General features: G+C 43.2%; 1 protein-coding gene across 14 annotated transcripts; it reads right to left on the reverse strand.

Annotated features, from left to right (window-relative positions):
• Nucleotides 1–15608: 15608 nt before the first annotated feature.
• On the reverse strand, nucleotides 15609–91965 carry LOC109910297 (protein phosphatase 1 regulatory subunit 12A-like). Of its 14 annotated transcripts, none has more exons than XM_031798346.1 (28): nucleotides 91635–91965; nucleotides 65884–66014; nucleotides 56039–56157; nucleotides 50319–50478; nucleotides 49490–49634; nucleotides 49278–49352; nucleotides 48955–49046; nucleotides 48185–48345; nucleotides 47461–47597; nucleotides 45811–45918; nucleotides 44698–44961; nucleotides 41998–42089; nucleotides 41441–41560; nucleotides 40730–40882; nucleotides 40207–40374; nucleotides 39823–39981; nucleotides 38901–38991; nucleotides 38092–38274; nucleotides 37703–37898; nucleotides 30574–30704; nucleotides 30232–30297; nucleotides 25711–25727; nucleotides 25321–25441; nucleotides 25089–25193; nucleotides 24916–24963; nucleotides 21701–21751; nucleotides 20498–20709; nucleotides 15609–17307 (listed from the first exon to the last, which is right to left on the reverse strand). In XM_031798346.1, the coding sequence occupies exons 1-27, from the start codon at nucleotides 91869–91871 to the stop codon at nucleotides 20569–20571; spliced, it is 3471 nt and encodes a 1156-aa protein (XP_031654206.1). In that variant the 5' UTR covers nucleotides 91872–91965; the 3' UTR covers nucleotides 15609–17307; nucleotides 20498–20568. The 14 variants fall into 14 exon arrangements, with proteins under 14 accessions (XP_031654206.1, XP_031654207.1, XP_031654210.1 ...); XM_031798347.1 differs by having other exon boundaries at nucleotides 39838–39981; nucleotides 91635–91964; XM_031798350.1 differs by lacking the exon at nucleotides 20498–20709 and adding an exon at nucleotides 24716–24746 and having other exon boundaries at nucleotides 91635–91964.
• Nucleotides 91966–129424: the final 37459 nt, after the last annotated feature.

The raw sequence follows: 129424 nt of genomic DNA on the forward strand, positions 1-129424 counted from the left end.
AGATCATTTTGAGGATCTGAGGACCCATTCCAAATATTTTCAATCTTCTGAGGGGAAATAGGTTTTGTCGTTCCCTCTTCACGACTGTCTTGGTGTGCTTGGATCATGTTAGTTTGTTGGTGATGTGGACACCAAGGAACTTGAAGCTCTCAACCTGCTCCACTACAGCATTGTTGATGAGAATTGGGGTGTGCTCGGTCCTCCTTTTCCTGTAGTCCACAATCATCTCATTTGTCTTGGTCACGTTGAGGGAGAGGTTGGTGTCCTGGCACCACATGGCCAGGTCTCTGACCTCCTCCCTATAGGCTGTCTCGTCATCGTCATTGAAGCTCTCAACCTGCTCCACTACAGCACTGTTGATGAGAATTGGGGTGTGCTCGGTCCTCCTTTTCCTGTAGTCTACAATCATCTCATTTGTCTTGGTCACGTTGAGGGAGAGGCTGTTGTCTTGGCACCACACAGCCAGGTCTCTGACCTCCTCCCTATAGGCTGTCTCGTCATTGTCGGTGATCAGGCCTACCACTGTTGTGTCATCTGCAAACTTAATGATGGTGTTGGAGTTCCTGGCCATGCAGTCATGAGTGAACAGGGAGTACAGGAGGGGTGTGACGACCCTCCCACTCTGTCTGCCGTATTCTCTCTTTGTTCTTGTTTCCTTATTAGGATACCGGTGGGCGGAGTTAGAAGGGTCGTCAGCTACATGGGAAACACCTGGGCCCGGGTGTGTCCCAGGATGAATAGACCTCTTCCAGATTCATTGGGGAGAATCTCTCCATGCAGGCACCTTCATAGATTTTGTTGTGGTATTTTTGTGGCCTTTTGGTTGTTTGCTTTGGCACCTTTCAACACCCCGCATTATCACATTTATGCATGTAAAACACTCACTTGCACTACTGATTACACACACCATTGTTAATTGCATTTAGGTTACCTTAAGGAATAACAAAATATATTTATTAACTATCTCCACGTTGTCTCCCTTTTGTTACGGGCTTCGAGCCGGTTCGTGACAGGGGACTGAGCATGCACCCCTGAGGGGCCCCTGTGTTGAGGATCAGCGTGTGTGTTGTTACCTATCCTTACCGCCTGGGGGCTGCCCGTCAGGAAGTCCAGGATCCAGTTGCAGAGGGAGGTGTTTAGTCCCAGGGTCCCTTAGCTTATTGATGAGCATTGAGGACACTATGGTGTTGAACGCTGAGCAGTAGTCAATGAATAGGTGTTCCTTTTATCCAGGTGGGAAAGGGCAATGTGGAGTGCAATAGAGATTGCATCATCTGTGGATCTGTTAGGGCGATATGCAAATTGAAGTGGGTCTAGGGTTTCTGGGATAGTTGTTGATGTGAGCCATGACCAGCCTTTCAAAGCACTTCATGGCTACAGACGTGAGTGCTATGGGTTGGTAGTCACTTAGGCAGGTTACCTTAGTGTTATTGGGCACAGGGACTATGGTGGTCTGCTTAAAACATGTTGGTATTACAGACTCAGATAGGGAGAGGTTGAAAATGTCAGTGAAGACACTTGCAAGTTGGTCATGCTTGCAGTACACGTCCTAGTAATCCGTCTGGCCCTGCGGCCTTGTGAGCGTTGACCTGTGTAAAGATCTTATTCACATCGGCTGCGGAGAGCGTGATCACACAGTCGTCCGGAACAGCTGGTGCTCTCATGCATGTTTCAGTGTTATTTGCCTTGAAGCGAGAATATAAGTAGTTTAGCTCATCTGGTAGGCTCGCTTCACTGGGTAGCTCTCGGCTGTGCTTCCCTTTGTAGTCTGTAATGGTTTGCAACATTCCATTTTTAAGAATTGTGATTCCCGTGCATTCACTGTAACTGAGTGGCAATGGGAGTGACTTTTAGCATGAGCTGAAAACTTATCAATAGCCTTCTTCCAATTTCTAAAGCCTGTGCTGAGAAATGTGGGGTCTGATGTTGTGACAAATGATGACCTCTGATTCAGAAGAAATAATACTTTATAGAGACACTGTAATGCAGCCTGGGGAATACTGGACAGTATATTTGTTTGAAAGACTCACTGTCACGTTCTGACCTTAGTTCTTTTATTATGTCTTTGTTTTAGTATGGTCAGGGCATGAGTTGGGTGGGTTGTCTATGTTAGTTTTTCTATGATTTGCTATTTCTGTGTTTGGCCTGGTATGGTTCTCAATCAGAGGCAGCTGTCAATCGTTGTCCCTGATTGAGAACCATATTTAGGTAGCCTGTTTTCTATTGTGTTTCGTGGGTGATTGTTTTCTGTTGTGTGTCTGCACCAGCCAGAACTGTTTTTGGGCGTTTCTCTGTTATTTCCGTGTTCATTTAATAAATATGGACACATACCACGCTGCACCTTGGTGCTCACCTTCTTCCACTGACGACGGCCATTACACTCACATAATGGTCAGCAAAAATACATTAGTAACCTTAGTACAGGGTTAGGGTTAGCCAGAGACAGACCTGTCTTACAGTAGCAGGGCTATTAATGACAGAAATGTGTGATAACCTTTTCTTCACCCACATTGATAGTGTTCGGGTTATCCAGAGTACTGACTTTCCTTTACAACACTAATGACGTAGCTATGTAAGCCTTATCAGAGCCAGAGTGACCCATCGGGTAGGGGTCCTATCTTCCTGTTTCTTTAGCATGAGGCAGTTTGATGTAGAATTAATTCCCTTGGACAGGACACTAGGACTTTAGCTACAAAGCTAATGAGGCAGTAAAAAAGGAACAGTGGTTACCACCACAATGGTGATAGCAAAGTTAGGCCTTAGCTGCTAGTCACACCAGGAATGGGCGGCCCCATGTCTGTCCTTGTAGATGCCTCTCTTGTGCACCAGGTCTGGATGTTTCTCATTGGGGTCCTGAAGGTTGTGAGACACATCGCACCGGGCAACAGACGTTGATTCATCTCAAAGTTCTGCTGGATCCTCCTGTTCCACCCTTCATAGGCCAAAGAGGTATTACGACCTAGAACAAAACAGATATGTCTAACTTATCGATCGGAAAACATACACACCATTTTTATTTTTACAATTCCAGTGCGGTACTGTATCATGTTTAAATAGACAATTCAACCTCTGACATTTCTGCGAAGTAGTATACCAATTGCCATAACTCATCAACATTTTTTAGAGTTAGTGAAAGTGGGTCACTAGTAAGAAAAGCACCACTGGTATAAAAAAGCGAGATCATTTTTCATTCCGCCGTATTAACACGGAAACATCGTAAATTGTGTTTTTATGTCTGTAACTATTTGCTTGACAATGTCCCAACATTTCATAAGGATAACATTTTTTGATATTTTAGACCCCTGTTAGTGCAATTAGGGTTAATGGACAGTAAAGTACATCCTATTTTATCATATCTTGTCTTGTCTTGAGCAAAGGGCAAAGCAACTGTACCTGGGTGTAGCTGGGATTCCTTTGTTATGAGCTGTGTCACTCTCTCCCGTCTTGTCCATCCACGCCCCACAGCTAAAACAATTTCCTCAATAGACAAACCCAGAGTCATCATTCGACTTGGCCTCAAAATTAAACCCTGGAGGGGAAAGACAACCAAGCCAAGAGAAGGAAAAAAATAGCTGATCAAACCTGATTCTGTAAATTAAACATACTCTTAATTAAGTTAATAAAAAATACTTTGGAAACTATTCAGACCCCTTGACTTTTTCCACATTTTGTTACATTACAGCCTTAATCTAAAATTGATAAGTGTTTTTCTCTCTCAACAATCTACACACATTAACCCATAATAACAAAGCAACAACATGTTCTTAGACATTTCTGCTCATTCATTAAAAAAAAAAATATAGAAATATCATATTTACATAAGTATTCAGACCCTTTACTCAGTACTTTGTTGAAGCACCTTCAACAGCGATTACAGCCTCAAGTCTTCTTGTTTATGACGCTATAAGCATGGCACACCTTTATTTGGGGACTTTCTCCCATTCTTCTCTGCTGATCCTCTTAAGCTCTGTCAGGTTGGATGGGGAGCGTTGCTACACAGCTATTTTCAGGTCTCTACAGAGATGTTCAATTGGGTTCAAGTCCGGGCTCTGGCTAGGTCACTCAAGGATATTCAGAGACTTGTTCCGAAGCCACTCCTGTGTTGTCTTGGCTGAGAGGGTCGTTGTCCTGTTGGAATGTGAACCTCCTGAGCGCTCTGGAGCAGGATTTCATCAAGGATCTCTCTGTACTTTGCTCTGTTCATCTTTCCCTGCCACTGAAAAACATCCCCACAGCATGATGCTGCCGCAACCATGCCTCACCGTAGGGATGGAGCCAGGTTCTCTCTGGAAGTGACTCTTGGCATTCAGGCCAAAGAGTTCAATCTTGGTTTCATCAGACCAGGGAATCTTGTTTCTCATGGTCTTAGAGTCTTTTTACTGAGGAGTGGCTTCCGTCTGGCCACTCTACTATAAAGGCCTGATTGGTGGAGTGTTGCAGAGATGGTTATCCTTCTGGAAGGTTCTCCCATCACCACAGAGGAACTCTAGAGCTCTGTCAGAGTGACTATCGAGTTCTTGGTCACCTCCCTGACCAAGGCCCTTCTCCCCCGATTGCTCAGTTTGGCCGAGCGGCCAGCTCTAGGAAAAGTCTTGGTGGTTCCAAACTTCTTCCATTTAAGAATGATGGAGGTTATTGTGTTCTTGCGGACCTTCAATGCTGCAGACATTATATAGACAGGTGTGTGCCTTTCCAAGTCAGGTACAATCAAGTGAATGTACCACAGGCGGACTCCAATCAAGTTGTAGAAACATCTCAAAGATGATCAATGGAAACAGTAAGCACCTGAGCTCAATTTCAACTCTCATAGCAAAGGGTGTAAATAAGGTACCAAAAGTTGAAAAAACTGTTTTTACTTTGTCATTATGGGGTATTGTGTGTAGATTACTGAGGATTATTATGTTTTAATCCACTTTAGAATAAGGCTGTAAAGTAACAAAATGTGGGGGGAAAAAATCAAAGGGTCTAAATACTTCTTCGTTCTTCTATCCTTGTGGGGACCTAAAATCCCACAAAGTCCCCACAAGGATAGTAAAACAAGGAAAATCCTTTCCTACGTCCCCATGAGGACAAAGGCTATTCTGAGTTTAAGAGTTAGGGTTAGGATTAGGGTTATAACTATGGAATTAGAGTTAGGGTAATCGGTTAGTTGTTAGGTTTAGGAGTTAGGGTTAGGATTAGGGTTATAAATATGGAATTAGAGTTAGGGTAATCGGTTAGTTGTTAGGGTTATAACTATGGAATTGGAGTCGGGGTAATCGGTTAGTTGTTAGGTTTAGGAGTTAGGGTTTGGTCTAGGGTTATAACTATGGAATTAGAGTTAGGGTAATCTGTTATTTGTTAGGTTTAGGAGTTAGGGTTAGGATTATAACTATGGAATTAGAGTTAGGGTAATCTGTTAGTTGTTAGGTTTAGGAGTTAGGGTTAGGATTAGGGTTATAACTATGGAATTAGAGTTAGGGTAATCTGTTAGTTGTTAGGTTTAGGAGTTAGGGTTATAACTATGGAATTAGAGTTAGGGTAATCGGTTAGTTGTTAGGTTTAGGAGTTAGGGTTTGGTCTAGGGTTATAACTATGGAATTAGAGTTAGGGTAATTGGTTAGTTGTTAGGTTTAGGAGTTAGGGTTTGGTCTAGGGTTATAACTATGGAATTAGAGTTAGGGTAATTGGTTAGTTGTTAGGTTTAGGAGTTAGGGTTTGGTCTAGGGTTAAGGGTTAAAGGAAAATAGGATTTTGAATGGAAATACATTTTAGGTCCTCACGAGGATAGAAGAACAAAAAGTGTTTGTGTTTAAGAATTTTAAGAAAGTTAAAGCTCATTTACAGCAAATCTAGACTATTGAAAACTCTAAAATGCTATTTGGAGAACAGAAAAAAACAAGCAGAAATTAAAACATGGCAACCGGTTAATAACGTTTTTTTTTAATGTTCCAAGCATTTCTTTCCTAGTCCCACAAAAAAAAGTGCCTCTGTCACCAAATGTATTCCGGTATCTGCCTGCAAGCTGAAAATCTTTGCCAGTGTGTGCGTGTTTAGGCTACCTGCCCCTCCCCCCTCCGATGCATAGGCCAATGTACTGACGTTACCATAGGCTACTACTGACGTTACAAGTTTGGTTCAGAAGATAGGAGAGAGATTTTATTTGGCGAGAGAAGAATGGATTCACTTTTTTCAATGCTAGTTAAGGATACTATAGGCCTAGTTATCACCTTTCACGTTGGATTTATTAACTACAAAATTGTAAGATGTGTTTTTAAATTCTGGTGCCGCTCTTTACACACAAGCTTTTTAGCTAGCTAGCTCAAAGGACATTCAAAGTTCCTCCATAAAAGCCGCTCCTCCTAGTTATAATACTGTAGACATAATTCAGATAATGCATGTCATAACAAGATGCCCAGCGCTTCAAGCCTCCTCCTCAACCCTCTCTCTCCGCCTGTAAAATGGTTGTGGCTTGCTTCATAGGCTACACTTGCTTGTCCATCACGTATGTAAATAACTAGCATGCCTGCTCTATTGGCACTGATTGGTGAAGTAATTTAATGAGCTAAATGTTAATATGATATCTGAATGAGAGTGACTAAGAAAATCAACGGGTGCCCCCGAGAGGTCAGGGATCCGGGCACGTGCCCAGTGTTCCCAGTCGGTAATTCAGCCATGATTACTTCAAATTTAGATAGCTGGCGAGACTATTTGACCAAAACTGTTAACTGACATGGGCTAATTGAGTTACTGTCAGTGAGTCACATATAACAAGAGGGAAACCACTGATGCACAACCAAGGATCAAAACTGCACCTTGTGTATTCTACCATTCTAACTCTCAGCAGTAGGTTGAGTCCAAAATATATATGATTTAAATTCAATTTTTAGTCCAGACCTCGGTGTCCGCATATGTAGCTACTGCACTGTGTGCCTTCATCTGTCATGTTGCGGTCTGTCTGTGGTCCAGCGTTCCTCTCCCTGAACTCCAGCCCCTGCATGTGATACGTCATCGCTTCATGGATGACATCATACAGGGGCTGGATCTGCAGTGGTGACATTGCAAATCCACTTTGATATGTACAGTCAATAAAGACAAGTCAAATTGAATAATAAAACATTTCCAAATGTCCTGTCTAAAAATGTGTGTGTGTGTGTGTACCCAGGCACCGGCAGGCTGTGGCTCGGACATGTTTGTGGGCTACATCCTGAACACAGGGAACATGAGAAGGTTGACACTGTCAGGCACCATGTTGCAGTAGGATTGGATGCACTGCAGCCACCACCACACTATCTCACAGCAGTTTTAACGAGTGTCAAGTCCCCCGACACTGCAGGTTGGGGTTCAGGCCACATCTCAGGCCAGGATGAAGTTCATGTGGAAATAAGCTATTAGATCAATTCAAGCAATCATCTGTGTAACCCTGACAGTCTATTGACAAACATTTATGTGAGATCCATTCAATTGTTTAGCAGCATCCAAAATCATAAGTGCACTGGAGTTTCTTACTTTATATGAATAGTTTTATTCTCCATGCACATGGAAACTTTATATGAATAGTTTTATTCTCCATGCACATGGAAACTTTATATGAATAGTTTTATTCTCCATGCACATGGAAACTTTATATGAATAGTTTTATTCTCCATGCACATGGAAACTTTATATGAATAGTTTTATTCTCCATGCACATGGAAACTTTATATGAATAGTTTTATTCTCCATGCACATGGAAACTTTATATGAATAGTTTTATTCTCCATGCACATGGAAACTTTATATGAATAGTTTTATTCTCCATGCACATGGAAACTTTATATGAATAGTTTTATTCTCCATGCACATGGAAACTTTATATGTGAGAGCTGAGTGTGTGAGACATAACTGATCTTCAGTCATCAGAAACAGACCTCCCGGCCCCAGCAATGGAAGATCCCGGCTGCAAAATGAGGGAAACCTCATCAGCCAACTAGTAACTGAAAGAGAAAGAAAGGGAGCAACATTATGTGGATGTATCTGTATCTCTGTAACAGTACAGAGAGGGGGATTTTCCATACCCAGAAGGGCAAAAATAAAGTTGTAATGAATTGGATTTAAATTGAACTGGATTGAATGGAAAGCCTTACCTGAAGCCAGTGAAACACATCACTGCTCTTTCTCATTGGTGATATTTGAATTTTACCTTTATTTAACTAGGCAAGTCAGTTAAGAACAAATTCTTATTTTCAATGACGGCCTAGGAAAAGTGGGTTAACTGCCTGTTCAGGGGCAGAACGACAGACTTGTACCTTGTCAGCTCGGGGGTTTGAACTTGCTTCCACCGCTCTAACCACTAGGCTACCCTGCCGCCCCAAATCATTGAGACGGTAGGGCACGTCGTGCAGCATGGGTGCGAGGGGGGGCAGGGCCAGGTGCAGGCCAACAAAAAACATCTGTACTGAGCCCAGAGCTAACTGCTTCACCAGAGTGGAACTAGTCTGGATAAACCTTAACACACAAATATTACAAACTGAAGGACTGCCCATTAGTTTAGAACAGCAGTATTTTTGTACTCTGGTCACGACTTGTCTCTGACAAATTCAGATTTTTCTATTTTATTTTTGAATAGAAATAGCAAGTTGTTATTAAACCCAGTTTTACATTTGATTGAACACAATATCCAAGGTGGTGGTATAGGCCCCAACAATGATGGAGCCAAAGTAGCACCAGTAGCACCTGGCACCAGGTAACGAGTGATGTACAAGGGATATGTGAACATAGCCTGGAACCACTTACCCACATGGAGGGACAACACGAGACATATAATTTAACTGAAGAACAGTATTTGTTTATAGTCACTTACCTCCAGTCTAAATACAGTGTACAAAACATTAGGAACACCTTCCTAATATTGAGTTGCACCCTTTTGCCCTCAGAACAGTCTCAAATCATCAGGACATGGACTCAACAAGGTGTCAAAAGCATTCCACAGGGATGATGGCCCTTTTTGACTCCAATTGCGTCCAGTTGGCTGGGATGTCCTTTGGGTGGTGGACCATTCTCGATACACAGGAAACTGTTGAGCGTGAAAAACCCAACAGCGCTGCAGTTCTTGACACACTCACTCAAACCAGTGTGCCTGACACCAAGGGCACTTCAATCTTTTGTCCTGCCCATTCACCCTCTGAATGGTTCACACTGTACACAATCCATGTTTAAATTGTCTCAAGGATTAAAAATATATATTTTTAACCTATCCCCTCCCCTTGATCTACACTGACTAAAGTGGATTTAACAACTGACATCAATAAAGGATCATAGGCTAACCTGGTGAAAGCTATGTCATGGAGAGAGCAGGTGTTAATGTTTTATACACTCAGTGTATACAGTACATAATCAATACAACACAGATGCAGAGATTGTGTGTGATGAGGTGGTTCGTTTTGTTAGGTTTGTAAAAGTCTACTGCTTGGTGAGGTAGATGACCATTTACCAGTAGAAGACAACCAAGTCTTATGGTAGTTACTTATGTGAATGAATAGGCCCTATGTCTGCAATGCATAGGTCAGATATTGTATGGGCTGAGATTCATCACAAAAACAACCATCAACCAAGTAAAAAAAACAATGTTAACTAAGTGCACTGCACAGGGAGTAGTGAGTATGGCTGGTGAGTTGGTGTCAGGCACACAACCTGTCTTGTAGTGATTACAGAAGTGAATGAGATGTCTCCTCAGAACCCCCACCAGCTCCTGGAACTTGGGGTCCAGGACAACATGGGTTACAGACTATGGCCATCAGTACATCTGTAAACTACAGTTTGTAAATTTTATTTAGTTTGTAAATGCCGCCCTATATACTAGGCTACCCTGCCGCCCTGTATACAGGACCTGTCAAAAGTTTGGACACAGTGACGTGAAGACATCAAATCTATGAAATAACATATATGGAATCATGTAGTAATCAAAAGTGTAAAATGAAATATATTTTCGATTTTATATTCTTCAAAGTAGCCACCCTTTGCCTTGATGACAGCTTTGCACAATCTTGACATTCTCTCAACCAGCTTCACCTGGAATGCTTTTCCAACAGTCTTGGAGTTCCCACATGCTTAGCACTTGTTGGCTGCTTTTTCTTCACTCTGCGGTCCAACTCATCCCAAACCATCTCAACTGGGTTGAGGTCGGGTGATTGCAGAGGCCAAGACATTTGATGCAGCCCTCCATCACTCTCCTTCTTGGTCAAATAGCCCTTACACAGCTTGGAGGTGTGTTTGGTCATTGTCTTGTTGAAAAACAAATGATAGGCCTGGTTTGCACTTAGTTGAACTATCACTCAGAATTCTGTGGCCATGCTGGTTAAGTGTGCCTTGAACTCCAAATAAATCACTGACAGTGTCACCAGCAAAGCACCCCAACACCATCACACCTCTTCTTCCATGCTTCACAGTGGGAACTACACATGTGAGATCATCCATTCACCTACTCCCCACCCGACTAATGTCAATTGCTCGTATTTCTAGGCTTCTTACTGGTGTCCTTTAGTTGTTTCTTTGCAGCAATTCAACCATGAAGGCCTGATTCACACAGTGTCCTCTGAACAGTTGATGTTGAGATGTATTTGGGCTGCAATTTCTGAGGCTGGTAACTCAAATGAACTTATCTTCTGCAGCAGAGGTAACTCTGGGTCTTCCTTTCCTGTGGCGGTCCTCACGAGAGCCAGTTTCATCATAGCGCTTCATGGTTTTTGAAGAAACTTTCAAAGTTATTGAAATTTTCCGTATTGAATGACATTCATGTCTTAAAGTAATGGACTGTCGTTTCTCTTTGCTTATTTGAGCTGATCTTGCCATAATAAGGACTTGGTATTTTACCAAATAGGGCTATATTTTGTTTATCACCCCTACCTTGTCGTCACAACACAACTGATTGGCTCAAACGGAAAGAAATTCCACAAATGCATTCCAGGTGACTACCTCATGAAGCTGGTTGAGAGAATGCAGTATGTGCAAAGCTGTCAAGGCAAAGGGCAGCTACTTTGAAGAATCTCAAATATAAAATATACTTTAACTTGCTTAACACTTTTTTTGTTACTACATGATTGAATGCTATTTAGTAGTTTTGATGTCTTCACTATTATTCTACAATGTAGTAGGTGTCCAAACTTTTGACTGGTACTGTATATACAGTGCCTTGCGAAAGTATTCGGCCCCCTTGAACTTTGCGACCTTTTGCCACATTTCAGGCTTCAAACATAAAGATATAAAACTATTTTTTTGTGAAGAATCAACAACAAGTGGGACACAATCATGAAGTGGAACGACATTTATTGGATATTTCAAACTTTTTTAACAAATCAAAAACGGAAAATTGGGCGTGCAAAATTATTCAGCCCCCTTAAGTTAATACTTTGTAGCGACACCTTTTGTTGCGATTACAGCTGTAAGTCGCTTGGGGTATGTCTCTATCAGTTTTGCACATCGAGAGACTGAATGTTTTTATATCTTTATGTTTGAAGCCTGAAATGTGTGAAAAGGTCGCAAAGTTCAAGGGGGCCGAATACTTTCGCAAGGCACTGTACATATGTTTGGTATACTCAGTGTATGTATGGTGTGTAATGTGTATAGACAGTAAATTAATAGAAAATGAGTGTACAGCAATAGTTATATAGGATGAGCCATGACTTGTAACCTACAGGCCATGTGTATCATTTGTAGATGAACAGAACAGAAGTGCCGATTTAGGACCCGTTTAGATCATATTATATGAACACAGGGGACACTCCTACTCTGAGACATTTGATACATAGGACACCTGGGACAATAAATAGGACATTGTATTCTTACTTACCTGAACAATAGTCACACTACCAGAGTGAGCTGTTCAAATGTAATATGCTTACAATTCACTGCGGCCCTTACCAGTGACATCAGCCTGCTTCACAATCCTGCTGTCATGTTGCTGGACAGTTCCAGTAGGGGGGGGGGGGGGGGGGGGAATGGTACTAGCCGCTCCTTACAGAAGGAATATAACTCATGTACATGTGTTTAGACTGAAGTGACCCAAGCACAAACCTCAGGTCTAAGAACAGCCCTGAGTTATCACACAGTAATCCCAGTGTTCTCATGCCTTTAATTAAATTACCCATTGTGTACAAGCCCATTGTATACAATCACATGCCAGGCATATACAGAGACACACCTGTAACCATAGCTGGGATGTAAAGTTGTAATTCTATGGTGCTGTTCTCATGTGACCTGGATGTGTTCTCTGATCTCTGTGTGCTCAGGCAGACTGTTGATGCAGTTCCTGTCTTTCTGGTTTGACCCAGAGATCTGATCCACTCCACAGTCCTAGCCTCCAGAACCACCACCTCTTTTTGAATGATTAAAAAAAATGTACTTAAGTAGTGGTGGAAAAAAATACAAAAATTGCTATACTTGAGTAAAAATGAAAGCTATAGATCAAAATCCACACATTAAGCAAACCAGATACCATTTTTCTTCAAAGCTTTTTAAATTTACGGACAGACAGGGGCAGACTCCAACATTCACAAATACAGTATGTGTTTAGTGATTCCACCAGATCAGAGGCAGTAGGGGTTACAAGGCGTTAAATTAATAGGTTTGTGAATTGGATCATATCGTTGTCATGGGTAACATCCAGGAACATGGCGTGAGCGATAGAGGGCACTAGACGTCTGAGGCTGAACGAACGAGCCCACAGGCTCTCCACCAAATGTGTAGACCAGCCTGCCCTCCACGTGACAGTCCCCGAGGAGCAGAGAGAGGGTGAGTGCGAGAGAGAGCGAGGATATTATTATTGTAGCAACTAGAGAAAATAGGCAAATGGTTGTAGCCAATGTGCTCATTGCAGTCTTTAATAAGAAAACTCAACCTGAATGAATCTGTCAATTTATTCATAGTTCACCGTTCATATTAACACCAAGGTAATTTTAGCCAAGAGACGATCAATTGCAGATTCATTTAATTTCCTGTGTAATTTCATACCATTAACTAAGGCAACACCCACCTTCACAAACGCATATCCATGTCACATGTTGAAGCAAAACAGAAAGTGAACATTTCTTTTTCCCCATTTCTAACAGATTATGGAGTCTGGTCCCAGATCTGTCCAGCTCCTTGCTGCCTGTGAACAGCTCAGCCACCATATACAGGTCCAACTTCAGCTAGCGAGTTCTGTCCAGCATGTACTACATACAGCCACACACCACACACACAGGCCAGGGACAACAATGCAACATGGGCAATGTTGGGGAATGGAGGAAGAGTGAGATTGGAGAGAGATGAAAAGAAGAGGAAGTGAGGAGAGAAGAGGATATAGATATGAGACGAGAGAGGAGGCGAGGGAGAGAGAAGGGGTACAGGCTGGACAAGAGAGAGAGTAAATAGGAAAACGACAGAGCGGAGGGGGACGTGTCAATTACCAGGCAACAAACAGGTTAATGGTGGGAATTGGCCCGATAAAAGGGGTGTTGGGAAATGTAGTAACAAAATCAATTTATTTTTAAGTGAATGTGCAAAGGTAGTCTGGTGATAATATACACTTAATATACAAAACATTAAGAACACCTGCTTTAAGTGCCTTTGAACGAGGTATGATAGTAAGTGCCAGGTACATGTCAAGAACTGCAACACTGCTAGGTTTTTAACCCTCAACTGTTTCCCGTGTGTATAAAGAAAGGTTCACCACCCAAAGGACATCCAGCCAACTTGACAACTGTGGGAAGCATCAGATTCAACATGGGCCAATATCCCTGTGGAGCACTTTTGACAACTTGCAGGCTGTCATCTTGGCAAAAAGGAGGGGGGAGCGGGGGAGTTCCCCGTACAGTCCTACACCACGATAGGGAAGTGGCATCGCCTCTGACCAGACTATCACATACAGGTTAGGTCTGACCGCCTTGGCTGCTGCCAGCATCGCCTACAGAGAACATCACAGTAAAGCCTTCCTGGGGCTACAATTTGTTCTTAAATACTGTGCTGTGATACAGTGCTGTGGAAGGCAAATACTTTATGTACTTACATTTATTTGACAGCATTTGTAATTGTTCATAATGCTCTAATCTAGATGTTCCATAGTACATTCACACAAGACCGCAGGAAGACTAAGGGCCCCCTTTTCTAGAAAGACTTGTTTCTAGAAAAGGTTTGTTTTTCCCCTCCAGCAATAACAAGAGGACCAAGCTGGCCTAGTAACACCTGTAATACTCAGTACATTCAATTTAAGAGTATCATGGAAAATATTCACCAGGATATGCAGAAGTGTCCGTCTGGCTCATCAGTTGCATTTCCTGGTCAAATACAGAGTTTTCCTCAGGTGAAATATCTGCACACCACTGGATGTTTCCCGGTGATAGGTCCCAATTTAGGGTGGTGGTCCGCAAGGTGTTTATGAACTACATTTTCCACGATGCAGTTAAACTCCTCCATCCAGGTTCCTCAACCAGTTACAACACTCCAGGATGGATCAGGGCCCATTACTGTAGCACAAGTACAGGAGTGACAAACATTTGTAGCTCCAACACTAGCGACAAGGCAACAACCAGCTCAAGATTACTGGGATCCTTTTCTTCAAGGTATTCCCGCTCCTCTAAAACGGGTCTAAAGCACCCTTATCGGACATAAAGATCGTAATTGTCTTATAGAAGGTAACATACAATATCAGAAAAGGTGATTCGACATAGTTAGCAATCACTGTATGAGCGGATCTATTGCAATAACGGAGTATCCAAAAGCAGACATGATTTGTGGCCACAGATAGTTTGTTTACATTTCTACTGTTGAGGCTAGAGGGAGTTGACGTAGGCTTACATCTCCATCTAGCGGTCGCGTCGGGGACAATAGTTAACTGTAGCATTAGCTTAACCCTAACCCTTTTCCTAACCTGAACCTAATTTTCCAAAACTGCTGCTTTAATATCCTAATCAGCTGTGGCGACAAAAATCACACCCCTAACCCTCCCCGACCCTCTCAATCGTGTGATTCGCAAACATTCCATGAAATATTTCACTCAGTGTAAAATCACTCCCACTTTGAATCGTTGCTATGCCACGATTATTTGCGCAACAGCCCCGTGGACGAGGTTAGATGGTTCCCCCCTCTAAAAGTAATCTATGGGCCAGGAGAAATTAAGCCATGGTTGACATGGGTCTAAATCACATCATTATTATTGCAGGTGAAACAAACTGACCTGAGGTGGTGGATAGAGGAGCCTAGAGGAGTTTGGTTGTTGGGCTCTCCCCAGCTGAGCTGGGTGTTTTCATTCTATGTGGGTTAAAATAAACTTGAACATTATTGGGAAACATGAATAGGAATGAGTAGACCTCATTCAGTAGATCATTTCTAAAAACACGTACACTCGTTTGTCCTAAATAAAATACAGGTAGTTGAGACATCAACATGGACATCTTTCACAGCTTTAGCCAGTTGTTGAGAGTTGGGGACGTCCATAACACAGCTGAGATAACCCAAGAAACCTCTCGTAGCATGATTCTGCTGCGCTATGGAGGTATCGCTGCAGAAAGAAGTCAAGACAAACAGACCAGTGACTGGTTAGCATCCCTGAAGGGCTATAAAGTCACCTTCAAGTGCACAATGTAATGAATGACAATAAAATAAGCAACAAGAGCTTCACAATGTACAAGTTTATTTTTAATGAACTCTTCAGTGGTTGGTAGTCACAGCACAGCTCGCATGTATGAAGCCACGCCTATTTTACAAGATGGGACATTTAAAAAGGAAAAACAGCAATGTAAACCAAAAGAGGAGATGGCCAACAGTCCAACTACAGCAACCTTTTCTTTACTACAGTATCCTTAAAAAGGCCACTGAAATGCATCAAATGTGTTTGATGTAGGGACTTTGATGGTGGCTGACATGAAATACTCCTCACATGGCATTGACAGTGCATGTAGACATTGTAAAAAAGACTGGGTTAGCAATACCTAAGATCTTTTAGTGACAACACCTTGGCTAATACTACGGCTTAAACTGAAATAAAAAATGAACAGCACTCGTCCAAAGATACTGAATACAATGTGTGAAATGTAGTGAAGCAATTATATTATTCGTATCTCAATTACCGTGAACACTTAAAACTGGAAAGAAAAAGCACTGAACACTGCCAGCCATTCCCTTTAAGAGAGAGAGGCCCTATTGTAATCCAATGTCTTTAGACTATAAATGAAGAAAATAGTTAAAAACACACTTTTTTTGTCCTCTGGAGTTTGTATATTTTTAATAGTAACAGACGGGAATCATAAATGCATGCCATGTGCTGGTCTCAAACGATACATACAGGTATATACAGCATCACTCAGTACCTGCTAAAACGAAGTGAGAAATACAGAGTATAAACCAACGACTACACTACAACCTTAAAGAAAAGAGGGGGGGGGGGGGTCGGTGAAAGGGGTGAGCGATGGAAAGATGGAGGAGTGAAAATCCTACTAGTGATGGACTCATCATTAAAGCATTTTTATTAGAAATAAATGCATATTGCACATACAGTGAAAGCTTAAATTCCACCAAGTCCACCTGTTCTGTAAAGCGATAATTCCATTTACCTCTGAGGGAGACACACAAAGGTACAGAAATGGAAAGGGGGTGAGTGGCATGGATAGAGGTGTGTGCACGTGTGCTTGTGTGGTGTGTGTCGGGGGGAGGGGTTGCATGCACTAAGACAGGGGGTACCACTGGGAAGTCTTCTGCTGTGAGACAGAGCCTCCAAAAACAGGGGGAGGACTTCTGGGGGTCAGAAAGAACAGGACAACTACACATCGCACAACCTTTGTATGTAGGTCGAGAAACAAACAGGAAATGGAAACAAAAAGATCAAATAAGAGTTTGTGGCACAAATAAAATCAGGTGTGAAATAACTGTCCTTCTGTGACAGCCGAGAGATCGATACAAGTGTTTTATGTACAACTAAGGCTTATTGGTTAAATAGTTGAGGATCCCCGCCCGCAAACGCTTTTACATGCCGTTCACAACCCTATCCTCTGCTAATGTAAACTCAGTGGTTCTATCTGGAGAGCAGCCACAGGTTGAAGTGGAGAATAACCTAATGGAGAGAGGGAGGACATGGAGGATGTGGTGGTAGAGGAGAGAGGGATAGGAGGGCTGAGGGGAGAAGGAGGAGTCTTGATGCTGATGTCTCTTGCAATTAATACCTAAAAGTTGCAAGTCCATTAGTCACTGCCATGGAGGAGAGGGCGGGCTGCCGGGGGGGGGTTGTATGTTCTACTTGGAAAGCTTGCTAATGACTCGAATAAGAGCTCCGTTCTCGTCCTTTAGTCTCTGGTTGTCTGCTTTCAAGTCTGGTAGCGTCTGGAAGAGAACAAAAGAGAGAGGGAAACGGGCTTAGAGACACGTTGAGGTTTACCAGTCAGCCAGCCCAGTTCTAGAAACTGTTCATTGCAGAGTGTGTCATCAGCATCTTTGACTTGCCACAGTCAACCATTTTTTTCCCCCTTTGTCATTTATTTTCTTAGCTGAGAATGGAGCAAGCACACTCCGGTCAAAAGTCTCTGCTAAATAGCCATGCAGAACAGGAGAGGCGGCTCCACTGGCACCCAGGAAAACATACTCTTCAAATAACCTGCACAAATCCTGGCAGCACTAACAGTGCTCTTTTATTTGAAGCATACAGGGGCAAAAAATGCATGAGCAACAAACTGCTGCAGTATCAAACAATGCCTTTGCAATCGGTTGTTCGTTTCCTGTGTCTTCGTGAGGTAGACTTACCACGTGTAAAGCTAACACCATCTCACAGTCAATACCCACCCAATACCCATTTCTGCCCTGAACCAAATTTCCAAACTGGTATTAGAAAATAATTGCATTACTACATCTGCCTTAATACAATGAGAGTAGTTCCGTTATTCACTAACATAACTACACCACTGCCTGTCATCTCGGTCACGGCTTGTGAGTTTAGTCTGAAAGTGAAACAATAAAATGACTTAATAACATCCCTATGCCACTCATTATTAGCTATCTGAATAAGGGATATCCTACTGCTTTAACTATGTTCATCAGTGTGATGCCCAAATGTTGTGGATTAAGAAATCACAATCACAAGATTACCAATCACAATCAGTCACAAGATTATCCCTTACAGGTATAATTCCCTCAATATCAATTAAAACCATACTGGGCTAAGCAGATTCCTGAAGCCATGCAGTACAGCATTGCCTGGGGCAGAACAACCATGGCAGATTGCCCAGTCACTCTTGGAACAACTGAACATCCAGGGAGATCAAGAGCAAAACGTAACTGTCCACCGCAAAACTATAAGGCATTTTATTACAGATGACAATCAACCAACCTGAGCTTCTTATGGCATGTAATGGAAATTGAAATCATGAGCAAGAGCCAAATTAATATGTCTAGGTCACTGGGAAATTAAATAAGACCAAGTGTAAACCTGCAGTATTGGGGTGACCCGGTCTCAAAGCTGAGTTGATGTCATCTGTAAGAGTCAACTGAAATGGGGGTAGGACTGGAGAGAGACACTGAGGGGAAAGGAAATGTGTTCGTCCTCCATAAAAAAAATGTCCGCCATTTGACGCAAAAAGAAAGCCACGTCATGCAAAGCCAGAAACAAGCGGAACGACGGCACTCCTTGATAAGACTTCAAGACTGCACACTGGGGGGAAAATAACTAAATGGGGCACTCTCCTTTACAGTACATCAAATTATATAGTAAAATCAACTGCATGACGATCTAATCATGTAGTCCAATATTTAAACTTCAGGTGCTGCACTAACAAAGTACACTGCTCAAAAAAATAAAGGGAACACTTAAACAACAATGTAACTCCAAGTCAATCACACTTCTGTGAAATCAAACTGTCCACTTAGGAAGCAACACTGATTGACAATAAATGTCACATGCTGTTGTGCAAATAGAATAGACAACAGGTGGAAATTATAGGCAATTAGCAAGACACCCCCAATAAAGGAGTGGTTCTGCAGGTGGTGACCACAGACCACCTCAGTTCCTATGCTTCCTGGCTTCCTGGCTGAGGTTTTGGTCACTTTTGAATGCTGGCGGTGCTTTCACTCTAGTGGTAGCATGAGATGGAGTCTACAACCCACACAAGTGGCTCAGGTAGTGCAGCTCAACCAGGATGGCACATCAATGCGAGCTGTGGCAAGAAGGTTTGCCAGGTCTGTCAGCGTAGTGTCCAGAGCATGGAGGTGCTACCAGGAGACAGGCCAGTACATCAGGAGACGTGGAGGCCGTAGGAGGGCAACAACCCAGCAGCAGGACCGCTACCTCCGCCTTTGTGCAAGGAGGAGCACTGCCAGAGCCCTGCAAAATGACCTCCAGCAGGCCACAAATGTGCATGTGTCTGCTCAAATGGTCAGAAACAGACTCCATGAGGGTGGTATGAGGGCCCGACGTCCACAGGTGGGGGTTGTGCTTACAGCCCAACACCGTGCAGGACGTTTGGCATTGTCAAATTCGCCACTGGCGCCCTGTGCTCTTCACAGATGAAAGCAGGTTCACACTGAGCACATGTGACAGACGTGACAGAGTCTGGAGACGCCGTGGAGAACGTTCTGCTGCCTGCAATATCCTCCAGCATGACCGGTTTGGCGGTGGGTCAGTCATGGTGTGGGGTGACATTTCTTTGGGGGGGCCGCACAGCCCTCCATGTGCTCGCCAGAGGTAGCCTGACTGCCATTAGGTACCGAGATGAGATCCTCAGACCCCTTGTGAGACCATATGCTGGTGCGGTTGGCCCTGGGTTCCTCCTAATGCAAGACAATGCTAGACCTCATTTGGCTGGAGTGAGCAGCAGTTCCTGCAAGAGGAAGGCATTGATGCTATGGACTGGCCCGCCCGTTCCCCAGACCTGAATCCAATTGAGCACATCTGGGACATCATGTCTCGCTCCTGTCCAGGAGTTGGCGGATGCTTTAGTCCAGGTCTGGGAGGAGATCCATCAGGAGACCATCCGCCACCTCATCAGGAGCATGCCCAGGCATTGTAGGGAGGTCATACAGGCACGTGGAGGCCACACACACACTACTGAGCCTCATTTTGACTTGTTTTAAGGACATTACATCAAAGTTGGATCCGCCTGTAGTGTGGTTTTCCACTTTAATTTTGAGTGAGACTCCAAATCCAGAACTCCATGGGTTGATAAATGTGATTTCCATTGATCATTTGTGTGATTTTGTTGTCAGCACATTCAACTATGTAAAGAAAAAAGTATTTAATAAGAATATTTCATTCATTCAGATCTAGGATGTGTTATTTTAGTGTTCCCTTTATTTCTTTGAGCAGTGTATATGCTTATATGAAAATTACCACCTGAATTGATACTTACCTGACTGAAAATAACATTTAACTTTACTGTGAACTATAATAGGTAGTGTAAATGAAAGTGCCCAAACAAAACACACTCCCCAATATGAAAACCAGAGAGGTCTGGGGAGGTAGGGGGAGTCAGTCTCAGGGGGGGGAGATAACCTTGTAGTTGGGCGGGGGGGGTGGACGACCTGCCTGTCTATGGGTGAGGTCGGAGCACAAATGGAGCATGAGAAGGGAGGGTGAGGGGGAGCGGTTGGGCAGGGCTACAGGTCCACGGAGGGGGGCAGCTGGCTGCAGGCTGACTGGGAGAGCTTGACCACCACGCGGGCCAGGGCCCTGTTCTCTGCCTGCAGCCGCTCCTTGACCTGACGCAGGGCCTGAACCTGCTTTACCTCTGGGAGGTTCTGCAGGAAAACCACAACACAGAGAGAGGGGGAGAGAGAGCGAGAGAAAGAGAGCAAGAGAAAGGGTCAAACCAGCAGAGGGCAGAGAAAAAAGGGGGAGATGGGAGAGTACCAGAAGGGAGAGAAATAATGGAAGACAAGGGGGGGGGGGGGCAATACAAATTATAGAGAGGATAAGAAGAGGGGCAAAGAGAAGACAAAACAGAAAAAGGAGATTAGGAAAAATGGGACAGAGTTTGGAACTGGAGGAATGACAAGTGCTTTCCAGGCAGGCTGGCATGTAGGAGAGATTGCAATCAACAGTAGCAGAGTAGACTAGAGAGAGGAAGACAGATATGGTCGCTGGGCTGCCTATGACCTAGAAATGATCACTTCATTATGGCAGTGCTGGGAAGAAGGAAGAAAACTTGCTGACTCTGGCATAATGGATTTTGTTGCCCCGTTTCTGAAAACATCCAATCTCACATCTACTTAGTTAGAAGGGCATATGAGTTACGTCACCATAGATTATATAGAGCATCCCAGAATGTGACAAATACTGCACACACACATTCAGAATACACACAGGATATACTGGGGGCTCAAATCAAACACCGACAACAGCACTATGCTGACTGTCGGTTAGGATTGTTAGGTTATATAACTACTGTGCTATAATTCACAGCAACAGAGTTTATCAAAACGGGACATTGAATAGCCTCCAGCCCTCCTCACATTGGGCCTGTGGCAGAGAGAAAAATAGCAGTCTTTGCAAAAACGCAAACCTGTATAGTAACTGTTCAACAATACATTTCAGCAGGGCATACTAATCTAGTACAGTAGTGGTCCAGCTAAAGTATACAGTGTGTTTAACAGAATATTGACTGCTGTTCCTGATCTTAAAGGGGCAATATGTAATTATGTCACTCACAACCTTCTGGTGCCCTACACACAAATAGGGCCATACAGCTAACTACATACATCCAGAGGGCCCAGTCACATGAGACAGTACCTTAAGTTCCTCCTCCATATCAGAGATCTTCCTTTCTAGAGCTCTTCTTTCCTGCAGGGAGGGGGACAAACAGATGTTAACCCCGGGTTTAAAGAAGAGGGAGACGAGCATAGAGAGAAAAAAAAAAAAACTCAAGACAACCACCGCATACAGGCTCCCACAAACTGCTTCAGTTATGTTACCTCACACCTCAGCTCCACAGCTCGGTTGTTACACCCTATTTTTCCTGACTAAAACGAGACGAGATTCCCTGGGGGGGGGGGGCGATAACTATTACAATTTCCTTGTCATTTTAGTCAACAAAAATGTGACGAGACGTCTGTGACTCAAATGTACATTTCATTTGACATGGCATGCGGACCACTGCACAAATGTCGCAACATTCGTGTCACCTGGCTTCGCATCAATTCAAAAGGTCAACGAGTGACTGAAGTGACCACCTGGAGCTGTGTGGGAGAGCTGGACAGATCAGCTTAATCAGCTGCAGACCGCGGAACATGAAAGATGTGAATTCTGCCAAAGAGAGGACTGCATTAAATATTCTGCATGCATACATGCTGAGGATTGGACTTGTTTGTTTGTAGAATTGACATCTTTCAGTTGCACAGTCTGATTGAGCTGATCTACCCAGCTCTCCTCCCACTCAGCTACCCAGCTCACTTCAATCACTCGTCAATATTTTGAACTGATGTGAAGCCAAGTGCCAGAACACTTGACTTTTAACTAAACTCAACTAGAAACAGTAATGTTTACTCAATTTCATGTTGGCTATTTTTGCTTTGATCACATCAGAACCTCTATTTCCCCCCTTTTCCCTATTATTCATGTGTGTTGCTGCTGACGAGTCACGGTGCTCAAACACAAGTGGTTGCTTTTTTCCTGTGGGAGAGACGAATGCTATTTGTTGAATATTAGGAGTACGGTAAAACTGACATTTCAGGAAAGCTCAAATTCGCCCCTTTTCAAGAAACCACTTATGATGGAGAGAAAATCAGTTGTAAATGGTTTAACCGGTAGCCAAGGCTTAATAGCCTATGGTTAATTATGGCTGGCATTAGTTACAATCTGCCACAATAATCAATGTTAGAGGTAGCCTACATATTATTTCATTTTAAAAAATGCACCATGTGGCTAAAATGTGACTAAACCTAAAAAAGGTATTTTAAGACTAAAACAAAGAGTAAATCTAAATTGACACGGTCTGATAGTAAAACCTAGCTACAGTTATATCCAGTGACGGTGGAGAGGAGGTGTGAACGTCAGATAACAGATGCAGGTTGAGGAGTAACATGAAGAGAGGCGAGAGGAGAGTGGGTGAGGTACACACGCATGACTGTGAAGCATGTCAAAGCCAGAACCATGGAGACTAATCTAAAAGATCTAACATGTTTCGTGCTGCATGTCCCATCTCCTCCTGATGTGGTTATCTAAACATGACAAGTTAATGAAATGACACATGGGTAATGGTCAGCTATAATGGCAGGCACAATACAAAGGCAGACCCAAGCTGTGAAGGTCTGGAGGTATGCTGACTAAGGAATGCCAGGGGAAGGCCATCTAAAATCCGGTGACAACATGGACTTTAAGCAGACTAAAGCAATAGAATAGGGTATGAGTAAATCACTCATGCAATATGTTGGGAGTTCAGGATAAAGTTTTTTTCTTGGCCACCATGCGAACTGTATGTGCCCGTTGTCGTTAAGGAGATGTTTGGGTCAGTCGTTAAGGTGCTGTTTCTATGGGGTCAATTTCACACCATGTGTGTAAAATATAATCAATCGTGAACTTAAAATAAAGTTGAGAATGTAAAACATACTTGAGGACGGTTGAAATAATGGCTGTTGAAATCAAAAACCCAACAAGACCTCAAAAGAAAAACATGTAAGCAAATCATTTTAAAGCGAGCAAACCATCTACCTACCGTCTTACTACTTAGATAAACATATGAATTACCTGTCGCACAACGTTCGGTGCTTGGCGAACTAGTTACCAAAACATGCACCGAACGTTGGGCGACAGGTAATTCATATGTTTATCTAAGTAGTAAGACGGTTTGTCATTAAATGTATTAGACAGACATGAGTCTAATATCCGTACATTATTGACCCGTGACTGACAGTTTGAAGTAAGTTACCTAAAACGAGATGACGTCAGACTGTCTGCTTAAGGAGGCAATAGAAAAAAAGCCTGTATCATGTTCATTGATTGGGACGAACCGTCACTCCAAAACTAGCGGACCAATACGCCTCCCTCTAAACCCCGCCCTTCACGGAAAAATAATGCCAAAACTCTCAATCGAAAAGACTGGCAGTGAAAGCAAAGATACGAGTAGCGTAACAAAAAAGGTAGTACATGCAGGCAAGAGCGTAGGCAAAACCTATTTCAATAGGAATGGTTGCTGGGAAAGCTTCACAGAAAAAATATTTTTTGCATTCGTTTTCAAATCTTTTTTTTAATCATTTGTCAGTTTTGATCCAGCTTTAAAATGATTTGCTTACAAGTTTTGGGGTTTTGCTTTTGATGTATAGAATTGTATACAAAAATAAGACATTTTGCTTTCAATTGATTGGTTTTTGATTTCAACATCTATTATTTCACCTGTCCTTGAAAATACAACGTTTACAATTCAACTGTATTTTTCATGTTCACAAAGTATTTTATTTTGAAATCAATAGATATGGCGTGAAGTTCACCCCATATGTTTGTGTCAGTCGTTAAGGTGATGTGAGTGAACACTTGCCAAGAAAATGGCAAAAAGCACATGCAGAAGATAACATTTCCATTGAAACAATCCATCATGTATACTCGCCATCACACACTATGCAAAAAGAACAACCCTGGAGAAGTGACCACACACACACACTGGCTAAAAATGTTCAAAAACACGTGAGAGAAGGTAGGTAGCTCGTGCTTGGGTAGGGTGGCACGCCCCCCAGCCAACTATATGGGCATGGTGAGCCAGTCAGCAGGAGAGGCAGTAGACTGGAGAAAGTAGTCATGTTTATAAGACCATACCACCCAGCTGAAATTGGGGCCTGCTTGTAACCTTCAGACATAAACCAGTTGGCATTGATTACCACGCTGTTAACCACTACCATTACCAATAATTGTATTTATAAGTGCCTTTCATACATACAACTCATTTTTGTGAGTTCATTCATTTGTTGAGCAAAATTATTCATTAAGTTAAAAACATAACACTTAATAATCATTACCCTTTTCTCCATCTCAAGCTGCGACCGGTCAGCAAAGCGCTCCTGCCTCTGTAACACAAGCAACGTCGATAACCCACAATTAGCGAGGAAGTCCTATTTATTCACAATGAGTGATCCTAATGCTACATGCTAATTTCCCAACTGTACAGTGCAGCCTGGCCACAGTGCCTCACCTGTGTGGCCTTCTCCAGCTGTAACTTCAAGTCATTCAGCTGCAGGTCTGTGTCACGTAACTGGGACTTCAGCTTCTCATTCTCAGCTAGGATCTGCTCATAAAGCTGAGAGGAAAAACAGTCAGAAAAAAGTCTAACTTCACAGGGAAGTATTAATATTTCTATGGTGGTGTTATTGAGTCTGGTGTGATTTTAACTAAGGTAGAAGGTGAATGTCTGGGAGCTCCAGTACCTTCTTGTAGTCAGTGCTATCGTCTCGGTCCAGCCTGCTTGAGAATGACCTGCGACCCTCGCCGTAGCCACGGCTACCCAAGTGGTCGTAGCGGTCGGAAGAGGAAGTGCTGCTCTCATTCCTGAAGAGAATAAAAGCATTGATACTTAGCTCTACAGTTACAGTATCTTATCGACCATGTCTAATATTTACACTGCCATACACCAGGTTGTCAACAGTTTATTTGGTCCAAAGTGGCACAAGTCCCGCAAGTGAAGGTTAAGTAGTAGCCCAGAAGGATGCATTCCCAAATGGCACTCTATTCTCCACATTGGTCAAAGGTAGTGCACTATATAGGGAATAGGGTGCCATTTGGAAAGATCTGAAGAATAAACTGAATTTGGCACATACCTGGACAGTCGGTCACTCTGAAAAGAAAAACAGAAGTGATTTAATGTCTTTACCCGATGTTACATCAAGCAAATCCACATAACAGATTCAGAGCAGTGCAGTTTTCCTGTTGTCTAGACAAGTGCAGTGCCTGGAATGTAGATGATCAATTAGAGTGCATTTGAGGGTTTTGGTTATTCTGCTGGGGAATGTTTGCCGCATCACACTGAAAACAGGATGTTTAAGGTGGCATTCTATTCTCCTAGCACATTCTTTTGTCCATTATTTTTGTAAATACTAAATTAAATGTACTGATAGGTTAGTCATTTCCTTGGCTTCACAAAGGTCTGCCTCCTTGACTTGCAAAGAGTTGACAAGGCTAGATGTTGGACCAATCAGTGTCTGCCCCCTCAGTGCCGAGCCCCTTTCTCATAGCACCTGACCACTCTGCACTGCAACAGCCCCCCCCCCCCGACATTCCTGAGTAGCTGCCAAGCCTGCCAGTGCCTTAAGGGGCTGCCCCTGAACCCCAGCCTCTCCTAGCTCCTGCGGCTCTAGCAGAGTGCCTCAGAGCAGGCGGGATGGGGGTCAGAGGGCCAAGCCAACAGCAAGCCAAATTGCTGTTGGCTTCCTGAAGCTGAAGGAGCCCGAATGCCAGGAAAAGCACTTGTGTCTGCACATCTTTAAGACCTTAGCTACAGAGATTAAAATGGTGAAGGGGAAGAAAACTGACATGTACAACTGGTTGAATTCCAGAAAAGAAAAATACACTGCTTAACAAAAACACCAAATTATGTTTTAACCTACTTCTCTCAGGTTGTGATATATTTTGCAGATCTTAACAAATTCAAATCTACATCATTTATTTTTTAAATGCTTCACTTCACACTGCAATTTAATTTACATCTCCATCTGGCTTTCAGGGGGCACCTTATTATTTCAATTGTAAAGATTTTATTTTTTATTGCAGCGTTTTAAAAGTCCTATATCGTTTGTTGCTTTTCATCAATGCACGAGCGGGCGCTCTCACTCTCCAATTCTATTCAAATTGCATCCAAGATAGATTGATGAGATATATATATATATAAAGATTTAGATATATATATCTATACAATACTTATTTTCCACCATAATTTGCAAATAAATTCATAAAAAATCCTACAATGTGATTTTCGGGATTTTTTTCTCCAAATTTTGTCTGTCACAGTTGAAGTGTACCTATGATGAAAATTACAGGCCTCATCTTTTTAAGTGGGAGAACTTGCACAATTGGTGGCTGACTAAATACTTTTTTGCCCCACTATATCTCTATCTCTATATCTCTATATATCTATATCTATATCTATATCTATATCTATATATATATCCTAGCCTAGTCTCAGGTAATAAATTCAATGCAGCATTAGCCTTATATTTTGGTAATGAATGATGGGTTATGCATAGTAAGCATAGACTGTCTCTTGCGCAATACGCAAACCTGTGCTCCACTTGCTGGACATTTTTTGTTGTTGTTGCATTTCTTATAACAATAGACTACTCGAAGAGGGACACAAGACTCTTGCTCGCTGAATGTTAAATGCAGCAGCCAGTAGAACTCGTGGGTAGTTTGAAAGAGCGAATGTGCTAGACTATATAAGTAATTTATTCAGACCCATAAACCATTCAAACCTCATGGAGAAGTGAACACCTTCTGCATCTAAATTCTAGTCCCATATTACTCAAGCATGTCATTAGAATTATGACAACGTATTTCATTTAACTGTTGAAAGCGAAGAAGCAATGAAGCAACACTAGAGAAATATGTAGGCTAATAACAGAGGAATTAATACAAAAAAAGGTCAAATTCGCTAGCCTATAGTTGTAACTTTGTAGGCCACAACGTGCTGCACCAGAATCGCATGTTCTGTCCCTGCTTTATCATGGTTTGAACAAGGTGCGTAATGCCAGTCCATACAATAATACAGTTAACACTGAAAAGATAAGTGCCATTTATTTACCCATAGCATAGCTACATCTGCATGCTTTTATGCGTTCCTGTCGTGCGTAATGTGCACGTATTGGATAACGTCCCAATCATTTTGGCCTGTCTTTAATGTAGGGCTCATAATATGCATTTAAATCAGGCTCAGGTTGCATCAGGCTTGAATGTTCAAATCAAAGCTCTAATCATAACCAGACATAGGCCTATTTATATGCTTTGAATGACACTTCCGCTTTTGACAGGGAAATACCAGGTTACACGGGAGAAAAGCCATTTATTCTCAGGATGGAGCATTTGTAAAATACCAGGAAAATATTCAACCCTGATTGCTAGGTGACGTTAGTTGACTGTACCTGAACCAAAACTCTTGTATTGTTCATCCTATAGCTTGTTCTCCATCTTCTTAAATGGTGAGCCAAAATGTTAGGCCCTTTTATTTCCAATGACTGATCAAAAGTTATTTTCTCATGCGCTCTCATCTCTCTGTACCAGACATATAGTGAACAAAATAGTTTGAAACATCAAATCGCAATACACATAGAATCGGGTAGAGTCGCTATACATATCGTATCGGCCCCCAAGTATCGTGACATCGTATCGTGAGGTCCCTGGCAATTCCAAGCCCAGGGAGAAACCCAAATCAACTCTGCCAGGAGGGAGCAGCTCTTCCTGAATGCTTTCCTATTTGGTGTTCTGTTCAGGCCACGCCCCAATGTGCAGCCTTCAACAGAGATATGCTGGCTTTCTGGCTGGTTGCTCCATCCAGCTGCCCTCCTCCTCCCACTGTGCGTCATCTGCAGCAAAGCGCCTGGCCACATCACTGTCTGCTACGCAGTACTGCACAGGACACACCCTTTCCAAAACAGGAAGACTTAGCCAGGTAGAATCCATATTATTGAACCTTTATTTTGACAAGTCATAACGAGACTAAGGTCTCTTACAGATGAACTCTGCATAAATACATCAGATAAAATATACAAAATGACAAAAAGTATTCAAACAGATCTATTAGAGGTCACATATCATTACTCTAAACTGACCAAGGAGGATGAGAATATCTCATTTCAGAGAGCTCTGTAAGTTGGTTTTTATTGTGACTTTTATGTGGAACAAAGCAGCTTTACCCAACTCTGGAGCCCGAAAGGGCCTCCAGTAGCATCCAAGCCTGAGACTGGGTTTGGTGATTTTCAAGTATAAATTGAATCAATGATACAGTAGACATAGGAAGTTTCTGCATGAGTTCTTTGTAGATAAAATGCTGCTCTCCTTACATACAAAGAGGCCCAACCCACACACCAACCTTCCCCTCTCGCAAAGCTACAAAGGAACTCTATGGGGGTTCTTTATCTATTATTACAGGGAGATGTCATGTCCGCTAAAAATAAGTCCTGGCTGATGGCAGAATGTCTGATTTTTCACTGCATGTGAAAAAAAAAACTTTAAATAAATACATTTGCCATTACTGCCCCAAAAATTAACTAGTGCAGAATATTTTCTCCTCCATTCACAGAATAGTTTTCCTAATAGTGAAAACTGTCTGTACGTTCAACCTTTGACATAAACAAGACACATTTCCTTTGCGTTTGAGAACACCTTAGCGACAGGACAATCACAGGAAAGGAGGAACCATTAAACCCAAAGTCATCAGAAAGAGGGAGTCATAACAGTACCAAAGCTGGCCAAAATAGGCCAAATCAAGGAAAGTCAGAGGCACTTGCTTGGCCGTGACTATAGACAAAAGAGAGCAAAAAAAGTTGATTGGGGTGGGAGAAAAAAAAACTGGCCAATCACTAAAGAGCAAGTGTTTAATTAAAACTATCAGTCACCCAATAAATGAGCATGTCTTTCCTCAATAGTGTTCATTAGTCAGTATGTGCCGACATCAAAGTTTAGCTGGGTAAAAGTTAAATCATCCTTTAGTTTGGGTCTCAGCCTGGAGGTTGGACCACAGTTGCGATAAAGTTGTCAATGGAACTCAACCAAAACAATGGCAATGCCATGGAAACTAGTGGAAAGATCTAGAACATCCTCATTGCCCCCCAGCAAAAACAGCCTATATTTAGGCTATTGTTAATTATGTATATTTCACAATATGTTGAGGTATAAATCTGAGCATAATACTAGTAAGGTTGTCAAGCACAATATATAAGTCCATGTCATCGTCAATCAATGGGGTTCATGACATACACACACACACTGACACTAATGTAGACATGCCTTTCAGTTAACTACTGACTTCCCATAAACAATTTCTGAATGCTAGCTATGCAACCATCTCATACAAAATGTGAGTTAGCATTTAGCATTTTCTTCAAAAAGTGAAACGGGACAACTTCTAAAAAAGTTATGCAGCGAAAATCGCCAAATATATCCAAATCAGACTTTAGTAACCACCTTGAGCCCGTTTCAAATGAATACATAAAATACGGAATATCCACTTAGTTTGATCAGATTTGTTGAATTTGCGCCAATGAGGGCGTCACTGCATCCTGTGTTCCAATGACCTCTTTACAGCAACTATTCCGGGTTTATTTCTGCATGGTTGTGTGGACTGAGGTTACCTGAGGTTCACCCTTGATGCTGCCTTCCTCTGAGTCCGCCGACTGGTCTGGGTCATTGTCATCACTCTGGAATACAAGGAGGGAAAGGAGGTGAGGAACAGCCCCGGGACAGTTATCCTCAGAATAAATCCACAGCCCCAATCAGCTAAATCCAGAGGTGTTTCTCATGAGGTGCACTTCAGTGTAGTACCTCGAGAGTAGTTGTACTGCTAAATATATAAAATGGCTTTTTACCTCAAAACTGACATGTATCCTTATTGCCTTATGGGTGGGTCAAGTGGGCTCTGATCATTTCACTTGATGCATGTCCACATGAAAGTGTCAGTGTGTAATGTCACAAACCCCATCTTGGGTCCAGAAAGACACCCCGGTGGAGCGTCTCTTCTCACGGGGCCGCCGGCGATCACGTATGGAGCGGGGCTGGGACTTATCCTCTCCCTCCTTCTCCTCCTCCTGCTGCTTCTTGTCTGATTCTGTCAATCACAGAGAGATTGAGTGAGACACATGCACCTGACCCAGCACATGGGGTCAATTCCAATTCTGTATCCTGTTTACATTGTCAAATCAAAATAACCAAATAAATTAGCATGTACTTCATCAATTGTGTTCATTATAGCCAGTATGTGCCGACATCAAAGTTTCATTCCATCAAAGCTTAGTTCGGTAAAACTTAAGTTAAATCTTTGCTTTGCGCCTCACAAGTGGCGCATCGGTCTAAGGCACAGCATCGCAGTACTGAGGTGAAACTACAGGCCCGGGTTTGATCCCAGCCGGGCCAGGACCCATGGGGCATTGCACAATTGGCCCAGCGTCATTCAGGTTAGGAGAGGGTTTGGCTGGCTTGTGTTCCAGTGACTACTTGTGGCGGGCCATGCACCTGCAAGCTGACTTCAGTCAGCAGTTGGACGGTGTTTCCGCCGACACATTGGTGCGCCTGGCTTCCAGGTTAAGCGAGCATTGAGAGTCACGGTCATGTTTCATTTAAGGCATTTCATTTTTAGGCAACCCAATCCTCTCCCTGCCTGGGTGGAATTCAGGTTAACCATTCTGTGCTCAGGTGGCTATTAGATCGTGCCTTCAGAAAGTATTCATACCCCTTGACTTATTCCACATTTTCCACAGCCCGAACTCTAAATGTATTCAATTGATAATTTTTTTCGCCCATCAACACAAAATATCCCATAATGACAAAGTGAAAACATATTTTTTGATTTATTGAAAATGTAATACAGAAACCTAATTTACATAGTGTGGCCAAAAATTATTTAGTCAGCCACCAATTGTGCAAGTTCTCACACTTAAAATGATGTGGGCTGTAATTTTCATTATAGGTACACTTCAACTATGACAGACAAAATGAGGAGAGAAAAAAATCCTGAAAATAACATTGTAGGATTTAATGAATTTATTTGCAAATTAAATGGTGGAAAATATGTATTTGGTCAATGACAAAAGTTTCAATACTTTGTTATATACCCTTTGTTGGCAATGACAGCGGTGAAACATTTTCTGTAAGTCCTCACAAGGTTTTCACACACGGTTGCTGGTATTTTGGCCCATTCCTCCATGCAGATCTCCTATAGAGCAGTGATGTTTTGGGGCTGTTGCTGGGCAACACGGACCTTCAACTCCCTCCAAAGATTTTCTATGGGGTTAAGATCTGGAGACTGGCTAGGCCACTTCAGGACCTTGAAATGCTTCTTACGAAGCCACTCCGTTGCCCGGGCGGTGTGTTTGGGATCATTGTCATGCTGAAAGATCAAACCACGTTTCAACCGGTCGCTGCCTGCACCTGCATGCCCGACTAGCATCACCACCCTGGATGGTTCCGACCTAGAATATGTGGACGTCTATAAGTACCTAGGTGTCTGGCTAGACCGCAAACTCTCCTTCCAGACTCATATCAAACATCTCCAATCGAAAATCAAATCAAGAGTCGGCTTTCTATTCCGCAACAAAGCCTCCTTCACTCAAGCCGCCAAGCTTACCCTAGTAAAACTGACTATCCTACCGATCCTCGACTTCGGCGATGTCATCTACAAAATGGCTTCCAACACTCTACTCAGCAAACTGGATGCAGTCTATCACAGTGCCATCCGTTTTGTCACTAAAGCACCTTATACTACCCACCACTGCGACTTGTATGCTCTAGTCGGCTGGCCCTCGCTACATATTCGTCGCCAGACCCACTGGCTCCAGGTCATCTACAAGTCTATGCTAGGTAAAGCTCCGCCTTATCTCAGCTCACTGGTCACGATGGCAACACCCATCCGTAGCACGCGCTCCAGCAGGTGTATCTCACTGATCATCCCTAAAGCCAACACCTCATTTGGCCGCCTTTCGTTCCAGTACTCTGCTGCCTGTGACTGGAACGAATTGCAAAAATCGCTGAAGTTGGAGACTTTTATCTCCCTCACCAACTTCAAACATCAGCTATCTGAGCAGCTAACCGATCGCTGCAGCTGTACATAGTCTATTGGTAAATAGCCCACCCTTTTCACCTACCTCATCCCCGTACTGTTTCTATTTATTTACTTTTCTGCTCTTCTGCACACCAATATCTCTACCTGTACATGACCATCTGATCTTTTATCACTCCAGTGTTAATCTGCAAAATTGTAATTATTTGCCTACCTCCTCATGCCTTTTGCACACATTGTATATAGACCCCCCCTTCGTTTTCTACTGTGTTATTGACTTGTTAATTGTTTACTCCATGTGTAACTCTTTGTTGTATGCTCACACTGCTATGCTTTATCTTGGCCAGGTCGCAGTTGCAAATGAGAACTTGTTCTCAACTAGCCTACCTGGTTAAATAAAGGTGAAATAAAAAAAAATAAAAAAAATCTTTAATGCCCTTGCTGATGGGAGGTTTTCACTCAAAATCTCACGATACATGGCCCCATTCATTCTTTCCTTCCTTTAAACAGATCAGTCGTCCTGGTCCCTCTGCAGAAAAACAGCCCGAAAGAATGATGTTTCCACCCCCATGCTTCACAGTAGGTATGGTGTTCTTTGGATGCAACTCAGCATTCTTTGTCCTCCAAACACGACGAGTTGAGTTTTTACCAAAAAGTTATATTTTGGTTTCATCTGACCATATGACATTCTCCCAATCTTCTTCTGGATCATACAAATGCTCTCTAGCAAACTTCAGACGGGCCTGGACACGTCTGGCACAGCAGGATTTGAGTCCCTGGCGGCGTAGTGTGTTACTGATGGTAGGCTTTGTTACTTGGTCCCAGCTCTCTGCAGGTCATTCACTAGGTCCCCCCGTGTGGTTTTGGGATTTTTGCTCACTGTTCTTGTGATCATTTTGACCCCACGGGGTGAGATCTTGCGTGGAGCCCCAGATCGAGGGAGATTATCAGTGGTCTTGTATGTCTTCCATTTCCTAATAATTGATCCCACAGTTGATTTCTTCAAACCAAGCTGCTTACATATTGCAGATTCAGTCTTCCCAGCCTGGTGCAGGTCTACAATTTTGTTTCTGGTGTCCTTTGACAGCTCTTTGGTCTTGGCCATAGTGGAGTTTGGCGTGTGACTGTTTGAGGTTGTGGACAGGTGTCTTTTATACTGATAACAAGTGGGGGACAGAGGAGCCTCTTAAAAAGAAGAAGTTACAGGTCTGTGAGAGGCAGAAATCTTGCTTGTTTGTAGGTAACCAAATACTTATTTTCCACCATAATTTGCAAATAAATTCATTAAATCCTACAATGTGATTTTCTGGATTTTGTCTGTCATAGTTGAAGTGTACCTATGATGAAAATTACAGGCCTCTCATCTTAAGTGGGAGAACTTGCACAATTGGTGGCTGACAAAACATTTTTTTTTGCCCCACTAAGTATTCACACCCGAGTCAATTCTTTGCAGAAGCACCTTTGGCTTTGAGTAGTCTTCGGTGCCTTTATTAGCTTTGCACCTCTGGATTTTAGGATTTTCTCTCATTCTTCCTTGCAGATTTTCTCAAGCTCTGTTAAGTTAGATGGGGAGTGGCGGTGAACAGCAATCTTCAAGTTTTTCCACAGTTTAAGTCTGGGGTTTGGCTGGGCCACTCAAGAACTTTCACATTCTTGTTCTGAAGCCATTTCAGCGTTGCTTTGGCTGTATGCTTGGGGTCATTCTGCTGTTGGAATGTAAATCTTCGTCCCCCAGTCTATGGCCATATGCACTCTGAAGCAGAATTTGATTGTATGTCTCCATTCATTGTTCCCTCTATCCTTACCAGTCTCCCAGGCCATGCTGCTGAAAAGCATCCCAGTAGCATGCTGCTGCTACCACGCTTCACAGTAGGGATGGTGTTATGTGTGATGAGCTGTGCCTGATTCTCCAGACATAGCGCTTTGCATTCAGGCCAAAGTGTTACATTGTCTCAGACCACAGAATCTTTTGCCTTATGCTCTTAAGGTTCACATGTGCATTTTTGCAAACTCCAGGCATGCTGCCATGTGCCTTTTTCTCAGGAGTGGCTTCAGTCTGGCCACTCCCATGAAGCCCAGATGGGTGAAGTGCTGTAGAGACTATTGTCCTTCTGGCAGGTTCTAACATCTCAGCCAAGGAACTATGTAGTTCTGTCAGTGGTCATTGGCTTCGTGGTCACCTACCTGACCAAGGTCCTTCTTGCACGGTTGCTCAGTTTGGTCGGCCGGGCCAGCTCTAGGCAGAGTTCCATATTTTATATATTTTTTAATTTCCCAATGGAAACTTTCAAAACTCTAGAAATGTTTTTATAACCTTCCCCAGATATATGCCTCATCACAATTATCTTGGAGCGCTACGGACAGTTCCTTGGACGTTAAGGTATAGTTTCTGCTTCGACATGGACTGTGGGACCTTAAATAAACTTGTTTTTCTTTCTAAAAAAGAATGTCCAAACAATTGAATTGGCCACAGGTGGACTCCAAGTTGTAGTGACATCAAGGATGATCAAAGGAAATTGGATGCACCTGAGCACAATTTGGAGTGTCATAGCAAAGGGGTGCGAACACACATACTCACACTGAACAGAAATATAAATGCAACATGTAATGTGTTGGTCCCATGTTTCATGACCTGAAATAAAAGACCACAGAAATGTTCATATGCACAAAAAGCTTATTTCTCTAAAATGGTCAAATATTTGTGCACATTTCTCATTTTCCAAGATAATCCAACCACCTGATAGGTGTGGCATATCAAGAAGCTGATTAAACAGCATGATAATTACACAGGTGCACCTGTGAGCTGAGCAGAGCTGTTGCCAGTGAAATGAATTTTATTTTCTCTACCATAAGCCACCTCCGTCATTTTAGAGAATTTGGCAGTATGTCCAACCGGCCTCACAAGCGCAGACCACGTGTAACCACGCCAGCCCAGAACCTCCACATCCGGCTTCTTCACCTGCGGGATCGTCTGAGACCAGCCACCTGGATAGCTGATTAAACAGGAGTATTTCTGTCTACAATAAAGCCTTTTTGTTGGGGAAAACTCATTCGGATTGGCTGGGCCTGGCTCCCCAGTGGGTGGGCCTATGCCCTCCAGTCATGTGAAATCCATAGATTAGGGCCTAACGGATTAATTTCATTTGACTGATGTCCTTATATGAACTGTAACTCAGTAAAAATAATTGTAGCGTTTATATTTTTGTTCAGTATAAATTAGATCTGTATTTCGTCTTCACAAATTTTTTCTAAAAACTTGTTTCCACTGTCATTATGGGATATTGTGTGTAGATGGGTGAGAATCTATTTAATCCACTTTGAATTTAGGCTGTAACAAAATGTAGAATAATTTTCTGAAGGCACTGTATATCTAATAATGATACATACTCCAGCCATACCTCAACATGGGAATACATTCTACATCAGTAGAACTAAAGCTTCTATTTTTCAATGAATAAGTCTGCTGTTGAAAGCAGGAGTATCTCAGTATAATATTTGTGCGTATATGTGTGTCTACTCAGTCAATCAATGTACTGCTGAAAATGTGTCCAGAATGCTTACAGTTTGGTATGTGAGTACATACTTATCATACTGACACATCAAATGGCAGCAACAAACTCAGCAAAAAAGAAACGTCCCTTTTTCAGGACATTGTCTTTCAAAGATAATTCGTAAATATCCAAATAACTTCACAGATCTTCAATATAAAGGGTTTAAACACTTTTTCCCATGCTAGTCCAATGAACAATAAACAATGAACATGAACCTGTGTTCCAAGACACTAACAGCTTACAGACGGTGGGCAATTAAGGTTACAGTTATGAAAACTTAGGACACTAAAGAGGCCTTTCTACCGACTCTGAAAAACACCAAAAGAAAGATGCCCAGGGTAATAAATTGTCATGTCTGTACTGTGAGACACCTAAGACAGCGCTACAGGACAGACAGCTGATCGTCCTCGCAATGGCAGACCACGTGCAACAACTGCACAGGATCAGTACATCCGAACATCACACCTGCTGGACAGGTACAGCATGGCAACAACAACTGCCCGAGTTACACCAGGAACGCACAATCCCTCCAACAGTGCTCAGACTGTCCGCAATAGGCTCAGAGGCTGGACTGAGGGCTTGTAGGCCTGTTGTAAGGCAGGTCCTCACCAGACATCCCCGGCAACGTCACCTATGGGCACAAACCCACCATCGCTGGACCAGACAGGACTGGAAAAAAGTGCTCTTCACTGACGAGTCGCAGTTTTGTCTAGCCAGGGGTGATGGTCGGATTCGCGTTTATCGTCGAAGGAATGAGCGTTACACTGAGGCATGTACTCTGTAGAGGATCGATTTGGAGGTGGAGGGTCCGTCATGGTCTGGGGCGGTGTGTCACAGCATTATCGGACTGAGCTTGTTGTCATTGCAGGCAATCTCAACGCTATGCGTTACAGGGAAGACATCCTCCTCCCTCATGTGGTACCCTTCCTGCAGGCTTATCCTGACATGATCCTCCAGCATGACAATGCCACCAGCCATACTGCTCGTTCTGTGTTTGATTTCCTGCAAGACAGGAATGTCAGTGTTCTGCCATGGCCAGCAAAGAGCCCGGATCTCATTCCCATTGTGCACGTCTGGAACCTGTTGGATCGGAGGGTGACGGCTAGGGCCATTCCCCCCAGAAATGTCCGGGAACTTGCAGGTGCCTTGGTGGAAGAGTGGGGTAGCATCTCACAGCAAGAACTGGAAAATCTGGTGCAGTTCATGAGGAGATGCACTGCAGTACTTAATGCAGCTGGTGGCCACACCAGATACTGACTTAATTTAGATTTTGACCCCCCCTTTGTTTAGGGACACATTATTCAATTTCTGTTAGTCACATGTCTGTGGAACTTGTTCAGTTTGTGTCTCAGTTGTTGAATCTTATGTTCATACAAATATTTACACGTTAAGTTTGCTGAAAATAAACACAGTTGAAAGTGAGAGGACGTTTCTTTTTCGTGAGCTTATGAGGTTTAATTACAATAGGTCTGAACCCGTAGGTCTGCTCTCATTGCTGACCTTTCTCAGTGTCCCTGGAGGAGCGGCTGTAAGAGGAGGTGATGCCGGTCAGGCTGTTGGGCCTGTTGAGGGAGCTGGAGGTGATGCCGGTCAAGCTGTTGGGCCTATTGAGGGAGCTAGAGGAAGTAGAGGACGGGGTGGAGGCCGTGCTCAGGGTGGTGGCCGAGCTGGTGGAGGGACGGTAGCGCTGGTAAGTCTGGAGAGAGGAGAAAGAACAGGAAGTCCGGAATGGTTACAGTCTTCAGATCAAACAACCTGGGCTTGAGGAAAACCGCAACAAAATAAAATCTCAAAAGTGATTGTCAGTTTACACATCAACAGTAAACTCATATGTTGTATTTCCAGGTGGATAATAGAGCATTGTAAATAACGAGGAAGCCATCACATACCTCTTCGAAGCTGCGGTACCTTGACCGGTAGTCTTCCTCCTTGGTTTCACCAGTCTCCTTCTTCTCCTCCTGCTTCTCCTTGTCTTGTTTCTCCTTCTCTTCCTTCTCCTCGTCCCGGGTCCGTATGGGGCGACTCCTGCCGATGGTCTTCTCTGCCTCTTGGAGGTCAGTTAGAGTCACACCCTGAGAGGAAATTGAGATAATTTAGTGAATCTCTGACAAAAAGGGTTGCAGGAGCAATGTTTTTTACTTGGCCAATTTAAATTTCCTCATGGAGGGGAAAAACTACAAAATGGAATTAAATCTGCGTTTTGGAAGAGGAAAATGGTTAACTAATTTCAGGCATTCACTTATTGCACTGTGAACATTTGGGTTATAAAAAGTGGACAATTTAACAGGGCATTTTAAGCTGAACCATATTTAGTTATTTCAGATAGTATTAGTGACAGCGTGGAAAAGGACCAGCCCAGTTTCCTACGGCTTGTAAACAATCTCATTAAAACTCGGCACGCTTAGGAATGTTTGCCAATTTATACAAAGTTTATGTTTCCACAATAAAAACTGGCAACTTTTTTTATTTTTATTAACAACAATCAGTTCAGCTATATTACCCCAAGCCACATTAAAGGCAGAATACTTGATAACACGTACATAACTTTTTCTGTAGGACTCATAGCAGAGAAATGGACTAACCAACCATTACAAAGACCAATAAGAAGTGACTCAGTTGAAACTGCATTTATCGACAAGTATTTGGTTGGCCATTTAGGCCCAGTTCAGAAGCAGTCAGGACAGACGTCTTTACTAACCTGGGTAGACCGTCTGGACTGTCTAGCCTGTCTGGAGCGGGCTTTCCTCTGGGACTCCGACTCTTCATCCCGGACAGGGGTGAGGTACGACCTGCAACACAAACAAGGACATGCGTGAGGTATGACCTTGAACAAAAACAAGCTATAGCCACACAACGATGATCGACATGGTATTGCTGTGAGATTAGGCCATTTACTTTAACAGTTGTCGACAACAATCTAAAATGACAAATCTAACATCCAAGTGTTTTTTCTGCTCACCATTTAAATCAACCATATTCTTATTGTACTATCAGCTATGGAGATATTTAATCTCCTTTCACCTTTTATTTAGCGTTAGTCTCAAAATATAGCAAATATTGAGCGAGCAACAAGACGGGTAATTGTAATGTTCTCTTTGAAGAGGGAACGTGTTCCTTCATCCCACACAAAAATATCAACTCAATCACTTGTGAGCCTTGGCTAGGCCTTGAGAAACCCCATCTTCCTTATAAGGAGAACTTTCTGAAGCAGACAGGGTTCTAGAACCCTCCCAGAACAGGTGGCTTCTTTCAGCAGCAGTGATTTCACAGGAAGACGTGCTCTTAACCCCATTCATTTTAACAGACTCCCACTCCTCCTCCAGTGCGTACACACTGTAGGAGATCACACCCAATTCTCAAATCGAGGCAATGCAATCTCAAACAGCACAGGATTTTGCTAGCTTCAAGATATTCCGCTTTCTGAGAGACGGCAGTTATTACATTGTTTCTAGTTGCATAAACAAGAGAAGAAACATGAGCTGTGTGTAAAATAATAGACAATGTGTGTATCAGTGATATCCTTGTTTTTCCTCTGTGGGTGTCACGTGTGGGCATCCATGTGTGTTTCCATGTTTGCATTTCAGAGTGTGTGCGTTTGTGTAGGCGGAGGGTGCGCGTACGTGCGCGTGTCGGACCTGCGTCTCTCCCTGCCGTCAGAGCCAATGATAGTGCCAGTAGTGGACGTGGTGGTGGTAGAAGCAGTGTTAATCGTAGGGATGACTGCAGCAGACTCCTTCTCCCGCTCCTTTTCCCTCTCTGCACTCTCCTCTGCCCAGTACCTGATCCACAAAATTGTACACAGGACTTCAAAATATGACTAACATTTTTACATTCATGTGCGTAGGGTTCTCCCAGGATTTTTAACACCTGAAACAGACATTTCCTGCAATCTAGATTTTTTTTAAAATGGCCTTATGATAATAAAATAAGATGTACTTATTTTACATAGTGGTGCAATGCCCCTCTTTCATTTTTTGGGGAGATCCTTGAGTGTGTGTGTGTACCTGCTGGTGAGGCTGGAGGATCCGGTGCGGGTGGAGGAGCCCAGGCTGGAGAGCAGGCTGCGGTCACGGAAGCCGGTGGGCGAGGTAACAGACGAGGTGGTTGTGGTGGTGCTAGTGGAGGAAGAGGTGGTCGAACCCAGGTCTTCATGCCTCCTGCCAAAGGAACCACTGTGGATACCAGTGGAACAACAGTCAGATAAGAAATGAGAGAACAGGAAAGAGGGAAGGAGAGTGAAAGGTAGGCTGGACAGCTGGACAGGAGAGGACAAGGAATGACACGTTATGAAAACTAGGCTATCAAAAACAGTTAACACTGTGGCCTTTGAAGATGAATTCCTCTCCGTTAGCCATTACCCATTATTCCAAAATGGGGTTGATCTCTCTTCAGTTGATGGGAGGGTCAAGAGAACACCAGTCAAAGACGCATGAAACTACACAACACTTATGCAGCCGAGACCGACAGACAGGTGACAGAGACAGTGGAGGTAGAGAGGTTGTTGATCAGTGGGGGCTGGTAGTATACCTGCGGTAAATGCTGTAAGACTGGTAGTGGGAGGCGGGCGACTGCCAGGGTTTAGTGTTACAGGTGTTAGGGTCCAAGCTGGAGGCGGACGAGGACTTGGCTGGCACGTCCCGCGTGCTGCCGCTCCGCCCTAGCGTTAGCGTGTGGGACGTGCTGGCAGTGTGTGGAGGTGGGGGCGAGATAGGCATGTTAGCAAGGGGGCGCACACCACACACATTTACATAACATGTATAAAAACTAAGCTCTGACACGCTTGGTCCATGTCTTGGTTTCTTGGGCCGTAGTGATGGGTAATGTAGTTTTGGAACCTTGCAGGCTGTAAGAGCGTGACAATGGCAGATTGTAATGTAGAACCTGATGTGTAGTATAGAGAAACTAAAGGCACAGAAACCCGACAGGACTAGTACAGTCATGCAGGAGACTGTGGCGTTTGTGACAGAGGCGTTGGACTGACTTGCATGGATTTTCTCAGTAGATGTTTGCATGTTAAGCATGTACGTGCACTTGTGTCAAATGACAGTGCGAAATCAAATTGACATGAGGAATGAGCAAAACTACTAAGAGTCAACTGAAGTGGAACTGGATAGCTCCACGTTGTTGTTAGTAAGTCCAGAACTAGTACTGAATGAATGGAAGATGGTGTACTGATCTGGTGTAGTGAGTCAGTCAGGTTGAGAGATGAGGGGTAGCATATCGTGAAGCGTGGCTAACCTGCGCTGATAGCTGGGTGTTGTTCGGTTGGTGGAAGCGCTTCCTTCACTGTTCTTCAGCTCATCGTCCCAGCGTCTCCTGGTGTAGGAGCCGCTACGTACCAGACTAGCAGCAGAGTCCCTGGGATTGGAACCACACTACAATAGCACCCAGGGCTCCACAATATGCTGGCAAGGACCTGCAGCCTTGTGCTACAAGTCAATACTGGATAAATCCTCAAATGTTCCTAAATGTAAATCAGTAATGACTAACAAAGTATCAATGATCGATATTTGTAACATTATATTCTAGATAGTCAATCTGATTGTTGCTTGCCAAATGTGAACATTGAGAATAATAATTTTCATGTAACTAATTCCTACATTTCAAAGAAATATGTACGAGGCCACTTTTTAAATATAGATTTTTCATTGTAAACTGAAGTACTCAGAGGCAGCAGAGCAGCTACATAAAGACAACATGCAGTGCTGCTTTGGGCCTGTAACACAGCAGTGAACAGCAGGTGGTGCTCCTGTCTATGTACTTCTCCCTTCGGAAGGACCACGCTGGCACTTCACCTGTTCTCCTTCTCGTCAATGTCTGATGTACTGGCCAGTCTCCTGGGGATGGTGGGGGCAACGTAGGCAAGTCTGGTTCCTTTGTCTTTTTCCTGCACATGAAACATTGGAGCCATTTGCTTGAGCTCCTAAACAAACACATGCTACATCTACTAACATTCTTCATGCATTGTCCCCCAGCCAACAAACCAGTTGTCAACCGACAGTGGATTTCAACTTCAACCTGGCAACGCAACTTATCAAAACAGTCTGGAATGGTGAACCATCAACTTCATATGAATGATGACATCCGTTTCAAATCGTGCTATATGTCCAGGCAGCTGGACACACACACACACACGTGTATCCATCTTTATATACACACACACACACACACACACCACACATATACATACACAGCTCAAAAAAATAAAGGGAACACTTAAACAACAATGTAACTCCAAGTCAATCACACTTCTGTGAAATCAAACTGTCCACTTAGGAAGCAACACTGACAATACATTTCACATGCTGTTGTGCAAATGGAATAGACAACAGGTGGAAATTATAGGTAATTAGCAAGACACCCCCAATAAAGGAGTGGTTCTGCAGGTGGTGACCACAGACCACCTCAGTTCCTATGCTTCCTGGCTGATGTTTTGGTCACTTTTGAATGCTGGCGGTGCTTTCACTCTAGGGGTAGCATGAGACGGAGTCTACAACCCAAACAAGTGGCTCAGGTAGTGCAGCTCATCCAGAATGGCACATCAATGCGAGCTGTGGCAAGAAGGTTTGCCAGGTCTGTCAGCGTAGTGTCCAGAGCATGGAGGTGCTACCAGGAGACAGGCCAGTACATCAGGAGACATGTAGGAGGCCGTAGGAGGGCAACAACACAGCAGCAGGACCTCTACCTCAGCCTTTGTGCAAGGAGGAGCACTGCCAGAGCCCTGCAAAATGACCTCCAGCAGGCCACAAATGTGCATGTGTCTGCTCAAACGGTCAGAAACAGACTCCATGAGGGTGGTATGAGGGCCCGACGTCCACAGGTGAGGGTTGTGCTTACAGCCCAACACCGTGCAGGACGTTTGGCATTTGCCAGAGAAGACCAAGATTGGCAAATTCTCCACTGGCGCCCTGTGCTCTTCACAGATGAAAGCAGGTTCACACTGAGCACATTGACAGACGTGACAGTCTGGAGACGCCGTGGAGAACGTTCTGCTGCCTGCAACATCCTCCAGCATGACCGGTTTGGCGGTGGGTCAGTCATGGTGTTTGGTGGCATTTCTTTGGGGGGCCGCAAAGCCCTCCATGTGCTCGCCAGAGGTAGCCTGACTGCCATTAGGTACCGAGATGAGATGCGGTTGGCCCTGGGTTCCTCCTAATGCAAGACAATGCTAGACCTCATGTGGCTGGAGTGTGTCAGCAGTTCCTGCAAGAGGAAGGCATTGATTCAAAGGACTGGCCTGCCCGTTCCCCAGACCTGAATCCAATTGAGCACATCTGGGACATCATGTCTCGCTCCATCCACCAACGCCACGTTGCACCACAGACGGCAGATGCTTTAGTCCAGGTCTGGGAGGAGATCCCTCAGGAGACCATCCGCCACCTCATCAGGAGCATGCCCAGGTGTTGTAGGGAGGTCATACAGGCACGTGGAGGCCACACACACTACTTGAGCCTCATTTTGACTTGTTTTAAGGACATTACATCAGTTGGATCAGGCTGTAGTGTGGTTTTCCACTTTAATTTTGAGTGTGACTCCAAATCCAGACCTCCATGGGTTGATAAATGTGATTTCCATTGATCATTTGTGTGATTTTGTTGTCAGCACATTCAACTATGTAAAGAAAAAAGTATTTAATAAGAATATTTCATTCAGATCTAGGATGTTATTTTAGTGTTACCTTTATTTTTTTGAGCAGTGTGTGTATATATACACACACATGTATACATATATACGTATACATATGTATACATATATATCACACACACACACACACAAGTTTGGGGTCACTTAGAAATGTCCTTGTTTTTGAAAGGCACATTTTTTTTAAACATTGATAAAAAATACAGTGTAGACATTGTTAATGTTGTAAATTACCAGCAACCATCACTCATGTGTTCCAATGGCACATTGTATTAGCTAATCCAAGTTTATCATTTTAAAAGACTAATTGATCATTAGAAAATCCTTTTGTAATTATGTAAACAGCTGAAAACTGTTGTTCTGATTAAAGAAGCAATAAAACTGGCCTTCTTTAGACTAGTTGAGTATCTGGAGCATCAGCAATTCTGGGTTTGATTACAGGCTCAAAATGGACAGAAACAAAGACTTTTCTTCTGAAACTCGTCAGTCTATTCTTGTTCTGAGATATGAAGGCTATTCCATGCAAGAAATTACCAAGAAAATTAAGATCTGGTACAGTGCTGTGTACTAGCTTCACAGAACAGCGCAAACTGTATCTAACCAGAATAGAAAGAGTGGGAGGCCCCGGTGCACAACTGAGTAAGAGGACAAGTACATTAATGTCTAGTTTGAGAAACAGATGTCTCACAAGTCCTCAACTTGCAGCTTCATTAAATAGTACCCGCAAAGCACCAATCTCAACAGTGGAGAGGCGACTCCGGGATGCTGGCCTTCTAGGCAGAGTTGCTAAGTCCTATAGGGTCAGACAGGCACTGAGGCCTGGGGTCAGAGTGTGGTGTTCGTTAGCTACTGACCTTCTCTTTGTCCTTGTTGTCCAGGGAGGAGGAGAGGCGGGGGCTGGAGGCCGAGCGCATCACCCCGGCCGTGTCCTTCTCCTTCTGGGCCTCCTTGGTGGCCGTGATCTCCGCCAGCGCCCCGTAGCTGCCAGTCTTCCTCAGGCCCAGGCGCCACGACGCCGGGGACTCGTCCGATTTCTTCGTCTTGTCATCCTCCTGTTTATCTTTAGGGGAGACCTCTTTAGGAGAGACCTTACCAGCAGGGGACACCTGCTGGGCCACCTGGGGGAGAGAGATGAGAGAGGGGTTCGTGGTTAGCCGTTAGCTTAGACACGTTAATAAAGGGGGTTTATTCAGAACGCAGACGAAGGCAGCAGTCCGGGGTTTAGTTTTCTTGGGTGAAGAACACAGCAGTCCACAGAGGTTAATCAAGAGGTCAAAAAGCAAAGGAGTTTTGGTGTGGAATGAATCTGCAGAGGCTACTGTCTGATCTCTGGCAGCACAACAAAATGCAGGGGATGTTTTGAGTAGAGGCGCATGTTGGAGGGGGAACCAAAGGTCTGGAGACATGCTTGAGACCCCACAAGTGACTTGTACCCCTAGAAATAACATAACCACGTCTAGGTCGACGGCTCCCTTGAAAAAGAGACATTGGACTCAATGGGACTCCCTGATACAATAAAGGTAAAAGTAATAAACTCCGGTATTAGACTTTTGACTGAGGGACAGAGTACAAACTCCTTACTCTCAGCAGCAGTGGCAGGCCTAGAATCAGACACTAAAGAGACTAAACACCATTCACTGATAAACTCCAGTTAGTGCATGGATGGATGGTACTGGTTCAAGTCAACCTGTTAGGGTTTAGAGGGCTGTTAAGTCCACACATAATGGCTAGAGAGACATCAAATAGACAATATTTAGAGCACATGAGCCACAGAGAAAGCATTATAGAACTGTGTTTGAAGACACATGCAGAAAATAAAATGTTTTGGCGGGGAAGGGACTGTCACTAGGGGGGTTAGCAAGAGTGTTGACTGGATGGGCTATTGGGGTCAGGTGATTAGGCAAGTTGCTGTTTGGTGGGAAGGCAACAAGGTAACTAATAACTCTGGGAACACACCAATGCCTCACCATGGGTTTTTTGGGCACAAGAGAAATGCCAGTTTTGCGCAAGCCTTGACGCCATAATGCAGGACAGCTTGGCTCCGCCACAGGCAAGAGGGCAGTAATATAATCAGACTAAAGCCAACCAAGACAAGAGCCATGATGAGAGAGGGGCGGACAGAGACAAAGAGAAACAGAAACAGAGTAGAGACAGAAGCAGCAGCAAAGACGGACAGTACCTTGCACAGACAGAGACAATACATATTTTAAGGCCTGATCACACCACACAATGTTTACTGACAAGGGGGTCAATCGTTTCTATTGGTTGAGTGAGTGATCGTTCTCGCAGGACACGGGGCTTTTTTGAAGAGACAAGACCATGCTAGTCTCAAAGCGGACATTGTTAATTGTTTTGATCACTCTCGTTAGACAGAAGACATTGTGGTGTGTGTGTGTGTGTGTGCGCTAGGCAATAAAGTAGGAGGGGAATAAGGGCATTTCTACGAGAGATAACAGGAAATATGGATAACTTGGATAGTGATAGGTATATTTCATAGTCTGGACTTCAGCTTGAATGCAGAGTCCAAGAAAATGCAATCAGATGGAGGATACATCCAATGGGAGAAATTTCCATGGGCACAAAACTTGACAATTTAAAAACGTGACCATTTAAAAATGTGTGACTTCAAAGTGAGGTAAAAACAGTAGTAGTATAGACCGGGAATTGTTTGTAGCGTAACAGTTTATTTTTTCTAGTTTAATGATACTGTGCCAGTGGTGTTGAAGGAAAGACAGTACGTTTGTAGTATCATTAGGATAATGTGGTTAAGTCCCCCGCCTCAGTTCTTATGCGGGAATAAAGCAGAAGTGCCCTCTGAAGAGAGTAACAGGTCTACACTTAAAGACACAGTATATGGACTGAGGTCACCGAGTACATTCAGTCAGCTGCAGCGCCACATCTGCACTGCAGAGGGCAGCAGACAAAGGGAAACTGTGGGGCCATTTTTTAACGATAAAATCCCATCCTCATTGTGTCTCGTAATAATCAACACTGCTAAAATATCTGACTGATGACCCCTGGAAGGACACAGGTAAGGCCAACAGTGTTAGTGTACCGTTAACATCGCGCAATGACTACTCACCCCCATGTACAACCACTGCCATGCTTGTTGAAGACCAGATCTCCAGTTCTTCAACTAATCGTAACTCTCACGCCCTGGGCCTCTGACACTTGTGTCTGTTCAGTGTACCGCAGGTGGTGACAACAAGACCTACACAAGTGTTGTACTATTCATGTGACAAATCCAACGTAACCCCCTTTATGTAAGCTCTGTGTAACTTGAGCCAAGCGTGAAGCGTGGGTTTGTGTTAACGCTTTAACTAAATAAGACATTGAATTATATCGATCTGTATACCGGTGAGGTGTCCAGATGTCTCATCTCAGGGCCTCGCGTGAAAGCTGCATTCATAAACTGAGCTTAGGCATCGCTATGTATCCTGGATGACAGGTTACAGCCTAACGCATCAGCGGTTAAACCTTCCTTTTAGGTTCTATAACTAACAATCTTCTGGGACACGGAACCACTTGGTCAGTCATGTGACTGTAGAAAGAGTTATGCAGAAGAGGCTGACAAGGACTAGTGGAGGACTGCAGTGGACCTATCCACCAGGCCGTACCTTCTTGACAGGCGAGGTGAGAGTCACCTGGTTAGTGGGGCTGGTTGGGGAGGTGGAAGACACCGTAACGCTGGTCGGCGTTGGCACCACAGCAGTGCCGTTACTGTTGCTCACAGGGACAGGCGTCTTGCTCTTGTCTGGAGGGGAGGAATAGAGGTGCCAGTATGAGTTACTGATGCATAAAGACGGGTCTATACTTCATCTAACTACATGTCCTATTTTAATGGTCTACAGACAAGTGTCGTTGGAAAAAATAAATAAAATGATACTCAAGTAGACTGTTGTTTTTAAGATATTGTCTGATTAGCCAGGTAGCAAGCTACAGTGCTAGCACCAAACCCCTCTTCAGAAATGTGTTTTAGTACTAAAATAACTTTTAAAACAGATGGGTTTGTTGGTGTTAAAATAGAACAGGTATGCTTTTTGGACCATATTTAGCTGATGTCATGCAGACCGTCGTTTGTGTTTATACTTTTTCATAAAGATTAACGACCATAGGGGATGTCATAACCAACAACGTTCATGTCGTTACAACAAATGTATACAGACACCATTCAAAAGACTACATCTACAACTCTTACAATCAGTTCAACTAATGTAGACAGGGTCTAAAGACTCCAGACTTGGACTCTGGGATAATGGCTTCGATTGAAATCAGGTCAAGGTTTAGAAAGACCCTGCCTGCCATTGAGGTTATTGTACCATTACAGTAGGTTGAACGTACCGGCTTCAGTCTCAGACTCAGAGTCTTCCTCATCTTCCTCCTCGCTGGAGCAGCTGGACTCCTGGTCCTTCTTGCCCTCCTCTTCCTCGTCCACCTTCTCCGGTTCCAGGGTCTCGATGCGCAGGGCGGGCTTCTCGGGCTCCAGGAGGAGGGTCTCTTTGCTGGAACACACAGAATGTTTGGTACTTTCAGTCTGCATGGATTCATTATCAGACTACAAAGACATGTGTGCACCATTTCAGAGTAACACCCATAAACCTCCATATTATCAGGGTGCCTCAATGACTTGGAGCTACTTTCAATGAAAACATGGTATTTCAAACAGGCACTTTAACAATGGTTTGCCCCGTGGCCTAGACCTCAAATCAAATGTTTATTAGTCACATGCGCAGAATAGAACAGGTAGACCTTACAGTGAAATGCTTACTTACAAACCTCTAAACAACAAAGCAGTTTAAAAAATATGAAAAATAAATCAAAGGAACAAGTTATTAGAGAGCAGCAGTCAAATAATAGCGAGACTATATACAGGGGGTACCGGTACAGAGTCAATGTGCGGGGGTACCGGTTAGTCAAGGTAATATGTACATGTAGGTAGAGTCATTAAAGTGACTACGCATAGATAACAGAGTAGCAGCAGCGTAAAAGAGGGGGTGGGTGACCTAACCTGGGGTTAATGCATAAAAGATTAACAATCCATTACATGACTGTATTTCACCGAGTGACTACCTAATGTCACGTCACCCCCCCTTCCCAACCAGGACATTTACCTCTTAATGGATTTTAGATTTTGATTGTTGTCCCCGGTGGTCGTCGTCTCTATCAAGGGAGACTTCTTAACATCCTTCTTTTCACTATTGAGCTGCAACGGGAGAATGTTTAATGACTGACGGCAGTTAGTACCATAACGCCAAACTTTCAGCCGTGAAAAACAGAATTGTCAGATTTGATCAAGGGCTTGTGCTATGCTTACACCTGCAAGGCATATACCAGTGATCCGCAGTTTCACTTTTGAAAGCTATAATAACAGGTTATGCAGTTCATCCAGGCTCAAATGAAAGCGCTTATGTGAGCATTAGCCACACTGGCTTACCAGATTCTGCTTCTTCTGTAATTCCTCTAAGTAGCCAAGGACATCTTCATCTGCAACATCAAAAGATGTCTGACCCTGAGGAGGAAACAGACAATTCTCAGAACTAGTGTTATGAGAAAAGCACATATGTGCAGTACAGAACATGCTCCATATTCAACTGAACCTTAGAGGGTATGGATAGAGGATGGAGACTCCGTAGAAGTACTACTCACCACTTTATTGATAAGGTCCATGTCACACAGGTTCTCCACCAGTATCTTGCAGGCCTCCTCTTTGCCCCAATGTGAAGCAGCATGGAGCGGGGTCCAGCCGTCAAAGTCTTTAATATTTACATCATACCCTGCTTGGATTAAAAGCCTGGGGGGGAACAGATGGGGAGGGGGAACAAAAATAGTATTTGAGATTTAGCTAATCTTGTTTTCTTGGATTTGGTGCTGAAACCTAATCTTATCAGTCATTGCCAGTGTCCAGGCTTTTGTTACTGTGGCAGCATTATGGCTGTATTTTGTATTAGTTACGCAAAAACAGAACCCAAAGAAAAATAAATGAAAAAGTATTCCATCAACTATTTGCATAAGCGCAAATACATTTGTGCAAAGGTTTAAGACCCATATTTCAGTCAATAAACATCTTGCAGGACAGGAAAAATGTTGACCTCTGAGTGACCTCTGAGTATCTGGTACTCAACATGGTAGATGTTAGTGTTAGCCAACTATGGCAGTGGAGTGTGTGTGGGAGACTTTGTTGGCTGCATTCCCAGGAGCAGATGGACAGGGTGCTGCAGTCCCTCCCTTAGGCAGTCTGTCTGTACTGACAGGACAGAGCTGAAGATGGGCTTTTGATAACCATTGATGAAGTAAAATCCCACAAGGGACATGACTATAAGCAGCATCCACCTAAGAACAAATACCTAACGATAACAAGTGGAAATCTCTTTTAAATCAGCGTTAATAAAAGGTGATAAGTCTAGAATATAAAAGGAATCCAAAGATGGGCTACAGCTTGTTAGAGGTAAAGGCGAGGTAAGGAGTCTGGACTTACTTTAAAACCTCAGCGTATCCCTTGGCGGCGGCCACGTGGAGTGCGGTCCCCCCGGACTTGGCGTGTCGGACGTCGTTGATGGTTCCGCTGTTGAGCCACTGCCGGGCGTCCCTCAGCATGATCCGCTCCTCCTCCTTCCTGGCCGCCTCGATGTCCACGCCTGGTGGGGGCGGAGTTTAACGGTGACCACTGTTAGTCTGGCCTCGGTGGATTAACGGCTACTTAAATAAGAGGCCCGTCCCTATAAACACTGGATATTATCTAGCAGTAGAAGGCAGAAACTGTCTGGAAATAATGCTGCCTTTCTGGCATTCAACCCCAGGGAACTAACATTAGAATATTACAGAAATATTATTACAGTATATATATATATATATATATTACAGAAGACATGAAAACAGAACCCTGAAATTAGCTGAAACTGGACATACCACATGCTTGGCACACATGGCCTTAAGTGAATGAGTTGAATGCTCACACTCAAATTGGGAACTACAGTCCAGAGTTTCATTTGAAACTAACCATGGATGAAAAAGTCAAAATGCAGCTGAAACCCTTTACAGAGCAGAAATCTGCTGTGGAATATTACACAACAGGCTAAATTTCCCTACGGTTTACACCGTGGTGTAAGCGAGCTATGGACATCTGACATACGTTGTATGGTGAGGTGTCAAAATTCAAGCCATGTAGGCATGTAGTTGAAGCAAATAATCCACTTGTGGTTGTGCAAAGCTAGCACTCTTTTCCATTAACTGGAGGCCTCTGACAAATTGCTTATTTCAATATTTTGTCAATGTTATCACTGCTTTGGGACAGAGCAAACAGTACGTTTTCCATGTGGGTCAGTATGTCTAAGGTATAGGCCGGCACTATACAGGCTGTTGCAGGAACAGGCGTGTATTGTCTTGCTGACACTCGACTGGAACGCGAGACGGCTGAAATTTGGAGCGACTGGTGAAGGTGTGTGACTACTCAGCTCTGAGTTGATTGTGCTCAACTACATAAACAAATGAGCATAAGTGCTCTGGGGTGGAAGCCAACAACACTTCAGCTGATCCTATAGGTTTAGGGTTCCTCGTATGATGCACAGTCATCCCTCATTGGTCAGCTCTTGCAAAAAAGGCTGGACTTTCTTTTCTATCCATTCATGAAGTCACTTAATTTTTCCATTCATGAGAAGGCCAAGGACAGTCAAGCAGAATTAAAAAATAAACAAGATTGACAAAGATCGAATAGAATGTCCAGGAATAATCTGATTTTATTCAGAAATAGATCAACATTAGTTAAATCAGCGCTGGTTAACACTACCTGTCATTGTTGACGAGATTAACGAGCTGAAGCGTGACTAATTAAAAGGACAAAAGATTTCAACTGTCTGACAGTGTGTTAGGCTGGATGGACAGGGAGCAGTTAACTCCAACCAGAAGTTCAGGCCTGGGGCCAGCGGTGGAGAACAAGGGACGATGAGACGGTGATCTGTCAGCTAGGGGACCTGGGCAAGAATTCCTGCCCAAATTCACTGACAAGAGCGCCGCTTGTCTGCATGCTGCGTTTCAATCGTGAGAAGGAATTAAGAGGACTCAGGTCTGAAATTGACTCCTGGCAGCCCAAAAAACAATCCTGCTGCACAGCTACAGCTCACCACAGTCCATCTAGTTTGGTTTTACTTTCACATTGTGCATTAAGAGTTAATGGTTGTGACAAAAACACTTCTAGCTAATCTACAGGCCTTTGCATTGACATGGCCATCCCTTTCATCAACGACACCTTGGGTTACTATGATGTCTGGCTGCATGGAATAAACAAGCCCCATTTGAAAGGGGGATGGGTGTGGCTCTATGAGTCAAATCCCTGACTCACTGCACAAATTAATGTTCCAATGAAACAGAGATTTTTCCAATACAGAAGTGACTCAATGGGTTCAGGCTGGTCTTGGGGGGAGATGGCACCATGGCTGCAGTGTTGAGTAATGCGTTGCACTTTAGTCCAGTCCATGTGATGCCATTACAGTGTAATACACAATGCCCTGCTGTCATAATGGATCTCAATTAGTCCTTTATTCTGCTGGGCTGCCGCGCATGCAGCCTGTGGAACGGGTGGACTGTGGTACAAAAGGTGAGATGTCCACAACCTCACAGATGCATGTTTTACAAATGCACCAGCAAGGCAGGGGAACTCTATTAGTCAATGCATTATCAACATTACTATCCCTGCAGTAATTGGCCTGTATAAATGTTTATTGCAACTGCTACAAATCGGGCCTATCGCTTACTAGAGAGCAGGGACATTTAAGGAGTAGCCTGTACTGGTTCTATAAAAAGGCAGGGAGACTAATAGATCCTAAGTAGGACCACAAAACAGCAGCCTGGTGGAGGAACTGGACACATTCCAAGCTGCTTTTTCAAGAGAATATTGCACCTTCTACCGGGACCATGAGAAAATAAAGAGAGAAAAGCCAGTAGACCAGAAAACTGACTGATTAAGTCCCCACCACACTCCCTCCCACTCTCTCAAAGCTAGGCCTGCATATGGTCTGGTAAAACCAAAATATCCCAAAGAATCGGCCATGGAGCAAACATGTGAATCCTCTGAGGAAAGTCACCTCTGAGGATGTGATAACACAGGACTAAATTCAGCTGAGGGAAAACCTGTTGACAAGCCAAAACTAAAATTACCCCAAGGAATTGAGCAGGGAAACTGTGTGTGTGTTGGGGGGGGCACCAGAGACAGCCCTTATGGGCAGCTACAGAGGGAGTGGGGGGTGGTACAGGCAAGCCCAGTCACCTGGCCTGCGTGGAGCAACTGTCCGGGAGGCAGAGAAGGAATCTGAAGGTGGAGCCAGTCGCATTGTTTGCATGTTAAAAAGGCCCGGTGGTTTGATGTCTATCATATGACTGATGGTAAATGCAGTGGTATGCAACACTGGTGCTGCAGGCAGGGGTTTGTGTGTCTGTCAATAAGGGATCTTGGGAGCTGGCATGCTGACGTCCCGCTCCAAAGCCGCAGACTGCATATCCATCAAGCACAGCAAATGAAGACAAAGCTGCAGTCGGCTGAAAGCTGCAGTCGGCTGAAAGCTGCAGTCGGCTGAAAGCTGCAGTCGGCTGAAAGCTGCAGTCGGCTGAAAGCTGCAGTCGGCTGAAAGCTGCAGTCGGCTGAAAGCTGCAGTCGGCTGAAAGCTGCAGTCGGCTGAAAGCTGCAGTCGGCTGAAAGCTGCAGTCGGCTGAAAGCTGCAGTCGGCTGAAAGCTGCAGTCGGCTGAGACGAGTGGGGCTCCCGTGGGATAAGACCCCGCCTCCGTTATATAATTATCTTAAGTAGCGTAGCATGCTAACGAAACAGGAGAAGAGGTCATAACTGCTGAATGAATTCTGCACATTCAGCCCTTAGGACTAGAGGAGTGCTAAAAGGGATAGGGCTCTGACCACCTCAGCCAAGCCCTGCTCCAGGTCTCTCCACCTCATACCCTGACCTGGTTCATGTTACTGGGGCTAGTCTGGTTCTACTTAAGGCTGGGCTGTATAACGTATTTAACTATATACCATTACTGCTGCATGGACCGGTTTGGGTTTGTACTTTACCTTCTGTAAAGGTATTTGTAGGTTTGGTTTGTTAAATGTGATACGCTGTGTGTAATGTCCATTTTTATAGTTGACACGCTACTTGAGTCATCCCTCTCCACTCCATGCCACTTTCCACACAGACCTAGCACAGCCCACTGTCACTCGAGAGCTTTGTTGTTGCTTGACCACGAGACACAGCCAGAGTGAAATTACGAACGCGCCCTATCTATTCCGATTTCCAAGCACTCGTCTGAGTGTGCCAAAGCACAGAATAACTGATGAATTTATGAACGCTCAACACCTGCTGAATATGGCCGGTGTCAGTAAACACCGGCTGAAATTGTTGCCAGCAGCACAGTTAATCACCAACACTCTGGATAACATGAAAACAGCTTAACCAGCTCTGCTAGGGCAAGTAAAAGGGTGAGTGATGTGTTCTCTCATTCATGTCTGGAATTAACTTGCAAGCTAGCTAATTTTAGCCAGTTAGCTTGACTGCCGTTGTGAGGTCAGATCTCTCAGATCAACACTACTCCTCGGCCAGAGCGTCCAGTGTGTGCTCGAACCCCTCCGAGCACGAAAACAATCTGAATTTACAAACATCTGACAATGCTCTGAATTTACAAACACCCGGAGCGTTTTCTGGCACACGAGTGAAGTTTACGAACACACCCTTAATTCAGTCTGCATGGTCAAAGCAGCACAGACTATAGGGTCCCTTAGGTTCCTACCCTGTCAACTCCTCCCTGGCATTTTCATACGTTGTCGTGTCAAACACTTCAAAATACCCACTACTAAAATACCCACCATAACATTTTACCCAATTGTTTTGATCTAAATCAGTAGTCAAATCACAATTGCAACATTTGGTTAAAACTAAGGCCTAGTTTTTTTTGCCTATATTGTGCAGCCTTTACGTGGCAGTGTGGACATTCAAATGAGTGCAGGAAATGTAGATTTAATTATTATTATTTTTTTCCGGTTGAAGTTGAATTGAACAGTAGAAAACAGAATGGAGAAACATTCCAAGTGATTTCAATGTGTTGCCACTGTAGGATCACGCACTACTCAAAGCAAATGTAGAACTTTAATTATTAAAAAACATAACATACCGTCAAAAACAATTTCACCTAGTTCTACTCTACACCTTACGGGAGGCGCAACCGAAGCAGAGAAGGGTGCAAACAACAGAGGGGGTGGGCCTGCTGTCTGACAAGCTGCAACCTAACTTCTAATTATGGCTGGTGGCTAGCATGGCTAACAACGTAAACAGAGCAAAGGTGTCCAGCCACACTTAAGTGGATTTGATGAGGTGAATCTGGAATGGCTACTAGGTGAAGGAGAGCGCCATAATCTTCCGACAACGCAGCAGCATCATGAGAAGAGGAGCAGTTTGTCCCAGGGGCCATTAGCACGTCTGAACAAGGCCTCCCACCAGAGCGTGGGGTGGGAGGGGGGTACATTTCATAATTTCAAGAACACAGGGCCAAAAATAGAAAAAGCCTTCCATCCAGTTTAGAATCAAAGAGAAACAGTTTAAGTGGATCGCATTAATCTCCATTATGTAACTTCTCCACTGAGGCAAAGCTGCCGGGACTGGGTCTCACTTGATTTCATAAATGCTTTATGACATGGTACACGCATGACATACCTGGACATCATGTACGTAAGCATGGTATTGGGTGAAGTAGTAAAGGGGGAATTATACTAGACCAGTGAGATGTTGGCCATGGAGGCTGTAGTGCTATTGAACCAAGCGGAGTGCACGCCACTGGAGGCCTGCCAAGACCTGCTTCCTGATATGACCGGAGGCCACAGCGGCCTAGATGCAGGTACCACGATCCATTGCACACACACACACCAACTCTCATCCCTAAACAGTCTATTTGGAGAGGCAGTGCATAACTGCCTGCCTGGTATGTAGCAAACACAGAATGATGCTAGCAAAGTAGCAGCACTCGTGTGTCATTAAAAAGTCATCTAATTTGAAACGTTAATGAAAAACATTTACATTATGTCGTTTTAGTCCCATTAATGATGTGCTTGGTGGACAACATTTGACCGGCAATGGTTCAACTGAAAGCAGAAGTGAAAGTTGTTGTTGATTATCAGGTCAGTGTGGGGCAGACAGTGAGTCAGTGCTGCGGTCCGTCTGTACCTTGTCGGTTGATCTCATTCTTCAGGAGCTCCTCCATGGCCTCCTCCTCAGCGATGTCCAGTGGTGTCTCCCCCTCACTGTTCACCACCCCCACACTGGCTCCCTGGCCAATCAGATACCTGCACAAACACACACACTTACTTAGGACAGGTAAATAGTAGTCCAAGTAGTATTAGTAACACTCAGTAGTAGTAAATTCCTTCATCACTGAATCAATATAGATGGATCAAGTCTCTTATTTAACCCAGGTGAACACAGGTTCACTCAAAATTCCTAGGAAATCATGTCCATCTCAGGCCTATATAAAGCTACTGCTGTAGGCCTATGAAAGGTTTGAAGAGAAAAATGGTCCAAATTCTAGCAAGACACATTTACCAGGATTGGAAAATAGATGCATTTACAAATTACCATAACTCTGTCAATAGTTTGTTGTTCACCTGCAGGGAAACAGTCGAGTGAATATATTATGAAAACCTGTATGTCATAACCAGGGATTCCCTTTACGAAAATGTGGCGCCAGACATTTGACCAGCAGCATTTAAACATTTTAGTAATTCATATTAACAGAACATACAAGTTGAGGATCAACAATGTGTGGTCTTTCTTACCAAAGTCGCACTTTGAATAATCGTCCACATTTTCCTTAGCCAACAAGACGAGTAACGAAAGGCAAAATCACTAGCCTTTGTCAATCTACTAACCCCCATAGTAGAAAAGGTGAACTATTCTATTGGTCAGCTTGTATAAAAATAAATAGCTTATTCCAAACAGATTGTGGGACAATTGTAGGATGATCTCAAACAGTCATACTGGTTGTAAGTCTAGGCTACATTTAAAAAAACACATTAAAAAGCAAATGAGTGATGCAACATCAGACTGCTCGGGATCTGACCGTAAGGCACTAGAGGTTAGTGCGTACAGCCCCGTACATGACTGGGGCCAAGCTTCCTGCCATCCAGGACATATACACTAGGTGATGTCAGAGGATGGCCCCCAAAAAATTGTCAAAGACTCCATTTACCAAAGTCATAGACTTCTCTCTGCTACTGCACGGCAAGTGGTACCGGAGCACCAAGTCTAGGTCCAAAAGGCTCCTTAACAACTTCTACCCCCAAGGCATAAGACTGCTGAGCAATTAATCAAATTGCCACCTGGACCCCCCCCCCCCTTTTTTTTTACACTGCTGCTACTCGCAGTTTATCATCTATGCAGTCATTTTACCCCTACATACATGTACAAATGACCTCAACCTGTACCCCACACACTCGTAACAGTACCCCTGTAACCATTTCTTGAACTGCATTGTTGGTTAAGGGCTTGTCAGTAAGCATTTCACGGTAAAGTCTACAACAGCTGTATTCAGCGCATGTGACAAATAACATTTTTATTTGGTTAACAACTGTAGCATTGTAGCTAAGCCTAACCCTTTTCCTAACCTTAACAGTCTCCTAACCTGCCATGCTAATTCACCTAACCTGCTGTGTCAACAAATCTGTCGCGAAACCATCAGTTGCATAAGGCCGGAACTGACCAATGGCAGGTTCCTGATATCAGGGAACACCCATATCAAGAAACACCCCAAATTGCAGTCTGTTATTACACCATATTCACCTGAGGGGTTTACTGTTGTATCCCTCCACTGACCTAACCACCTGAGGGGTTCATGCTGTCATTCTAGTACCCTGCCTCTAATCAGACAACTAGTTCACACATTCACTGCATAATTAGCCTAGTGATTCACCCGTGTGGTCAATCACGCTCCAATTATCTTTTCCTCATGGATTTCTCACCCTGTGCTGGCTGATTCAAGAGGCTCTTGGAACAGCAGGAGATCTTGACTCCTGCTGCTACCAATTACAGCCATGGAGAGACGCAGACCCTTCTCATTAGAACACACCACTTGAAACCGGCGCATTCCGGTAACTTCCCTCGTAATAGAGATTCAGCGACCGCCATTACATTTTAGAGTTCCACATTGTCTTCAAATTCACTTTCACCCCATTTTAGCTGGGCTTTACAAGGTGTGGTTGGGCCTTGTGGTTAGGAGTTCACCCTGCCATCTACTGCCGAGCGATGTGTTTGAGATCGGTTGGGTTTGATCAAAAGTACTTGGTTTTCGATTTTGAAATAAAAAAAGTGTGGGTTGAATGCTGTAACAGAATAAAACAATTACCAAAAGTCGCAAGATGGTGGTGACTACACAATACTGCTTATTAGGGCCTGGGAGATATGGTAAAAACAGCATATCATGAGATATACAGTACAAGTCAAGTGTGTTCTTTATTTTTACATTGTAAAATAATAGCGAAGACTTCAAAACTACGAAATAACATATGCAATCATGTAGTAACCAATAAAAAGGGTTAAACAAACCCTTTGCATTTATAACAGCTTTGCACACTCTTGGCATTCTCTCAACAAGCTTCATGAGGTAGTCACCTGGAACGCATTCAACTAACAGGTGTGCCATGTTAAAAGTATGTTTTTTGGAATGTCCAATCAGTTGTGTTATGGCAAGTTAGGGTACTATACAGAAGGTATTTTACCACAGGTCTAAGTCTAAACTATGGCAAGAAAAGATCAAATGAGCAAAGAAAAAAATGACAGTCCATTAGTGTAACTTCTTTGGGACTGGGGGGCAGTAATTGAGTAGCTTGGATAGAAAGGTGCCCAGAGTAAACAGCCTGCTACTCAGGCCCAAAAGCTAGAATATGCATATAATTCGTAGATTTGGATGGAAAACAGTTTCTAAAACTGTTTGAATGATGTCTGTGAGTATAACAGAACTCATATGGCAGGCAAAAACCTGAGAAAAAAAAATCCAACCATGATGTTTGTAGGTTTAAGTCTTTGCCTATCCCATATACAGTGTCTATGGGGTCATATTGCACTTCCTAAGGATTCCACTAGATGTCAACAGTCTTTAGAACCTTGTTTGAGGCTTCTACTGTGAAAGGGGAGAGAAAGAGAGCTGTTTGACTGAGGTCTTGCAGAGTGACATGACGCGCACTCCCGTGAGAGGTAGCTGCGTTCCATTGCATTTCTAAAGACAAAGGAATTCTCCAGTTGGAACATAATTGAAGATTAATGTTAACCTTTTTGGGATAGGGGGCAGCATTTTCACTTTTGGATGAATAGCGTGCCCAGAGTGAACTGCCTCCAACTCCCAGATGCTAATATATGCATATTATTATTGGATAGAAAACACTGAAGGTTCTAAAACTGTTTGAATGATGTCTGAGTATAACAGAACTCATACGGTAGGCGAAAACCTGAGAAAAGTCCAACCAGGAAGTGGGAAATCTGAGGTTTGTAGTTTTTCAACTCGGCCAACATTGAAGATACAGGTTGATATTAGTTATTTCACTTCCCAAGGCTTCCACTAGATTTCAACAGTATTTAGAACCTAATTGGGGATTCAACTCTAAAAGGAGGGGCTCATAAGGGCTCTTTGAGCGAGTGGTCTGGCAGAGTGCCACAGCCTCGGTCTGGCGCGCTCACGTGAAAGGTAGCTACGTTCCACTTAATTTGTACAGACAAAGGAATTGTCCGGTTGGAACATTAATGAAGTTGTTAAAAACATCTAAAGATTGCTTCCATACTTAGGTTGGCATGTTTCTACGGGCTGTAATGGAACCTTTTGAACTTTTCATCTGACACGACCTGAACGCGCTTTTGGATTGGTTTACCAAACGCCCTAACAAAAGAAGATATTTGGACATAACTGATGGACACTATCCAACCAATCAAATCATTTAAGGTGGAACTGGGATTCCTGGGAGTGCATTCTGATGAAGATCAAAGGCAAGTGAATATTTAAAATGCTATTTCTGAGTAATGTTGACTACCCAATATGGCAGGTAGCTTTTTGGCTGCTTTGTTGTCAAAAGGCTGTACTCAGATTATTGCATGGTTTGCTTTCTCCGTAAAAAATGTTTTATCTGACACAGCGGTTGCATTAAGGAGAAGTTTATCTAAAGTTCCATGTATAATAGTCGTATTTTTATCAATGTTTATTATGAGTATTTCTGTAAATTGATGTGGCTCTGCAATATTACCGCATATTTTAGAACTACTGAACGTAATGCGCCAATGTAAACTCAGATGTTTTAAAAATATAAATATGAACTTTATCAAACAAAACATACATGAAGTCCTATGAGTGTCATCTGATGATCACGGGATGATTTAGTTAATGTGAGTAGCAAGAACATTTCCCAGGACATGGGCAAAAAGCTTAAATTATTCTAAATCTAATTGCACTCTCCAATGTGCAGTAGCTATTACAGGGAAATAATATCATGCTATTGTTTGAGGAGAGTGCAGTTATGAACTTGAAAATGTATCAATAAACCAATTGGGCACATTTGGGCAGACATGATACATTTTGAACAGAAATGCAATGGTTCATTAGAACAGTCTAAAACTTTGCACACTGCCTCCATCTAGTGGGCCAAATCAAAATTGTGCCTAAACTGGAATACATTGTGGCCTCTTGCATTTCAAAGATGAAGAAAGAAAAAGTATTTGTATTATCTTTTACCAGATCTAGTGTGTTAAACTCCTGCTTTAATTTCACATTTCCACAAGCTTCAAAGTGTTCCATTTCAATTAGTGTCAAGAATAATGCATATCCTTGAGCTACAGGCAGTTAGATCGGGTGTCATTTTAAGCATTTTAGGCAGGGGGAAAAAAAGGGGGTCAGATCATTAAGACATTAAAGTCAGTCAATACGGAAAATATCAAGAACTTTGAAAGTTTCTTCAATTGCAGCATATTTCCAAAGTTGTGGCAAAATGGCTTAAGGACAAAGTCAAGGTATTGGAGTGGCCACGGGCTAAAATAGAAGACATTTCTATTTCTGACGCAGATCGTGCTGCAAGTCCTGCCTCTCCCATCTCCTCATTGGTTTATAGAAGCAGGGGGGAGACTATAAAAATAATTTAATGTAGGGTGACGCACGTGCATAGGCAGTTTGGGTTCTGTGAAAGAAAGGGAATATTTACTAGGATTAAATGTCAGGAATTGGGAAAAAACGGAGTTTAAATTTGGCTAAACTTCCGACTTCAACTGTGTGTATGTATGCATGTATTTGATTGAGGTTGACCGATTAGGGCCAATTTCAAGTTCTAATCACAATCAGTAATTAGCATTTTTGGACACCGATTACATTGCACTCCACGAGGAGACTACGTGGCAGGCTGACTACCTGTTACACAAGTGCAGCAAGGTGCCAAGGTTAGCTGCTAGCTAGTATTAAACTTAGAAATAAACGATCCAGCTTAACATAATCACCTGTTAAACTAGTAATATCAGTGTTGTTATCTAATTTGTCCTGCGTTGCCTGTTAATTTATCATTGAATCACAGGGGATGATTTAACCTTTTGCGTGTAGGGGGCAGTATTTTCGTTTTTGGCTTTAAAAAACGTACCCATTTGAAACTGCCTTTTTCTCAGCCCCAGAAACTAGAATAAGCATATCATTGTCAGATTAGGATAGAAAACACTAAAGTTTCCAAAACTGTAAAAATATTGTCTGTGAGTATAACAGAACTGATATTGCAGGCGAAAGCCTGAGGAAAATCCAATCAGGAAGTGCCTCTTATTTTGAAACCTCTATTCCTATGCAAGCCTATCCTCCATTTAAAGGTATATCAACCAGATTCCTTTTTCAATGGCTTCTAAGGTGTCAGTCGTTAGACACAGTTTCAGGCTTTTATTTTGAAAAATTAGTATGAAGGTACACATTTGCGCAACTGAGTAAAGCCGCCATTGTTCCTCCCGCTGTTTTTGAAAAACCTAGACACTCGGGTTGATATATTATCGAATATATATTTTAACATGAGGAATGATTATAAAAAACGTTTGACATGTTTCTGTGGACATTATGGATATTATTTGGAATATACGTCTGCGTTGTCGAATAAATCCTGTGGATTTTTGAACATAACATGACAAACACGTTGGTATTTTGGGTATAAAAATAATCTTTATGGAACAAAAGGAACATTTGTTGTGTAACTGGGAGTCTCGTGAGTGAAAACATCCGAAGATCAAAGGTAAACGATTAATTTCATTGCTTTTCTGATTTGTGACCAAGCTTCCTGATGCTAAGTGTACATGATGTTATGCTATCAATAAACTTAATCAATACACAGAAGTATATCAATACACAGAAGTATATATTTTTACACCTACATATTTAGTTAAGAAATTCATGTTAGCAGGAAATATTAACTAGGGAAATTGTGTCACATCTCTTGCGTTCATTGCACGCAGAGTCAGGGTATATGCAACAATTTGGGCCGCCTGGCTCGTTGCAAACTAATTTGCCAGAATTGTACATAATTTTTTACATTATGACATAACATTGAAGGTTGTGCAATGTAACAGCAATATTTAGATTTAGGGATGCCAGAACGGTTCCGTATTTCACTGAAAGAATAAACGTTTGGTTTTCGATTTAACCATATTAATGACCTACGGCTCGTATTTGTGTGTTATATTAAGTCTACGATTTGATAGAGCAGTTTGACTGAGCGGTGGTAGGCAGCAGCAGGCTCATAAGCATTCATTCAAACAGCACTTTCCTGCGTATGCCAGCAGCTCTTCGTAATGCTTCAAGCATTGCGCTGTTTGACTTCAAGCCTATCAACTCCCGAGATTAGGCTGGCAATACTAAAGTACCTATTAGAACATCCAATAGTCAAAGGTATAGGAAATACAAATGGTAGAGAGAAATAGTCCTATAATAACTACAACCTAAAACTTCTTACCTGGGAATATTGAAGACTCATGTTAAAAGGAACCACCAGCTTTCATATGTTCTGAGCAAGGAACTTAAACGTTAGCTTTTTGACATTGCACTTTTACTTTCAACACTTTATTTTTGCATTATTTGAACCAAATTGAACATGTTTCATTATTTATTTGAAACAAAATTGATTTTATTGATGTATTATATTAAGTTAAAATAAGTGTTCATTGTTCATTCAGTATTGTTGTAATTGTTTTTGGTCCTCCAATAAATCTGTATCGGCACTGGAAAAAAATCATAATCGGTCGACCTAGGTAGGCATGTATAAAAAAAACATTTTTTTTAATTATGAGATATCTAGGCATAGGTTATTGGTGTACTGTTGGAATCATGGAAATATAATGATTGTAATTCAACAGTTGGAATATAGTGGGCAGCACTTTGAATGCATTGTTGTTTGATATAAATGAATAAGCCAGGGATAAGCCAGTGTAAGGAAAGGAACCAAAGTGTTGGTCAGTGTTTCCCAGGGGTCCCAATATGATGTTATATTCCCCTTTATGTAGCTAGCTAGCTAATACCATTACACAAACATGCAGATCTATGCCTACACCAGCACTGGTTTCAGGCTGTAATTAGCCATTAGGTTTGGTCCAACTCAGATTACATTTAGCTAGCCAGCTAACCAGCAGTTAGCATTAGCTCCAAAGTAAGCAGCAAGTGAAGTGCTCATGACTACACAGCCAAGCAACACCAACAACTGCTCTCCTTGAGTGACAGGGGGCAGGGTGTGGGAAGTGGAATGCAGGAGCGTCGAGTTGCAAGTAGCAAACGGAGTGAACTATAAAAATGGACATTACGGACACGCTGGTGTTGTGCCTCACATTCAACAAACCAAAACATTGAAATACTGTTAGAGGGTGAAGTAAAAATACATATCGGTCTGTGCATTAATAGCGGTATACTGCCCAGCCCAACTGCTTATTACGTATAAAATAATTTATTTACATTACTTTAATTTAAAAAATGTCTGTTCTCTAGATTACATTTGATGACCAATTTCATTCCAAGTCCTCATCTCTATAGAGCTGCTGCCTATGCTGTCTGTAAAATTCTTTAAAATGTTATTGTCAAAGTAAATAAAGCCTACTTTTATGACTCCTGAATACCAACTATCACATAGATCATGTATTTTCAGGTAGATATACCATGAAGCAACCCTCTCGATCAGTGTTCTCGTCTCTTCTCTCGGTCTACCCAACACAGACAGTCTGTACTATAGACTGGACAAGTAGTCTCGCAATGGATTATAGTCATTGCCATGTTTCCTGCGCTAAACTGTGTATACTATTGGCCTGTTGGAAACTGCAACTCCCTACTATATCACACAAATTGGGCTTGACCCGATTTCTCGCGAGACAAACTTTGTATTGAGCTCACAGAAAAACTAAATGGAATCCAATTCAATTAGTTTTTTTTTTAAATAACAGAAGTGTTGGTTAAATCACTCAGAACTAGTGCCATCGGATGGTTGGTGGTTCGACACCAAAGAGCTTGGCGTAAAAGGCTGCCATTGCCTTTCCGGCTCTGTAGGCCTCATTATGGGAATGACGGGGACAGTGTTGTGGGCTAAAATGGCACTGCTATGTGCTCCTACCACGCACATCAGGTCCCAGAGTCACCCAAGACCAGAGCACTCCATTAGTCATCCATATCAGACAAGGCCCTTCACATTTCTCCTTCATTCCTCACTGCATTGTGAGAAAGTAAAGGGAGCCCTTGTCTTCAACAGCCCAGTCCTGATATGGAGAAAAATAGAGCAATAAGGTAGACTACCCACTGTATGAAAATGATTTAACTGAACATTCAACAGCTTTTTTACTTATTTTGAATAAATAATGTGCCGTTGGGGTGAGAGGGAAGTCTGAAGGATAGAACTTTCTGGAAATATGTATACGGCGGCTCTTGGTATTACAACCACCAATTGCAGCTCATGAAACACAATAAAAAGGAATTTGTCAATCAATGACATTGGTAGCGTAGTATGATAATTCTACTCTAACTTGGGCAGCAAGACTGCACAGGGTGCGATTGTGGGATAACAACGCTCATGCCAGGCTCCTGTAATATAATACAGATAAGTAAAACAGGTCACTGCACAATGAGTGCAAGTGAGATCCTTCAGCTCTCAGCCGGTTTAAAATATCTACTGATAATATCTCCCTACTTGCCGGCCCGGTTTCTGATCCCGTTAAACAGCCTTCTTACCTCAAAAGGACAATGAAAGAAAGGATCGGAAAGCAACTGGAGTAATGTCTGATGCCGGAGGTTAAGCCCGATTTCTCTATATTGATTACATCAAGGAACTTGTGCGAGGTTGTTGGGGCCATCTGACAGGCGGTTGCCCCAATCAACATGTACTCATGCACCTTGGAGAAACCATTTAAAACAGTGACCCCTGACAAGTTTAGGCTGTCTAGTCCATAAGTAGCAGCTATTAGGATTGAATTGATTAGCAATGCATTTCAAAGTCTAAGATGATTGAATAGAAAAACGTTAACTGATGACCTAACCGGACTAGTGATTTACAACAAAATGTGTCTGGGCAGAGGTAATGCATGTTCTCCAAATGAAAAGGCATTCGAACAATTACGTGTTCAACCAGCCATAAACCTCAGGGAATAGCCTTATAACACTTGGCAATGCAAAATAAATACTTGTTCAATTGAGAGAAAATGTGCCTGTGAGTCAGCCTCCATTGATAAAAATGGGTTTTGCTCGAGGTGAATTGCCTGGCTAGCCAGCCATGTCGCACCAGCCAAAATGACATTTGTTCTCCACGATGAATGTATACGATCATGTATGTAGCGATCAGAGCAGCAGAATTTAATTCAGGGTGAGTCGTCAGGCAACATTGTGAAAGGGCTGGTACATAATGGGGTTATTCCAATGCAGTAATGGGTGTGTGTGTGTGTGTGTGGGGGGGGGGGGCCCTAGAGACCAGCCATTCCCTAGAGTTCCATAAGAGCCTCCAGCTGGACCCACGCCACGTCAGCCATGACACCTCCAGCCCAGCAGCTGTACATACTCTGCTATGTCCATGTATCCACAAGAGGCTGCGGCGTGGAGGGGGATCCAGCCCTCATTGTCGGGCTGGTTGATGGCAGCACCATGCTCCACCAGGAAGGTCACCATGTCCACGTTGTCATCTATGCACGCCTGAAGGGAGGGAGAGAAATAGAAAGTACGTTAGAAAAGTCCAACATTTAACACTAAGAAACTTCAGTGACGACCCCCGAAAGGAGAAAAATCACAAGCCTTCAGAGACATGCAGGTCACATTGTGTGTGATGCCTTCCTCAGTGTCAAGAACCAGCAAGCAGAACCTGTGTGTGGTGCACACACCCCCGGTTGACCCCACCGACAGGGAGTGGGTGGTGTCAGTAGGGGCTACCTACCTCACGCACCGTTTTAAAAGAGGCGCCTCACTTCTTCAGAAATTGTTGGGGTATGTTGGCGGGGTTACCCATTGGCCAAAATGTCAGGACATAGCTCGAGGTGTTTGGAATACCTCAGGGCGTACTACTGCTGTTGGGATGAGGGAAAATTGGGGGTTCTCCGACAACTCATATGCAAATTCTTTGACTTTTCACTCCCTCTTTTAGGCTGTCCCATTCAAAGGCTGTACCTATGGATTTGTGCCGCTCTAGACAACATGACCGAAGTTTCCCTCCAGTCAAAATGTGGTTCGACAGAAAAGTCCATTGAGCTACCCAAAAACACACTCGCCATTATACCCTCGACTCAGTAGTATTTAGTCCCCAGGAATAAGCTAATCCGTTGCATTCTAGGAACAAGAAACCGGTAAGTCAGAAATTCTAAAAGGAGTCTTCTTTTCCTTCAAATATGCATGCCAGGACTTGATACAGGCAAGGAGCACAAACCTGAGAAGGGAAAAATATTAGGCCTAAGCAACGACACTACAAAATGGCTGTAAAGACAAATCTGCTAATTTTAGGTTGCATCCAAAGACAAATCGTAACAATACAATAAAATGACATGTGGGAGTGAGCCAGCAACTGTGTGTGTGCATACTAGCTGGGGGCGTTCCCTGCCGAGGCTGAGAGGTCAAAGGGATGACAAAGGCCAACTACGGTGCGTAGGGAGTTGACTCTGTTCAGAGGACGAGGGGCTGCTGGGACAGATTTAGAGACCTCAGTGACGACCTAGGGGTTAAAATGTCACCCGCTTCAAAGCCAGCCAGATAACAAGGTGACTGTCAACAAAGAAACAAGGCCAGGCAAAACATTGTACACAGGAACGACGGGAAAGCTGGACAAAATTTGTGAAACAACCTTTCACTTTTGACGGCAGGTTTCAGATCTTAGTTATTACAGTAGGTGGATTTCACAAAATCAGGAATGCTCGAAAGGCCCCCCCTACCCTCATTCGACTGAATGCACTACTGTTAAATGTCATTCTGGGATCCCTTTACGGACCCAGGACCTGGAATTGAATTCCCTGCTGTGCGTTCCATAACCTTGATCTCTAAGATAACTTTCTGACCTTGAGGGCTCCCCCGTTCTAAAGCCTGTAAAGTTTCCCACTCTGTGAGCTGCTATGATGCCTCAAAAGCGACGAGGGGGGAAAACACACCGGACTCACGTTTGGGTCACAGCTCTATCTGGCTGGAATCCTTGTCCAAATTTGGGCCGTTTACAGCATCGTACATGGCCAGGGCTGGAGAAGAGTCTGCGTGGGCCTCAGTTGCTCTTATCTGGGACTCTGTGTGTGTGTGTGTGTGTGTGTGTGTGTGTGTGTGTGTGTAATTTTACTATCCTCATGGATACCCGATATCCTCAAAGTCCCTGCAAGGATAGTAAAACAAGGAAAATGCTCCCTCATGGGGACATATCCCCGCGTGCGTGCGTGGATGCCGTAGGACGTAAAGCTGTTCAGGCAGCTGCTTGGAAGTGTGTATCCAGGTGTGTATCCACCTTTAACTCACTGGCTGACTGGGCTCCTCTGACTTTGCTGCAGGGCAGACAGACGGCACTCCACTGAGCGCAACCCACACAGCTGCTCACAACCACCCTCTAGCTGAGTGACAAGATGACGCTAGGCCCGTCTGTCTGTCAAGAGTTCAGTCACCATCCCTTAGATACATTGTGGTCATTCTTGATAAGAGACTGTCTGCTAAATGCTGAAACCAAAATAATGTAGCTAACTGAAGACGGTATACAAACAGCTAGACCGTTGTTCTGCACGTCTGAAGTCTCATATCTGCAGGTGACTGATACTATAGTTAACTAAGGTAGTAGCGATTTATGTCAGTCGATTTGTATACAAATCTGCTACCATGCCCCTTAAGGAGAACTCAGTCAGTTCCTGATGCTCCCCTCTGAGTCATCCCCTACAGAGGCCCAGCCCACCGGCTGCAGGAGCCCAACAATGGTAATCCCTTAATGGTTGTAATTGTTTGTAGCGGACAGGTGCCAGAGTTACTGCCAACATCCCAGGGACGAGTAGCATGGCAGCCAGGGGGACAGGACGAGGAGGACAAAATAAAGGAGATGGCGAGTCTCATCCTTTGCTAACAGTCCTTTGGCAGAGCTGTGGGGAAAGTGGCATACCTGGCTGCCCCACTCGGTCACCGCTCAGAGACAGAGTTGGGCAGCCAGGCATCGCTCAGTGGCCTGCGAGAGACACCCACTGACGCAGGAGGGACACTACCACTGTTTAAAGTTAGGGGGGGACGGCATTCCTTGACCAATATAGGAGCCACTGAGAAATGCAACGGGAGCAATAACGGGAATGGGTTGAACCATCTTTTTACTGACGGGGGATTTCAGTAGTGTTTCGGTGGTTAAAGCCGAACAAGGCAGACAAAGCCATCTCTATTTGAATGCTAAACACACTATGGGGAGAGAGGGAGCTAATCTGACTATTAAAATGTAGGTAATAAGTAAAGCCCGCCTCACACCACGAATGACGCCTGACGGACAGGCCTGTTCTGCACACACAGACAATCCTAGGGGAAACTTTTGTCAGCAGTGTCAAGGGTAACACTTAATTTATTGAATATAGGGGAAACACTACAGACATGTACTGACTCGCACTCCATAGGAAACATACACGTTACCATGCAAACCTGTTTGACCAGTGTTCTAGCTAGAGAGCAGGCCTTGTCAGCAGTCTGCATAACACAGACGGGGCAGGAAGGAGAGGGCAATGCGGTGTCTCGAACTCGCAAAATAAATGTAGCATCATCATGACTCGCAGTTCAAGTCCAGTGTTCCTCAACCACACAGAGCGATGTCGTCGATAGTAATACTGAAGAGGGTTGTGCTAACAGACATAACATGAAGACAGCAGTTGAGTATAGCAGAGGGGCTATTTCTCCATTTCCCTTCCAGCATGTTCTTAAACCAATGAGTCCCACTAACGCCAGTGCGTTTTGGACTTCAAACCCCATTTAAAATATTCCTGGGCTGTACCATCGGATTCATCTATTTATTCTGAATCTGAAGACACCAACCATTCGTCTGTGTGATTAACGGTGTTTATGAGACAATAGCCGATCCCGAAAAGCCCCGGGGCCAGGTCTTTTTAAGTCTAGAGTCTGAACGGTTTGCGCTACAAACTATATCAAACAAGCACGCACATGTAACATGTTCTGCTTCATGACATTCACAAGCTACACGAGTCATTGGAAGGTAAGGGGTTCTTCTACATAGGAAATCCCACGACAGTGTCTTTAGCTCACATAGTTGCTGTCAAACTCAAAACAGTTGTCACTGACTAGTTGGACATTCATTTCCTACTAAGCAAACAATCTGTACTTACAGCATTCATATTAATACATTTCTCAGATTTGCTTTGGCGACCTTATATATTTTGACATTTGTCACTAAAACTCATGAACGCACCAGGTTGTGTCAAATTGTTTTACATTATGAGTCTAACTGGATTCACCACTAGCCCTGAAACCAGATGAAGTCCAAAGTCAGGGCCAGGCCAATATATGCGCGAGTGATATGTAAAGCACCTCCATAGCAGGTGCCTTAGCCAGCAGGTAAGGTGGCCTTTCTGGGAATGCCCTTCTCTAACGGTCTAACGGAGGAAGAGAGGGGTTCTGGGAAGTAAACACTGACAGCGCTTTAGTAAATGAATCAATGATGTACATTATGACAGGATCCCCCCCACTTCATTGGTTTAGAGAGTTAAAGATGCACTACGGAGAAACAGCTCTGCCATTTCCTGGTTGCTCAAATTGTAATAGTTCCCCTAATTTCAGTTTGTGACAAAGCAAGCTAGTGTAGAGAAATATTGTATTTCCAGCTATTTGAAGCATAGAAATAGCACAAAGAACAGATCTACTGCTTCTTAGACTTGCTTTCAAAAGAGAACGACAGAAATATAACTCAAATTTCTATGTGAATTTGGTCAGTGTGTCCAAAGGTTACATATTGCAGCTTTAAAATGTACGTGCCTCTCCATCTGAAAAACAGTCTGTTTATCCATTAAAATGGTCCGACCAGGGAGAATAGCAAAGTCGTTGTCATCGTGACACCCACCACCCAAAGCCAGGTAATGATGCTCTTTTTGTGTTACTGACCAATTAGCAAGAGATCCTAGCGGACTGTTTAATTAAGTTGAAGTAAATCGAGATGTAATCATCCTTACCAGTTGCAATATTGTTTTTTACATTTCTATGAAACACACAGCTCTGTAACGTTCTTAGGAATCTCTACATTTACTTTTTTTCCCCAAAGGCGGCTACTGGAATAATTTATAATAGTGGATCAATTCTTACCAGGCCTGCTTGTGATTTGAGAAACTGTGGGAATTTACCACAGGTGTAACTAGTATGCACTCAATCACAGGGCTGCTAAGAGACAGAACACTCAACATCTTATTTTCACTGGAGGGTACTTTCAACACTAACACACAGGACTGTTGTAACCAATGCTCTTTTCAAACACTGAAAAGTACTCCTAAATCAAACCTGTGCGTGTTTATTGGGTGTGTGTACATTCGATTACCCATTCCCATCAGTGGAGCGTTAGCCGGCATGTGCCAGGAAGTGACTGTGAGTGCACACTTCACAAAAGAGCACCGAGGGTGGGAGGTAGAGGTTGTCTCTTGTAGTCTGAGAGCAGAGCCTAAACACCCCAGTGAAACCTGACCCATACAAAAACACACTGGGTTCATGCTGTAAACCACAATGTTAGCACAGCCAAATGCCTCCACATCATGGCCCTGCTAGCTAGCCGTCCATGTGATGACTGCAGGAAATCATATCCGCGGGCATCAGTGAGCGAATACTCTGCATCTGTCCTGGCCTTGTCAAACGTTGTTTAATGGAGAAGACAGTTGGAAGTAAAGAGGGAACTAACCAGTAGAACATTTATAAGATGCACATGACAGAATCAAAACCTTGTCTGCTGGAAGAGACGCTTGGAGGTAGCCTCCATGCTGACTGTGTTCACAAGCTCAGGCTACAAGGAGCGACTGTCCCCCGGCAGTAGACTTTCTCCAACCGCAAGGCAAGTGAAGCAGTGCCCTATGCGCCTCACACATTCTCTTCAATTTAGGGCACCCATATGGGGCAGATTACAGGGCACTATCTATAGATTAATTTAATGAACCCACCCTGAGCAGCAGGGATACATATGGAAACATTAAGAGCAGAAAGAATACAGTGTCCATATGCACCAGCCTAATGCTAAAATATAGGATTTCAAGAGCCCTGGCTAGCGGGTAGAGATGGGCAAAGCCGTTCTCAGAGCACAACCAAAAATGAACCAATGACGTGCCCCGCCCCCCGCCCCAAGAGAGCCCAAAACCAGAAGACGATGAGAGTGCAGTCTTGATGGGCCTTTGTAAGAAACATAAATAAAAAGAGAAAATAGTTCATTTAAAGCACACTGGGGTTGCTCAGAGAGGCCCCGGAGGCAGCGCACGGACCAGACCTCGCAAGTACAAGATCAACAGCTAATCTTGAGAACAGGGGGAGAGAAGGGTTCTTTCTCTTTTTGGACGTTCCAAGTTTGTTCCCCCCACCACTGTTCTCATGACTGGTTATGGTCAAAGGACAGAGACACTGTTCTCTGCTGCTAGACCTCTCAGCAAGGTACCAGTACTCATCTCCAGAATCGCAGATATATTATTGGACAGGTTGAAAGCATAGGTCACCATGAACCATAATAGGTTAGCTTAAACGGATACAACAAATAGAATGGTGACAGCCTACATTAAAAGAACGGAAACTTCAGGGTGGCTATCCTTGTAGCCATTTCTGTGGAGAAACCCACAACCCGACCCCCCCTCAAAAAAGACAACTTCTTGCTAAGGGCGTGTCTGTCATCCATATAACCAGTCTTGAGGCCAACACTGCAAAGTCTGACAAATAATGCAATATGACCACAACGCATTTTAGGTATTATTTTACTGTCCAATCAAAGGACAGTAAATGTGTTAAACCATTATGCTCCAACCAAGAGTATTTCTCCAAAAAGAGTATCCTAGCCCATGTATACAGGTTCTCCTAGCTATTAGAATGAAGTCACAATAGAAAAACATGAATAGAACCTAATGAACCTGTGACAGCTTCCAAACCCCATCTCCCACCCATAGTACAGTTCAGAAAAAGGACAGAGGGCTTTTTCCATACTTTAAAAGGCACTGTACTTCCTACTGATACAGTTGGGGGTCATTGTGCAGAGCGCTCCATGCTAACTTTAGCAGCACTCCACATCAAGGAGAAGACACTTGAGGACCCCTCCCACCACTTCCTCTGGCAGGGCCCTCCGACGGCAAACAGACTCTGGAACAGTTGTAAGACGATAGAGCCCAGATTCACACAACCAGTAGGCCTAGACAACATAAAGAAAAAGAGTTAAAGCAAGTCTGATGCAACAGATCAGAACGTTTAGATTCAAACTGTTGATTAACTTATTTCTTTACATTATAGGCACAGCAATGTACACAATTCAGTAGGCTACACGTGAATGTTTGTTCCATAACGGAATTAACAGGAAACACTTGTCACAAGGGCACTGCACATGCAAGCGGTTTCACGTGACAGATGAAAATATCCGTTAGAAATTTAGAAAGAGAAGTAATAGGTTACTTTGAAGCAAGGTAAGACTTAACCACAATATGTATTAAATAACATTCAGGTTTAAAACAATTTGGTATACGTTTTCAAAATGCATACGGCCTCCAGCTCACTGCAAAGCAGTGTGTGACGTTCTGATGAAGCCTGTCTTCTGTTGCCGTTTGACGCCACGTTCAAAACTGGGAACTATGAAATCCGACTTCAGTGCGGGGGGGGATAAAATAGCAGGGACTAGGGAAAATCATTTTGTAAGAATATCCAAGTCGGAATCTCGGAATCTGGATGCATGTAACAATTCCACTAAATAATGCAAATTAACCTATAGACTGATAAGCATGACAAGTCTAAATATTTTCACAGACTGGTATTTCCATCAATGAATAGACTAAAAATTATTATTTTGCAATGGGACGACAAATGTTATTTATCGGCTTTAAGTTATTTTAAATAAATCAGACAAAGGCCGGCTATTCCCAGCTAACGGAAACCCTGGTATCAACCCACCAAGCAGACAGGTCTACAACTGGTCATTCCAACCACTAGTAGCCATGGCTAGGACCCCGGGTATTTCCCGACAACATGACTTGTACCAGTGTGGCTCAGTTGGTAGAGCATTGCACTTACAGTAGTGAACCCACAACCCTAGCGTTGCAAGTCGCTATGGATAAGAGAATCTGCTAAATGACTAAAGCAAATTTAACGTTACCAGGATCATATCAGGGCCCTAACTGTAGGTTATATTGTGGGTTCCTGATCAGGAAACATACAGAGCCCTAGGTATGGGTGTTGGCACATCCAGTGCTGGTTTTAGAAACTTTTGTTTTTGCACAGGAACCAGAACAGATGAAAATAAACAAAACACTGAGTGCCATGAGTGGAGAACAGTGTGGTGACTGAGCAGCTGTTTAAACCCATAACGACAGAGCGAGGCCTGAGTCCCTCTCCAGGTGAGAACAAAGCCCCAGCACAGCCACCAAGCACTTTGAGCTCTTTGAAAACATGACACCAAATGACAGCATTGTCACAATATCAACACCATAAAAAAGTATAACGGTTGTATTTTTTTTCTGTAGCAACTATCACCATTCTATCATTTTGTCAACCGTCTACTCATGTTTCAGATAAGCCTCACAGACCTTTTGAGAAAACAAAACTGGTAATCTAATTTCAGAGGAGAGCGAGAGATTAAGGCAGTGCAATATTTGAGTAGCTGTCAGAAATAGCAAAACATCCATCATGGGCCTGGCTTTAAAATATCACGTGTATAACCCAAATATGCCCGCTGGCTTTTTGAGTCAGCAACTAAATGTAATAACAGGAGATGGGCTCCACTGTGGAGCCCTTGTTTTCTTTTTGGAAAAGACCCTTTACTCCCTTCTAAAGCAATAAGTATGGAGACAGAGCAGCTTCTCCTGAAGACCAACACTGGCCCCTTTCTCTCCCTCACAACCTTGCTTCCTTTCCGCAGCCACCTAGCATATCTGCAGCCAAGCCACAGTCTAGCATAGCAGTGGAGAACTTCCCAGATAAGTAATACTCCGGGGCTCAGAGCTTCGAGTGACGCTCTGGCCACACCTACTGGGCTATGTCACCGGCTCAAAGGCACGCAGTCACTTCCACAAAAGGAATTCTTTCTTACAGTGTGTGTGTGTGCGTGCGTGCGTGCGTGCGTGTGTGTGTATGCTCGCGAGAGAGAAAATTAAAAAGAGGGCGCAACTGAGCAAAAGTGTATGTGTGATTTAAAAGCACAAAGCTACTGCAGGAGGCCAGAAGAAGGGTTGGGGGGGGGGGAGCGCTGCGGCCCAGCCAGCTGGGTTCCTCCACTAGATGAGCCCTGTTGGGAGCATTAACCCGGCTGCACAGAGAACTCTGCCTCCACTGCTGCTGAGGATGACCATATATGGCTCTGGGATTCCCATGGAAAAAGGCCAGGATTGAAGCAGGGGGGGGGGGGGGGGGGGGGGGGGGGGGGAGTCCAGGGAGATTGTAACTATACATTTCGGCTTACGCTCTGCAGCCAAAACAATAGCCCTGCTTAAGAGCCATGTTTTTTTCCATGAGCTGTTACTGTCAGTAGTCCAAGGAGAGAGGGGCGGGGCAAATTAGTTGGGGGTAACGAGGTCAGACGGCCACAGTAACACGAGTGTGAGTGTAGCACAATCTCCTTTAATACCGTGCATTGTGGGTTAACCTACAGCCATGAGCAGAAAATGCTGATGAAGCCCGTTTGTCATTCTCCAGGCAAGCACTGCCTGAACTCCAGAGGTTAAAGGGACAGTGTGTATGCTTGTGTCTGCCCGCCAGGCATTCAAACAATCCATAGCCATTATGGTTGAAAAATATGGATCACCTCCATAACCTTTGGAATAAAGGCTCCAGCCGCTGTCCCCTGCCCTGCGCCACCATCATCACCTCCACACGTGAAGCTGAACTCAATGTCTCACATAGGACCATCATGCACATTATATTGCCAATCTTCTTAGGCCTAGCTCACGAGACAGGATCTCTTCTGTTCCTGGTATCGCCAAAAGGCTGCTTTTGGGAAAGAACGAGTCAAGACAGAGGCATCAGTGATTTCCTTAAAAAGCCACACCGTAGTCAATGAGGAAACAGTTTACACAATTAGGAGAGTTGTCTTGGCTCTCCAATGTAAGGGGCATATATTGCAGACTGGGCTTTCAAGTAGGAGAGGAGCTGTGTGTATGTTCTGTGGTGGTGGTTATGGTGTCAAATGCTGGGTAAGGAGGGGGGGTTATAGTAATAAAACCAGGCATTATGAGTTAGTAGATGAAGCCGTGCTCACTTGTGGAGCCTCGACGAGGAAATGAGGAAAATAAACAAATACTTCCTGTTCCTCTGCCTGAAAAGTCTCTCCAACACCCCCATCCCCCACTACACCCCCCCTCCCCATTTAAGAAGAGAAACATTCCTGTCCGTCCTACTGCCCTCAAAACAGACGACAGCAAAGAACACCTTTAATTAGCCAATGAAAATCCACATGAGGAGTCCTGAGCAGAGTCAAAAGCTCTGGTGGAGACTAGGGCGTTGGGATTTCCGAAGGCACACCTAATCTCCCTGAGCCTCAGAAAATGTCAACTACATTGGAAAGCTCACATGAATCTCCAGTGTGATCTGAGGAGACTAAATTATACTAAAATTACTGGTACACCAAGAGTTCTATCTATTTTGTAAATGTATGCTAAACGGCTCATTGCTTGTGAAAGAGAAAGTTCACTTATTTGGATTGAAAAGGTTATACTTCTAGATTGACGTTGTTGTGCTTCCGACTGTAGCCTCCTTTGTCCAGACAGGCACATCTACAGTAGGGCAGTCTGCTTATTTTTGGTTCATTTAAATTATTACATTTGGCAGGCTATCAACATCTGGGATAGGAGCTCAGAGACTTAACAACCAGACAATATTCACGCTCCACAAAATGTTAATCAAGTCTCCAATATTAGGAAATGAACAGTGAAAAATATGCAAACGGTGACATTGAACCAAAATGTCCACTGATTTAAAAAAGTACATTTACCTTCTAGTATATTCCTGTTAGAGGTCGACCAATTAATCGGAATGGCCGATTAATTAGGGTCGATTTCAAGTTTATGGCAATCGGAAATCTGTATTTTTGTGAAATCTGTATTTTTAAAAAACACCTTTATTTAACTAGGCAAGTCAGTTAAGAACACATTCTTATTTTCAATGACAGCCTGGGAACAGTGTGTTAACTGCCTTGTTCTGGGGCAGAACGACAGATTTTTACCTTGTCAGGTCCGGGATTCAATCTTACAGTTAACTAGTCCAACACTCTAACCACCAGATTACATTGCACTCCACGAGGGGCCTACCTGTTACACGAATGCAGTAAGAAGTCAAGGTAAGTTGCTAGCTAGGATTAAATTTCTTATAAAAAACAATCATAATCACTAGTTAACTACACAAGGTTGATGATATTACTAGTTTATCTAGTGTGTCCTGAGTTGCATATAATCGCTGCGGTGCGTATTTGTGGAAAAAGGACTGTCGTTACTCCAACGTGTACCTAACCATAAACATTAATGCCTTTCTGAAAATCAATACACAGAAGTATATATTTTTAAACCTGCATATCCAGGTTAGCAGGCAATATTAATCAAGTGAAATTGTGTCCTTTCTCTTGCATTCATTGCATGCAGAGTCAGGGTATATGCGATAAACATTTTGTTTTCGAAATGATAGTTTCTGGATTCAACCATATTAATGACCAAAGGCTCGTATTTGTGTGTTATTATATTATAATTAAGTCTATGATTTGATAGAGCAGTCTGACTGAGCGGTGCAGCAGCAGGCACGTAAGCATTCATTCAAACAGCACTTTCGTGCATTTTGCCAGCAGCTCTCTGCAATGCTTCAAGCCTCTCAACACCAGAGATTAGGCTGGTGTAACCGATGTGAAATGGCTAGCTAGTTAGCGGGGTGAGCACTAATAGCGTTTCAAACGTCACTCGACGAGACTTGGAAAAGTTGTTCCCCTTGATCTGCAAGGGTAACGCTGCTTCGAGGTTGGCTGTTGTCGATTCGAGCCCAGGTAGGGGCGAGGAGAGGGACGGAAGCTATACTGTTACACTGGCAATACTAAAGTGCCTATAAGAGCATCCAATAGTCAAAGGTATAAGGAATACAAATTGTAGAGAGAGAAATAGTCCTATAACTACTTTATTAACTACAACGTAAAACCTCTTGCCTTGGTATATTGAAGTCTCATGTTAAAAGGAACCACCAGCTTTCATATGTTCTCATGTTCTGAGCAAGGAACTGAAACGTTCGCTTTCTTACATGGCACATATTGCACTTTGACTTTCTTCTCCAACACTTTGTTTTTGCATTATTTAAACCAAATTGAACATGTTTCATTATTTATTTGAGGCTAAATAGATTTTTACTGATGTATTATATTAAGTTAAAATAAGTATTCATTCAGTATTGTTGTAATTGTCATTATTACAAATAAATAAAAAGGTAAAAAATTTGGCCGATGTTAATCGGTATCATTTTTTTTAGGTCCTCCAATAATCGGCATCTGCGTTGAAAAATCATAGTCGGTCGACCTCTAATTCCAGCTCCGAATAGTTTCCTACTCTGGTCTGTTCAGCAGTGTTAATGGCACCACTAAATTACTGTACCTGGAGATACTAAATAAAATCAGTGGTTTTGAATGATGTCCAATGCCTGCAGCCATCAAAACTCAATAACCAAACACACGGACACGCAGCTCTATTCAATGCCACTGCTTTTACTCTGCAGTCAAATACACACGCACAGCACACACCACAGACTATAATTAAAAGCCTCTGTCAGCACAACTGCACACAGCAGTTTCACTGGCACATAGTTACAAGGCTGGTGGTGGCTCAGTACAAGGCTGGTGGTGGCTCAGTACAAAACTAGATCCATCGCAGGCTGAGGGAAAGAGGCAGACTGGTTAGCCTGTACAAAGGTAGCTAAAAAGAGTTTGTTGCGTACTGGGTTGGTTGACTATAGGCAAGGCAAGTAGCCCACTTTGAAACCACATAGGGGTGTGAAGCCTGTCACATCTAGTAAGTTGTAGGTCCTTCACTCATACTCTAGACCTACATCTTATGGTCCTTCACCTAGGCTGTAATCAGGGCTTTACCTCAGGGATCACGGTTGAGTTCAGATATCTACATTTTCAATATGCAGACCAAAGAAACTGATTTTAAACAATTTCATCTGCATTTTACATTGCTTACAACAACAAAAAGTCCATCATATTTCTAATGTTTATTATAGAAAGAATGTAACTTCTCCCTTCCAGGACAACAACAAAACAGACTCTGGGCTTAATTGTCCTCCCGCTGCATAAGACATAGGAATTCACAGTCTTCAGCGTCCAGGTGTTTTCAGTTCAAAGGCATGTTATAAACCCACACTCAGTGAGGCATATGACTGCTGGAAAGCAAAGAACCCTGGGATAGTTTAAAAACCAATCTAGAGCAGAGAAGACTGCCACAGGGTGAATAAAAACAGACACGCTGCTGAAGTCATCCCACTAATATTTTGCAGCAGCTCAATACTATGCTAAGGCCCAAGTGTGGACGGAGATGTGGGGCAGCGGGGGAGGAAAGAGAGCAAGAGAGCTCACAAAATGTACTTGTGGGAGAGGGTGGTACACAGGTGTGGATGAATGGTAGCTTCTGGTTTCAAAATCAACCGTGACATTGCCTTTAAATGTATAGCCGAGTCTCCAGCTTCATGGTCTCGTCTTGATCATGGCCGACATCCGCAGAGCACCTAGCCTATCGGTAGCTAATGTGTGACAGGTCAAGTCCGTCTCCACATCCTGCCTGGCTGTCACGTCTGTCTGAGCACATGTGGCAAAAGAGGGTCGAGTTTACACCCCTACTGAGGAATTCTACCTACAACCCCAGGTGAACCAGTTTCAACCTGCAGTGACGCTAGTCTCAAATACTTCACAGTTCCTACCAATCGAGCCCTTTCAAAATTAAAGCATCAAGAAATTGGGTATCAATATGTCTCAAGAAAATTTTAGTATTTATGCCTATATTTTAAATGTGTTTTATTTGAGGTAACAGTCATTTTTCCAAGAAAATCTGAAGTTGAACAATCATGGAAGGTGTCTGCTTTCTAATATGTGTGACACATTGCGCAAGGAAGCCATGCAGACGTGTCATGATCAGCAGACTACCTGACATGTTGAGAAGCAGCCGAGAGCAACGACACAAGGACTTCCTGCACTTGATTATAGGTTTTGTGGAAAACACTTCAATGAAAACTTAGACAGGGCCCGCCTGACAGAGCAAGACCTACCAATTATTAACAGGTAGAATGTGCAAGTTCTGTGAGCTTTTCTAATAATACAGTTGTCACAAGCTAGAGGCCCGTGACGGTTATGCTGATGATTGAGGCAACGTTGAATCAACATTGGGTTGGGTGACCCGTAACACTTGAATTATGTTATTAATGCACTAGTGTCCATAAAAACTGACAAGCAATCGACTGCTACGGTTATGAAAACATCACTGTATTTGCCATTAACCTTTCTACAAGACAGACGACTGAACGCATAAAGTAATACGATTCAGATTTTCTTCATTCCATTCTATAAATAACTGAGTGACATTAATGTATTCTCAATCTGCTCTGTGCATTATAAATGCATGAATCACTGCCTTTGGGCAGGTCAATTAGAAAGCCTAAATTTTATCTTCAACAAAAAAGGGTAGTTGAAATATTTCTTATAATAGATGATTTCTATAGTGCCTTTCTACCAGAGGTACATCAAGAGCTTTAAATAGTAATGGCTAAACTCACCTCAACCACCAAAGTAGTGTTGATTTTACAAAGTTCTCCAAAAACGACCAAATGTTTAATGTCTTAAACAGTGACGAATTCTCACCACGATCGCATAACAAATATAAGGTCATCCAGCTGCTGTACAGTACCCCCTTTACCATAAACAAATGGCTACAATTACATTTAATTCAGAGCTGCCATTTGTAATGGCACTGACCTTTGGTAGGGCTAAACAGCCTCTGTTGACAGGGCCCAACACAAGAGGCAGGGGTTTCTGACCATTCCTCAGAATGGTTTCAACAAAGGAAGTGGGGCATTCCACTGTAAGAGTCCCATCCTCCACAAACAAAACAGTGCCATGTGCTGTGTTCGCACAGCGCCTGCATACCCAGTCCACTGCCAAACAGGCCACCTCCAACTTTGGTTTAGGGCTAGGAATAGACACCTTCAATGAGAGGGGGGGTATTCAGTCTTGAAAGTATTCAGTCTTGTTCGGCATTCCTTTGATTATCTTCCAAGGTGAACAACGACAAATGTCCCTAGTAATGAGGAACACGGTGCTCCCCAGTCATCAAAAGTCACACAGCTCGTTTCACCCCAAATCAACTTAAATCTAGCACTAATTGGGCAGCGCTTTCAGGTCCTGACACACAATTCTCACTTCAGATCAGGTGATCCGTGGTAAAACAAAACGCTCTCCGCTTCCCACCAGGGTAAGTGAGTTTACAGCCTTAAGAATAAAAGAGTGCCGCATGACTGGTGAAAGAAATGTTCCAGAACATAATATTTCAGCAATAGGATCTGTGTGAAGACAACACTTTACAAGGCCAGACCTTCCAAATATCAAGTCAACAAGTACATTTTCCAAATTTAATCAAGAGATTCAATTCAAGCAACAAAAACATCTTAACACCTCTACTGAAAGTCGAATCTATGCTTCCTGACATGAGACAGCCGGCTCTCATTGGCTGAGTGGGAGCCTCTGCCACAGCTGAGAATCTCAGGGTTGGGGCTGGAGCAATTATGTAATGTGTTAATGTAACTGGTTTTGCTTTGGATGGAACTACAGTGAGGGCCTCATGTACTGCTGTCTGCATAGGTTCCATTTCAAGATTCATGCAGTCCATGTGATTCTAAACTGCTGCTGGCTACTCTGCTCAGTTAGTGGTTATGTAACTCCGTATGTACGGGAATCAGCCGCCAAGACGCTAGCAACTTGGCATGAGACATTGCCATGGTTACATTGTTAGAGTTCACACACCGATAGTGAGGGCGTGGAATGTAAACTGATATGGTAAAAAAAGTGAACAGTTGGCATTTTATCAAGCCTAACCCAATGATGTCGTAAAACCTTCACCGTGACGTCAAAACCACAACTTACAAAAAGTTATTTTGATGATCCAGTAAAAATGTAATCCTTTGACAATAACTGTACCAGCTAGACTATATACACTAAGTGCATTACCAATGATATACAATGTGGATGACTCAGATATGGGTGAATACGCCTGTTGTTTCCCTGTGTAGGCCCTGCCTGCAAAGTATGCAGCAGTCAGCTGGGTCCTGGCATTGCCTGGGGAGCGGCTGGCAGGCAGGGCAGAAACAGGAGGGTAGGACTGTGTGTGTGTGTGTGTGTGTGTGGGGGGGGGGGGGGGTGACAGCTGAGGAATGCCTGCTCTGCTCTCCCTTTGCCATGGTTTCCACCAACTGTCATGCGAGGAATGCACGGGCCAGGACGACAGAACCGGAATGCTACCCATCCAGTGCATATCTACAAACATCTTTCTCCAGTCCTGCCCCCTCATTCTCAACTCCCTGTACCTCCTCTCCACCCCACACCTCTGGAGAGCAACTGTGTTAAGCGTTACAATTCTGGTTTATAAATTTACTTAGTGGTCCTAGAGGGCTGCAGGGTGTGAGGGCTTGTGCCCCAGCAGTAAAGACGTCAGCATGCTTCAGTTCGGCTGGTGCCTCGTCAAACTCAGGTAGCCGAACGAGTGTGCTCACATACTCCCTTAAAAAACTTTCGCATGAAAACCTAGAAAAAAGACACCGTAGCAAAATATTCCGAATTAATCTAAGAATTTTATGACAACTAAAATTTGACATTCATTTTTGCCAAGTTCTTAGCCACACAGTTTTACATCTAAGAGGTTTGATTCAGTACTTCATGGGGGGGGGGGGGGGGGGGTGCATTAACTTCACTAGGATAGGGGGCAGCATTCGGAATTGTTTGAAAAGCGTGCCCAAAGAAAACTGCCTGCTACTCAGGCCCAGAAGCTAGGAAATGCATATAATTGGTAGATTTGGATAGAACACTAAAGTTCCCAAAACTGTTCAAATAAATGTTGAGTATAATAGAACTGATTTGGCAGGCAAAAAAAATGAGAAAAATCCATCCAGGAAGTAGTTTATTTTTATTTTATAGCTCTATTGAATGCCTTTACAGTATCCATTGACTTTGGACTCAAATTGCACTTCCTATGCCTTCCACTAGATGTCAACCATCTTTAGAAATTGTTTCAGGCTTGTATTCTGAAAAATGAGGGAGTAAGACCTCTCTGAATGAGTGGACACTACAGTGTCTCAGAGCTTTTTCCATGCGCACAACCGAGAGTGCACCTTTATTGTTTACCTTTTATATTGACAACGTTATTGTCCGGTTGAAATATAATCGATTAGACTAAAAACAACCTTAGGTATGATTATAAACATCATTTGACATGTTTCTACAAACTTCACAGATACTATTTGGATTTTTCATCTGCCTGTTGTGACTGCGTTTGAGCCTGTGGATTACTGAAGAAAGCGAACAAAGAGGTATTTGGATATGAAGAGACTATCAAACAAAAACAACATTTATTGAACAATTAATGTCTTCTGAGTGCAACCATATGAAGATCAAAGGTAAGTGATTCATTTTCTCCATTTCTAACTTGTGTAACTACTTGGCTGGTTACTGTTTGTAATGATTTGTCTGCTGGGCGCTGTTCTCAGATAATCGCATGGTATGCTTTCGCAGTAAAACCTTCTTGAAATCTTCTTGAGCTGACAAGGTACAAATCTGTCATTCTGCCCCTGAACAGGCAGTTAACCCACTGTTCCTAGGCCGTCATTGAAAATAAGAATTTGTTCTTAACTTACTTGCCTAGTTAAATAAAAGGTAAAATAAACAAATAAAATCTTTAAACCCATGTATAACACTTATGTTTTATGAAGTTTTATAATGAGCATTTCTGTTTTTGAATTTGGTGCTCTGCAATTTCACTGGATGTTGGCCAGGTGGGTCGCTAGTGTGGTTAAGAAAAACAAGTAATCTTTTATTGAAGAATCCCTACTGTTGGCCAATCAGATGAAGGGGCGTAGTCGCCAGCTTCAACTTGCCTCCAGAGGGGAGAAAAATCCAAAGCGTCACAAAATGTTTGTGCATATATTATCACAACTATTCCGAACTGGTAGCATGCGGAAGCCTTAACACACCCAATTCTGATTAACAGTTTCAAATCAACCAAATAGGCCTAGTCCTCCAGGTCCATAGTTAAGAACAGTGGTGCTCATTCACAAAAGGTGATCAGAGGCCATTGTTCAGTGACTAGTAGGTGATCTCTGTTCCACACAGACAAACCCTTTCAAGCCAGACTGTCCACAAACTCCAAATGCATGCCAGGCCTCCAGTACAAAGCTAAGCGGTCCAGAGTATGTGTGGCGGTGACTCATACCCAAACTTAGAATCATCTCCACAAACAATCTATACTGAGAAGAACTGATGCAGGTGGTATTTATAACCTGGCACTCAGAAGTGGCGGGAGTGCAGTGCAGTCACTGCACCCAAGGAGTAGTGAGTGACCCTCCTTGTAAAGCATTGTTACAATCAAAGCTAGAGGTCACTGCCTTGTCACAAGGAAGGGACATGGTTCAGGGCATGTCAATGGCCGCTGATGTCATCAGCACCCGACAACCCCCATAAACAATTGTTGCAGATAAAATAACAGCTCTACAGCTGAAACTGAAAGGAGTCTTGCCACTCTACCATGTCAATTAGCCTACACTGCCTGGCTGGTCAGTGGTCACTTGGGTACCTGCGTGGTAGTAGCATTAGAGTTATGTTAAAGCCACAGTAGTTTCACGACTAAGCCAATTATTACAGTAGTGGTGAATCTTGGCACAATGATTGACTATTAATAAAAAGGCTAGTCAAACCACTGGCAGGTGACTAACCCTATACACCTAATAAAGACGTTTTCATGGAAGAATTGTTAGGGACCAATGAAAATATGAGGCTTGTTTACAATGAATGGGGGATGGGTAGTGGCGTATTGGGGAGAATTGACTTACTGTTTGGTTTAATGCCATTCAAGACCGGGACTAGGGGCATTACCACTACTGGCCTCCTGCTAATAGGAGGGGAGTCCATCCCACTTTGGGAGAGTCATTAACCAGTCATTCTGACAACTGATTCTCTAAGCCAATTGGCCCTACTCCTTGAAGGCAGAGATTCCTAATGTGGATAATGATTAGCAAAGCAATCAGGGACAATTAACGTGGCAACCAAAACAAAGAGGCAACCCAGACTGAGCCACATTAGATGGGGGTTAGCAAAAATGCCACTATTCAAATGGTATCAAGATATTTAACAGCAAATATGTTAACTTTAATATTATTTTTTTTTAACTCTGCGAGGTTGGGAAAGTTGTATTTGGCACGTGTCAAATCAAATTAGATTTGTCGGATATCTGGATATCTGAAATGCATGCATTTTGTTACGTTTAAAAAAAACTTGAACACTGCTGCACGAGGGAGCTGTGGAGGTGCCGGTGAGATGGGAATGAGCAGACTGAGGCAGAGAGCGATGCTACTCATCTACAGCCAAGACTACCTAGCTTGTAAAAGCCAATGTTATTTATCATCCCATATAACAGCGCCCATCTTGACTGGAGTAGCCTAGAGAAGCTAAGCTAGCCAACTATAGCTAGCTAGGCTAATTGAGGCCACATTTCGCTCACTTTTAATCACATAATTGTATTCCATCTTGCATTGCAATAGTGAACTCCCCATCCATTGAGCCACTTTGATTGGCCAACAAACACCTGAATGCTACCAGTCTATATGGGGAGAACGTCATAAAAACTACAATGAAAGGTTTGTTTTTATTAAATGTATAATTTGAAATGTCATGGTATATTCTTGCATGTAACAATGTCACATGGATATTTTACATTTAGAAAATTCTTTCAGTGTTAAAATAGGCCTATACATTTTTTGGGCCCTAAAATTAATACTCAAAAGTATTCTAATACCAACGTCTGTTCAGATATTCAAATAACAGTGCACATCCCTAAACCAAATCTCTGTTGGTTTGAGCAAACCAACATCAGTCGGACCTTCCTGAAATCCTGAAAGGATTCCTGAAAGGATTAGCACGCTAAAAGCCAATCTCTAATTTGCCGTCAACTCTTTTCCAAGACCCTGAAGCCAAGGATCACATGCTGGAACACAAACAAAGCTGCTCAAAGTCTCTCCAGACATGGTTAGGTCTCCAACACAGCGTCGCAAATGCTTCCCTAACTCTGCTTGTCCCTGGAGTGGACTCCGGTCCAAAAAAAGGCAATGTTTTCACCCAGTGAGCCTGCTCAGTGCGGGGGACTGACTAATTCCATTTGAAAGGAAGCCCAACTCAGTCACCCTAAAGGCAGGCTGATTAACCTTTCTGCGCACCGAACCCGTTTGCGGGATTAAATTCGACAACATACGGTGATCGCTACATAAATAGTCATATTAAACATTCATGAAAATACAAGTGTCTCACATGGGTCGAAAACCTAGAATCTTGCTAATCCAACTGCGTTGTCATATTTAAAAAAGGATTTACTGCGAAAGAATACGATGCGATTATCTGAGAACAAAGCCCCATAAAAAAAACTATTTCAACCAGCACAGGCGTAACATCAAATTGCAATAAAATAAATAGTTTAGCTTTGACGGTCTTCCTGTTTGCAATCCCAATGCTCATTGTTACACAACGAATGGTCTTTTGTTTGATAAAATACATTTTAATAGCTTAACACGAAACATTTTGTGAACCGCTTGTTTCGTGAATTCCGTCGCATTCCATTTGACGACACATTCGATGTAAATACACACACTAAACGTGACTTTTCCAGTCATGTTTGGTTTCATTGCAATCAACCGGTTTGTTTGTAACACAACCAAACCTGATGGGTCATTTCGCGGGACGTATTGACTGACAGAAACCGATTTGAAGACAACAAGTAATGATATCGTTGTGCACCAATGATATGACCGCTGTTTCGTTGATTGACTGCATTTTAACCCAATGACCACTGATCGTCTTGAAATCTAGCTGGGTAGATAGCCAATGAGCTGAGCTAAACAGCAATATGTAATGTTTGTGTGTTGGATGACCAACCCATGTTGTAAACTCCGGCGTAAAGAGGGTCATTCGCCATTGAAGATTCATACCGGAAGGAGCCACGCATGTTACGCACAGCATTGTTTTGGTAAATCGCATCTTCAACTGTTTATATATCAACCAGTATGGCGACTAAATCAGGGAAAGCTAAATCTAAGTCTAGATATACAGATGCACACACAATTTTAGAAGAAATTGATCAGGAAAGTGAGACATTGTTGGAGGACGATTCATTTAGCGATTCCCAAATGGAGGAATATTTTTTGAACGGAGATGACATCGTTTTGTTCTTCTCATGCTAATGCCGTTGTTTGAAATGAATAATATAAAAGTTTTTACATTTTAGTAGCAATTTATAAAAATGTAATGAAGTGTGTAAAGTACACGTTGGCTATACATTGTGGGTATGTTTATGACCCATAGCCTGTGTTTGTGTGTATATATACATATTGTGGATTAGAGGGAGCATGGCCGAGATGCGCGTGTCTGCCGCCCCACCCTCACATGAAATAGCCTATTTGGGGCTGTTGAGAGGAGGGCAGGCCCACAACAATGGCCAAAGTGAAATGGAGACAGTAGATCTAGCTGAAATGTCATAATATAAATGAGACAGATCTAGCAGGTCTATAATAATATTCAATGTTATGTTCCCTGTACTCAATATATATATATTTATTATACCTGTTGATACAGGGCTCATATGTGAAACTATTCGAACTGAACATTTTATTTCCCAGTGACACCGACTCCGAATGGGAGCCCCCAGTGCCAAGGTGTCCATCCCCCACTAAAGCTGGTTCATCCAGCTCCTGCCACAAGTGGTGTTCATCTGCCCAAAAGTATTTCTACAGGCATGGATGTGCCTCAGGGCCAAAAGGGCACAGCATGGAGGCGGCACTGTGTTCTTTGCAAAAGTCCCCATCACCTGCACCACATGCTTGGTGACCCTCTGCTTTACAGCAGAAAGAGACTGCTATGGCACCTGGCATCAGCAGCACAATATTGTGTAGAGGACTGAGGGTCTTCTAAACATTGAAAGTGTTATTTTGTAAATGTATATATTTTTTTTTTCAGGTTTTTTGGAGGGGGGGGGGTTAGAATACGATTATGGTATTTTGTATATAGTTATTCCATTCAAAATGGATAACTTCACCAATTTGGCCACTTGGGCACATTTGGGATACTTGTGAGGGACACCTGGGTGACTTCATGATAAATGTCATGTAGCACACTCATTTTGGAAGTTATAATTCTGAAACTTTGCACAAGTACTGTTGCCCTCTTATATGTTTGTTTTGTCTTGTTCATTTTAAAGATACAACAATAAAAATTATGGTTTTTTCATTGTATTATCTAAACCAGATCTATTGTGATATATTCTCCTACATTCAATTCACATTTACACAAACTTCAGAGTGTTTTCTCTCAAATGAAACCAAGAATATGCATATCCTTGGTCCTGGGCCTGAGCTACAGGCAGTTAGATTTGGGTATGTCTTCAGGCGGAAATTGAAAAAAGTAGGGGGGTAGCTGTAAGAGGTAGGGCTGGGCGGTATACTGTTTTTTGCGATATACCAGTATTGATGCACAGACCAGTTTGGGTTTTTACTTTACCTTCTATAACAGTATTTGAATGTTTGTTTTGTTAAATGTGATTCGCAGTGTGTAATGTCCATTTTTATAGTTTACTTCGCAACTCGAGTCATCCCTCTATGCCGCATTCCACACAGACCTAGCCCAGGCTCCTGTCACTCAAGGAGCACATTTGTTCTTCCTCCACCACGAGACACTTGTGTTCAGTCTGCATGGTCAATGCAGCACTGTTGATGACAACGATGCAGTTGTCACTTTGCTTCATAATATAAATCTACCATTCTATAAATACACTATTCGCTTACGTTTCTAACATCTGCAAACAGCTAGTTTGTCTTTTCTTGGCAAGTTGCTCCTAAATCTTGTTAGCCGCTAATGCTAATCACTAGCTAATAAATGTACTGAGTAAGAGCAAGTGTAATTAGCCATACAGCCTGATAATACCATTGATGGGGTAGACCTAAATCAGCATGTTTGTGCAACAGTATTTTTGAAATGAAAGAGGAATACGCAAAGCAAGAATATTTTAGCTGCATGAAAGAGCTAAGAGAAAACATTAAAATGTAGCCAAAGATTATAGGGTCCCTTAGGAAACACCTATCAACACTTTAGTTCCCACCCTGTCACAATAACACCTCCCTGGCATTTTAATTAATTGTCATGTCAAACTATTAAAAGTGACCACTATTATATTCTAACTATAGAATTAGAATAGACATTCTATTTCCATGATTTCAACAGTTAACCCAAGTGTTTTGCTCTAAATCTCAAGTCAAATTGCAACATTTGGTTAAAAATAAGGTCCAGATTGCTTGCCCATATCGTGGCAGTGTGGAAATGATCTTAAATGTAGAAATGTATGAAAATTACATTTTTGGGGGTTGAATTGAACAGTATAAAACAATCAGAATGGAGAAAGACCCACTGAAATCACTTAATGTTTGTGTTGCCACCCTAGGGTCACTCACTACTCAAAGCAAATTTAGAACTTGCATTATTAAAAAAGTTTTTTATACTGTCAAATAACATCCATTTTTATTCAAATACAGTGATAATATTATGGCCATATCGCCCAGCCCCAAGAAAGAGACATGTACTACTAGTCAGGGACTATCTAAATGTCTGACAAGACAAAGTAATTTGTGTGAATTCCCCCACCCAAAATCAACTAGTAATACAGCAGCATCTATTCTAGAGATATGGCACCAATTCCACACCCTGAGATCAGCCTTGGGGGATATAGCCTTGCCCGGCAATAACAGTTTATAAAAAGGTGCACACATCACACTACTTATGAGAAAGAGCGGGTGATGCATCACTTAGCAAACAGGACATCTGGGTGATGAGATCATTGTAGATGTAAGGTTCAAGACACTTTGAGTATGCAAGACTTCAATAAACCATGATTCATTCTGACTTTACTAAAATGCATTTGGGGAGCCAGGCAGGCCTACATTTTCTCAATTTTGCATTTACGCCAGTGTGAAAACCGTTGGACAATTAACATGTTACAATGACAAAACAATGGCATGGCGTAAAATTTTAATGTGCAGTATCTGTTTTAAAAACACTTTCCCCTGACTTAGAGTTCTGGCTTCCACATGCACTCTGTTTTGGTTGTCAGTATTCAGGGTAACAGGCTGGTGCTCCACCTGCCATAACATAGGCTAAAGTGTTGACTAATAATATTAACAGCCCAAAAACCTAGGATTGGCTTCTTTCACACAGCTGAAAGTGACAGATATTGACATGTAAAACCTCACATCTCTCAGAGAGAATGTGTCAGCTGTTATCTGACTGCATAACAGTTTACTGTGCAGCAAAACCCATGTCAGTAATGCAACATTGCAATCCAAACACATCTGCAGGATATATGCCAGCTTGCCTAATTTAGAGCCAATAGCCAATTCCAAAGTGTAACAATCTTTATAAAATGAGCATATGATTCTAATTCTGAGAATTTACTTAGTGTGAAGCTAAGAACGTTAGTTAGCTAGGCTATTTTAAAAGTAGACTTTCCTAACTACTTTGAAACAGCACAAGTTGATTGCCAATCCATGCAGAGAGCTTACAATTACACAGATCTATGCATAGCTATAGCCTCCATATATCACAATAACTAGGATGTGCCCACCTTACAGCAGCAACAGAAACTAGGCCAAATGCATTGTGATACATGTGTAATCTGTAGTGTAATATATATATATATATATATATATCACACTGGAAATGACAAAATGTGGGTACAAATTGTAACGTTATAAAATTGCTACAATAGTATTATTAAAATAATAGGAGTAGCAACATAATGTCAAAAGACTTGGCTACTGAGGCTAACGTTTGCTAGTAACACGTTAGTGGGCTGTTGTATGATAATTGAGTTAGACTGGTTAGTTACATAATATTCCTTGAAAATATAAATGTGTCATGACTGTAGCTCGTTAAATTACAGTCGTCCTGCCCTTTAGTCTAGAGACTGCGGCATAGCTACAGTAGCTAAACATATTGTAAAATATTGTTGCATGTTACAGTTTCGACGTGATCCAAGCTGACATCTGAATTTAATTTGAATGGAGTTTTACTGCCAACCGACTGCAGTCAAGCTTATGCTTGATAACGAACAGTGCCACTGCACTGGCTAGCTAAACGTTCTTTCCACAGGTTAGCTAACGTTAGTTGTGCTACCTTGCTACAAGTTGGCTAACAAAAAAGTGTTACTTTTCTGTACTTCCTATTGACTCAAATAACACAACTGGCTGCAGTTTTAACCTCGCTAAAGACTAACAAAAGGGTATTTGTTAAACAACAATACGGAGTTAAGCTATCTTTCATAGTTTACACAGGTTAGCCAGAGCAGGGCGGCAGATCAGTTCCAATAATGGTTTGCAGATCTGGGCTGTGCCTGTAACCGGCTGACGTTAATTAGCTATGCTAACTGCACCACCCAAGTGGCTGGTTAAATGTTAGCATGCAAGCCAACGTCATTCTTCCTGACTATTGTATGTTTGAATCAGTTGCTGGTAAACGAAGACCAAATAGCTAACAATCCATATAAAACATTAGCTAAGCTACGAATGCATTTAAACATACCTAGCTAGCTCAAACAGGATAGCTACCAATCAGATATTTTATGAGTTTAACCACCCCTTCGCTTCTGATCCAATTCAATCAACACAGCCCAACAAATGAAATGGCCCTGTCTCGTCAAAAAAAAAAAAGGACGGGCGTGCTAGGTAAACAGACTGAGCTTCAGCAGGAATTACTCCATTCTCCATTACTGTGGCAGGAGGTAACGTTAGCTACGATCTTTGGCAAGACATATGGTTGTCGTGCTCTTGTATGGGAAGTGTCTAGGCTTATAGCTGAAAAAGACAAACCTGGTGGAGGGCAGTCAGACCGTCTACATTGGCGTAGTTGATGTCAGCACCCCGGTCAATCATTCGGAGCACCTCCTCGGTATCGCCGCTTGAGCAGGCAGCCAAAAACACGGCGCCATCGTCGAACTTCACCTTCGCCTTCTTCTTTTTCAGAATAGGAGGCTCGATGTCTGTCTCCGACCCTAACCACCGTTTCAACTGTTCGTTCCTTTTTTGCTTGGCGTCCGCCATCTTCATCCCCTCCTGTCTCGGGCTTCTTATCTTTCTCCGAGAGAGGATATACTTTATAGTGCCACTATCCCACAGCGCACTGGGCGTGGGAAGGGGGGCCTGAGAGAGCGTCTGGATTTGTTTTCCATAAACTCGCGAGACAAAGCAACGTCACCTCAGGATCTGCAGTATAACGTCATCATCAGCAGATGAAGGGAAAAGGAGGTTTTACATTCCTTGACAGAGTTAGAGTGTTATCATTTATTATCATAAATAAGAGCAATGAGACCAACATAATGTCGATTTTATTCATTGTGAGTTCTAACAGGAATGCTTCCAGTTTTTTTCAAGGGTTTTTATGGTGACTGGTCAAACTAAGTCAAAACATTAGAGAAAATAGGTATTTTATTTCAAATAAAATCTAATTGTATTTGTCAACAGTGCAGTGGCTCGGATGATCTTTTTGGCCTTCCTGTGACATCGGGTGTTGTAGGTGTCATGGAGGGCAGGTAGTTTGCCCCTGGTGATGTATTGTGCAGACCACACCTGCACAAGTTGTGATACAGCCTGGTAGGATGCTCTCGATTGTGCATCTGTAAAAGTTTTTCAGGGTTTTGGGTGACAAGACAAATTTCTTCAGCCTCCTGAGGTTGAAGAGATGCTTTTGCACCTTCTTCACCACACTGTCTTTGTGGGTGGGCCATTTCAGTTTGTCTGTGATGTGTACACCAAGGAACTTAAAACTGTCCACCTTCTCCACTGCTGTCCCTTCGATGTGGATAAGGGGGTTTATTTATTTTCTGTTTCCTGAAGTCCACGATCATCTCCTTTGTTTTGTTGACGTTGAGTGAGAGGTTGTTTTCCTGACACCACACTCCGATTGCCCTCACCTCCTCCCTGTAGGCTGTCTCGTCGTTGTTGGTAATCAAGCCCACTACTGTTGTGTCATCTGCAAACTTGATGATTGAGTTGGAGGCGTGCATGGCCACGCAGTCATGGGCGAACAGGGAGTACAGGAGGGGGCCGAGCACGCACCCTTGTGGGGCCCCAGTGTTGAGGGTCAGCGAAGTGGAGAAGTTGTTTCCTACCTTCACCACCTGGGGGCAGCCCATCAGAAAGTCCAGGACCCAATTGCACAGGGTGGGGTTGAGACCCAGGGCCTTCAGCTTGATGATGAGATTGGAGGGTACTATGGTGTTGAATGTTGAGCTCTAGTCAATGAACAGCATTCTTACATAGGTATTCCTTTTGTACAGATGGGATAGGGCAGTGTGTAGTGTGATGGCAATTTCTTAGATTGGTAAACATAGCTCCTTCATGAAATTACCAGAGGAAGACAATAACAATTAAATAACATTGGCAATAGAAATAGGCAATGGGGTTTATGTTTACCAACAGTGGTAAAAGGGCACAATCCCCAAAAGTAGAACTTGCAGATTTTTTAAGGTAGCACATTGAGCATTGCACGCCAAGGTCTCCGAAAAAAAAGTTTAATTGATGTTGCAGAGCCAATATCAGCCGACAGGCAGGCCACATTCTGTGCAACACAGGCCAGTTAAATGCATGTCTCATCTAAATTATTTTCAGAGCCTTTTATTCAACAAGGATGAGGTGCTATTACATAGTTTTTACATTTAGAGTTATTTGTGAAGCCCTAAAAAAACTCAAAATCATCTCACCAGTGATTAAAATGCCAGATGAAATTACATCCCAAAGAATGTTCAACTGGACCTTTAAATGAAATGTGACCATGGTCACTTAATCAGACTTTGAATTTTCAAAAGCTTGTTTACAAAACAAACACTAGTTGAACAAATATGTCTCTATTTTCTACTTAAATGTCTCTGTGGTAGTTTCACTGTAGTAGCAGGATATTAGTATGTTTACTTAGTTTGTGCCCATCTGTGTCAGCTGTGCCACTCCTTCAGAGGAGCCATTATGGAGAGAGAGAGACTATTGTCAATGAAACATTAGCTGGCCAGTCCATGGAGATAATTACATTAGATATGAGAGAGACCAAGTAGAAGCCTTTTACCATGGGTGCTTTGAAGCACTGTGGGTCGATAGGAAAACATTTAGTGACTAGTGTGCAACAACAACTTATCTAAAGGAAACTATTGACTTCCTCCTTGGCCTCACATTGGATTGGAAACCCAAGGGTGTAAGCCATGGTATGGACTGCTTTGTCTCTCAGTAGTGTTTGTGTGTGTGTTTTGTCGGGGGAAAATACCTTTATTGGCAGATGCCCATGTGTACGTCACAGGGGTGTGGTTTTGCTTCCTTGTATGCTGGTTGTGGAGTTGTTTCTAGAGGCCAGTTCCTAGGCAGTCATCATGGAGCATGCCACAACTATTTAAATGGAAGTGCCATTTACTGTCATGTTCATAATGATAGTGTTTATGGTTTTGAGTGCAATAATTGTTGGTATAATTGTCCTGCTAATTCTGGTGGGAACGGCTCCTGGATCTCAAAGTAATTTATTTCCTACAATCTAGAACATCCCTGTGTATAAAACAAGTGGGGATAATAGTGATACAGATACATATTTCTTAAGTTGGTTGCCCATTATAAGCTGCTTTAGTTAATCTTCTGTAACATTGCTTGACACGATGCTTAATTTGTTAATGGAACCCTCTAGTATCTGTCAGCAGCATCAGAGATGTTGTTGTGCGATTAAACCCGCCTGACTCTGGACAATCTGACAAAATCTGACAACCTGAGCCAAAAAGCCATCCAAGCAAAGAAATTATCCAAAACATTTACACAGCTCCACCCACATGAGTTAAACCTCAAGACAGACCGACAACTGTGAGGACAGAAGGGTTGACGAGAGAGAGAGAGAAAGAGAGAGAGAGATCTCCTCTGCAGATCCAACTGGCTGCCACTTCTTTTCCCAACCCTGGTCCCTCCATCAGACTCAGTGGACGTCCAGCAAGGACCAGTGGTGGAAAAAGTACCAAAAGTTAAAGTCACACAGTACAATACAACTTGAGTAAAAGTCCAAACTTTTTGGTATTTAAAAATACTTAAGTATCAAGAGTAAATGTAATTACTCAAATATACTTAAGTTAAAAAAATATAAGTAAAAGTATAAAACATTTCAAATTCCTTATATTAAGCAGACAACACCATTTTCTTGTTTTGAAAATGTATGGATTGCCAGCGGGACACTCCAAACCTCAGACATTTTTTTACAAAGATACATTTGTGTTTAGTGAGTTTGCCAGACTATAGGCAGTAGGGATGACCACTGGATCTCTTGTTATGTATGTGAATTTCACAATTTTCCTGTCCTGCTAAGCATTCAAAATGTAACAAGTACTTTGGGTTATCAGGGAACATGTATGGAGTAAAAAGTACAATATATTTTTTGGGAATGTAGTGAAATAAAAGTAATAGTTGTCAAACATACAGTTGAAGTCGGGAGGTTTACACACACCTTAGACAAATACATTTAAACTCAGTTTTTCACAATTCCTGACATTTAATCCTAGTAAAAAATCCCTGTCTTAGGTCAGTTAGGATCACCACTTTAATTTAAGTATGTGAAATGTCAGAATAATAGTAGAGAGAATGATTTATTTCAGCTTTTATTTCTTTCATCACATTCTCCAGTGGGTCAGAGGTTTACATACACTCAATTAGTATTTGGTAGCATTGCCTTTAAATTGTTTAACCTGGGTCAAATGTTTTGGGTAGCCTTCCACCAGCTTCCCACAATAAGTTGGGTGAATTTTGGCCCATTCCTCCTGACAGAGCTGGTGTAACTGAGTCAAGTTTGTATGCCTCCTTGCTCGCACACGCTTTTTCAGTTCTGCCCACACATTTTCTATAGGATTGAGGTCAGGGCTTTGTGATGGCCACTCTAATACCTTGACTTTGTTGTCCTTAAGACATTTTGCCACAACTTTGGAAGTATGCTTGGGGTCATTGTCCATTTGGAAGACCCATTTGCGACCAAGCTTTAACTTCCTGACTGATGTCTTGAGATGTTGCTTCAATATATCCACATAATTGTCCTGCCTCATGATGCCATTTATTTTGTGAAGTGCACCAGTCCCTCCTGCAGCAAAGCACCCCCACAACATGATGCTGCCCCCCCCCCCGTGCTTCACGGTTGGGATGGTGTTGTTCGGCTTGCAAGCCTCCCCATTTTTCCTCCAAACACAGCGACGGTCATTATGGCCAAACAGTTCAATTTTTGTTTCATCAGACCAGAAAACATTTCTCCAAAAAGTATGATCTTTGTCCCCATGTGCAGTTACAAATGGTAAATGGCTTTTTATGGCGGTTTTGGAGCAGTGGCTTCTTCCTTGCTGAGCGGCCTTTCAGGTTATGTCGATATAGGACTTGTTTTACTGTGGATATAGATACCTTTGTACCTGTTGCTTCCAGCATCTTCACAGGTCCTTGCTGTTGTTCTGGGATTGATTTGCATTTTTGCACCAAAGTACGTTCATCTCTAGGAGACAGAACGCGTCTCCTTCCTGAGCGGTATGACGGCTGCGTGGTCCCATGGTGTTTATACTTGCGTACTATTGTTTGTATGTGGTACCGTCAGGAGTATGGAAATTGCTCCCGAGGATGAACCAGACTTGTGAAGGTCTAAAAACAATTTTCTGAGGTCTTGGCTGATTTCTTTTGATTTTCCCATGATGTCAAGAGTAGAGGCACTGAGTTTGAAGGTAGGCCTCGAAGTACATCCTCAGGTACACCTCCAATTGACTCAAATTATGTCAATTAGCCTATCAGAAGCTTCTAAAGCCATGATTTCATTTTCTGGAATTTTCCAAGCTGTTTAAAGGCACAGTCAACATAGAGTATGTAAACTTCTGACCCACTGGAATTGTGATACAGTGAATTAAAGTGAAATAATCTGTCTGTAAACAATTGTTGGAAAAATGACTTGTGTCATGCACAAAGTAGATGTGTGTGTGTTTGAATGAGAGTGTGTGTATTTACATGTGTACACGCGTACAAACAGCTGCTTGGCATCAGCCTCAAGCAAACATTGACAGTAATTTTATCCCAATCCCACTTGTCTCCAATTCCACATCCCAACCCTCAGCTTCCCTCGTCCCATCCCACCTATCTCTGCTGGCCACCCTCTTCGGATTTCTATGCACCATACAGAATATCTTTCAATAATGCTGTGATGTTTAACATAAAGTTTGAATCTATCTAATCGAATACTATCCACAGATTGTGAGTTGAAGAAAAATACTTTTAGAGTATTAGTATGTTAGAAATTGACTGACCAAGTCTCTCCAGATCTCCCAACAATGCTATTTCTAGGATCAATTTTAGATTAATGTTTAGCTTTTTCAGCCATTCCAGAACCTGAGACCAGGGGCCTGTTGCACAAAACTAGGATAAGGGATTAAGCCAGGATATCTTGGTGATCCTGGCTCAATTGATCCATAATCCGGTTGCACTAAAGATGGATGGGGGGCAGGAGGATATGTTATGGTATAAATTACCATGGAGATTTATTCTGTGGAGCTAGCCTGCTCCAGACCAGGCTAAATTCCAGGATCTATTTAATCTCATCCCTAATGTCAGTCAGCAGTCACCACAAATGGAAACCAATAGTTATTTCACTGCTCACTATACATTGTTATCACATATAACTAGACCCACTGTTATTAAACGTTTGTGATCATTAATTTCAATGATTTTGGATAAAAAATGATTTTTAGATGTTGCTATCATTAGATAATTTACAGTTTCCCATAGACTATAAGGCTATATATAAAATGATAGAATATTAGGGCCACAGAGGGGAAAAAAACACAAGTCATAATATTGTAACCAGTTGTTTTAAAGGAGGACAGTTGTTAAAATGACAGATGTGGGGCATTTCGTGAAATTGTACTTCAGTATGGTTTCATAAACAAAGACATGCTGATGTGCCAGAATAGTAAGTATCACATTGTCATAAGTATCAAAACTGTAAAAACAATATGTAGCTTTTCTGCAGAAAGAACCAGCCTCATAAATGTATGACTTTATCCTTTTTCTTCAGTGTGGCCCTAGTACTCTGTCATATAAACAAATACACATTCCATATGAATATAAAAACACAATGTGTAACATTATGTTCCTTTATTGAATAAGGACAAAACAAAGCAGGTAAACCATCAGCTCCTTTCGAAACTGAAGTCACAGTGACTCTACAAGATGGAAAGCACAGAATCCAAGCATATTATACAAAATGATACATACACATTCAAAGGTCTGTATATAACACACCCTGCATGTCTGCACACTAAAATAAATGCAGGACAAATCCATACACATCAACTGAACAGACAAATGAATGGATGCAGTAGCCTCCCTGCAGCCTTGTATTACACACAGTATACCGCACAAACATCATAAGAGGCCAAATTCGTCAAAAAACGAACCCAAAAAAAACCAAATTCCTCTGCCACCACAGGACATATTTAACCAAAATTGAAAGCACACATACTAACTAAAATAATTCAACACATATTGGTCCCTCAGCAGCCGACCACTGTCGTCATCAGGGAAGATTGCCGGATTGTCCCAGTCCATGGCTGGTGGCACTCTGGGGGCCCTCTCCTTCCTCAGGCAGGCCACATTGTGGAGGACAGCACAAGCCACAGTAATATCACATGCCCTAACAGGGCTGACCCTTAATTTGTGAAGGCAGTGAAAGCGTGCCTTCAGGAGGCCAAAGGTCATTTCAACTCTGGCCCTGGTCCTGGCATGGGCATGGTTGTAGGCCTGCTGTGCTTCCTGGGGGTCTGTGAAAGGTGTCAGGAGAAAAGGCTGGCAGCCATACCCCCTGTCTCCCAGCAACACACCAGAGAATTCACCTGTCAACACAAAATCTCATCATTACTACCTCATAAACACAGTGATATTCTTGACACAGCCATGATGGTTATAAATAGGGGTTGTGTGGCTTACCTTGTGATAGATTTCAGAGGCCCGAAAGATTCTGGAGTCATGGACTGAGCCAGGCCATTTTGCCACAACATTGCTGATCACACAGTCAGCATTGCAGACCATCTGAAATCATAAGATGAGGAATATTACACCAATCAATGCACATCACTGGCAATGCAGAGTGTTCGTCAATGGACAATATCAAAAAGTTATGTTCACCTGAACATTAATGCTGTGAAAGGATTTCCTATTCACAAAATCGGCCTCATGGGCACCTGAGGGGGCTTTTATCCTTATGTGTGTGCAGTCCACTGCACCAATGACATTGGGGAAACCTGTCACACAAAGTAATGAGTATCCTACTATGTGTTAACAGTTGTCCTGTAATTTGTAGATCCTCTTACCTGCAATCCTATAGAACTCCTCTTTGATGTCACAGAGTCTTCTGTGGCCAGGGAAGGAGATGAAGACATCTGCTAATGCTTTGATAGCCAGACACACACTCCTTATTGTGCGGCAAATTGTGGCCTTGTTCAGCATCCCCCACTGAGTACAGGAAGGCTCCACTAGCAAAAAAGCGCAAGGCCACACAAACCATTTGCTCCACACTCAGTGCATGGCTCCGTGCAGTGCGGTGCTTAATCCTGGGACCCAGTAGTCTGCATAGATACCTGATGCCATCTGCAGAAAACCTGTATCTTTCATATAGATGGTCATCAGGGAAGGCCAGTGGGTCCAACCGGTCCCTGAAGACCCTTTCTCGCCTGAAGGCTCTCCTCAGCACAAGTGCTTCTTCATCCACCACATCTCGCACGAATGGGCATGCCATTGTCAGAGCAGAAAGGAACACACAATTTTGGGCCTTCATATAGGCTAGTGGCCACACCTGGTGCTGGGGGGGGTGGGCAAAAGAGGGCGATGCCTTATAACGATGACTTGGTTGTACTGATTGCTGGGAAAATAAAAAAAACCTTAGAAAGATGCCACCGTCCTGTGTGCTCACAATAAGAGCTCATATGTCATGGCTCACTTGACTTTACGAGAATATACCTAATTTTTATTTTGAGCTGTGTCATCTTCTTGGAGCTGGGGGAGGAAAGAAAAATAATGATTAATACATTTGTGTTACAGTTAGCATACAGTGTACATTGAAGGCATATCTCACCTCCCTCTCAAGTTTTTTTATTTCAAGGTCCAGTTTCCTAATTGTCCTCTTTTTTATTTCGAACTCCAGTGCAAGATTTTCCATCTTTTTCTTCTTGTACTGAATGTCTATGTCTGCCAGTTCTATTTGGCGCCGGAGGTGGTTGCCATACAACTTTCTGATAGCTTGTGAGCTCTGTGAACACAATACAATTAGCGCAGCTGGAATTTGGCAGGATGTGGTGTCCTTTTATTAATACGCACTGTTGCCAGGCTGGTTTTCCCACTGTATAGCATCTGGGTCCTGTAAAAGAAATTAGATTTTTTGATTTTGATGAGGACTCCTCACCATTGTAGAGTAAATAGTACTTTCACAGTCTTAACATGATACCTCATGCCTTCTGGAATCCAGAGAGATGGTCTCCTCCTCATCATCGTCTCCATCATGTGCTGTTGCACTGGGGCCTTCACCCTATCACATTTAATCGGATTCATATTGAAGCTAGTAGACAAGACATGCCAGGCCTACAGTATGCCTTTGATGGAGTACTCACTGGATCAGCATCGTCTGGTGCTTGTGCTGGTGGCTCTAACAGGAACACAGTGCTGCCAGACACTGCAAGGCAATAGGTAAACCAAAGTCAGACAGTCCAAATTGATTCAATATGAATGTGGTTGTATCCCATGTAGAGATGGAAGGACATACCTTGAATGAAGCGGGTGGCATCTTGGGAGGAACCTATGCTCGTCTCTTTCCCCCCAGGGATCCCCTCTAAGACGGGCCTGCCTTTATTTAGCTCCAAGGCCATGTCCTCTGCTGGGGTAAGGTCAGCCTTTGGTGACCCACCACCCGTGCCTTGTCTGTGGGTATTCTTTTTCACTGCTAAAACAGTACAGACAATGTGTGAGCAGGCACCTTCTGGGTACAATATATGCTTGTGCTTTGTTAAACATTAGTCAGGGACCATACCATTCTGCAGAATGTTCTTGTATTTGATTTTGACCTGCCGCCATGTCCGTTTTGGCCCGTTCATGTTTAATCTACACACACACACACACACACACACACACACACACACGCACACACACACACGCACACACAATGGAGTCACACTGCAAAAAATTACTTGGTATTTTTGTCTTGTTTTCAGTAAAAATATCAAAATTTATCATAGCTTTATACAGTGTGATGGAGTTACTTTACACAATTTCACTCATATCTGCAGTGCATTTCAATAAAACATTTAACCGTTTCATAATTACAGTACAACAGCATTTTTGGAGATGTGAATTAAATATTTGAATTGTAATTGTGATGTTTCAGCGGAGCGGTGAGTGTGTAATTGTGCACTACTTACGCATTCAGGCGGTCTGCAATACTTTGCCACCCTTTTTCTCTTTGCTTTATCACTGTGGCGGTGTTGCCTTTCTTCTTAATTATATATTTTACCTCCTCGTATGCCTCCATGAGGATTTGTGCTTCCGACGGGGAAAAGTACGCGGCTCTAGTTGCCATGGTAAATCAGTTAATCTGTGATCTGTGGCGGGGTCTATTTGAGTGAGCCGTGAGCGCGCACCTATCCAGGATTGGTTTCACCTGGCTTAATGAATCCGTGTCTGCTCATCCTGGCTTGGTCTTTGTGCAACCAATTAAGCCTGGACGCACATGTTTTGGCTTCATTGAGCTCAGCTGAGTCATTTATCCCGGATGTCTTAATTCTACTTTTGTGCAACAGGCCCCAGAAACAGACTACCTGAGGTCAAAACCAAAACAAATGGTATATTGATTATGAATCCTCACAACAACATCTGCAGAGCTGCGATGATTGCATGCCCCAAATACTCAACATTTTGTTGGTGGCAAGTCTTGAACTCCTACACCCTGTACCATGGAATCGGTATATCAAAAATCTCTTCCCAACTATTTTACAATCTGTATAGCACAGCTGTCAACATCCTGGTCCTCAAATGAAACTGGTATACTTTCCTATTTATGCTAATTTCATTCCTCCGCCAGTTTGGATCCTTTATATTGGGCAGGCAGACCAGTTCCATACCACCTCCCGCATCCTCCATTTTTGGTGTAATGATGTAATCAATTGGTTCTAATCTTTGATTGAGCAGACCTTCTCATTCAATTCTGAGAACTCCATGAAAGACATAAATCTACCATTCCAATTTACAATATCATTTAAAAACAAAATTCACTTTTCAAACATCTTTCCCATAAATACAGGTATTTTATCAACCAGCACATTTGAGTTGTCATAATATTTGTTGTAATATTTGTTTTATCTTTTCAGGGGGATGAATTTGAAATTGTAATTGCAATGCTTGTTTGAAATAGAGAAATACTTTGAAAAAGGTTCAATTTTCAAATAATTGAAAATGAGACATGGCAATCTGCACAAAGGCAAAAAGGACATTTTTAAACATTGGATGAGCTTTTCTTAGTCATCTACTTGACAACAATTTAGGGTTCAAGTAAAACTTTTGTATAAGTGAAGCTTTTAGAGATATGTTTAGTGTTTTTATATTTAATAATCTCAACCCACCCAGTTCATATTCATTATATAGATTGGCATGCTTTATCTTGTCTGGTTAAGCATCCCAGATAGAGCTAAATATTTTCTGCTCATATGATTTGAAAAACGAATCATTGGGTGTAACGATCATCTGAAGAAGTAGACCAAGGTGCAGCGTGATAAGTGTTAGTGATCTTTAATTCTCAGAACACCAAACAAAAAACAACAAAAGGAATATAACGGCCATCACGTTCTGCCAGCTTCACAAAGCTAACAAAAAAAAAAAGCAAGATCCCACAACATAGATGGGAAACAGGCTACCTAAGTATGATTCCCAATCAGAGACAACGATAGACAGCTGCCTCTGATTGGGAACCACACTCTGCCAAAACCAAAGAAATACAAAACATAGAATGCCCACCCCACATCACACCCTGACCTCACCAAATAGAAAAATAAAATGGCTCTCTAAGGTCAGGGCGTGACATCGGGAGTAAGCAGAGTCATAAGTAAGTGAGTAAATTGAGATATGACTAAGGAGTTAATCACTGCAATTTTCCCATAAATAGACAAGTATTTACCTCTCCATGGTTGCAGGATCTTCTCTATTTTTAGTCGTTTTCTATCGAAATTCATTGTGGAGAGATCATTTATATATCTTGTGATATGAACACCAAGTATGTCTACTTCACCGTCAGCCCATTTTATAGGTAAACTGCAGTGTAATGTAAAAGTAGTATTTATTAAAGATTCAATACGTAATATTGTACACATAATTAGGTTTAAGTCCAGAGAGAACAGAAAAGAGGACTGGCCACCCCTCATAGCCTGGTTCCTCTCTAGGTTTCTTCCTAGGTTTTGGCCTTTCTAGAGTTTTTCCTAGCCACTGTGCTTCTACACCTGCATTGCCTGCTGTTTGGGGTTTTAGGCTGGGTTTCTGTACAGCACTTTGAGATATCAGCTGATTGAAGAAGGGCTATATAAATACATTTGATTTGATTTGATTTGAAAAGTAATCTAGATCTTCAATGAGACAACACAGGGATCTAGCTTGCTGACTTAATATAAAACGTGAATCATCGGCATACATAGATAACATTGTTTTTAAGCCTTGGATTTCAAATCCTCTAACATTGTTCTTTAATCTGATTTTAATAGCTAGCATTTCAATGGCCATAACAAATAGATATGGTGACAGAGGACACCCTTCTTTAACTCCTCTTGAAATTTCAAAACTCTCTGAGAGGTAGCTGCTATTGAAGTGTAAGTGGCCTCCAGTTTTTTAGATAGATTATATTTGCCATCTAGGTCTTTTTTGCCATCTAGGTCTTTTTTGCCATCTTTTTTAAATCATAAGGAGGACAGACTTAACAGTAATTGATTTCTGCAGACTCAGAGCATAAATCAGCCTCCTGGTAGGACCGACGCTGAGGCGTGGAGGATCTCTAGGCCAGGAGAACCCGTGGGAGGCCAAGATACACAGAAGGGGGATCAGGCCCAGTTCATCCTGATTTACTGGCCACCCCTCGAACCAAAGTCTATGGTGCAAACAGCCATCAGGAGATCCTGGAGGGAGGTCTTTTGTGTTTAGTCACAGGGGAGGTGGAGCACGCCAAACGTCTGTGGTGTCAGGATGATGGCTAAAAGGGTTTTATGTGCTGATATTAGGAGAGCTAGTAGTGGAACGTGATGTGTAAGCTGCTTCTGGGCATTGCAGGGAGCAGACCTCCCCGTAATGTGATGGACAGTGTGAGTGAGTTCAAGGTACGTGTGTTGGACGGCATTGATATCTGTAGTGTTTGTATTGGAACACTGACAATCTGTCAGCGTCTGCGTATTGTTCTTCTCAATGTGTTAATGGAGGTGCTCAAACTCAATGAAATCATCCTACCGAATAAACACACACTAGAAAATGTGTCAAATGTGTATCAAAATCAACTTCAAAAGTTCTTGCTACTGCTTTCAAACGTTGATTGTCAAGCCAATAGTGGAGAAATTGTATATCAACCTTAAAGCAGGGCCCCTCTCCTACCTAAACACCTTACTGTCATCGGTTTATGCTATTACTATACATAACATGCAGCACCATACTGTATGGGAGACTGAACAGCTACACCTTTCCCACGGGTTAGATTATAAAGATCCAACCATTCATTATGTAAGGATGATGTCACGTCAAACACAGTAAATCCATTTGCTTGTAATAAAATTTGCAGGGATCATTGGTAGCTTGAGCGGAATATAGAAGACAAAGTCTGCGATGCAGGCAGAGCCAAGCATGGCAGTGAATTGTCTCTCTCCACGAGGCAGGTACCACCAAGAAACCATCTGTGGATGTAATACAGAGCCAAGCTCTATCTATCTTACAGCCAAGGCCTTCTGAGACATCATAGTGCTAATTTGTTACAGGCTTCTGATTGGATGCCTCAGCAGAGCAACAGTAGATCATACGGCCCCCAAGGTGAATTAATATCCACTCTCCACCGCCCCTCCTTCTGGCCTGTACTTCCCAACCTGCCAGGTCCTGTCTGTAGTCATTCGCCACAACTGCCATAGCCCCTCTGCTTGTCTAACAGTGGTCATTTGCTCCCTGGGGCAACCATGTGATCCATCATCCAACCACATCAGTTATATGACTGTTGCGTTCTGTTTGGCTTTTCCCATGTGGACTAACCTACCTCTTGAATGTATAGTAAATGTTTAGGTGTCTTTTCCTTAAACACTAAACAATTGTGTTTACCACAATGCTCACGTGGGCCATTAGTGGCTGCCTCAACTGCATACAGGCCAGTCCAGTCATCATGTGTCACTGGGAGGGAAGGAAATCCAGACGAACTCTGTCCCTCATTACCTTTCACTTTGATGCCAGAGGACTGTTTGTTGTTGTTCCTGTTCCTCACAGAGGACCATAATTAGCAGCCCATAGGAGTGAACAGGTCAGCTGTTTGGTAGAGAGAACCACCAACACTCTCTTTTTGGCAGTGTCCATTGACATGTTAGTGACTGAAGTCTTAAAGACTTATCCCAGGGGCTTGTTGTTTGTGTGTGCTGCTGTGTGATCTTGTGTCAGAACGGTTATACCTATGACTGATTCCTCAGGGGAAGCTGGTGTTTACTGTTGTAATTGAGTGTTTCTGAAGCAACTGTTCCCTGATGTGGTTTGTAAAACCAGATGAGGTGAGGAGGCTAAGAGCATAAGGGATAGCTGACTGAGGCCGAGGGTGGAGGACTATACAATATTGTGGACTGTTGTGAGTGGGATGATTGCTATTGCCTGTGGTTGTGAGTGGGAGTGAAACTGTTAATATATTGGACAGGGTTAAATGATCAGATATTGCACTGAAGATAAAATACAGCTTAGTTGGAATCCTTCCAATAAATAACTGACTACCATTGACAGTAAAACGGTCTCTTCAGACATATTCACTAACAACAGTAACATGTCCCAGAAGGTAACTGAGGCAGCAGCCACTCAGAGCTGGGTGAGTGTGGACGAGTGAGCACCATCTGAGTGAAGCCAGGCGCCCACTTCCTGTCGCCCACTGCCTGCTGCCTCGGCGACGTTGGCGCCTGTGACATACACTCAACTCCTCCAAGAGCAGAAAACACAGGCTGCAGTGCTATCATCACACTGATAGAAATAGTCCTGCTTTGATGTTATCTGGGATGCGAAAGGCGATTGCAAGAAATGCATAGATAGTGCCGGCTCAGACCGTAGCCTCTTCAATTAGTCACTGTCAGATTTTAAAGCCCCTGGTATCAGGTGAGAGTTAGCAGGTCTGCAGACAGTGTCGCTCTCGGGCCTGCTGTTTTGCAATGGGCAAAGTACATGTCATCACATTCCCAGAAAAGCACAGCATGACGTTTAAATAGGCAGCAGGCCCAATGCAACCATTCCTATACATCTGTGCTCATCCACGTCTGTCATTGACAAATAGGTCCTACGCCTCTACTGTAAATATTCAAAGTATGTTACATGTGGAACTTTGAACCACCATGAGTTGAGCTGAGTTGGCTGAGGCAGTGTGGTTAGATTCTGTCAGACCCTCCTCATTGAGTAATAATAGCAAGCTGATCTCCGCAGCAGCCAGTCACATGATTTGAAGTCTGTTGATGATGTTGTGTGTGTGTGTGTGTGTGTGTGTGTGTGTGTGAGAGAGTGCACATGTTTGCATAATTTCTATAGAAATCTATTGAGCAGTTCCCCCAAGTAAATGAATTAAATGAATGTAAGGCTGGGGTTTTAGGTTTGACATTGTGGGTGACACACTTCACGCTTCTGTGAGACAAGCTTCTCAAGGGTTGAAGTGTAGTTTATTGCCCATGTCAGTTGTTGATGAGTCCAATCAATTTGAGGTTCACGGAAGACCAAATTACAACCAACAACCAAACCATGGAAACACATCACTAAATAGATAGCAGAAAGGCAGTAGTGGAAAGAATAAGCTGTGGTTAAACTCTCAGTGCAGGGTATAATTGTGGCGCCCAGCAAACAGCAGCAGAGCAGAGACACTGAGGAAGAGAGACTCAGGGATTTGACTCTTGCATCCAGGGGTCAGAGGTCAGACAGATCTGTGATGGAGCTGCCCCCCCCCCTTGCAGCTGTCCCATGGCCCCCTTTTTCACTGTGCTCTTCAGAGCCTCCTTATGGGGAGGCTCAGCTTCTCTCTGTAGTCTCAGGGAGCTTGTCACTTTGAATTCACACTCTTAGGATATCTACACCACTGAGCATGTGGCTTCTTCAACGTAAGGAGCAATATTTCTCCGTTGTGAGCGGGCAGGCAGTTCTTTGAGAATACCAGCCAGTCTGTCATATGCCACCTGGCAAAATTTGCTGGTGCGCCCCTGTGTTCAACACATGATATATCTCAGCGAGAGCATCCCTCGCCAACCCCCCCCAGAGGAGGAGTGATCATGAGCTGATCTTGTCATGGACAACAGCTGAGGTCCTGCCTCAGCCAGATACAGGGCAGGCCCCTCATTTAGCAGCTCTTACTACTATAGCATCACTCCATTCTCTCTACTAGTCTAAAGGCAGCACATACACAGATACTGTAGTCTATCAAAGGAACTTTCAACTTTTAAGATATCCCACAGTGTGGGGTTATACTTCCTATGGTATGGCTATGGTTTACTGTAATGAATGGATGTATACTATGCACATTACTCTACTGGTACAGGGATACATGTCTCTTTAAGGCAAAGTAGTGGCAGCCTAATAAGACAAGGCTATTGGACTGACCTTGTTTCATATCAAGAGTCTAATAATAGTATGAATCTGGAGCTGTGCAGCAACCGGTAATGGGTTAGAGCTAAGAGCTCAAATTAGTCACTCCGACAGAGCAAACCATGGATAAAGACGCCTGCCTATCCATCGTTTATTGTCATAAAAGGTTACCAACATATAGGCCATTGGTGAGGCGGTGTATTATGGTGATGGAGTGTGTTTAGTCTCTCTACCAAACAGCTGACCTGTTCACTCCTATGGGCTGCTAATTATTACCATGGCAACATTGGCACTGGCAGCGTCATCAAGAGCTCAGTTGACGAGAGGCACTCTCAGCTGCCTACTCCTCCATTTGTGTCTATTGGCTTATTAACAATGGGAGGATTTGCTGTTCCTTATTTTTTCTTGCCACTTCCTCATTGTCTGTCTGTCTGTCTGTCTGTCTGTCTGTCTGTCTGTCTGTCTGTCTGTCTGTCTGTCTGTCTGTCTGTCTGTCTGTCTGTCTGTCTGTCTGTCTGTCTGTCTGTCTGTCTGTCTGTCTGTCTGTCTGTCTGTCTGTCTGTCTGTCTGTCTGTCTGTCTGTCTGTCTGTCTGTCTGTCTGTCTGTCTGTCTGTCTGTCTGTCTGTCTGTCTGTCTGTCTGTCTGTCTGTCTGTCTGTCTGTCTGTCTGTCTGTCTGTCTGTCTGTCTGTCTGTCTGTCTGTCTGTCTGTCTGTCTGTCTGTCTGTCTGTCTGTCTGTCTGTCTGTCTGTCTGTCTGTCTGTCTGTCTGTCTGTCTGTCTGTCTGTCTGTCTGTCTGTCTGTCTGTCTGTCTGTCTGGTCTGTCTGTCTGTCTGTCTGTCTGTCTGTCTGTCTGTCTGTCTGTCTGTCTGTCTGTCTGTCTGTCTGTCTGTCTGTCTGTCTGTCTGTCTGTCTGTCTGTCTGTCTGTCTGTCTGTCTGTCTGTCTGTCTGTCTGTCTGTCTGTCTGTCTGTCTGTCTGTCTGTCTGTCTGTCTGTCTGTCTGTCTGTCTGTCTGTCTGTCTGTCTGTCTGTCTGTCTGTCTGTCTGTCTGTCTGTCTGTCTGTCTGTCTGTCTGTCTGTCTGTCTGTCTGTCTGTCTGTCTGTCTGTCTGTCTGTCTGTCTGTCTGTCTGTCTGTCTGTCTGTCTGTCTGTCTGTCTGTCTGTCTGTCTGTCTGTCTGTCTGTCTGTCTGTCTGTCTGTCTGTCTGTCTGTCTGTCTGTCTGTCTGTCTGTCTGTCTGTCTGTCTGTCTGTCTGTCTGTCTGTCTGTCTGTCTGTCTGTCTGTCTGTCTGTCTGTCTGTCTGTCTGTCTGTCTGTCTGTCTGTCTGTCTGTCTGTCTGTCTGTCTGTCTGTCTGTCTGTCTGTCTGTCTGTCTGTCTGTCTGTCTGTCTGTCTGTCTGTCTGTCTGTCTGTCTGTCTGTCTGTCTGTCTGTCTGTCTGTCTGTCTGTCTGTCTGTCTGTCTGTCTGTCTGTCTGTCTGTCTGTCTGTCTGTCTGTCTGTCTGTCTGTCTGTCTGTCTGTCTGTCTGTCTGTCTGTCTGTCTGTCTGTCTGTCTGTCTGTCTGTCTGTCCTCCATTTCTCCATGACAGTATACATATCAGTGGTTAACATTAATGAGTGGTTGATAATGGAGAATATATTTGAAAGCCTCTTGACTTCAAAGAGTAAAATATACCACTGGGACAAAGGCTTTCCCCTTTAGAGTTACCTTTGGTTATATCTCCTATCCAGACTGTTTCCATTTAGCCTACCTTCATGACAACCATGTGATGAAAAGGGCAGCCACTTGATCGATCACTCAACCTGAGGGCTGTCGGGTCTTCAACCCTCAGTTGGAACTGAACTCAAACCCTTTTGATGATCAGTGGATGGGAGCCTAGTGGAGACATCTCTATCTAAGGGTTCAAAGTTCACCAGACCAGTCCATTTGCCATGGACAGGACTTCAAGGCAGTCAAATCTGCATGCAGACAGGTTCACGTTTCAATTAACAGGTGTCATATATCTTGTTTCCCATCGGCCTCATATCCCCCATGACCCCAGAGTTCCAGAGCAAAATTAGTATTACCGAAATTAGTATTACCTATCCACAACATTGTAGCCAGTGTTAGTTGACCATCTACAGAGCGAAAAGAAGCCCAGACCAAAAATACTGTAGATAGATAGACAACCAGAGCCTCTGGCCATTGAAGACATAATCCTCCTTAAACCTAGTCCGCCATGGTTACCACTGTGGAGAGTTGGCACATGTACAGTGAGAGACCCTCCATTTTACACAGGAAGCCCTGGAGCAGCAGTGTTGAGTGTCTGCAAGATGAAGCAAACAGAATAGACCCTCCAACCAGAGTTAGAAATAGAGCTGTGTTCCTCTGTTTACTTAGATACAACTCTTCCCCCTCTCTTTACACTGGAGACACTCATTATTAGCGTTTATGTTGCAGCTCTCCACTCACCAGAATCAGAAGACCAGTGAGTAGGTAAAAATCATGCTCCTGAGCTGAAACAAAACTATTATTTTAGCACACAATACAGTTGGTTTATCAGTTAACACAGGTGTCCTGAAGTATACAATATACACACGTAGAAGGAGAGGACATTGGCATTAACATAGCAGGATTAATGCATTCATGTATTATCATAAAATGCAATAATAATTCAATGAGAGTGATTCTGCTTCAGTGAGATGAGGGCTTGGTGTCACAGGTGTGAATATGAATATTCAGCCTCCAGGGAAGCTATGCTGAGACCTGCATTTCTAACAGGAGTAGAATTACTCAGCTGTGTTGACTTATCACAGACAGACGTTCTCTCATTAAACAAATAGAATGAAATAGCTCATCAAGCTCATTGTAATCCTATTCCAAACACAGCCAGTGTCCCTCTCTCGCCTTGCACTTCATGACCAGACAACTGTGTCATACGTCGGCCCTCTGACAGACTCCAAGGCCAATCTACACCACACAGTAACCGTTTCAGCATAGCTGCTAATGGTCAAATTTTGACCATGGAACTAGACTATGGTGGTTATGTCACCGAGCGGCGAGCTACCACTTCGGCTTTCTGGGATGCGCTTTAAATTTAGAGTAACAAATTAGGTCAAGGTCAGCTGAATGTCCAAAGTCACAATAACAGCCTGCTAGTGGTGTGGGGGCTGTGCTTTGGCAAAGTGGGTGGGGTTATATCGTTCCTGTTTGGCCCTGTCCGGGGGTGTCCTCAGATGGGGCCACAGTGTCTCCTGACCCCTCCTGTCTCAGCCTCCAGTATTTATGCTGCAGTAGTTTATGTGTCGGGGGGCTAGGGTCAGTTTGTTATATCTGGAGTACTTCTCCTGTCCTATTCGGTGTCCTGTGTGAATCTAAGTGTGCGTTCTCTAATTCTCTCCTTCTTTCTCTCTCTCGGAGGACCTGAGCCCTAGGACCATGCTCCAGGACTACCTGACATGACTCCTTGCTGTCCCCAGTCCATCTGACCGTGCTGCTGCTCCAGTTTCAACTGTTCTGCCTTATTATTATACGACCATGCTGGTCATTTATGAACATTTGAACATCTTGGCCATGTTCTGTTATAATCTCCACCCGGCACAGCCAGAAGAGGACTGGCCACCCCACATAGCCTGGTTCCTCTCTAGATTTCTTCCTAGGTTTTGGCCTTTCTAGGGAGTTTTTCCTAGCCACCGTGCTTCTACACCTGCATTGCTTGCTGTTTGGGGTTTTAGGCTGGGTTTCTGTACAGCACTTTGAGATATCAGCTGATGTACGAAGGGCTATATAAATAAATTTGATTTGATTTGCTACCCTGGTCCCACTGCACTGGTCCCACTCCATCCTAGGCCCAGAGATGGTAAAAACAAAATGGCTGCCAATATACAATCTATTGGTATGGATGTGCTATTTTCTATACTTGAGAACTGGGATCCACAACAGAAGCTAGCCAGCTTACTAGCTAGTAGTCAGTTGGCCACTGCTAGCGGTCATCAGCTAACCTTAGCACGGTCAGCTCCTGCCAGTCTGCACACCGCGATTCAACCCAGAGCATACCGGACTGCTTTTTCTCCACATCTCTGGATTACTACCGCAAGCTCTAAATCTTTTCACCTGGATCATCCCAGCTTGCTAGCTACTATCCGAATGGATACTCCTGGCTAACATCTCTGTCCCGAAGCAAGCACCAGTTAGCCTGGAACTAGCCTCTTGCTAGACCCATCTCCCGGCTAGCTGAAAGAGGTCCATCAGCCACTCCTTGGTCTACAATACCTATTTTGCCAATTGGCCTGGACCCATTTTTACTGCCGACACAGATCCCCGCCGATCCATCACAAATGGTCTACCGATGCAATCCGCCCGAGGGGGTTTCAATAGGCTCCTCTGTCGCGACATCCCCAGAAGCCCCATCTGCTAGCCTGCTAGCCACGGCCTGCTAGCTGTCTAGAGCATATCGGACTGTTAGCTGAAGAGGTCCATCAGCCAATTTCTTGGGCTACAATACCTATTTTGCCAATTGGCCTGGACCCTTTTACTGCCTACACAGAGCCCTGCCGATCCATCACGACTGGTCTGCCGGCGTAACCGTCCGAGGGGGCTACAACAGACTCTTCCATTGCTACGTCCCCCTAAGGCCCTTCCGCTAGCCTGCTATCCCCGGCCCGCTAGCTGTCTGAATCGCTGTGCCTCCAGCTCACCTAGCTACCCACTGGACCCTATGATCACTCGGCTACACATGCCTCTCCCTGATGTCAATATGCCTTGTCCATTGCTGTTTTGGTTAGTGATTATTGTCTTATTTCAATGTAGAGCCTCCAGCCCTAGTCAATATGCCTTAGCTTGCCCTTTTGTTTCACCTCTCACACATGCGGTGATCTCACCTGGTTTAAATGATGTCTCTAGAGACAAAACCTCTCATCGTCACTCAATACCTAGGTTTACCTCCACTGTATTCACATCGTACCATACCCTTGTCTGTTATGCATTGAATCTATTCTTCCATGCCCAGAAACCTGCTCCTTTATTATCTGTTCTGAATGCACTTGATGACCGGTTCTTATAGCTTTAAGAACCTTATCCTTCTCCTCTGTTCCTCTGGTGATGTAGAGGTTAACCCAGGCCCTGTAGCCCCCAGCATTACACCTATTCCCCAGGTGCTCTCATTTGTTGACTTCTGTAACCGTAAAAGCCTTGGTTTCATGCATGTTAAAACCTCTTGAAGCTAGGGGGCACTATTTTTATTTTTGGAAAAATAACGTTCCCAAAGTAAACTGCCTATTTCTCAGGACCAGATGCTAGAATATGCATATCATTGACGGCTTAGGATAGAAAACACTTTAAAGTTTCCAAAACTGTAAAAATATTGTCTGTGAGTATAACAGAACTGATATTGCAGGCGAAATCCTGAGAAAAATCAGGAAGTGACTCTTATTTTGAAACCCCTGTCTTTCTATGCATCCCTATTGCCCACTGAAAGGGATATCAACCAGATTCCTTTTTCCGTGGCTTCCCTAAGGTGTCAACAGCCTTTAGACATAGTTTCAGGCCTTTATTTTGAAGAATGAGCGTAAACGTTCACATTGCATAAGTGGTCAGTTGTTGGCTCTCAGTGTGATTTTTGCACTAAACAGAGAGGTAGTAATTTTTCCTCCCGGTCCTAGTGAAAAGTCAACTGTCCCGGTTGATATATTATCGAATAGATATTTGAAAAACACCTTGAGGATTGATTATAAAAAATGTTTGCCATGTTTCTGTCGATTTTATGGATAAAATTTGGGATTTTTGTCTGTGTTGTCGTGACCGCTATTTCCGGTGGATTCCTAGGCGTAACGCATCAAACTAGCGGAGGTAATTGGATATAAAAAATATCTTTATGGAACAAAAGGAACATTTGCTGTCTAACTGGGAGTCTCGTGAGTGAAAACATCCGAAGCTCAAAGGTAAACGATTAATTTGATTGCTTTTCAGATTTTTTTTTAAAGTTACCTGCTGCAAGGTGTACATAATGTTTTGCTGGTATATCGATAAACTTACACAAACGCTTGTATTGTTTTCGCTGTAAAGCATAATTTGATGGAGTTGATAGTTGTTGATGACAATTATCCCGGATCTGGGAGGGGGGGTGGTTCCAAGAGTTTAACATCAGAAGCCTCCTCCCTAAGTTTGTTTTATTCACTGCTTTAGCACACTCTGCCAACCCGGATGTCCTAGTCGTGTCTGAATCCTGGCTTAGGAAGGCCACCAAAAATCCAGAAATTTACATCCCTAACTACAACATTTTCTGGCACGATAGAACTGCCACAGTGGGCGGAGTTGCAATCTACTGCAGAGATGGCCTGCAGAGTTCTGTCATTCAATCCAGGTCTGTGCTGAAACAATTCAAGCTTCTACTTCTAAAATCCACCTTTCCAGAAACACGTTTCTCACTGTTGCAGCTTGTTATAGACCACCTTCTGCCCCCAGCTGTGCCCTGGACACCATATATGAATTGATTAACCCCCATCTATCTTCAGAGCTCATACTGTTAGGTGACGTAAACTGGGACATGCTTAACACCCCGGCCATCCAACAATCTAAGCTAGATGCCCTCAATCTCACACAAATTATCAATGAACCTACCAGGTAAACCCCAAATCCCTAAACATGGGCACCCTCAAAGATATCATCCTGACCAACCTACCCTCTAAATACACCTCTGCTGTCTTCAACCAGGATCTCAGCGATCACTGCCTCATTGCCTGCGTCCGTAATGGCTCTGTGGTCAAACGACCACCCCTCATCACTGTTAAACGCTCCCTAAAACACTTCAGTGAGCAGTCCTTTCTAATCGACCTGGAAGGATATTGACCTCATTCCGTCAGTAGAGGATGCCTGGTCATTCTTTAAAAGTGCTTTCCTCACCATTTTAAATAAGCATGCCCCATTCAAAAAATGTATAACCAGGAACAGATATAGCCCTTGGTTCACTCCAGACCTGACTGCCCTTGACCAGCATAAAAACATCCTGTGGCGTACTGCATTAGCATCAAATAGCCCCTGCGATATGCAACTTTTCAGGGAAGTTAGGAACCAATATACACAGGCAGTTAGGAAAACAAAGGCTAGCTTTTTCAAACTGAAATTTGCATCCTATAGCACAAACTCCAAAAGGTTCTGGGACACTGTAAAGTCCATGGAGAATAAGAGCACCTCCTCCCAGCTGCCCACTGCACTGAGGCTAGGAAACACCGTCACCACTGATAAATCCACTATAATTGACCATTTCAATAAGCATTTTTCTACGGCTGGCCATGCTTTCAACCTAGCTACCTCTACCCGGTCAACAGCCCTGCACCTCCCCACAGAAACTTGCCCAAGCCTCTCCGATTTCTCCTTCACCCAAATCCAGAGAGCTGATGTTCTGAAAGAGCTACAAATCAGCTGGGCTAAACAATGTGGACCCTCTCTTTCTAAAATTATCCACCGCAATTGTTGCAACCCCTGTTACTAGCCTTTCTAAGCGAAGTTAACAAACAGATCACTGACCATTTCGTATCCTACCGTACCTTCTACGCTATGCAATCTGTTTTCCGAGCTGGTCATGGGTGCACCTCAGCCACTCTCATGGTCCTAAACGATATAATTGAGTCCACCATCGATAAAAGACAATACTGTGCAGCCGTATTCATCGACCTGGCCAAGGCTTTCGACTCTGTCAATCACCACATTCTTATCGGCAGACTCAGCAGCCTTGGTTTCTCAAATGACTGCCTCACCTGGTTCACCAAATACTTCTTAGACAGAGTTCTGTGTGTCAAATCGGAGGGTCTGTTGTCCGGACCTCTGGCAGTCTCTATGGGGGTGCCACAGGATTAAATTCTCAGGCCAACTCTTTTCTCTGTATACATCAATGATGTCGCTCTTGCTGCTGGTGATTCTCTGATCCACCTCTACACAGACGACACCATTCTGTATACCTCTGGCCCTTCTTTGGATACTGTGTTAACTAACCTCCAGAAGAGCTTCAATGTCATACAACTCTCCTTCCGTGGCCTCCAACTGCTCTGAAACACAAGCAAAACTAAATGCATGCTCTTCAACCGATCGCTGCTCACACCTACCCACCCGTCCAGCATCACTACTCTGGGCAGTTCTGACTTAGAATATGTGGACAACTACAAATACCTAGGTGTCTGGTTAGACTGCAAACTCTCCTTCCAGACTCACATTAAGCATCTCCAATCCAAAATTAAATCTGGAATCGGCTTCCTATTTCACTTATCCTGCCAAACATACTCTCATAAAACTGACTATCCTATCGATCCTTGACTTCAGCGATGTCATTTACAAAATAGCCTCCAACACTCTACTCAGCAAATTGGATGCAGTCTATCACAGTGGCATCGGTTTTGTCATCAAAGCCTCGTATACTACCCACCACTGCGACCTGTATGCTCTCGTTGGCTGGCCCTCGCTTCATATTCGTCGCCAAACCCACTGGCTCCAGGTAATCTATAAGTCTTTGCTAGGTAAAGCCCCGCCTTATCTCAGCTCACTGGTCACCATAGCAGCACCCACCCATAGCAAGCGCCCCAGCAGGTATATTTCACTGATCACCCCCAAAGCCAATTCCTACTTTGGCGGCCTTTCCTTACAGTTCTCTGCTGCCAATAACTGGAACAAATTGTAAAAATCACTGAAGCTGGAGACTCATATCTCCCTCACTAACTTCAAGCATCAGCTGTCAGAGCAGCTCACAGATCATTGCATTTGTACATAACCCATCTGTAAATAGCCCATCCAACTACCTCATCACCATATTGTTATTTTGTTGCTCCTTTGCACCCCAGTATCTCTACTCGCACATTCATCTTCTGCACATCTATCACTCCAGTGTTTAATTGCTCAATTGTAATTTCTTTGCCACTACGGTCTATTTTTGCCTTACCTTCCTAATCGTACTTCATTTGCACTCACTGTATATAGATTTTTTCTATTGTGTTATTGGCTGTTTATTCCATGTGTAACTCTGTGTTGTTGTTTGTGTTGCACTGCTTTGCTTTATCTTGGCCAGTTCGCAGTTGTAAATGAGAACTTGCTCCCAACTTGCCTACCTGGTTAAATAAAGGTGAAATAAAAATTTTAAATATATATATATTGAGATTCAATGGAAAATGTATAACTTATTTTGCAGGTATACATTACAAAATGTTGAGTTTTATAGGGTAGAATACAACAAGCCAGTCTGAATGGGTATTCTCTCCTGCTACATGATAATGAGGTAATGTCAGTGTTGTCTCTGAGCTATTAGGCCGGATGGCGAGGTGTCCCGTGTCAGAGAAGACAAGCCGACGACTGACGCTGTTCATCATGTGGAAATTGTCATCAGCCCCGTGACAGGCCCTGATCAGTGCACACGCATTACATGTACCAAAGACTGTCTATTATATTGACAAGATAGTCAAGTGACCACTCTAACAATGGTAATTACATGTCCTCAAAGATGGATGGCAGGCAGGAGGAGGCGAGATCAGGTGGGACCATTCTAGCCCATAAGAGGGCAGATACTTACATGGAAGACAGGCGATAGAGATAGAAAAATGACTCATCTTTGTATCTGTGCCATTATAGCATCTGTGACAGCATAGGCAGTGCCTTTGAGGCTATCTCCATTTTATCATTTTCTTTTTCTTCATTGGCTGATATCTCCCAACTCATAGGAATCTCCACCCAGTTGACTACTTTAAAATGGTGGAAGCTCTCAAGGGCAATGTCTATGCTAAAACAGGTTATATCCATGATGTGTCCTTTATCTATCTCTATGACAACAGGCAATGCTTTGATATAAAGTTGCGAAATGCCATGTCCGTTCACTTATATCAGTGCATTCGTAACAACCTAACAACCTAACCAAACTTCTATTCAATCAAATAAACCTCACATAGAAAATAAGTTATTCCACACTCTCTCATTGACCTCCATGCTAAAATTCCTCACGTTGTGGGATTATTTTTGTGGACAGATTTTGGGCAGAGTAAAATCTCTCGCTTCTTCTCTTCCTCTGCCTGTACTAGGGGTGTGGTGGAGGATGGAGGGTGGAGGACATAAGGTGTGTTTTTGTGTATGTGTCGGAGAGGGAGAGGGAGGGGTGACATGCAGCTTGTGGAGCCAGTCACTGTGTACCTCCCAGACACCTCTGGTGTCGGTAGATATAATTTGATATATCTACCGATAGAGAAAGTGACAACTAAACTAAAGCAGGGAAGTAATTATCATCCAATTCATATGACATGGAAATCATCTAGCCCATTAATGCTTATTTTCTGGTTACAGTTTTACATATGAATTGTATGCATCTCCTCCAGGGAACTGAATATCAGCTGACTCCAATCGAGGTCCACGCTATCCTGGAGATGGACTTCAACATTGTCATGGGAAAAGATACAGCAAAAGGAACCATTTTCAGGTTCTCAGCTCTGAAAAGGGTTCCAATCCACACACCACATTGTCCTCCAATCAACTCCACATTTGGAAATCGTTCAAGGAAATGTCCTTGGAACTGTGACCAGCCTGCATGGAAGCCATCAAAAAATGCAGTTTAACAGACATGTAAACACAAACAGACTTGACATGGAAAGTAGGCGGGAGGTGCAACCTAAGACAAACAAACTGATTTATTTTCAGAGCCTGTGTGACATCATAATAACAACCTCCAGCAGCGGGGCCGGTGTCTAAAAATAGGGAAGACGTCAAAGCGCTGGTACATATATGTCCATAAAGTGTGCAGCACATTCCTCAGATAACAGCAGATGGCTCACAGATTTGGGCGTAGCGGGGAGAGGAGGAACAGCCCACACTCGCTTCGCATCGCAGGCCCTTTGGTGCGGCGGTTTACTGCGGAGAAAGGGAAGACTTCAGACAGGGCTACCAAATTGTCCTATGTGGAGGCAAACAGGGGTTTAAGAGGGACCCTGGGTTCGGCCATGTTGTAGCATTGTGTACATAAAGCAGTCCTTGACCCCTATCAGTGAGGTCCTTGTGGAAAAAGTTGAACCCCCTGAAACTGAGAGGCCAACAGCTGTTGTCTGAAGAAGACATCCGCTACTGAACATGCTCTGTGTTTTTTAATTAGTTGTTAGGGTCAAGATGTAGCTAAAGAGCCTTCCTGGTAACTGCATGATAATTTCATAGCATGGAAATTATCACTTGATACATCTTGCTGATATTTGTATTGTCGGCCTAGATTAACACATACATGGTAGTTAATGAAATGTTTATATTTTTCATAGAAGGGGAACCTGCTATTGTTCCCATATATTCCTTGGCTCACTCCATGATCTTGTTTTTCTCTCCATCTTCAGTGGCCCAAAGACTGAACTATGCACATTAACCGGGGTTTCATAAGGATGACAGTTGAATTAATGACGCCCTTCTCCAGAGCCTTCAGCAGACTGTAAATGGTCCAGAACGCTTGAGAACCCTGCCTCGGCGCATCATGTTGTCAACCATGTTCATGTCACATTCTATCAAAGTGGACAGCCCTCTCTTCCTCACTTTCTCCCTTAAACATGCCCTATCATGGAGAACCACGTAACTTTGACTGTGAGGAAGAGGAGGAGACAATTCGATTGCATTGCTGGAAATAACAGTTTTATACTACTCAGGGATTTATTCTACTTTTCCAATATCTAATAGAGACAAATATAAACATTGCCCCATTGAACGACTACACATACTGTAGCAATTTGTCAAATAAACCCATGGTCTCTGTGTGCACCAGTCAGAATATGATGGACATGAGGCTTACATACTCCAGCCCTCTGAAGTCATCGATGTTGTGTGTGTGTATCTGATGTGCACGACAAGTTCCACAAAGCCTGCTGCTAGGCTTCTCTACTCTTTAAGAAGGAAAGAAAAAAAATGAAAAGAAGAGAGTCCACGACGACATCATTCATCCTGGCCTTTTAAGGAGTGCTCCTGTGGAGGCCTTGTGAGCGCTGTGCTGGCCCACTTTCCCAGCTGCAGCAGCACACAGTTTCCCAGCCCCGTCCTTTCTTCTCCTGGGGAGCCAGGAGCACAGACACGGACTGTACTGAGACACAGACACACACAGTGACGATACAAAGACATGCTGTACGGTTACACAGAGACACTCCATCATGCTGCTTATGTCAGGGGTGTACAACCCCAGTCCTAAAGGGCCTCAGTCCTGCTGGAGTTCTTTTTGGTTTGGGAACTATATCGTTGATGATGTCATTGATTAGCTATGGTGAGGACAGAAAATGGCATACATTGCAGGCCTCGTGGATCGGAGACACCTATCCTATAGACACGCAGACATGCACCGAACTATAAACACAAAAACGCTGTACATTATGCAGAGGAACAGACAGTAAATCACACTGTGCATATGCATGCAGCCATACTACACAGACAGACGCTAACAGAAAAACTCAAAGACCCCAAAAAATGAGACAGACCAAAATGTATTTCCATGTATCTATTCAATCAAAATGCATCTCATTCAATAATTGATTTATAATGGTGGTCCATTATGTAACTGAGGTAGAGCAATAACACTACCGCTATCACTGTATGATTCAGTCTGGCTAACTGGTGTTCATCAGCAAGGCCATGTTCAGAGTGTGGTGGTGGTGGAAAGAACCTCCATGGTTCTGGCAGCAGTATTCGTCATTGTATTTCCTCCCAGGTCCAGCAGATGTTGTCCAGGCTGCAGCCACTGTCCCAGAGCCCATCAGATAGACAGAGACAGACTGTGCTGTGGTGGCCCTCCCTGCCCTGACTCGAACGCTGCTGATGGCCCCCACACACCCTCCACACTCTGCCTCTTGCATGAATCCTTACCAGAACCACAAAAGGAGGACAAGGGAGAGAGAGAGAAGAAAGTGAAAGGCTGAGAGAAAGGAGGAGAAAGAGTGTGAATGTGACAGAGAGACAGTGAGGGAATGACTACTGCGTTGGCAAGGTTAGTTACTTTCCCAGGTCAACTCAATGTTCTCAATGTTTCAAGTGTAGCTTTAAGACAGAACCTTTGAATGATCCAGACACTCTATAAACAATAACCCATTCTAATATACATAATGATGCTTTAAGAGAAAGTGGGATGAAGAAATGTAGCTTATGTGAACAGAACACATTGGATATCACCTTAATGTCATGGCCGTTACATCGCGCTAGCTTTTAACTTAATATTACAGTAGGGGAGAGTGGGGTAAGTGTATTTTTAAAACAATTTTAACATAGGCCAGACCCTGTTGTTATCTCATATTCCAGCGATAATGCCTTGCATTACACCTGGGAAGAAAACATTTCAATTTGCTCAACAATAAAAATGTACTATCTTGAGTTCATATGCATGACACATTGCAAAATATTATGCATATTATGCATTAAACTGACAAAATTGTATAATAATTTGTATGGTGGCCATTGGCTCAACTTACCTCAAGGCAAACATTTTGACTATATTAGCCAACATAGCTACAAGGAAGAACTTTCATGCTAGGTTTAGGATGTCATATGAAGCTTATAGAGACCCCAACTGATGTATAAAACCATCTTCAAAGTATCTACTTTTGTTTAGATGTAAGCATCATGAAACCTCTAACACAATACATTTGTTTAACTTTGTGAAAATCGTTTTTTTGGACCTAACTTACTTACCACTTTTTCCTTGTGGTTTCTTCCTTCACAGACTCAATGGAATGATGACTTCCTAAATATTTGGTCAAATTATTCATTTTGTGTATGTTTTCCTAGAAACAAGTGTGTCTCATCCTCTTTGGCTCAACTTACCCCACTCTCCCTTACGTGCCTTTTCTCAAACATCTAGATGTTTACAACTGGCTGTTATACATTACCCTGTTAATTAACCTCTCTCTCTGTCTCTCTCGCTTTCTCTCTCTGTCTCTCTGTCTCTCTCTGTCTCTCTCTGTCTCTCTCTCCATCTCTCTCTCTCTCTGTCTCTGTCTCTGTCTCTCTCTCTGTCTCTGTCTCTCTCTCTCTCCCTCTCTCTCTCTGCTGAAAAAGCAGTGTGTGTGAGTCTCTGTCTCTTCCTGGAACCTAATGCTCTGTCTAATGATGAGCATCAGGTCCTGTGTACAGGCCAGTGGACAATGCCTCGCACCCCAGTGGGCTAGAGGACAGCTGCCTGCAAGGCCCGCCACTATGCAGCCGATGCCTGCTAAAATAGCCAAATTAATGGAAGAGGCTCAAGTCCAAACGAGGGTTTAATACCAGGACACATTTTACCGGCCTGAGCTGTCACACACAGCAGCAGACATCAATATTTACCGCTGCCATGGCACAACAGTAAGAGGTGGAGATGGAGTGGCGGCCATTTTGGTTGCCCTCCAGGGTAACTTTATACTGTGGTAAAGGGTGAGGAAATCCCCCCTTCAGTGCACCCTGGTGCTTCTAAGAAAGAGGCTGGAGGCGGCCAAACATACTGTAAATAACTGTCACTCAGAGCCTATCAGCATGTACACAACAGACACTGAGAAGCTCAAGCAATGTTTCTATGGACAAGCAGGAAAAGTGTTTAGATTATGTAGCAATATGATTCCACTTAAAAATTGTGGATGCATACAGTAGCCTATAAGTAGACTACAATTATGTCACATTGACAGACCTGTGCGTCACACAGTGATGTCATTTTGAATATTGAATAGCTCCCTGTGTGTTTCTGCTAAAGACTTGCTGTTTCTTGTTGTGGCTGCAGCTCAATCCCTTCTTTCCACCGATATAGAGTTTGAGCATATAGCGGTCTTTTTAAATGCATGACAAGATCCAGACAAGAAAATCATCACGAAATCATGAGTAAAACCCTAAATGTTTGAGCTACAAACTAGTGTCACCACCATCGAAAAATGAGACTCACGAACACAACGGTTGTTTCGTTCTACAACATCCACAAGCTTTACATCAGTTGTCTGAACTGTCGCGGACATCCTCATTTCGAAGAGATCTTCTCACAGAACAAGTTGTCCAGACCGAATCATTGGAGCTACAAAATAATATGTCACCTTTATAGAAAAGGGAGACTCTCACAAAGTTCTTATATTTCTCGGAAATAGGACAGACACTGTCTGTTTGCCATGTACAAATGTGTTATTCAATGCGTTTCTAGGGGGTATAGCAGTAAAGGCCAAATTCAATGTTTTATCAAATATAGGTATATATTTTTCTATACCTGCATGGGTCCTTAAAACAATTCCATATATTAGCTTAGTAGATATTGCACTCTAAGGGCTTAGACCTAAAGGGGTTTAAGGGCATTGGAGTAAAGTTTTAAGGCTAGGCATTATGGGAAAATATATGGTTTGGATAGCTGTGTGCGTCAACTAAACAAGCCAACATGCCCACAGCTAGATGATGGTGGCCTGGTCATGTCGCTGATACATCAACTGTCATTTTCCTATTTTGTCTGACTAATCACAACCTAACCTTGGATGGCCTGCCTTTTACGCAGTGGAACAAGTCATTATGTCGAAACTGGGAAGGTTGATGCATGTGACTTCTTTAAGAGCAGGATGTAGGGTGAAGAGTGGGAATGACAGGGCCTATTCATGGACCCACAGACAGAGATATGAAAGGTAAGACCTGTGGCTCCTAATCGTTATTTCCCTTCGCGGACAGGCAGGCAGGCAGGCGCTGTATTCACTGCCCTCGCTGCGACGTTGCTTTTCTTCTTCATAAGCTGGCCCTGAAGAGTGCTTCCCTGTCTCCATGGCAACCATACTACTGTATTCCTCACAAAACTCTAAAGAACCCCTCTCGCCCCCTCACCCCCAGCACCCAGGGCTTGGCAGCCCTCTCTCTCCCTCTGCTCAGGGAAACTTCAGTTACCAGCAACACTTTTTCTACCTCGCCTCAACCTATTATGGTCAAATGAGAGCATAACTTCGAACAGAAAAGCCTGCTCCTTTGCTGTAAATCTGCGAGCCATTGTCTCATGCTCGGGGTGGTGTGACAAGATAAGGTCACGGGGTCGCACCTCCAGGTGATGTGTTTCCATAAGGCTGTGGAGAGGGAATGCACATATATGGTATTGTCTTTATTTAATGCCTGTTCCCTGGCTTTACTGGGTGACTGGCTACAGACTCTTTTCTCCCAGAGTCCTGCACTTCTGTTCTGACACAGTACAGTAGAGCCTCAGCTAACTCTTCTAGCAATGCAGGTTTTAGTTAACCAACTCCAACACTCTTTACGTATGAACCATACAAATTTTTATCCTGTTATGAAGCAGTGCTGAGGTTATTGTGCAGGCCCCCGGTACCCTACAAATGCTGTGCTTGAAATACCATACCCAAAGCAGTAATCTGAGAGCGTTTAACTTGAGATCGCGGAGTGGCCTGGACAATGTAAGGAGAACTTGACAGTTGTGAACACAAAGGGATTGTGTGCTTTAGCGGGCCGCTGACCGAAGCAGGAAATCGAGGACGATTCTGTGGCCCTAACGTGTTTCCTATGCAGACGGCGAGGGGGCCCCAGAAACCCTCAACATGACCACACAGGTCTATCTGTCCTGCTTGATGTCCAGCCTGGGTCGTCTCCTCGCACAGAGTTTCCTCTGTCTGACACTGGGGTGTAGACATTGGCACGCTTACATGGTGGAGGAACATCCCTCCGAGTTATCTGTAGGCTGATTATTCTATGGGTTTGTCACGCATGAACCAAGGCTGCAGCCCTGATGGAAAGAGCACAGTGAGCCGCAGTGGAGCGGGGCTTCTGAATCACACCTACCCGCTTAAGACATCTCACACACTGCATACAGTGTTGACTGTGAAGCTGAGTCCATCACATAATAACCCAGAAGTCAAACACATACTGTACGTCCTCATTCACTTTAACTGTCACTCTAAAACACAGAGGGCCTCTTTTCATTCCTCTCATCCAACTCCAACACACTGCATGAGAATAGCAGGCCCCTGGATTTAAAAGAGGACCGTATCCCAACTCAGAGGAGAAAAACAAATGCAATTAAAAAATGCATATGGCCCCCTTGGCCTGTGTGCCTAAACGGGAGAGTGGTGGTGGTGTTATGAATAGACTGGAGACTGGTGAGGGCATTGGCTGACTCAAAACTGGCATGCCTGGCACAGCTATGCCAACCCTACAGGAAATGTACCCATCGAAATGTGTTGAAAATGTATTTATTGTAAACAAACACAAAGAAATATGGTTTGAAATGCATTTTTAGTTTGCAAGTTTTTCACCACATATATTTAAAATATATTAGCACATTGGAATGGCAAATGTAATTTATTCATTTTGTGTAAAACTTTCAGTAGGGTAGTCAAAGCCAGGTTGAAGAGGACCCTAAGTGGAGGTCAGTCTGGAAGAAGTGAGGGTAACATCATTACCATCACTACACATCCACACTGCACTGGGTCATTGGAGCAGGGAAGTGGGAATTCTCCCTGACAATAAAAGGAGCCAGGTGCCTGTTCACCCGCGTCCGGCATTGTAAACACCTCTCTCCCTGCTGTAAATGTCAGGCATAGGTAGGTGCTGCACGGCACTCGCATGACTCATGCCACTGTATACAGATTCCCAAGACGCTATTTATCTTCAGCACTCCCCTGCCCCGGGTATGGCCTGACCGCTTCCCTCCTTTAAGGGTAAGAGTATGACCAGACTCTACTTTCCTCTCTTCTCTCTGGTTCCAGACAGACAGAGTTGTCATTCATATAGGCTGTTCCACTGCTCTGTGTAATGTAACCTTCCATTCTGCCTTGTCATGTGCTCTGTTCTAATGCATACAACAGTGTGGTAAACAAAGTGCCCAGGCCCAAAGTCACTGCGTTTACACAGGCAGCCCGTTTCTGATATCTTTTTCCACTAATTGGTCATTTGACCAATCATTTCAGATATTTTTTTCAGAGCTGGGGATTTTCCAGAGCTGGGGATTTGCATTTATTTATTGGTCTGCCTGTGTAAACGCAGCCTGTGAGTCTTCACACAATAAATGCTTCTGGTGTCAGCAGCAGAAAACACAGATTAAGAAATTCTACAAAATCACTCTGTTTATTTCCATTGACATGCTGCTCTGTCAACTGCAATGCCACAATAAATCATGGGAAAGCAAACAACCACAGACTCAACCAATACACTGCAGGTCGTATGGTCGGATGCTTGATGTCAAAAAGGCTCCCCACTTCCTCTATCCCACGTGAACAGCAGGCCCATTCCCATCATCCCCAGGCCCAAAGCTCCTCGACACCACTGAGTCATGTGGCTCTCTGTGGTCAGCACTGACCTAAAGGCCAAATCTGATAGACATTCAACTGCTTGCAACAAATATGGTGGGAACACATCACTTTGTGTAACTGTACTGAGTTTGCGATTTAGAGGTGTTTTTCTCTCATTAAAAAAAGTGAAATTTTAGAATGTCAGGTTGAATGTGCTAATTGGTTGATCCTTTTCATCTTTGTCAATTTTCAGTCTGAACGTTGATGTCGCTGCTCAATTGTGTTTTCACCTTTATCTTCCACCTGAGGATGCTGTTGAGCAGAGTTTTATAGCAGTGGATGAGGTGAACCATTTTATTGATTGAGAGACTTGACGTTATCAGTGCATTTGAAAGATAGACACTGATATGGTCCATGGCTCAAAAAGATTTACCTTGTTCTATAACCCAAGCAAGCTACTGCTACACATGGAATATTGCAACCTGAAAACACGTTTCGTCTTTCTCTTTGTTAATTTTGACTTGTGCGTCAAAGTTTAGTGTGCCTCATCTGGATTACTCAGATTGTACAGGATGCCCTGTATCAGATCAACAAGGTATGTGCGTCAACATCCCAAATAAATAGATGTTGTGGCTGTATTTCATTACACATATTAACATCTCTGTTCAATGACTAAGAGTCATTTCCTTATGCAACATTACTCATTCAGGTTCTCTTTCTGAGCTTTTCTCACTGCTACTAGCCAGCAGTGTGTGTTTATATGTATGTGTGTGTGTGGGTACCTAGTCGGTAAATGGCTACCTCCTAATTCTATGAAAATAAAGTCTTTAAAAAGTGTTTAAGACATGTATCTCAACGAAGTATTGATGCAGGACATTGGATAATAAGGACTCCCTTCACTCGCCTGTCTGGGACACACGACTGCCTTTCATCAACTCAGTTTTGGAAGCAGCTAATTTCCCCTGGTCTCTGGAGTTCTGACCTGATTTCTCCCACAATGAATTGGACTGCTCTCTTTGCTTTGTCATCAAATGGATTACGGGGAACTAAGGACAGACACACTGAAAAAATAAACATTACAGTAGGCTACTACAATGTCTGCACAATGTTGAAACTTGACACGTACGTATATAGACGACCGCAGCAGTACATTCCAGTAATAAACACTCTTTCTGTCTGTGATGACCACTCTTCCATAATCCAAATTGCAAACTCTATTGCCACAAACCTTGCATGCCCTCCTGTAACTAGAGCAATACAAATAAATGATGCTCAGCATGCCCATGGACAAATCAGAAATGGTCTGAAAAAAAAAATGGAAAATTGAATGCATCCCATAGAAGAGAGAAGTTTAGAGGGCATTTTTGTGAGAAAGAGAAAGGCAAATGAGATTAACCCTAAAAGCAGCAACATATTTTTTGCTTAAAAGCACCAATGGGGTAATTTTTGAGAGACACTGTCTGCCAAGCAGTAAAACTTTTTATTTTATTAACCTTTTGTAACACAAATGGTTTAAATTCCCCAAAATAAGTATATATTAATAAAATGTCACATTTATAGTGAAATCTAATCATTCTAAATAAACGTTTTTGTATGTTTTTCATGTTTTGAACAGATAATTTGATCAATTTCATCCATAGACAATTGTTATGAACATTTGTCTGTTATTCATTCAAAGTGTTGTGTTTCTGTGATACTCAGAGGCAGTGGCAGAACTAGAGTTTTCTACATGGACTGGACAAGGCTACGTCAGGGGGTCCATAGACCATGACAACAAAATGACTGTGTGACCCTAACCTGGCATCTAAGGAGCATGAATGAATCCTATGATTGCTGATTAGAGGTAGAAGTGATAATTCACTTCACCCAGAGTTCTTCAATGTGGCAGATAGTGTGGTCCAAAAGCGTCACTTCACTAGAATTCTTTAACATACAATGAATAGTCAGTGTCTCTACCTCGGAACTGCAGCTCAATTTCTCTCTCTCGCTCTCTCTCTCTCTCACACACACACACACACAATACTGTACTCACATACTGGAGAGACCTGGGTCACTCTGTTTTCATGAATATATAATCTGGGTCTATAAGTGTTGAACATCAAAATTATTTTCAGGAAAAAAAAGCTCAAGCACCAAGGAGATAAGATAGCATTTGTGTATTACATAAATTGAATAGCTTATTTACAAAAAAGTACATTTACAAAAAAACACACCACAATTTGACATACCAGGTATCAAGCAGAAATACGAAGCAGAAAAATAAAAATAATTTTGTTGCCATCAATACAAACTTACAGTATCATATTTATGCTCATATATATTATGTTAACTAAGAGCAATGAAAAGTTTTGGAATTGGACTAATCAAGACCAAATTAAATCAGTGTGATACCCTTTGGAATTATCATTTTAGAACATCAGTGTATTAGCTAGTACACAGTGCAGGTTTTAATCATGACCAGAGGGACCGCCTAAGTGCCAAATTATCATAGGTAGATTTAAAACAGAATACTTCTGCTGTTCTGGTGAGAACTGGAAAAATGTTTCACAAACTCATCCATGTTGAGGGAGCGTACTCACCTTGACTCAACACTGTGAATTCTGAGGTGACTTTACCTGTCATCAACCATTGTTGTCCTAAGGTGGGTTTGATTCAGTTTTAAAGCTGAGAAGCTTCTCGCAAAAAGCACTGCTGACTGGTGTGACAGAAACCATCACTTTGGCCACTATTTTTCTGTCCTACAGTGCTCATCATCAATGAGTCATGAAATCTCAAGCTTGTTTTAGGCTGTCTTTTACACACTGTTTGTACACTTATTTTGCAGTGCTCTGCAATCTCTTTCCATAGTTCTCCATAGTAGAACTATGACTACTTCTGTAGTCCTGCAATGTGTCTGTAAGGGCATCTACTAGATCCACAGACCATCCTGTAGTGTGTCTGTAAGGGCACCTACTAGATCCACAGCCCTTCCTGTGATGTGTCTGTAAGGGCACCTACTAGATCCACAGCCCTTCCTGTAATGTGTCTGTAAGGGCACCTACTAGATCCACAGACCTTCCTGTAGTGTGTCTGTAAGGGCACCTACTAGATCCACAGCCCTTCCTGTGATGTGTCTGTAAGGGCACCTACTAGATCCACAGCCCTTCCTGTGATGTGTCTGTAAGGGCACCTACTAGATCCACAGCCCTTCCTGCAATGTGTCTGTAAGGGCACCTACTAGATCCACAGCCCTTCCTGTAATGTGTCTGTAAGGGCACCTACTAGATCCACAGCCCTTCCTGTAGTGTGTCTGTAAGGGCACCTACTAGATCCACAGCCCTTCCTGTAATGTGTCTGTAAGGGCACCTACTAGATCCACAGCCCTTCCTGTAATGTGTCTGTAAGGGCACCTACTAGATCCACAGCCCTTCCTGTAGTGTGTCTGTAAGGGCACCTACTAGATCCACAGCCCTTCCTGTAATGTGTCTGTAAGGGCACCTACTAGATCCACAGACCTTCCTGTAGTGTGTCTGTAAGGGCACCTACTAGATCCACAGCCCTTCCTGTGATGTGTCTGTAAGGGCACCTACTAGATCCACAGCCCTTCCTGTGATGTGTCTG

This window comes from Oncorhynchus kisutch, linkage group LG19 (genome assembly GCF_002021735.2).
Source record: "Oncorhynchus kisutch isolate 150728-3 linkage group LG19, Okis_V2, whole genome shotgun sequence".
NCBI classification, from domain to species: domain Eukaryota; kingdom Metazoa; phylum Chordata; class Actinopteri; order Salmoniformes; family Salmonidae; genus Oncorhynchus; species Oncorhynchus kisutch.

What these genes read in the sequence shown, in the direction of transcription:
- LOC109910297 (XM_031798346.1), bottom strand. Translation starts at nt 91,871, where the DNA reads ATGAAGATGGCGGACGCCAAGCAAAAAAGGAACGAACAGTTGAAACGG. An exon ending in TGGACCTTATCAATAAAGTG is followed by an intron (nt 49,353 to 49,489) that starts GTGAGTAGTACT and finishes TTTCCTCCTCAG; the next exon opens with GGTCAGACATCTTTTGATGT. An exon ending in CTTTCTGGACCCAAGATGGG is followed by an intron (nt 30,298 to 30,573) that starts GTTTGTGACATT and finishes CTTGTATTCCAG; the next exon opens with AGTGATGACAATGACCCAGA.